Genomic DNA, 144,179 nt, shown 5'->3' with positions numbered 1-144,179 from the left:
TTAATATGCTGTCTAGGTTGGTCATAACTTTTCTTCCAAGGAGCAAGCATCTTTTAATTTCATGGCTGCAGTCACCATCTGCAGTGATTTTGGAGCCCCAAAAATAAAGTCTGTCACTGATACATGTATACATATGGTTGATTCACGGTGTTGTACAGCAGAAGCTAACATGTTGTAAAGCAATATAGTCCAGTAAATACATTGTTAAATGAAAAGACAAAAGACCTGGGCTAGGGCAGTAGCAGGGATGATCAGAAAGGATGGAAGGGAGACCATTTGTGAAGACAAGATAGAGGAACTAGAATTCCTGGTTGTGAAGAGAGAAGGAGGAGGCTGAGCAGGACTGAAGGTCAGTCAGAACAGACACTTGTTACCCCAAGAATGGGCTCTCCCACCACAATCCTTGCACTGGAGGGTTCATCCATACTCATCCTCCAGGGAAACGTGCCTTTGCTGCCACAGTGACAACAGCAGCGTTGATGGAGGACAGCGATGGATGACGAAAGTGATTATGCAGTGATGCATGACAATTGATTCACTCTAAGTTACACCTTCCGTGTCAATATGCAGAACTGGCTTGACGGAATTCAGTGAAAAGAACACCTGAATTCAGGAAGACAACACATTTTCTGGTGTGTCAGCATGACACCAAGGGCCCTGCTTAAATGCTTCCACTTAAAAAAAAAAAGTTACCCAGGCAAATCAGAATAGTCAGCTGGTAGAATGCCAAGCTAATGAGGCCAGTTGACTCTCGCTACCATGATATGGGTCAGTTAGCTCCCCAGACTCTTTCCCCAAGGCGGTTTAGATCAACAAGTGTGTGTCCTGGACCTATAAATGCTTGATAGTGTACCAATGCTGTGTGTGTTAGTACTCAGTCGTGTCCGACTCTTTGCAACCCCGTGAACTGTAGCCCGCCAGGCTTCTCTGTCCATGGAATTCTCCAGGCAAGAATATTGGAGTAGATTGTCATTCCCTTCCCCAGAAGCTCTTCCTGACCCAGGGACTGAACCCTGGTCTCCTGCATCGTAGGCAGATTCTTTACCTGGAGATACTGAAACGGATACAACGATTCCAGTCTTAGAGTGCAGAACCCGTGGGGATGAGCACAGGCTTGGGAGGTAGATGTTCTCCTTTCAAATTGCAGCTTTTCCATTTACTAGTTTTAAGACTTTAAACTTGCTGACCCTCAACTTTCTTACCTGTAAAATGGAGATAGTAGTACTTGGGATGATTGTACGGATGAAAAGAGATATTTATGTGTACTTATTATTATAAAAAAAAATCTTTTGGCCACCCTGCATGGCAAGTGGGATCTTAGTGCAATGATCAGGGGTTGAACCAGCACCCCCTGCATTGGCAGTGTGGAGTCTTAACCACTGGACCCCCAGGGAAGTCCCTAGGTGTAAGATATTTAACACAGTGATTGACACATAATAAGTGTTCTATAAACGATGCCTGTTTATCACGTAACAGGGAAAGTGTCGTCCCTGAGGGATGTACACGATGCTGTAGAAACATAAAGACGGCACATTTAGCCCAGCTTCAGTGAATTCATGGAAGGCTGACTGGAGACGATGACTTGAGCTGGTGATGGAAAAGCAGGAATGAGCAGGGAAAGAGGCGAGAGAAATTCCAGACAGAGGGGCCAGCAGTGCCTCCTACCAAGTACTCCGCCAGCTCAGGGCCACTTCATTGCACGTGGGAAAGACAACTCCAAAAAAGAATTTTGCTGGGAGTGAGTCTGACTTTCATCCTGAAATTTTAAAACCCATGGAGCACAGCCTGTGATCCCTGTTAGGTTTCACACAATTGTTTGTACACAGTAAATCCAGCAGCTCTGTGGATTGTCATCCCATTTTCTGAAAACCACAAACCAGCCCATGTCTGTCTTTTCTTACTCGTTCTCATCAAGCATGACTCCTGAGGGTCAGAGGAAGCCCATGACTGTTGTCCTAGGGAATGCCCTCCACTTCCCTGAAGTAGTTTTTGAAACCGGAAATAGGGCAATTAGTAAAACGTCCTGGTGCTTACAGGGCAAGGCTTTCTCTCTGCCCTGAAAGCATCCTTTCTTTCATGCACTGTTATTGATGCCCAAGATGGTTTCTTTGAGACTGCCTTGTTATGCCCGAGTTCCAGATGGGGCAATTAAAGACGGACAGGTCGTTATTATAGCTACCTTTGGAAATAGAATTTACAGCACTCACTTGTCCTTTTTGATTCTCCCCCAGTAGAGCTACCCCCCTTCACCTTGGAGGACAGTGAGCCTTGGCAGTGGAGGGAGCAGTGTGCCCGGCTGGCTTCTGCAGGGGCCACGGCGTCCCTCTGGATGAAAGGCTCAGCGGAACTCTAAGTCATTATCGTGATCAAGGACGAAGGAACAGTTTCAGCGTGTAAATGCAGATGCTCTCTTGGTTTCTGTGATAGATGTGTTCCCAGTGCCAATGCAGCAGTGTGTTGAATTCTTTTTAAAATCTGAAAGACCTGCAGGCTCTTCTCTCCTTTTCTTAAATCCATTTCCCCGTTGAGATGAAAAATGTAATACTTTTCAGCTTACTTTAGACTTTCTTCAAAAGTATTTCTGGAAAAGGATCCTTCATGTGGAGCATATGAAAACTGTCAGAGGATGGGAGAGAGCGAGGTTTTAAAAACACACTAATGGACAGCCATTATGCCGTAGGGAGTTCCCCCAGAGAGCAGAAAAATGCAGGCTGGGGAGGTCGGGGGGAGACAGAGCACAGAAGCCCAGGATTCAAGGAAGAACATAGTCTAGAGACACTAAAAAACCTGGATGCATAATGAGATGGGAAAATAATACTGGCCAAGATAAAGATTGCCAAGGTTCGCCTTGGGAGAGAGCAAAATAGGAGTTTGAAGCCTGACCAATTGAGTTCAAATGCTGCCGCTTCCTCTTGCTAGCTGTGGCATCGAACACATTGCTTTTCATGTGACTTGGTTTCCTTGCCTATAACATGGCCATAGAAATAACTTCTGTAGAGGGTTGTTGTGATAATTAAATGGGATGATGTATGTCTAGTGTTCACTTTATTCTCTGGTAAGAGTGAGTGCTCAATAAATGCTGTTTATTATTACTATTACCATCAGTGTTATTATCACTGACACAAGGGCATAGACAGCTTCATGGCCTGCTTTTGAGACAGTGGCCGGTCCTGCTGTCCCTCTGGGAGTTTATGTGTGTGTGTTTTCTCTCTCGATAGCAGTGGATTCACACATTGAACCCCATGACTGGGGTTTCCTTGTTTACATCCCTGCTCCTCCTCCTTGAATGTTTGCCATGGCATTGGACTAATGTAGCTCACTCACAGGCAGAGGGCTGTGTTCTGGTAGCAACTTGGGTCCCAGGAGGAGGTCTGGTGACTCATTTCCATCTCATCATGAGTTGCCTGTCTCCTACGCCAGGGCTGGAAAACAGTGGACTGGAGGTTTGTGCTATGAGCAAATCTGAATCATGGAGGGAATGTGAAGGAAAATGAGGAGCAGTTGAAAAATACTCCCTAGGAAAGAAATGGTAAGCTTCATGGTTTCTTTTGCACTTTTCCAATTCAAGCTCTAGAAACGGTGTCATAAACCTCTGCAGGAGTGACTAAGGGCTGGGACAAAGGCAAGCCTGTTACAGACATCCCTGTAACTCCAGAAGCAAATCTCTTTTTTCCCCTCCTAAATAACTCCAGAACATTACATGGCATTAACAAGTTTCCCAGGACAGGAACTTCTAGTTTATTACTTGCTCACATTGTCATCAGAAATTAATTTTGTCCCTGAAAGACAAATTGGCTGGTAGCTTATGAAGTTAAATGGAAAGAACAAGTGCGCATCTGTTTCTTCTGCATTTTGTCTCCTTGGTGTCTTACATATAAATGAATCAGAGTGTTCAAACTTAAATTAAGATCTTTGGCTAGATAAACAGTTAAAACTGGTTCCCATAGCTACCTCTCACACATAGCTGTGATTGCATTATAATCCCCTAGTAATCAGCTCTAAATGAAAGAAAGATGATAAGGGTGCTCTTTTCAGTTTTCAGGACTGATTTTTATTAGCTCTCAATCAGTCCGGGACTGCTCTGTCTTTCATCACATTGTGGTAGTGTTTGTAGAATCATTAGAGTAATAAAGTGTAAATCTTACTGAAGTGCATTATTCTTGAGGTGTTTTATATAAGGAAAACTGAAGATTACACTGGCTGGTACAAGAAAGATTTGTTTCTGAGACGAAAGTAAGACTGTAATGTATGCTAGATTCATTTATTCTTTACCCGAGTCAAAACCTGATGAATTATCCAGCCTAGGTAAAACAACCACCAGAAAAACCTCTTGGACTTAGGCAGCTGAGTATTACCATAATATAGATTTGCATGCATTTAGCCATTTCCTCATTTGCCTTGTTATCCTGCTCCCACACTCTTTCAGTGTAAAGCCCTCCCATTACAGACGCATTACCCACAAAACCGCAAGCTTAGCTATTCCCAATGTGATTTCTTTCGCAAACCAGTGTAATCCAATAAAACATCATGTCGCACCAACACTGAAGTATTTATTGCAGAATACATTGCAGCTTAAAAAAGTGCGCTTGCCCCCCTCCTTTCAACCTCATTTGGGTTGGAGATCACAAAGTGGAGAAAAGTGGCCATCGACGAGCCTCCCCTGCACCCACTTTGGATTTTTCTAGGCCTATCCAAGAGATGGTAGCAAGGAAAGGTAATGGCTCTGACTTTCCCCAAGTGTTGGAGGATTTTTCACAGATTTCGCAGGTGTGCTCCACATTTGCAATTAACAGAATACTTAATCCTGACGTGCTTTTCCTTTCCCAAAGGCTTTATTATGGCTGGAATATGTTACAATGCATCATACACGAAGGTACCCATAAAAATGCCTGCTTGTTTTAAACGTGGGATTTTATTCACTTTATGTTTATATTAGGCCGAAAGTGTCCCTATATTTTAGTGACAGACATTTACACTCATCCATGGGGTGAGAAACAATATCATGCAGCAGTATGTAGCCTCTGCAAGAGTTTATAGAAATGTGGTGGCTTTATACTTGATTTTAAGTTACTGTTTTTTAAAGAAAGGTTTTGCCTGAGATAATTATTACAGTTTTCATGTTCACAGGGCAATTGTGTGCATCTCCACAACCAGCAGAGTTGTCTGTAAGATTCAGGTAACTGGAGAGTCAGGTAGTGGCATGGTGAAGATTTTCCCCAGGTATCTTTTCGGTTGCTATCATTATATGTAAAAATATGTGTAGGATTAGACCTGCAGATAGAGTTTTTAGAGACCAACAAAAAGAAAGCATTTGATTAGGGTGGTTCTGGATGATAAAGGAAATTTCATTTTCAGACTGTTTTTTTTTAACCCTTAGTCCTGAATCCATTTTAAATGTAAAATGTACATTTTACATTTTAAAATATTTAAAAAGCCTGAGTTTAAGCACTGGTTCCCTCTTCTTCTTTTTTAAAAGAAAGCAAATAAAATATTTTGCTGATGATGGCGCTTCTCGTATGTGTTTGCATGTTGGTACTTAAATGCAATATGTCTGGAAGATGTTGCTATTTCACACTACGCGCACAAGAAAGAGTAAATTGTAGGTCCTGATTATCAACAGATAACAAGACATACTGTATATAAATAAATGCTCAGCATCAAAACCCATTATTGGATTAGCTATATAATCATGTCTCAGGCTGTAAGTCTGTGCTGACAAATGAACACTTTTCATTTGGCTCAAGGTCCTCATCAGCAACGGAACTAATTTTACATTCTCACCCATTAAGTGAATAAGATGTGGAAAAAGCTGTCTGCTTTTTGAAGTGTAAATTTGCTGCTACAGGCTGTGCAGACCAAAGCGCTTTTGAAGCAGGCAAATGAGATCATCTCTAGGGACATGTGAACCTCACAAAGTTTAGGTCATTTCTGTCGAAGGGACAAAGTGTGTGTGTGTGTGTGTTCTTGTGGTTTAGGTGGCCATGCACTTTGGGCTGTGTGGGTGTTCTGGAGGGTGTGGATGGTGAACACCTGGAATAAACCCGGGAGAGCACAGGGAGTGCTGTCTTTATCTTCTCCAGAAGCCAAGGACTCCTAGAATCTGTGAAGAGCCTAAGATGGAACAATCTGGGGTTGGCACTAGCCCGTCAGGATCCCCATCCCTCTATCACCCTTGAGAAAGGACATCAAAGCCTCTGAGCTTCCAGTTCTGAATGTCTTGTAGGACTGGACTGCTCCATGGAGGTGCCAAGATAAGATGCTGGTACTGCTGGGGCTGGCTGGGGAGCAAGATGAGCCAGGAGGAGGAAACTCCCTACTTCAACCATTCTGAGTGATTTTAAATATGCTATATGCTGATGACTTCACATTTATATCTGTAGCACAGACTTCTTTGTACTCCACATTCTTGTATGCAACTGCCTACTTGGTCTATCTACTTGGATGGTTCGTACATATCTCAAACTTAACATATCCAAAATAAAACTATGGGGCTCTATCCCAAAATGTGTCTCTATTCCCCAATTCCTCCTCATCTCATAAATTTCATCACCATCTTTCTTCTTGCTAAAGCCAGAAACTTAAGAGTTATCCTCGATTCACCCCTTTCCCTCACCAGTGAAATGCAATCTACCAGCAGTCATGCTGGTTTGATCAACAGAATATACCCTAAATCTCCTTGGACTCCTAGGCCAGGTAAAAGTCACCTCTCACCTTGGCAACAATGACACTGCCCCTCCAACTTGTCTCTAAGCACCGCTCCAACCTTTAACCACCGCTTCTCCTCATTAATGCTGAGCAGAGAGTAACTGTAAAATATGTGTGTTATGGGTTGACTTGTACTTCTGCCCCCAGTAATTGTATGTTGAAGTCTTAAACCTCAGTACCTCAGAATGTGATCTGATTTGGAAATAGAGTAATTGCATGTGTAATTAAATAAGATGAGGTCATACTGGAGTATGTGGTGGGTGCTTATCCAATATGACTAGCATCCTCAAAGAAAGAATGCCATGAGAGAAAGAGAAATAGACCGAGGGAAGATGATGTGAAGACACAAGGAGAAACCATCCATAAGGAATACCAGAGATTGCCAGTGAACCACCAGAAGCTTCAAGAGGCATGAAACAGGCTTTCCCTCCCAGCCTTAGAAGAAACCGAGCCCATGGACACCTTGATCTCAGACATCTAGACTCCAGAACCATGAGACAATGAATTTCTGTTATTTAATAAGCTACTCAGTCTGTGGTGCTTTGCTACGGCAGTCCTAGCACATGAACGCAGTGTGCAATCGTGTCCCTCTACTACTTAAAGCCCCTGCAAATGGTTTCCCATTTTATTTAGATTCAAATTCCAATTCCTCATCCTGACCTACAGAATTCTTTACAATCCTCTACTCCTCCTGTCTCATTTCCCCCAATTTTCCTTCTCCAGCTTCAGCCATACCAGCTGTTGTTCTATTCCTCAGTCATGCCCAGCTCCTCCTATTTTCATGGCCATTGCACATGCCAAAGTGCTTGTGCTTGACTTGAAGTGCTTGCCTACTTCTCAATTCTGATTGCATGGCTGACACCTGAACCTTCAGGTCTTAACTTATATGTCACCCCTCCTACTTCTGCTGTCATTCTCTGCTTTGGCTCCAATTTTCTTTTATAATTACTTATCATGATGTATAAGGCTTCTCTTGTGGCTTGGTGGTAAAGAATCCCCCTACCAATGCAGGAGACATGGGTTTGATGCCTGGGTCAGGAAGATCCACTGGAGAAGGAAATGGCAACCTACTCCAGTATTCTTGCCTGGAAAATCCCATGGACAGAGCAGCCTGGTGGGCTATAGTCCATGGGGTCGCAAACAATCAGACGTGATTTAGCGACTAAACAACAACACAGTTATGATACGTACACTTACTTTATATTTGTATAGATGCTCTATTATAAATCTAGACTATAAAGTTCAGGAGGTCACATCAGTCTGGTTCATCAGTGTAAGGCCAGTGCCTAACATAGTGCCTGACACACTCTGGGTGTTCAATGCATATTTGTTCAGTGAATGAATGTATACAGTCACTTAGAGAAGCATCTTTTCCCCAAGTCTTGTGGCTGATGAAGTGTGTTTCATGTAAGCCTTTATCCTTTGGTTACTGCTTGAAAAAGGGTAATTATTACATAAGAAACATCCACTGGTGTCTCTCCATGCTGGTAATATTTAGATTACTTCATGTCCTCAAGATTATCTGTCTAGAAGTAGAGGACCTGATCAAAAATTCAGGTGAAAGGATATGGTAGGAAAAATGGGCTGTGAGTCAGGTCTTTGCCCATTAATTGCATCATGAAGTTTGTGAATCCTCTCCCAGAAAGAGCATTGCCTTGGCAGGCCAAAGAGTACATTGCTTTATAGAAATACTCTGTGATCTCAGCTTTTGCCAAGTTGAAAAATAGGAAGTTGTGTGGGTGAGTGTGGGGGAGACTGTTAGCTATCCACCAAAATCTGTTCTCTGTTCTTGCTGGGCACAAAATTAAATGACATTTCCCAGCCTCCCTTGTAGTTAGGTGTGGTCATGTGACTGAGTTCTCTCCAATGATACATGAGCAGAAATGACAGATGTGATTTCCAGGCCCAAGGCTCTGGAAACCTCCTTTGTGCACTGTCCTTGATCATTTCTCTCTGGTTTGTGGAACTGTCAGTACCCAGGGCAACTCTAGAAAACATGGTTGAAAATGCAAAATGACCATTAGGCTGGGTCTCATTTGACCACGTGGAGAAGTCCTTCCCTGCAGACCTGAACTGAGCAGGTAATCCTAGCAAGTAGTTTGTATGACGTCGCTGAAGTTTTGGGGTCTTTCTGTAACTGCAGGCTAGTCAACCCTCACAGTATCATGTCACTTTCTTTAAGAAGCTGACACTTGTGAAAGGGGTGAAACTACCTCTAATGATGTTGGTTAAAGGAGGAGGGATGTGAATGAACTGTTAGACACAAGCAAGAGTCTCTTCTCTCTCATGAGGCAACCAAGCCATGGGAACTAAAGGTTTGATCCCTGATGGGGGAACTAAGATCCCACATGCTGCATGGCCTGGCCAAAACACCAAAACAAAAACCCAAAACTCTTTCTTCAAATATTCGGTGAACTGAAGGAGATTAAGGAAAAAGATGGAGTCTGTGAATTACCTACAGAGTTGTCCCAGCAGCTGTTGCTGTGACACTGTGTTACTCTAGGTTATTCCCGTTTCTGGCCATGACCCCTCTTGAGGGCATGGAAAAGACTCTGAAACTAATAACAGAAAGACAAAGTTGAAACCAAGAGCAGGAAGATGAAATTTATGGGGTAAGCACTCAGGACCTGAAAGGGGAAGAAAAACGCAAATTCTGAAGGGCACTCAGCCACTTGAATAACTTCTCAGCTGTCATATCTGCAAGGAAGATGGTGACTGTCCCAGTCCAGAGCTTGGTACATCTTATAATGAATGTTGGAGAAATAAATAAATAAGCTATTCCATTTGAACCCCAAAAGCCTTACGAGGAGATAAAATTTTACTGTAGACAGTGTTGTTTGCTTATTGGGGTCAAAATCATTCCTGTTCCATTTATTTTTTTCTCCTTCTTGGTCTGTGGAAGGCTATACTTTCCAATCTCCATGCAGTTAAGTGGGGTCATTGGCTGGTTCTGGACAAAGAAGCGTGCATGAGAGTAACACAGTAGGAAAGATCCCTGCAAATTTTCTCGCTGTTGCAGCCAGTCCTACGGCCCTATACTGTGGATCCTCTGGCCCTCACTGACTTGCACTGGGTATTTAATATGAGCAAGAAATAAGATTTTCTTGGATTAAGCATCACATGTCTTATATTCCAGCAGAAACTGCCCCACCTACCTGGACCAACCGTCAGCAGCCTCCTCCTTTTCTCTTTATGTGGCGAGAAGCTCAAAATTTGCCAGCTCTTCTCCAGAGGTCATCTGCTTCAAGAAAGCTGGGTCCTCTCCTAGCCTCAGGGGTGAAATGGGTGTGGTCCAAGCTGATCAGGGTCATCTTAACTCCTCATCAGTGATTACTTAAGTTATAGGTTTGTAAGCCACATCTGGCCAATGTGGTGTCTGGGGAACTCTGATAGGGGTTTTGGTGGGAAATTTTCCCTCAATTTTAAATCAGGAGACAAGAATGCTTCCTTTTCATGCCTGAAAGCATTATTTTGGGAGGATATGGAGCTAGTATAACCATCTTGTGGCCAAAGGGGAGATGTCAACACACTGAAGACAGATGCCTGGCGATGAAGAGGGATCCTCTTTAGACTATTTTTGGTTGAATAGTCTGTTCCTTGTATCTCAAAGCATCCAACAGATTATCTTCATTTTATTGAAGCTGAAAATGAAGTTTAAAGAGTATAAATGATTCACCTAAAGTCTCTTGGCTTGCGAGCAGAAATCAGGTCTCCTAACTTTGAGTCTTCTCTTTACGCTGTTCAGGAAACAATGGCAACTAAGTTTTCTCTCATCAGCCAACCCAATTAATTGGGGAGAGCTCCTTAGAGAGTTGTGCTGAGAAGTTTTTAAGATCATATCCAGTAAGAAAAAGGGTTTGGATTGATTAATAATTTTATGAGTAAAAGATAGGAAAGTAGCACACTTTTCTCCCCATCATTGTAATAAATCATGTTATTCTGGATTAACTTTATGAGGGGGGGGAGTTGTGTATGAGTTATCAGTTGCTGGCTGACAAATTACCCCCAAATTTAGTAACTTAGAAAAACCAAACCATGGGTGCGAATTAGCTGAGTGCTGCTGTCAGATTTCTCAGCGGTTGCACTCACTCAGGCTCTCTGGTTGCACTGGGGCTGCCGTCTAATCTGTAGTCTTGACTAGGAGAGGACCTGCTTGCAAGCTGACTCCTGTGGTTATTGGTAGGATTCTGCTCCTCCTGCGCCATAGGACTGAGGGCCTCAGTTTTTTAATGGCTATGCTCAGGTCTCTGTTGCCTGGGTCTAATCATAGAGCAGCTTATCCTAGGATGGCTGGCTTTCCTGAGTCAACAATCAAGTGAGAGGGCATCCAAGAAAGAAGATACGGACTTTTAGTAACCCAATTTTGGGTTTTACATCTCATTGTTTATGTAGATTTTATTCATTCTAAGTAGACCCATAAGTTCAGCCCACACTCAAGAAGAGGGAATTACACAAAGGAGTGAATATTGGGAAGCAGGGATTGAGAGGCAGTTATTTTCAAGGCTGCCTACCTACCACAAGGGATAAATTTTTAAAAAGCACATGAAATTACTTTTTCTGTTACCATTTCTGTGATTGTTATGGTTAACTACTTGGCCTCAAGCATTGTGGGTTTTTTCTTCTCAAAATTCTAGTGTTTCTCTGTGGGTTCAAGCAATACCATGAGGGGCTATCATATGTCCCCTTTCCATGTCAAGGGATAAGCACATAGTAATAATTTAAAATAATATTAATTATAATAATGAATAATATTGGAAAAGTCCCACAGCGCAGTGAATGCCATTGATGTTAGCCTCTCTGCTCTTACTTCTTCTCCCCAATCCTGGTCACCTGACACCCGTGCCTGTCTGGAAATTGAACAGCACTCTGTCTCTCTGACACTCTTGTCTCCTCCCCACGCATGACCCAGGGCTGCCTTTAAATCCAGTCTACTCCTGAAAATGTGCCTGCTGGTGGAGGGCACGTGGAAAAAGTACAGAAGGGAAGTCATTCTCTGGGCAACGTCTGACACAGACACACATGTTAGTGAGAGAAAGAATATTTCAAGGATTCTGGACAAAGACAAGATCGGAGGTAGAATGGGTTAATATTTCGAAGGAGCTAAACTGTCATGGGGCTGTGACTAGTCTAGCAGGCTGGGTGAGGCCAGAGGATAACTGGACTTTTAATAAAGGGAAGCAGATTCAATTAATCATGACAAGAAAATGAGTGAGGAGTGCTTTTGCATTGTTATTTAATAAGAAAACTGTGTAATTAAGTGATAAAAATAGTTTTTGCAAGAAGCCGGCAGTTAAATAGTTTATAAAGCCAGTCAGGCCAAGTCCTCAGCATCCCTGTTAGCAATCAGAATGCTTTTTATATGGTGTCTTTCTTTGGAAACGCACGGCCATCTCTCCACAGACATTACCTCATTTGCTTCCCAGCCTAATGAATGCTTTATGGCTGAGAAATGATGGAGGAGGCAAGTAAGATGGAAGAGAGGGAGAAACTGAGGCATGGGAGGGGAAGGTGCGGGGCGGGGGGTGCGGCGGGACCTGCGGTGTACCCAGGAAGCTTCTGTAAGCAGTACTTAGCTTTAATCATTTCTAACTTCCTGCCTCTTAATTGTGTTTTGGACATTAGCTAATGAATTCAAATGAAACAATTGCTTCTCTCTTGTAAGAGCTGCAGAGAGGAACCTGGGCTGTGTATTATGGCCGATATGATACTATTCTTCTGAATCGGAGGTGGGGGTGGAAAGAGATCCTGGCATTTGCCATCTGGTAAGCCTGTCTTTAATCCTCAGTAAAGTAATGGAATGGAGATGAAGAAAAAAATTGCGAAAGAATCAAGAGCATAATGCCACCATGAGCAAGCAGCTGTCTGGATTTTTAAAGAGCAAATTCCATGAGACAAATTTAATTGCATTTTTTAATAGAATTAAGGAAAAAAAAAAAAAAACCTCCACAACATTAGTGGGTTGAAGGAAATGAAATGGATGTATCCAGAAATCTCACTTCAAAGATGAATTCTACCAGGCTGGTACTGAGGTCTGTCTCATGGATTGAAAGCCGGTTGGAAGGCCATGTGAGCAGCCGGTGGGCGGCCGTGGTCCGGCTGGGAGATGGTGTCCAGTGGCATGCTTCTGGCAGGCTCTGAGATGGGCTGGTATCTACAGAGCATCATTATTAATGACTTGCAGGAGGTGACAAGCAGAACTTTAATTAAACATGCACATGTGGCCAAGTGAGAACTTGGCGGCGAAAACACCAGAGAGGCAGGCGCATAATACCCAGGTACTTGTTTTTCAGCTTCTGTGATCTGGCCTGCAAGAAGTGTCTTGACTTTGGTTCCCCTCCTCTCTCCCTGCTGTCTTGGACTTGAACCAGATTTGTGCATGGTGTCACAGGGGAAGTGGCAGGGAGGTGCCTTTGGAGCAGGCTCATGAATCCCCTTGCCAAACACCAGGGTGTGTACTAGCTGCACCTCTAGCTGGATGCTCTGAAAACAGAACCTTACAAAAATTAATACTGATATTAGCAGAGTAATGAAGAAGCTGCAAATCTGGTTCACAAATATCTAACCCCATTTCACGGCATGTTTACAGCTGTAAAGGGGAGAACACGCAGGAGATGCAGGGATAGGTAGAATCTCCTCTGAATCATCTTCAGTGCAGCCTGTTGGTCTGTGATTTTTTCCTAGGAGAGGCCTGGGTGGTTTGATGTCTGAAGACATTCAGGCTTTTGAAATGATGTGGCTTGCCCCTCATGCTAAAGAAGACCATGCTGATAAGTGAAGTTCAAGCATTGCAGAATTTCACATTCAATCAACATTTATTGTCTTCTTGAAATATCATCCCTAATAATTCCACTGGCTTGGCTGGTAGCTTCGTCACAACTGAATGTTGGGACTGCCTCTATTGAAACTTACATTTATCTGAAAATGCCTCTGTTGCCAAAATAGAAAGATGGTTCCAGGAGAATGCAAGCTCTCTGCTCAGAGATATCAAGTACTGTGTGTTCTGAGATGGTAGATTATCTTTGTGCTTTATTTAATTTGGGAACCATTATCCAAACTCTCTGTAGACAGGGAGAGTTTTGTAATGGCAAAGGTGATCTATCCTGTGTCCTTCTGAGACTGTTCTGTGGCCAGTGAATGCAGGTGTGCAAGTGCTTAGGAAGAGGGATAAAAATACCACTACCGCCCAACAGCAATAGCATGACCTCTAGTATTCACTGACTGCTGATGGGCACTATCTAATTGAGTTCATATAACAATGCTATGGAGATTAGGATTTTTATTGTCCTTATTTTAAAATAAGAAAAATGGATCAAGATTGAGATGAAAGCTTTGAGAGTACAGAGTAAACCCCAGAGAGCAAAGCCTGTAGAAGGCAGAACTAACCCAACTCTTAAGCCCATTGCTCCAGCTTTGGAACCATCACCTAACATTGACCTAGGGTTACTCTGGCAGGGGATTTGATGGCTGGATAATAATGGATCTGGAGTTCAAGGTCAAGACAGTGGCATATCACCCTTTAATTATCTATTTAATGTTTTCTTAGAGGAGTGGCTGAGATTTCCCTGAAGGGTGGGCAGAGATGAAGGATGCCTAGTGGCAGCATCTTGCCTCTTTCTCACTCTAAGGAGCCATTCGGTTCTAGCCCCAGACTTGCATCATCCACCCAGGAAAGCAAAAGTTCTGAGCTGACCAGCCCCATCTTGCTGAGAAGGCAATTCAGTGACCTTCTGGTTACTTGGGCACACCCCTTTTTGAGTACTATTTCCCACCTCTGGGAGCTTATTGAATCATTTGTTCCAGTGATATATAGCATGCTACCTTAGAGGATTTCTGAGAAGCTCAGTGATCATTACGTGTCCAGAGATTTTTTTTTTTTTAAGATCCAAGTGTTAATTTAGAAATTTTATAGATCAATGCCCCAAATTGCTATCCTTCTGGGACAGCCAGAGTCATCTATTTGACCTCTGACTAGGATGGCAGGAAGCAGGCTTTCCAGGGTTCAAGAGAGTGGACAAAAAGCTTAAGATACGGGCAAAGGATATCTCAATGGTGACAAAAGCATTTTTGATCTTAAAGCTGTAACTGGATATTTTAGGTAACATATTATGGGGAGGTCATCAGATTTTCCCCCCAAGTTCTCAGTTATAGATTTTATTTTGCAGTGATAAGACCCATCCCAGATGTCTTTTAAAAGTTACTTTGCCCTCCAACTTTAAGGATGAATCTAATTTTTCACCTTGGTATCTGGGTGGCCTCATGACTTGCTTGTAACCAAATGGATGCAATGGAAGTGATACCAAGTGATCTTCAAGATTCGGTTGGAGAAAGCCTGAAGTATCTCTAAGGCCTTCTTCTGAAGCTGCTGACATTGCATAAGGAGGGCTCTTAACGAGAGCTCTACTTGCTGTTTGCTGGCAGGCTCTCCCTTTCTTATTCTTTGGCTCCTGGCATCCAAGCCATTCTTTCACCATTCCCCAGCTCCTATGTTTTTGCATTCATCCCCTCCTCCTTTTCATCCCCCTGGATTTTCTTACTCTTGTGCACTCCCCTGCCATGTGGGGAATAGGGAAGATGAAACGAAAGGGGCTAATGTGAAGAGTGATTGCCCCGAGGAGCAGGGGAGGGTATGCTGAGAGCTTTACTACATGGTTACATTTCCTCTCCTGACAAGACTTGGAGCTAAGTGGGATTATTTTAATTTTTCAGATGAGGAGACTGAGGCTCAAAAGAGTGAATTAACTTGCTGAAGTTCACCTAGCAGGTAAGTGTTGGACCTGAGTATGTTCTTCAGTTCAGTTCAGTTCAGTTGCTCAGTTGTGTCTGACTCTTTGCGACCTCATGAATCACAGCATGCCAGGCCTCCCTGTCCATCACCAACTCCCGGAGTTCACTCAAACTCATATCCATCGAGTCGGTGATGCCACCCAGCCATCTCATCCTCTGTTGTCCCCTTCTCCTCCTGCCCCCAATCCCTCTCAGCATCAGGGTCTTTTCCAATGAGTCAACTCTTCGAATGAGGTAGCCAAAGTACTGGAGCTTCAGCTTCAGCATCAGTCCTTCCAATGAACACCCAGGACCGATCTCCTTTAGGATGGACTGGTTGGATCTCCTTGCTGTCCAAGGGACTCTCAAGAGTCTTCTCCAACACCACAGTTCAAAAGCATCAATTCTTCAGTGCTCAGCTTTCTTCACAGTCCAACTCTCACATCCATACATGACTACTCAAAAAACCATAGACTTGACTAGACAGACCTTTATTGGCAAAGTAATATCTCTGCTTTTGAATATGCTATCTAGGTTGGTCATAATTTTCCTTCCAAGGAGTAAGTGTCTTTTAATCTCATGGCTACAATCACCCTCTGCAGTGATTTTGGAGCCCAAAAAAGAAAGTCTGACACTGGTTTCCACTGTTTCCCCATCCATTTGCCATGAAGTGATGGGACCAGATGCCATGATCTTCATTTTCTGAATGTTGAGCTTTAAGCCAACTTTTTCACTCTCCTCTTTCACTTTCCTCAAGAGGCTTTTTAGTTCCTCTTCACTTTCTGCCATAAGGGTGGTGTCATCTGCATATCTGAGGTTATTGATATTTCTCCCAGCAATCTTGATTACAGCTTGTGGTTCTTCCAGCCCAGCGTTTCTCATGATGTACTCTGCATATAAGTTAAATAAGCAGGGTGACAATATACAGCCTTGACATACTCCTTTTCCTATTTGGAACCAGTCTGTTGTTCCATGTCCAGTTCTAACTGTTGTTTTCTGACCTGCATATAGATTTCTCAAGAGGCCAGTCAGGTGGTCTGGTATTCCCAACTCTTTCAGACTTTTCCACAGTTTATTGTGATCCACACAGTCAAAGGCTTTGGCATAGTCAATAAAGCAGAAATAGATGTATGTTCTTAGAACTGTCTAATTCAAGAAACTGTTCTATCTCCATTGGTGGTGTGACTTACGGGGGGAAACCTTAACAATTTATGGTCCACAATCATGGTTTAGTTAACTGCCTAGCAAACCATAGTGTGTTCTCTTCCACAGTAAGGCTTTGATGACTTCAACAAATCCTCTGGTGTCTTTGTAAAGTCCAGAGTTAAATGAACAAACAACAGAGAACAGAATTCCCAGGTTTTGTTATCAACATAAATCTGAACCTCATGGTATCTTATCTTGGCAGTCAAGTTTCTGGTGATCACAACAAGCAAGTCTACAAGTGCTTTCTTTCTTTCCATCAGCAGAAGAAAATAATATCTATCATAAGCTTAAAATATAAGGTATCAAAATGGCAATGCCCAGTAGATAGATTTAGATGTCCAGTAAATAATTGTTGAAGAAAGGAATGATTAGTATTAAAACTTTTACTTGTGTATTTTTTTCGGATATCCAATGTTTTAGTTTCAACAGTACATCCCACCATATGTGTGCATGTGCGTGTGTGTGTGTACATGCCAGGGGATGAGAATGTGAAGGTCAGGGGTAGCTGTGATGGTCCAGAATGGTGTAAAAGGTTGTACAACCCCATGTATGAAAATCATGGTATCATTCTAGACCTCAGTGTGCTCCTTTGCAAAGTGAAAATGAGGTCCCTTCAGTTCTGTAAATGACCATATTGGTTTTTAGCATTGAGACCCAGATGTGTTTTTATTAAATGCTCAGCCTGGGAAACTGACAGTAAGAATGCCGCGTTTAATCATACAGTAGGGATTTTTAATCCAAACATTATTTATCCAGTACTAATCAAAAATACAATGAAAGGATTTAAAAAATAAAAAGAAAACTGAGAAACTGCCAGACTATAAAACAAGCACTTTTCCTCTTTAGCTCTCACAGACTCATTCTAACATCTGTGGGATTAACAGGTGTTAAAAATGCCCCTGAAAGGAGTCTTTTTATTTCCTGGGGTGATGGAAATATATTGATAATTACAGGGGGAAATTAGTTTTTTAAAATAAAACAATTAAAAGAGCTTAGTGTTTAAGTGAAGAAGAATGTAATTTTCCTTTATTTTATCTACTATTAAATGGATGGCACAAGCTATTAGATGAGTTTAGTTTAATCAAGGTCGATTTTCAATTAGAATTCATATTTATGTGAAACGTCAGAGAAGAGGGTGGTAAACTTCTGAGCCAGTGCACACACACATATGTATACTCATACACACCCACACATACACAATTTAGGGGTTTGTTTCTTTAAAAATAAGGAAAACACAAATGGGGACAAGAAGTGACAGCGTGTGGGATCACAGGAATACAGGGAGTAAAGAGCAAGCCCTGCTTCCTGTTAAGAGGCTATCCTAGACTTAGCAGGAATATTAGATAATATTTCCTCTTTTTTAAGTTGTAAGTGCATCAATATGTGAGGTCTAGGGGCTTCCCTGGTGGCTCAGTGGTAAAGAATCCACTTGCCAGTGCAGGAGACACAGGTTCAATCCCTGATCTAGCAAGATCTCACATGCTGTGAAGCAGCTAAGCCCTTTCGCCACGACTACTGAGCTTGTGCTCTGGAGGCCGGGAGCCGCAATTACTGAAGCCTGTGTGACTGAAAGCCCATTCTCGACAACAAGAGAAGCCACTGAGTGAGAAGCCTGTGCACCGCAACTAGAGAGTACCCCTTGTTTCCCACAACTAGAGAATAGTCCTTGCCTCTGCAAAGACTTATCACAGACAAAAAAAAAAAAAAATGACATCTGGACACATCTGATGATTTGAGTGCTGTAGTCAAGAGATGTGCTGGAGGCCCTCACGTGGCTCCTGATGGACCCCATCTCTCTCCAACCCTGTGCTCAATGATGTCACTGTGGTGGTTTGAAAGAGGCCACAGTGGGAGTATTGGCACCATGGAAGTCAGCTGGTGCTACAAATCAGACTCCCGCTACCCACCCCCTCCATGAGTGGTGTATATTTATCAACACACCATTCAGTTCAGTTCAGTCGCTCAGTTGTGTCTGACTCTTTGCGACCCCATGAATCGCAGCACGCCAGGCCTCCCTGTCCATCACCAACTCCCAGAGTTCACTCAGATTCATGTCCATCGAGTCAGTGATGCCATCCAGCCATCTCATCCTCTGTCATCCTCTTCTCCTCCTGCCCTCAATCCCTCCCAGCATCAGAGTCTTTTCCAATGAGTCAACTCTTCACATGAGGTGGCCAAAGTACTGGAGCTTCAGCTTTAGCATCATTCCTTCCAAAGAAATCCCAGGGCTGATCTCCTTCAGAATGGACTGGTTGGATCTCCTTGCAGTCCAAGGGACTCTCAAGAGTCTTCTCCAACACCACAGTTCAAAAGCATCAATTCTTCGGCACTCAGCCTTCTTCACAGTCCAACTCTCACATCCATACATGACCACAGGAAAAACCATAGCCTTGACTAGATGGACCTTTGTTGGCAAAGTAATGTCTCTGCTTTTGAATATTCTATCTAGGTTGGTCATAACTTTCCTTCCAAGGAGTAAGTGTCTTTTAATTTCATGGCTGCAGCACCATCTGCAGTGATTTTGGAGCCTAAGAAAATAAAGTCTGACACTGTTTCCACTGTTTCCCCATCTATTTCCCATGAAGTGATGGGACTGGATGCCATGATCTTCGTTTTCTGAATGTTGAGCTTTAAGCCAACTTTTTCACTCTCCACTTTCACTTTCATCAAGAGGCTTTTTAGTTCCTCTTCACTTTCTGCCATAAGGGTGGTGTCATCTGTGTATCTGAGGTTATTGATATTTCTCCCGGCAATCTTGTTTCCAGCTTGTGTTTCTTCCAGTCCAGCATTTCTCATGATGTACTCAACACACCATTGGTCATAGTTAAATAAAACCTACAACAAAATTAGTGAGACATGAGACTTTTACTATTGTTTGCAATGATAATTAAACATAAATGATTCACATACATTCATATACGTAACTCAGCCATATATTGAGCTCCACTTTGTGTCAGGCCTGTGCCTTCCAGATTGTTTTTAGCCCCCGGATGATCCCTGTAAGGCAGGTGTTACTATCTTCGTTTGATAGGTGAAGAAACTGAGACTCCCACAGTCGCCTTTGGTCACACAGCTAGTTAGCTGCTCAATCAGGATCGATCTCACACTCCCTGCCCACAGTGAGTGAGCTCATGTGTTGCTGAGATCAGCTCGTGAAGCTTCAGGGAACATATGATGCTGAGGGAAACGAGCACTTTGAAGCCTCTTGTAAGACTCCAGGGTCCCAAAGTTCAGAGGCTGAGCAGTCAAATGCTTTATTTCTGCAGCAGGGCCTGCCTGTGGCTCAGGAGCAATGGATAAGAAGACTCTGGTGGTCCAAGAGGCCCAGATTCCCATGTACACTGGGGATGAGTCTTCATGGGTCTCCGTAGAGCTGAGAAGTAGTCCTGGGGAAGCCTAGTTTCAGTGAGGGCTTTTCTTGCTGCCCTGGCCTTAATGTCCTTATCACCAAGGTTTTCCCATAGACCTCCAACCACTGATTTTTCTTCCCCTTGAACATTCCTCCCTTCTCTTCTTTATTTTGCATCAGTGCAGCTCAAGTCTTCATCTGCCTTTTCAGTCCCTGCCTGTCTTCCCTCCCTATGATTTAAGTTCATCTTTGCTCCTAACAGCATCTCAGCAAAACACAACTTCTTTCCATTTTTGGAATAATCCCAGGGTTTCCAAGGGTAACAGGGCAGGTAAAATTTTATTATTTTAATAAACTGGCAATGCAATTTCTTTGACAGGAGAAGTATCTTTGGCTCAAGAAGTGCCTTAATGGCTGCTCAGGAGGTGGTCTCTTTCCCCTGCAGGTGCCAAGGGAGGGGAAGCTGCTTGTGTGATAAATGGAAAAGAGTTTGGAGCTGGGTGAATGGAATGTAGGAGCTGGGTGAGGATGAGCAGAAGTGGGAGGAGGGAGAGTGAGTGTTATAAACTTGTGAAAGGGTTGGGTGAAGAGTTTTTACATTTTGCTTATGGAAAATGAAGAAGGCACTGGATTCCATGCCAGGGTTGATGTGTGTGGCATAGAGGCAGCTAGCTAAGAAGGTGGAGCCACAGAATTGTTGAGTTGGTTTGTGGACAGTTTTCTTCATACCTATAAAGCTCTGAGTGGCATGTGGGTTACCCTCATTTCTAATAGCTCACGGCTTCTCCAGACCAACCCAGCCTGCACTGGTCTTGATGGACATCCAGCATTCTATTCTCCCATCTTATCATTTTTCTCCTTGGGTCATGTGCAGACTAGGGGATCTAGCTGGTAGTATGGGAGTGCTGAGTTACTTGGGGGCAAGGAGATTAGGAAGAGAACCAAGAGACAGAAGAGAGGCAAGGTCCAGAAAAGAGGGCAAGCATTAAAGAAAAAAGAAATTCTGTTTCATAAACCTCCCTCTACCAAATGGAGTAAAGCAAAACAAATGCATACCCCAAGCTAAAGCTTATACAAAAATAGAAATCTTATACCCCCTTCCCACCAAAAGCCACATCACCGCAGCAAGGAAATCCCACCTTCTAGATGGCGGTAAAGTGAGGTGGGAACAGGCAACAACAGTACATTCTTGGGGACCTGGTTGCCTGGGATACAAACGGTGATATAAGATGGCACACTGGGCCAACAGAAGGTGGCCGTGGGAAGAGGTCGTGCCTTTCTTGGTTATTCTCAGGTGCGTGCTAGTGAGAATCGCTGTCTTAAATTCTGTCCCTGAGTGTGAACCTGAAACCGGAAGGCCCTTTAAAATGGGCCTTTATGAGTGCTGTGGAGGGATGCTGAAGGCATGGGAATCCTGTCCATGGCTGCTGTCACAAAGAAAGAATGGGAGATCACCTTTCAAATCCTGGTTGATGGATTTTGAACTGGGTAGCTGATTTTAAAAATTGATGTTATAAGTGCTTGGGATATAAGCAGAACACCTCAAATTCTTGGTGAATAGAAGCACAATAGTCCTATTTTTTTTTGACTTGCCTTAGTCACTGAAGGTGATCTCCTAAATTCCAGAAAATTGTTACCAACTGTCAGAATGTGGGTACCATAGCCTTTAGTCAGAAAAATAACCTGAAACAGTAGGAAAACATTTCAACCTCCACCAAAGAGAAAAACAAAGACATTCAGCTAAATTACTCAGACTTTAAAAACATATCACCATTCCTCACTTGGTTTTAGGGTAATAATAGAAATTCTAGCAAAGGTCATTCTCAAGTACACAATTGTATAAACTTGTCTTGTCAATGGAAGGTTTGGAATTTAGGCAGCCAACCCTGGGGATTGTGTTTATGATCAAATTCAAGAGCGTGCTGTATGTCTGCTATGTTCCAAGGGCTTTGACCCTGCCTGGCATCTCTGTCTACTGGGTGTATATGTTTGTGTGTGCTGAGTTGTGTCTGGTTCTTTGTGACCCATGGACTGGTAGCCCACCAGCCTCCTCTGTCCATGGAATTTTCCAGGCAAGAATCCTGGAGAGGGTTGCCATTTCCAGGGGATCTTACTGATCCAGAGATCGAACCCACATCTCCTGCATTGGCAGACAGCTTCTTTCCACTGCGCCACCTGGGAAAATCTTAATCAGTGAAAACAGAGCCATGTCTTTACCATGTCTGTGCACCAGAAAGAAGAATATGTCCACTGACGAAGAATAAATTTTAGAGAAATTCAGAGATTTATTGGACTGCCATTAGATAGACATAAAATTGGGATTGTGATAGCCTTTACCTCATAGGGTCATTGGGAGAATCAAAATATGATTGTTTATAAAACTTTAGCCCAGAGTCTGTCACACCATATACACTCAGGAAATGGTACTAGAACTTTTGTTAATAAGTGATGGGAAATTTCCATGGTGTTGGAAATTTACAAATGAATAGAACTCGGTCCTTCCTTTAGGAATTGCACAGAGGAGGCAGTAGAGGAAGACAGGTCAGCAGATAATTATGACATATAGCACATAGTAAATACTATGTATAAGAAATAATAAGAGGATGTATTGGACACAACTTCAGGGGAAGCTTCAGTGCTTTGAAATGGAGAATCATTAAGGGCCAAAGACCATCTACTTGCCTTAAGCCTGTGAATGTGAAAGACCAGGTCCTAGGAAGGTCAGCTCCGTCACTCTGCTGTCCTAATGATGGATGGGGATTTGTGAGCAATTGAATTGAACCTCTGACATTACTATCGATTGTTGGGATAGATGTCTCAATCGGAGCTAGTGGGCCACAGTCTGGGTCGGTGGTCACCCTGACACAGGTTTATGACCTGTCCTAAACTTCTTGTGTGCCTTGCCCCATGTCCATCTGCCCAGAACCTAGGATCAAGCTGGCATTAAGAATTTGGGAAAATGAAGATTGAATTAAGTGACCTGAGATCTAAGCCAGCTGTCACTGGAAGCTCTTCTTTTTGAGGAGGGAATTTTTTTTTTTTCATTTCCAAAGCTTTGGAGGCAGTTGAGTTAAGACATAGAGGTGGAAATGAGATGCATGGTGATTTAAGTGGAAAACCCTACTGCCCTGCTCATTGACCCTGAGCAAGTTGCTTACCCACTCTGAATCTCAGTTCCCTTGTCCACAAAATGGGGAAAATGAGACTGACCTCATTAGGATTGGGGTGTTTTGTTCTTATTAACAGCTTTTATTTGGATATAATTTACGTACTATAAAATTTACCCTTTTACAGTGATTTCAGTGTTTTTTAGTATATGTATCAGTATGCAATTATCAGCACTGTCTAGTTCTAGAATATTTTCATCACCCCCAAAAGACACCCATACATATTAGCAATCACTTCCCACTTCTCCTTTTGTCTAGCTCCTGAAAACACCAATCTACTTTCTATCTCTATGGGTTGGTCTATAAGCAGATTCCTTACCGTCTGACCTACGGGGAAGACCCATTCTAGACATTTCATATAAATGAAATCATACAATGTATGGTCTTTTGTCCCTGGCTTCTTTTACTTAATATAACATGTTCAAGATTGATCTATTTTGTAGCATCTATTGGTACTTTATTCTTTTTTTTTAATTTCTGCATACTCTCCCATTGTATGAATATACTATATTTCATGTGCGTATTCATCTGATATGTTGGTAGACATTTGGATTGCTTCCATTTTTTGGCTATTATAAACAATACTATGGACTTTTGTGTATAGTCTTGTGTGGACATATGTCTTAATTTCTCTTGGCTATATGTCTAGGAGTAGAATTGCTGGATCATACAAAAAATCTATGCTTAACTTTTTGAAGAATTGCCTAATTGTTTTCCAAAGCAGTTGTACCATTTTATAATTGCACCAGCAATAAATGAGGGCTCTAATTTCTTCACATCCTTAACAACACTTGTTATTATGTGCCCTTTTGAGTTTAGTGTCTTGGGTGTGAAATGGTATCACATTATAATTTTGATTTGCGTTTCTCTAATGACTCATGATGTTGAACATCTTTTCATGTGTTTATTGGTCACCTATATATATATTCCTTGGAGAAAATGCTTTGCTGAGATTTTTCTTTGGGTTCTTCTTTTGTTGTTGCATTTTAAGAGTTCTTTATATGTTCTAAGTAAGAGTCCTTTCAGAGATATTATTTGCAAATATATTTTTCCTAGTCTGTGGGTTGTCTTTTCACTTCCTTGATGGTGTAATTTCAAGCACCAAGGCTTTTAGTTTTGGTGAAGTTTATTTTATCTATATTTTCTTTTGTAACTTGCATTTTTGATGTCATATTTAAGAAACCACTGCTTAACCCCAGGTCATGAAGATTTACTTCTATTTTTCTTCTAAGAGTGTTGTAGTTTAGCTTTATATTTAGGTATTTAATCTATTTTGATTTTTTTCTATAGGTATGAAATAGGGGTCTACATTTATTCTTTTGCATATATAAATGGATATCCAGTTGTCCTAACATCATTTGTTGGAAACACCATTCTTTCCCTGTTTAAATATTGACACCCTCTTCAATAGGTTTTGAAGAATAATGACATAATCTAAGTAAAGTTTCTGGTATATGGTAAGTTTCAATACATGGTAGCTATTATTATTTTTATTGCTTTTATCAGGCTATTGAGTAAGTTCCTAAGCAAAATAAGATAGTTGAAAGTTCCTCTTTACTAGAAATTCCAGCAAATAGGATAAAAGAGAGCAAGTAACTGCAATTAGCTTGAAATCTTCTCTGTAAGATTTGCAAATAACATTTCTACTAATAGTAATACTCGTTGCAGTGACTCACATTTACTAGTACTTCCCATGCACCTGACACTTCATTTCAATTAAGTCAGTAAGTTCTCACAATACTATGAGATAGGTACCGTTTTAATCTTTTATTCAGAAAAGGAAACATGGCCTTAGAATGGTTAAGGTGCTTATTCAAGGTCACACAAGTAGTGAGCCCCCAAGTGGATATTTGAATTCAGTCTGTGAAGGGAATTGGCCTTAGGACATATGAGTGAGAGGCTTGTCAGAATAAGAAAAACATATTGGGTTGGGTAAAAAGTTTATTTGGGTTTTTCTGTAGGATGTTATGGAAAAAGTCAAATGAACTTCTTGGTCAACCCAATGGAATGGCATGTACATTGACTAACATGATAAGAAGGTGGCTAAAAAAGAGTCTCTGAGTTCAAATCTCAACTCAGCCACTTAAAAAGCTGCATGATCTCAGGAAGCTCAAATTCTTCAACATAAAATAGGGCTAATTATGCTTATCTCATAGTCTTATTGTGGAGAATAAATGAGTTAATACACATAAAGTATTTAGAAGAGTGTCCAACATATAGGAAGTGCTCAAAAATTGTCAGCTGTGATGCTGATAAAGCTGTAAACTGGATCCCAAGCTTTCTTTCCAGAATGACTCCTACTGTCAGGCCAGCTTTGTGAGTGTGCAACCTGTGTAGCCATAAGAGACGTTGCTCTCAGAAGGACCCTGAAATTTGTTCAATGTGCTGTTGTCGCCATCTTGAAATTTTTGATTACTTTTGAATTTGGAAAGGGCATGGGGGGAGAGTTGTCTCCCCTCTCCCCCTGTGTTCAGTAATGCCTGACAGTTCATGCAGGAGCATCTCTTTTACACACACACACACACACACACACACAAACTTCAGAACCGCCTTGGCTGCTATGAACTCCAGTGGATCTCAAAGTGGAAGATAGTGCTATTCGGGTTAATTACTGTGTCAGTGAGGCCAACACACACCCTCTTGACATTCCTGATTTATTGCCTAAAAGTGTCTGCAATGCATAGTGGGCCCCAAATCCTGCCTCTATTATTGGACTGAAAACCTCCATTGACTTAAGCTGGCAGCCTGCACCACTAATTGAGGACAGAGTTTGGCCCCACGGGTTTTATATAGAACATTTTTCTTTATTTCTTGTTTTCATGGGTGTGTATTGTAGGCTGGGGATTATTTTTATGTTTTTCCACTTCCTGATTAGTTTTAGGACTTGTTTATTTGGAGACTGCTTTAATAAATGTGCACAGCAGGGTGAGTTAGTAACAAGGTTGGTGTATTTAACCAGGAACCACCTTTTTTTCAGTTTGGTGTTTGGTGTTTAACTTCAGGGCACAGTTGCTCCATTTCAGCACCAAACCTCTGCCAAAGCCCACCTATCCTTGCTCTGGATGCTATGATGCTTTAACTTCAGGGCAGGGCTCAGCTCCCATGTGGAACTCCACGGTCATGCATCACCAGGGCACTTTTAAAGTGTTATTGAATTTTAATAACATTTGCCTCTCTGTTTCCACTGTTGAACTGTGGGGCCCAGAGGGCAGGGACTTGCTCATCAGTGTCATTTCAGTGCCTAGCATGACTCCTGTCACCAACAACAATCAAGAAACATTTTCTGAGCATCTATCATGTACTTGATATAATAATAGGTGTGACAAGATTGTTGAGGTCCCTGCTTCAAGAGGGGCTTACATTCTATGAGTGAGACACAGGGATAGCTAAGCAAATAATTGCAGAGTAAGATTTTTTTAGATTTAGAGTTTTGGTTATTTTATTTTTTAAAATTCTTTTCCATTATGGCTAATCACAGGATATTGAATATAGTTCCCTGTGCTATAGAGTAGGACCTTGTAGTTTATCCATTCTATATATAATAGCTTGCATCTGCTAGTCCCAAACTCCCAATCCATCGCTTCCCCAAAGGTTGTTATTAAAAATAAACTTGGAGGGTGGGGTAGAATGATTGAGTATGTGTATGTGTGTGTGTGGTTGGTGGTCAGGGAAGGGCTGTCAGTGGAGGTGGCTTCTCAGCTGGGACCTGAAGGCAAGAAGGAACCAGCTAGGGGTTCCCTGGTGATTCAACAGTGAAGAGTCTGCCTGCCAATGCAGGAGACAGGGGTTCAATCACTATCGAAGATTCCTATGTGGGAAGATCCCTATGGTGCAAAGCAACTAAGCCCATGTGCCGCAACAATTAAACTTGTGCTCTAGAGCCTGTGAGCCACAACCACTGAGCCTACCTGCGGTAACTACTGAAACCCGTGTGCCCAGAGCCAATGCTCCACATCAAGGGAAGCCACCGCAATGAGAAGCTGGTGGACTGCAACTAGAAAGTAGCCCCTACTCGTTGCAAACAGAGAAAAACCCATGCAGCAGTGAAGACCCAGCACAGAAAAAAAAATGTATATATATATATATAAAGAATAGGCTTCTCTTGTGGCTCAGTTGGTAGAGAATCCTCCTGCAATGCAAGAGATTGTCGGCAATGCAGGAGATGCAGGTTCAACGCCTGGGTCAGGAAGATCCCTTGGAGAAGGAAATGGCAACCCACTCCTGGAATTCTTTCCTGGGAAATCCTATGGATGGAGGAAGCTGGTGGGCTACAGTCCATAGGGTCACAAGGAGTCGGACACAACTTAGTGGCTAAACCACATGTATAAAGAAGGAACCAGCCACAATATTGTGTGGCTGCCTGGGTGCGAGTGGAGTTTGGGGGAGAATGGATACTTGTATATATATGTTTGAGTCTCTTCCCTGTTCACCTGAAACTATCACAACATTGTTAATTAGCTATACTGCAATACAGGATAAAAAGTTAAAAAAAAAAAAAAAGAAAAAAAGGAAGGAAGGAACCAGCCATATGCAGATGATCATTGCAGGAGGAGGCAGCGTCTGAGACAAAGGCCCCAAAGTAGAAGGCAGCTGAGTTCAAGGGGCAGAGCGGGGGGCAGGAGCACAGTGACCATGTGAACCTTGGTAAGAAATGGCCTGACTAGGTAGGTTTGTCCCAGACAGTGTTACTCTGATAAGGATCTTATTCTAAGGTCGGTGGACATCTTAGGAAAGACACACCCAAGTTACATTTTCAGGGAGTGCTTCCTGGGTGTTTTGTGTAGAAGAAGGTGGCAGAAGGTGAGTGGAGGGAGCAGGTTTGGAAGCAGGAAGACGAATTAGGGGGCTTTTGTGTTCATTGTTGAACTGACTGAGCTTTTTCCCCAGAAAGACGTTGGTACTGTCCTTGCTGAGGCTGGTAGCGAAAAGTAGAAGTGAGGACAGATCAGGGTTCACCCACCCCTCAATCGGAGAGCCCACATTGAGGTGGTGCTCCTGTTGCTTGGGTCCTCATGTCTCTCTTTCCAGTGGACTTCAGAATCCCCACATTGCATCCCTGGGAGGATGCTGATGGGATGGGATTTTGTGGAACTGAGGAGCCCGGCTAGGAGCAGAGAGGGGGAGTCACACCCCCAGGGGATGACTTCACTTTGGAAGAAAATTGAAGAAAGGAAGGCATTTCCAAGCAGAATGACAGTGTGGCGAATGAAAGCTGGAGGCTGGTGGCGTGAAGGGACAGTGTGTTTAATAGAGGGTGCATTGCGGTGGGATCAGCAGTGTGGTGCTGGGACTGCGAGGGCCGCACAGTGGAACTTATTTAAAGAGGCTATTGTAAAAGTCTCCCAGCCAGTTAATTAGCAGTTTTTGTTATGTCAGGAACTCCTCAAGTGAAAGCAGAAAGAAGCCATTCATGAGTAGGTTCCAGTTCTGTAGTTTAATGGGACAAGTTAAAAAAAAAAAATTAAAAACTGATAAAATGATTTAGTCCGTGGCTGGATTGAACCTCTTCACAAGAAAAGCTGAAGTCACATGCCACACTCCACCTTCTCCTAAAGAAGCCATTGAAATGGCCGCAGACTCTACTGGACCAACGATCCATTCTGTCTGCATATAACTCAGGCACCCACAGAGAATTGACCCCGTGGAGGAAACAACCTATGAACATGACCCGGGTGAGCATGGCAACCCAGACAGGCTTTCTGAAGCCCATGGCCAAAGGTGAAAAACAAAGAACATAAACAACATGTTCATGGAACTGGAAGACTCCTGTGAGCAGGTTCCCTCTGCCTTGTGATCCAAGAGCAAGCTTGAGGAAAAAGAAATGAAAAAAAAAAAAAAAAAAACTTTTGTGTTCAACTAAAGACAACTGTGGAAGGGTTAGAAAGTGCAGACACAAGGGGGGAGAATTTCTTTTGTTTTTATGTGATCGAAACCTCAGTTAACAAGTGTCATTGTGTATACTGGATACACCTGAGAGAAGACAAGCCTGACTCTGAGCATTTAAGACATTCTGGATGAGAAGACATTCATTTGTGTCTGCTGCTGCTGCTAAGTCGATTCAGTCGTTTCTGACTCTACGCGACCCCATAGACGGCAGCCCACCAGGCTCCCCCGTCCCTGGGATTCTCCAGGCAAGAACACTAGAGTGGGTTGCCATTTCCATCTCCAATGCATTTGTGTCTAGAGTTTTGCAAAGCTCTTCTCCACCTGGGTTAGTTAATTCAAGTCTGTCTGGGGGAGTCTGGAAGCCCCAGCGTGGATGGCTGGAGTGGTGGTTGGAGAGAGCATCACACGTGGAGGTGGCCTGCAGATTTTATCAATACTTATGGCCAGCGTTGGAATCAAATAGATTTACGTTCTGATCCTGGTTCTGGCACCTATAGGAGTGTGCTGTTGGCCATTTACATTATCTTCTAATCTATCAAATACAGATAATACAAAGGCAATCTGGGCTGCCACAGGCAGTCTTCATCTATTGAAAATCTTAGGGTTTTTTGCCTACCCCAGACATTGGCCTAATATTAACAATTGTGTTTTAAAGTCCCCCTATGATTACATGCCTTGGTCAGTAACTTAGGTGAAGTAGGTTTTCCTTATTTATGGTTTAAACCCAGTTGATGCACAGGAAGGTTTCAAAACAGCTATAGTAACTAAAATATCATTTATAAGGCCTTATTTGTCCTTAGTATATTTTATAGTTACTAACAATATATTTTCCAACAATTTTATGAAGCCGGTTGTTTATACTTTCATTCTGATTTTCTCAAATAAGCAAGTAGTAGGTCCTTAGGAAAATACATTTGAGTATTTTGATGAATGGCTGAATCCTTCAGACCATCTTTGGCCCAACCAGGACTGTGATGGGCTACCCAGCTTATAGGGTCATGGTCACACCTGCATCTGGTACATACCCTCAGGCCCTCTTCACTACATCCTCCTCAAAGGGGCAATATTCCAGTCCAAAAATAATCACGGTTTCACTGTGTCCAAAGCAAACAGGCCCTCATTTAAATTAAGGTTATATAACCGCGACAGAGAGGATAAGGTGATGGATGAATGTAGTGAGGGGCGGGCTTCCAAGGCTTTGTCAGTTGTCTTGACAATTGTACACACTGATGTGTACATACTGGTTTGCATGATTTAAAACTAGGAAGTCATTTTTGTATGGATATTTTCTCTTTTCACTTTACATTTCCAGGGTAGGATGTATCAGTGGGCTCAGCTTATAGCCAGAGGAGACCAACTGTTAGATATAGTCTAGCAACTAGCTGAATTTGAGCATCTTCAAAGAGAATAGAGAAATTGATGCCTCAATTTCTTTCCTTCCTCCTCACTCCTCACTGCCAGCTGCTACTAAATTCACCAGCAACTCCTTACCGCCCAGTCTTATGGACCATGTTTGGTTCTTACCTTATCTGACCTTTCTGAGGAGTGTTAGTCTGCCAGCAAACTTTATCTTCAGTCTCTCTGTTGGTTTCTGATTGCCCTCCTTCTTGGCCTCCCCTCAGCCCCTCAGTGTTGAACTCCTCAAGTCTCAGTTCAGCCCTGTTCTCTTCTCCTTCTGCAATCTCTAGGATACTCAGTATTAACATGACTTCAAGCTCCCAAGAATCATGAATCTGTACTTATAGCATGGCTCGCCCAGATGTGGTTTATCCAACTATCAGATCCCCCCTTAGCCACTCACCCCTGTGTCTTCTCATTGCCAACAATGACAGTTCTTCTGTAATCTCAAATTAATGTACTTACCCTGGGCCCCCTTGGCTTCCCAGATGGTGCATGGTAAAGAATCTGTCAGTGCAGGAGACACAGGAGAGGCCAGTTCAGTCCCTGGGTCGGGAAGATCCCCTGGAGTAGTAAATGCCAACCCACTCCAGTATTTTTGCCTGAAGAATCCCATGGACAGAGGAGGTTGACGGGCTACAGTCCATGGGGGTCACAAAGACTCAGATGTGAGTGAACACAGCACAATTTACAGTTACCTGGGCCCCCACCTCCAATCTTTCCAGCTCATTATTTATGGCACCCCAGCCTGAGCAATCTCTTGACCACCAGGACCATAATCTATCAGTTCTTCCAGGTTTGCACTCGTCTCCTTACTGGCTTAGACTCCATACTCAATCATGATAATTATATTACCCTGTATACTGTTGATGCCCTTGCCCTTCTCTCATTTGCTCAGACTTCTTTGGTGAAACCACAATCTTGGTTAAATCCAGCTCTCTTCCTCCTCCACTTGTGCAGCTGAATCTGACTAGAGAAAAACACACAGCCACGCAAACTGGTCGCACTTTAAATTCATGACCGTGAACCTTTAGTGGGTTCTTAATGCTGCCAGGCAATCACTCTGTTAGTTCCTGGTCCTTTTATTTCCTCAGTTAACTGATTTCCTCCCCCCGTACTCACTCTCAGCTAATGACCTTGCCTCCCAGTCTACTGAGAAAATTGATGTCATCAGAGGAGAAAGTCCACAGACTCCCACCCCACATCCACATACCTATGACCGTCTGTACCCACAGACTTGGCCTTGAAGGTTGCTGTCTTTTGTGAAGCCTTCCTAGGAAGGCTTCCCTGGGCTCCCAGAACACCTTGTGTATAACTCTTTGCAGGGGAAGAGACTGTCTTCATCTTTGTTGTGGACCTAGTGCCTCCGCAGTGCTTGGCACTGTGTGGTGAGTACATGCTTAGTTCTGTAGTAGAGCTGACTAGTGAGATAGATGGTGGGTGCTCTCCAGCAAATATCCCACGCACAGCTCATGTTCATGCTTCTCAGACCTTGTCTGGCTCCTGACTTCTGTAACTTTTCTCTCCTTCTATCTGAGGCCCCTTCAAGTTCTGCAGACTTAAACTTGCACTCCCACCACCAAGCTCCTAAAATCACGTTGACCATGTGTAGAAGGGATGAAAGGAGCTCCTTTCTATCATTTTTGAGTCAAAATAACACCACCCGTATCCCTTGGGTCCAAGTTCTGAAGACTGCTCTTTTACCTTTTTTCAAAGATCCAGTCCCCACTGGATCTTTTAGCTGCTCAGAAATAACTATTGAATGAATAAAGGAAATACATTTCTGCTAACATTCTCATGGCTGGACACATATCACCACATCTGACTATAAGACAGATTGCAACATGTAGTTTAACTATGTGTCCAGGAATAAGAGGAGAGCAGGGGTAGTGAGGGGTACCAGAGTCCTTTCTATATCCTCTCTGGGTAACTATTAATGTTTTTCCAATGAGCAGTAATTTGTTAATAGCTAAGGTATGGCTTTAATTCCCCGTCTCACTTACTCTCCTGGTAAACTGGGATGGAGCTCATGGAATCACAAGGACTAGTTTGGACCTATGAAGTTAGATCAAGCCATTTCCCCCTATTCCCATAGATCCATAGAGTCCTTTAGATACCATGATGTTAATGACTAAAGAAGACATAAAGCATAAGACCTCTTTACTGTACCTGCTATTTCTTCCAAGGACAGGGCCTCCTTTTGAAAAGAAAAAGACCAAAGCCCATCTGATTGCATCAGTCAAAAAACTAAAAAGAACAAGAAGAAAAGAAACTGTATTAATCAGGAATATTTCAGTTGCAGATAATAGAAGCCTAATGTACACCTTTTTTAAGAAAAGGGATATTAATCTGCTTAAGTACCTAGGAAGTCCATGAACAACAGCTAGCTTCAGGAATAGTTGGATCCAGCACTTCAGACAATGTTTATCATATCTCTGTCTTCTTTACATGTCTCTGGTTGGCTTAATTCTCAGGTAGTCTCCATCCATGAATAGGCAAGATAGTCACTGGCAGCCCCAAATAATTGTATTTTTCAAGAACTGTGATAAAGTACCAGGAAAGACTTATTGGTCTGACTGAGTTCATATGCTCACCTCTGAAGCTATCACTGTGACAAGTGAACCAGTTGGAAGATTCTATCAGCTAGGCTAAGGTTTCCATGAAGCCCCTGCTCTATGTTGTGGGAAGGCAATTTGCAATTAGTGGGCATACTGGCCCTACCTGAGATTCAAGGATTGAGCCAATATTATTATAAAATAGGTGAGGAATAAAAGGAAGGGAAAAAAAATTGAACACCCATAACAGAGGTGATCTAAAAAAGCTATGAGACTATTGTGGAATAGAGAGCTTTGGCCATTTTCACTCCTCACATATGCTCAATAGATGGCCATTCTGTCCCTTACTTGAAGCTTCTCAACTGCCTAGCCTCCCCGTTTCCTAGACTTCCAATCATTGACCTAGGCGCCATGTGTTCAATAGCCTGATAATACTAATTGTTTGTTTGGTGGGTGACTTTTAAATCACACATCCTTGTTTTCCCCTATCCACATCCCACTGCTGATTCCTGGGTCAGGCTAAAATTGTCTTGAATGGGACAAGGTTCAGTTCATTTCAGTTGCTCAGTCATGTCCGACTCTTTGCAACCCCATGAATCGCAGCACGCCAGGCCTCCCTGTCCATCACCAACTCCTGGAATTCATTCAGACTCACATCCATCGAGTCAGTGATGCCATCCAGCCATCTCATCCTCTGTCATCCCCTTCTCCTGCCCCTAATCCCTCCCAGCATCAGAGTCTTTTCCAATGAGTCAACTCTTCGCATGAGGTGGCCAAAGTACTGGAGTTTCAGCCTTAACATCATTCCTTCCAAAGAAATCCCAGGGCTGATCTCCTTCAGAATGGACTGGTTGGATCTCCTTGCAGTCTAAGGGACTCTCAAGCGTCTTCTCCAACACCACAGTTCAAAAGCATCAATTCTTTGGCACTCAGCCTTCTTCACAGTCCAACTCTCACATCCATACCTGACCAAAGGAAAAACCATAGCCTTGACTAGACGGATCTTTGTTGGCAAAGTAATGTCTCTGCCTTTGAATATGCTATCTAGGTTGGTCATAACTTTCCTTCCAAGGAGTAAGCGTCTTTTAATTTCATGGTTGCAGTCATCATCTGCAGTGATTTTGGAGCCCCAAAAAATAAAGTCTGACACTGTTTCCACTGTTTCCCCATCTATTTCCCATGAAGTGATGGGACCAGATGCCATGATCTTCATTTTCTGAATGTTGAGCTTTAAACCAACTTTTTCACTCTCCCCTTTCACTTTCATCAAGAGGCTTTTTAGTTCCTCTTCACTTTCTGCCATAAGGGTGGTGTCATCTGCGTATCTGAGGTTATTGATATTTCTCCCAGCAATCTTGATTCCAGCTTGTGCTTCTTCCAGCCCAGCGTTTCTCATGATGGACTCTGCATATTTAGCACCTCTGTTTTTGGTGTAATGCTTGGACTAATTTTTGGATATGTTAGTACATTAAAATAGTATTTCAATTGGTAAGATGATGCATGAGGAATACTGTTTCTTTTTTGTTCTCTTAAACATTCTTTTTTCTTAAAGTAACCTTTCAGTTTAAAAATATTGATATTTTCAGATTCTTTTCTAATAATTAATATGTATTCATTAAGAAAAATCTAGAAAATATAAGAGTATGAAAAAGAAAAAAATCTACATTTCCTATTTCCTCATCCTAGTGATAATAAATGTTGAGTTGGATGTGACCAAGCATATGGTGAGAATAAATGTTAAAATGATTACATATTTCTTTCTGGATTTTTAAATAGGCGCAAGAATGTATATGCTGCTGCTGCTGCTGCTAAGTCGCTTCAGTTGTGTCCGACTCTGTGCAACCCCATAGATGGCAGCCCAACAGGCTCCCCTGTCCCTGGGATCCTCCAGCCAAGAACACTGGAGTGGGTTGCCATTTCCTTCTCCAATGCATGAAAGTGAAAGTGAAGTCGCTCAGTCGTGTCCGACTCTTAGCGACCCCATGGACTGCAGCCCACCAGGCTCCTCCATCCATGGGATTTTCCAGGCAAGAGTACTGGAGTGGGTTGCCATTGCCTTCTCCAATATTCTCTCTATATATATTGTTCAAATCTATTCATCTGCTTAATATAACAGGTAATATTTCTATATCATTAAATATTCTTCTAAAAGATGATTTTAGTGACTTTAGAGTTCATACAATATATGGGGCTTCCCTGATGGCTCAGCAGGTAAAGAATCTGCCTTCAATGCAGGAGACAGAGGAAATGTGGGTTTGATCCCTGGGTTGGGAAGATTCCCTGGAGGAATAAACAGCAACCCAGTCCAGTATTCTTGCCTAAAAAATATATGGATGCTACTAAATGTATTTAATTAATTCTCTATTTTGGATGTTTAGGTTGCTTACAATGTTGTCTAGTAAATAACACTATGCATCTTTGATTTTTCAAATCTTTGGGTGTGTTTTTAGATAAAGCCCTGGACATTGACTCCCTAATTGTTTTAGGATTTTTATACATATTTAAGCTAGTAGCAGAAAAGTTATATTGCTTTGCACTCCTACTGAGTATGTATCAGTTCAGTTCAGTTGCTCAGTCATGTCCGACTCTTTGCAACCCCATGAATCTCAGCACACCAGGCCTCCCTGTCCATCACCATCTCCCGGAGTTCACTCAGACTCACATCCATCGAGTCAGTGATGCCATCCAGCCATCTCATCCTCTGTCATCCCCTTCTCCTCCTGCCCCCAATCCCTCCCAGCATCAGAGTCTTTTCCAATGAGTCAACTCTTCGCATGAGGTGGCCAAAGTACTGGAGTTTCAGCCTTAACATCATTCCTTCCAAAGAAATCCCAGGGCTGTTCTCCTTCAGAATGGACTGGTTGGATCTCCTTGCAGTCCAAAGGACTCTCAAGCGTCTTCTCCAACACCACTGTTCAAAAGCATCAATTCTTTGGCACTCAGCTTTCTTCACAGTCTAACTCTCACATCCATACATGACCACTGGGAAAACCATAGCCTTGATTAGACGGATCTTTGTTGGCAAAGTAATGTCTCTGCTTTTGAATATGCTATCTAGGTTGGTCATAACTTTTCTTCCAAGGAGTAAGCATCTTTTAATTTCATGGCTGCAGTCGTCATCTGCAGTGATTTTGGAGCCCCAAAAAATAAAGTCTGACACTGTTTCCACTGTTTCCCCATCTATTTCCCATGAAGTGATGGGACCAGATGCCATGATCTTAGTTTTCTGAACGTTGAGCTTTAAGCCAACTTTTCCACTCTCCACTTTCACTTTCATCAAGAAACTTTTCAGTTCCTCTTCACTTTCTGCCATAAGGGTGGTGTCATCTGCATATCTGAGGTTATTGATATTTCTCACAGCAATCTTGATTCCAGCTTGTGCTTCTTCCAGCCCAGTGTTTCTCATGATGTACTCTGCATAGAAGTTAAATAATCAGGGTGACAATATACAGCCTTGACGTACTCCTTTTCCTATTTGAAACCAGTCTGTTGTTCCATGTCCAGTTCTAACTGTTGCTTCCTGACCTGCATATAGGTTTCTCAAGAGGCAGGTCCGGTGGTCTGGTATTCCCATCTCCTTCAGAATTTTCCACAGTTTATTGTGATCCACACAGTCAAAGGCTTTGGCATAGTCAATAAAGCAGAAATAGATGTTTTTCTGGAACTGTCTTGCTTTTTCGATGATCCAGCGAATGTTGGCAATTTAATCTCTGGTTCCTCTGTCTTTTCTAAAACCAGCTGGAACATCTGGAAGTTCACGGTCACGTATTGCTGAAGTCTGGCCGAGTATGTATAAGCACGTATATTTCCCTATAGCTTCTCCAAAGCTGAATGGCAACATTTAAAGCTTGCTAATTTGAAAGGGGGTAGGAGGAAAACATATCTCATTTTTAGTTTGTTTTAGTTTGTTTTTCCATTTTGTAAAATTGAGGTATAGTTGATTTATAATATTATATAAGTTTTAGGTATAAAACATAGTCATTCACAATTTTTAAAGGTAATACTACAGTTGTAGAATCTGCCTGCAATGAGGGAGACCCAGGTTCAATCCCTGGGTCGGGAAGATGCCCTGGAGAAGAGAATGGCTACCTACTTTTGTGTTCTTGCCTGGAGAATTCCATGGACAGAGGAGCCTGGCAGGCTATAGTCCATGGGGTTGCTAAGAGTTGGAAATGACTAAACGACTAACACACAGTACACCTGGTTATATTTATTATAAAATATTGGCTATATTACCTGTGTTGTACAATATATACTTGTGGCTTATTTATTTTATACATAGTAGTTTAGTTTTTTTTTAATCTTTTTTTTTAAATTTTATTTTATTTTTAAACTTTACAATATTGTGTTAGTTTTGCCAAATATCGAAATGAATCCGCCACAGGTATACATGTGTTCTCCATCCTGAACCCTCCTCCCTCCTCCCTCCCCATTCCCTCCCTCTGGGTCGTCCCAGTGCACCAGCCCCAAGCATCCAGAATTGTGCTTCGAACCTGGGCTGGCGACTCGTTTCATACATGGTATTACACATGCTTAATAGTTTAGTTTGTAGCTCTTAATCCCCCACCTCTATCTTGTCCCTCCCTTCACTGTAACTGCTAGTTTGTTCTCTGTGAGTCTATTTTTCCTTATATTCACTAGTTTGTTTTATTTTTTAGATTCTACAGATGAGTGATATTATACAGTATTGGAGAAGGAAATGGCAACCCACCCCAGTATTCTTGCCTGGAGGATCCCAGGGACAGAGGAGCCTGGTGGGCTGTCGTCTATGGGGTTGCACAGAGTCGGACACGACTGAAGCGACTTAGCAGCAGCAGCAGCATACAGTATTTGTCTTTGTCTTATTTATTTTACTAATCATAATACCCTCCAAGTCCATCCATTTTGTTGCAAATGGAAAGTTTCATTGTAATGGCTGAACAATATCCATTATGTATGTATATATATGTATAAACATATATATCACATTTTCTTTATCCATTCATCTAGCAATGAAGGATATAGATTGTTTCCATGTCTTGGCTACTGTGAAAAATGCTGCTATGAACATTGGGGTGCATATATCTTTTTTAATTAGTGTTTTCATTTTCTTCAGATATAAACTCAAGAGTGGAATTGTTGGATCAATGATAGTTGTTTTTAGCTTTTTGAGGCAATTCCATACTATTTCCACAGTGGCTGCACCAGTTTACATTCCCATCAACAGTGCACAGAATTCCCTTTTCTACACATCCTCACCAACATTTGTTATTTATGGTCTTTTTGATGATAAGCATTCTGGCAGATATGAGGAGATATCTCATTGTGGTTTTGATTTGCATTTCTCTGATGAGTAATGGTGTTGAGTATCTTTGCATGTTCCTATTGGCCATCTCTATATCTTCTTTGGAAAAATGTCTATTCAGGTATTTTGCCAATTTTTAAATCAGGATTTTTGATGTTGAGTTGTGTGAGCTGTTTATATGTTTTGGATATTGACCCTTATTGGTCATATCATTTGCAAATATTTTCTCCCATTAAGTAGGTTGTCTTCTCCTTTCGTGAATGGTTTCCTTTGCTGTGCAAAAGATTTTAAGTTTAATTAGGTCCCATTCGTTTGTTTTTGCTTTTGTTCTCTCTCTTTTGTTTTCATTTCTATACCTTGATTCCTGGTGAATTTGCCCACTCTTTTGGCATGTGTTTATTGGCCATTTGTGTTCTTTCTGTGGAATGTCTGCTTGTAGTCTTTGTCTATATTTGGTGTGTTTGTCTTTTCCATTTTGAACAACAACCTTTGGTGACAAATCACTTGGTAGAACTAGACATTTGTCTGGGAGACAGAACTACTGGGTTTTGCAATTTCCCTAACTATGGAATTAGGCTTCCCTGGTGCTTCAGCTGGTCAAGAATCCACCTGCAATGCAGGAGACCCTGGTTCAATTCCTGGGTCTGGAAGATCCCCTGGAGAAGGGATAGGCTACCCACTCCAGTATTCTTGGACTTCCCTTGTGGCTCAGCTGATAAAGAATCCACCTGCAATGTGGGAGACCTGAGTTTGATCCCTGGGTTGGGAAGATCCCCTGGAGAAGGGAAAGGCTACCCACTCCAGTATTATGGCCTGGAGAATTCCAGAAACTGTATAGTCCATGGGGTCATAAAGAGTGGGACACTTTTTGCGACTTTCACTTTCAAGATGGGATTAACATTGCTGCTAAGTCACTTCAGTCGTGTCTGACTCTGTGCAACCCGGTAGACGGCAGCCCACCAGGCTCCCCCTTCCCTGGGATTCTCCAGGCAAGAACACTGGAGTGGGTTGCCATTTCCTCCTCCAATGCATGAAAGTGAAAAGTGAAAGTGAAGCCGTTCAGTCGTGTCTGACTCTTAGCGACCCCATGGACTGCAGCCCACGAGGCTCCTCCATCCATGGCATTTTCCAGGCAAGAGTACTGGAGTGGGGGCCATTGTCTTCTCCGAGGGACTAATGTTAGGTGGATCCATAATCCCATTTTAGTGGGCCAAAATAGTCAATTATTAGCCATGTCAGACAATTCAACCTGTAGACCTTATCTTGCCTCTCTCACGAAGAGTTTAGGAGACTCAAATGAGTTGAGTGTGCAAATACTTTATGAGCAACAAGTGTCAGTCAAAGTAAGGAATTCACTCAGAATCCATAGCTATCTTCTAGGTATAGGCATTGCCTACAGTATCTGGTTTATTTCTCACCACACACCTGATAAATAAATATTCTTTCCTCATGTAGCAGATGAGAAAACTATCTCTGCCAGTTTGTTACATAGCTCACAAGGAGCAGGGCCAGATGTTAGCCTGGGCTGCCTGGCCCCCTGGCCCATGATCTTTCTATTGTGTGACCCTGCTTCCCTCCAAGTCCTTTATAAAGGCAGGTCAACTAACATCTGCCTTGGCATAATTTACTTGCATAGCACACAAAGCAAGAACATTAGCCAAAGCTGTGCAGACACAGCTTGGATCAGCATGGTAACTGACCAACTCTCATTAACAACATAAAGAACAGTATTGAGTTGTGATTATTATCTTTTGAAATGATTATATTTTATAGACATGCAATTCTGGGCACCTATAGGTGTGTTTGGTTTGTAGGGCTAAAGGTTATAGTGATTTGAAATGGCTATCTTGAGTAATTCCTTAGGTCAATCTTATTTACAGTTGCTTGGGTTATGACAAGACAGATTCACAGCCCTTATAATGATGCTTCTAGAATTGTCAACTTTCCAAAGATGTATCACATACTTGCTAGTCCCTTACCTCTCCATCTGGGCATGTGAGAATAAACAAAACCCCTGGAAGAATAATATTTCTAGAAATATGAGGAAAAAGTTAATTTCTTCATTTTATATCCAGATGTTTTCCAGCAGGAAGGAAAATCTCCATAGAATGCAAGTTTCCCAAACAAATAAAACTTCCAAAAGAATTTTCCTTTTAGCAGATCTCATTGTATTACTTGCAAACTAGCTGGTGAATAAAAGATGCTTTGAAGTTTGCATAGTCAATTAAATGTGTATCTGAGGGATAAGAAAACACATTCATAACCTGTTAATAGGTATTTTTTTCCTTGATCATCTCCTATGCTTAGTTAATCTTTATATGTAAGACTTAGGTAACCAAAGCAGAAATTAACATTTATAAGAAAAAAAAAAAATCCTGGGCCAGACACTGTGGAGATGCCAAAATGAAGGAGTCTCAGTCATTGACCTAAGTGGTCTTAAAAATCAGGAAAGGGATTAAGTCGATGGTAGAAATTTGTAAATTGATACAGGAGCAACAAACAAAATGCTGTGGGAACCGCAGTGGGAAGAGGTCACATCTGCCTGGGGAGACCAGAGCAGACTCTGAAGAAGAGGTGGCATATGGGATGGGAAGGCTGGGAAGAATGAGGTTGGAGGTAGAGGGTTCCAGGTAAAGGACACAGAAGAAGCAAAGTTAAGGGGTCCCAGTTGGCAAAGGAGGTGTCTGGCTAAGGTGGTAGGTGGAGGGGAAAGTGGGAGCTCAAGCTGGAGGAGGGACTGCTTGGAAAATGAGCCCCGTGGGGATGTCTCATTCCCTTTGCTTTTTGCCACATTCCCAGCACCTGCTATGGGGTCTTCACAGAGGTGCGTCAGGATATTGGTAAACTCAACAATGGGGCAAAGGGAGGAATGAAAAAAAGGAGACCCCTTTATTAAGGAGGTGAAAGTCTTTCCGGTTTGTGTTGGCACATTCTTTTGTCTGATTCGTCCTCTAAACCATTTGTAAGTTGGTATATTTATCTCCTAGTACAATAGAAGCTCTCTTTTCAGACCAGTAGTTGGCTACCTGAAAAAATCAGTTAGAATTATAGACAAACATACATTTATACCTTGAATGTTTTAATTTTATCTTAACATGATAAATGTACTTTTAAGTACCATTTTTTTTTTAACAATATCTAGGGCCAAGGCTCTTCCTTTGAATAGAAGTCCGCTGACTGGAGTTCTCCCACCATTTTCTATGGGTCACGCCCACAACCCAGTAGCTGTGAATTCCAGCTGAGGTTCCTTCAAAGTGTGACACTGATTGAAAGACCCCTGTGAAGCTGTCTGAATCAGAGCTGTTGTGGATTTTTACTCTTTTGCCCTAGTCCTTTACATTTGTCTTGCCTATACCTCATTAGGCAGTAATTCTTTTTAGTAACTGCCCTTACCACTTCCTTCCAGATAATTCTACTTCGTTTTCATAGAAACAACCTTTTTTTTTCCCCCCCTGGGTTCATATTTCATCAGGTTACATAATAATGACCACAATTACATAATTATATCAACAAGGAAATTTGAAGTGAGGAGTCTAAGAAATAGCACCACTGATTCTTGAGATGCACCTGGTTCACGCTGCAGGAGTAGAAATGCACAGGTGGACTGGCGTGGCCTCTGCCTTAATAGAGTTTGAGGGCCCAGGGCCTCCATCAGTGTCCTCCACTGGGACCAGAGAGTGCCTTTGAGTTGGGGAGCTGGTTTCTCTTGAACTGGGTAAACTTTGAGGGTTGCGTTCTCGCTTCTTACTACAGAGCACTGAAACCTCAGGCACGCCTGATGCGTGTCTTGCAAACTCGACAACGAGCTGATCTGCCTTGGAGGTCACCCAGGGTGCCTAATCTGACAAATGCCAAGGAGAGGCAGATCTCCCACTTTGACTTATCACAGGGTCCCATGGGGTGAACCTCACAGCTGGTGTTGGAGTGAAACTCCAGGGTATGTAATTGTTTTAGCATAAATCAGTCCAAAGTGGGGAGGAAGGCTCTTGGGGATCATGGAACAGTGCTTGGCATGTTGCTAATATGTATTAAATAGCTCCAAATAAAAACGGACATGGCTTTCTGCTACACTAGGCAGATTGCTTGACTCTCTGGGAGTTGAGTTGTTGGAGGAGAAAAGTGAAGGCTTCCAAGACTCTGGCTGGTGTTCTAGCAAAATTCTCTTTCACTTGTTGAGGGCATGGGTTCCCTGCAGGAAGGAAGGTAAGCAGGCCCACTTGCTCATGCCAGGCCAATGCCTCAAACCCTGATGATTCTTGACCCACTCGGAACAGACCCACAGTGACCTCCTAAGGAGAGGTGTGTGGTGGGGTTCAGGAGCTAGCCATCCTATCCTTTCTTAGGCTGAACTGACCATATAACCTAAAAAAAAAATCCTTTGATCCCTGAATGCCTGCTCATTTTTTCCCCCTGTAAAATGAAGGTAAACTGAAAGGATCTGTGAAAGTCATACAGTTTATGACACTACAGTCCATGGGTTTCTTAAGGCATCAGTCACTCAGTTCATTCTGGGGCAAGCTTGGTGCACGCCATCTGCCTTCCCATCCTCTCTTCACTCGAAGGAACTGAGTGTGAGATGCCTGATCCCTGTCTCCCCATTGATCCACCCACACGGGGTTAATTAGTGCCTCTGCCCTTGAAAATGATCCTGCCCCTTGAGATTACCCTTGGGGCCTGAAGATCACTGCCTAGAAGAATATGGTGAGTCAGGGAGCTGGAAGGCTGAGGGTTTTTTGTTTGTTTGTTTTTTCATCTTCTGACTACTCCTACTGCTCCCTCACCCTTCTTTAAACACCCAGCACCTCAGTCTGCTCGAGCCTCCTATTGTTAAGCAGAGGTGTAGAGCCTCTCACTACAGAGCACCACAGCCTTTCTCTGATCATGTTCATGTCTGAAGTCAGGCAGGCGGCAGGGCAGGCAAAACAGGAACCCAGCTCAGCCGGTGTCTCCAGGAGCCCAGGCTTTGTGATCCATCCCCTGGAGTGGGGAGAGACCTCAAACAAGCTGCCGAGTGAGTTAGCTGATGCAACGCACTGTTACAGTGTGTGAAATGCCACTGCCTTTGAGATGAGCAAAGCAAAACTTGGGCAAACAAAAAATGATTTCTTTCCAACAAATAGATGGTGTTTAAATCTGATAAGGAACAAGCGAACCTGTAGTTCTTCCTGGTTAGTACTGGCTCAGGTCCAGAAAAAGGTTTAGAGTGTGTTTCTGGAAGTTGTATAAAAGAAGGCTTTCTTTAGAGCCACCTTTGAGAGTTAGGGTTGGAGTAAGGAAGGGGTGGGAAGCAGATACACAAGCTTGGGGATGGGGTTCTGAGGACTGGCAGGGCTGGAAGGGCCCGGGGCAGCGAGGACCAGGCGGCATTGCCATCTGGCTGGGGTTTCATGTGCTTTGGAAAGTAAGCTGGTGTTCTGAAGGCAAGGCAAGAAGGTACCCAGTGCCAGGGAACAGAGTAAATGAGAACTTGTCTCTAGGCCACGAATTCTGGAATTTCCCATAATTAACATTCCAGCTGAACATTCAAAAGGCCCAGGCCTCTGGTAGGCCAATAAATTAAAATAGGATAAAGTATTTAGAGTCTAGTTATGAGGGTAATGGTCTGGGAAACCATTGCGTTTGTCATCCGTGAATTGTGACTCAGTGTTTGCATCTGTCAAGTGGCAATAGATTTAGAAATTTCAAAAACATTAATGCTGATGGGGATCTTAGGGTTAATCTACTCCAAGTCCTTTATTTTAGAGAAAAGGATCCTGAAGCCAGAGAGGTGAAGCTTATTACTGTAATAACATTAATATTAATAACATTAATAGTATTGACTGTGCTGAATGCCCTAGTGTAGAAATTCATTTATCAATACAAATTCTTCCTGAAAAGTTACTGGTACTATCCCTACATTACAGATAAGTAAACTGAGACTCTTTGCTACCCCATGGACTATAGCCCACCAGGCTCCTCCATCCATGGAATTTTCTAGGCAAGAGTACTGAAGTGGGTTGCCATTTCCTTCTCCAGGGGATCTTCCCAACCCAGGGATTGAACCCAGGTCTCCTGCATTTTGGGCAGATGCTTTACCGTCTGAGCCATCAGGGAATCCCTAAACTGAGACTTACAGAGGTTGAGCATCTTGTCAGGGTCATATGGCTAGCAGTGGGCTTAAGATCAAGTCTAGTGGATTCTAGATTCCAAGATCTTAGAAAAGTATTTCATAGCTGCTTATGTAGAAAACGTTTCTTTTTCATATCTCAAGAGTCTGGAGAGGGTCAGAAAGGTGAGATGGAAGAGAGATAATGGTGCTTTTTTAAACAACTTATGCTGCTTTGTCTGACAATAATGATAACTGAGGAAAAGTGCTGATTATGTGTTGGATACTATATTAAGTTGTTTACCGGAATTACACCAATCATTGAATCTCACCCCTCTGAGATAAGTGATGTTATTATTGCTATTTTGTGGATTAGTAACCTGAGGTGCAGAGTTGAGTCAAGGTCACCGAGGTAGTAAATGAGAGAGTCAGAATTTGAAGCACAGTCCTAACCTCTGTGAGTGCATATGTCTGCTGCTGCTGCTAAGTCGCTTCAGTCGTGTCTGACTCTGTGCGACCCCATAGATGGCAGCCTACCAGGCTCCCCGTCCCTGGGATTCTCCAGGCAAGAACACTGGAGTGGGTTACCATTTCCTTCTCCAATGCATGGAAGTGAAAAGTGAAAGTGAAGTTGCTCGGTCGTATCCAACTCCTAGCAACCTCGTGGACTGCAGCCTACCAGGCTCCTCCGCCCATGGGATTTTCCAGGTAAGAGTACTGGAGTGGGTTGCCAGTGCCTTCTCCGGCATATGTCTGACACGTCTGCTATTGATATTTGCTTCCACAAAAATACCATATCATGGCGATTTATGTTTATTATGATGATCATTAAAGACAGATTAAAATATAATCACATCTTTGTTGGAAGATGCAGTCTTTGTTCTCAAGTGTTTTGGAGATGGGTGGTTCATCTAGCCTCCAGATAACATTTCTGTATTAATATCTAAAATCCTGAGCATTCACCCACAAGGATCTATTTGCTTAGGTTAAAAGGATTGACCCAGCTACAGTTCACCCTTGTCCTGCCCCTTTCTTTTCAGAACTGGAAGGAAAACCTGTCCTGCTATTAGTCCCAGACTTCTCCTCAGTTTGAATGGTTGTATTAGACGACATCTTGCAGATGGGACAAGCATGAGGTTTTGTGACATTGGCATCCATTGGGGTTGAAAGGTATAGAATGAAATTACTTAAAATAGAAGTTCTTTTCCAAATGATTTCATGTCTAAGATCCAAATTATTCATTTGAGAAATTAACCAGTTTAGATTGCAGAAGTTATTGTAGGTTTTTTTTTTTTCTTTCTCTTTTGCCTCTAAAGGATAATTTGAAGGAATTGGCTTTTATATTAAGAAGATAAAACATGAGTTGACAAAATTGCCATATCATCTTACTGCCCAATGGAAGAGCTGTTAGAAAAAGGGTTGTCTGATAAGTCTTAGATCCCAAGGTGCTTGAGGGCAGGAGCTATATGCTAACATATATGCTATTCTCTTTTTCTGTTTAATGCAGAACCTTGCACAACTGGACACCATACAGTTTCCTGTTAGATGATATGTGGGAGTTGGTTTAAAAAGCAAAAGCCCCAGCTAGAGCATTGCCCTCCTCCTGGGCCTTTGTGTTGGCTGTCTGCCTACATCTGGTCCTGGGCTGGATGGTCATTCCCAAAGGACACAGATATGGGTGGACTGGGTTAGTAAAGCTGGTAACATGATGATGTGTTTTCTGGCTTCCGAGTGTCATGTGCATTTTATTGCTCCTGTCTGAAAGCAGTGCCCTGCTTCTAGAATGAGGCCCACTGAGTCATACCAGAGCTCTCAGCTTTTCCTCTTATATGGTAATACCTATATCTGAGCATGGAATTGGTCCCAGGTGTGTCTATCCATGGTCTCTGCTGCTGCTGCTGCTGCTGCATCGCTTCAGTCGTGTCCGACTCTGTGCGACCCCATAGATGGCAGCCCACCAGGCTTCCCATCCCTGGGATTGATTCTCCAGGCAAGAACACTGGAGTGGGTTGCCGTTTCCTTCTCCAACGCATGAAATTGAAAAGTCAAAGTGAAGTTGCTCAGTCGTGTCCGACTCTAGCGACCCCATGGACTGCAGCCTACCAGGCTCCTCCGTTCATGGGATTTTCTAGGCAAAAGTACTGGAGTGGGGTGCCACTGCCTTCTCCAATCCATGGTCTCTAGGCCCATGAATAACCCCATTCTTTTGTTTATTTACTCATTCAGTTTTTCTACCTATCCTCAGCTTTGTAAAAAAAAAAATCACTCCACTCTTTATTAGCAACCTATGTCCCTTATTTTTTTTTTTTCACTTTGTTTTTACATTTTCTAAGGGGAAGTATTGTGTTAAAAGTGTTGTAGCTATGATTTATTGTCTTCTGTGTATCTGGATCTATGCTTGGGACTTTACATGAAAAATTATTTGTAAGCAATTTAAACAAGATGAAGAGACAGAGGAATACTCAGCAGATAAAGGAACAGGATAAATGCCCACCAAACCAAACAAAAGAGGAAGAGATAGGGAATCTACCTGATAAAGAATTCCAAATAATGATAGTGAAATTGATCCAAAATCTTGAAACTAAAATGGAATCACAGATAAATAGCCTGGAGACAAGGATTGAGAAGATGCAAGAAAGGTTTAACAAGGACCTAGAAGAAATAAAAAAGAGTCAATATATAATGAATAATGCAATAAATGAAATTAAAAACACTCTGGAGGCAACAAATAGTAGAATAACAGAGGCAGAAGATAGGATTAGTGAATTAGAAGATAGAATGGTAGAAATAAATGAATCAGAGAGGATAAAAGAAAAACGAATTAAAAGAAATGAGGACAATCTCAGAGACCTCCAGGACAATATTAAACGCTACAACATTCGAATCATAGGGGTTCCAGAAGAAGAAGACAAAAAGAAAGACCATGAGAAAATACTTGAGGAGATAATAGTTGAAAACTTCCCTAAAATGGGGAAGGAAATAATCACCCAAGTCCAAGAAACCCAGAGAGTCCCAAACAGGATAAACCCAAGGCGAAACACCCCAAGACACATATTAATCAAATTAACAAAGATCAAACACAAAGAACAAATATTAAAAGCAGCAAGGGAAAAACAACAAATAACACACAAGGGAATTCCCATAAGGATAACAGCTGATCTTTCAATAGAAACTCTTCAAGCCAGGAGGGAATGGCAAGACATACTTAAAATGATGAAAGAAAATAACCTACAGCCCAGATTATTGTACCCAGCAAGGATCTCATTCAAGTATGAAGGAGAAATCAAAAGCTTTTCAGACAAGCAAAAGCTGAGAGAATTCTGCACCACCAAACCAGCTCTCCAACAAATACTAAAGGATATTCTCTAGACAGGAAACACAAAAACGGTGTATAAACTCGAACCCAAAACAATAAAGTAAATGGCAACGGGATCATACTTATCAGTAATTACCTTAAATGTAAATGGGTTGAATGCCCCAACCAAAAGACAAAGACTGGCTGAATGGATACAAAAACAAGACCCCTACATATGTTGTCTACAAGAGACCCACCTCAAAACAGGGGACACATACAGACTGAAAGTGAAGGGCTGGAAAAAGATTTTCCATGCAAATAGGGACCAAAAGAAAGCAGGAGTAGCAATACTCATATCAGATAAAATAGACTTTAAAACAAAGGCTGTGAAAAGAGACAAAGAAGGTCACTACATAATGATCAAAGGATCAATCCAAGAAGAAGATATAACAATTATAAATATATATGCACCCAACACGGGAGCACCACAGTATGTAAGACAAATGCTAACAAGTATGAAAGGAGAAATTAACAATAACACAATAATAGTGGGAGACTTTAATACCCCACTCACCTATGGATAGATCAACTAAACAGAAAATTAACAAGGAAACACAAACTTTAAACGATACAATAGACCAGTTAGACCTAATTGATATCTATAGGACATTTCATCCCAAAACAATGAATTTCACCTTTTTCTCAAGCGCACATGGAACCTTCTCCAGGATAGATCACATCCTGGGCCATAAAGCTAGCCTTGGTAAATTCAAAAAATAGAAATCATTCCAAGCATCTTTTCTGACCACAATGCAGTAAGATTAGATCTCAATTACAGGAGAAAAACTATTAAAAATTCCAACATATGGAGGCTGAACAACACGCTGCTGAATAACCAACAAATCACAGAAGAAATCAAAAAAGAAATCAAAATTTGCATAGAAACGAATGAAAATGAAAACACAACAACCCAAAACCTGTGGGACACGGTAAAAGCAGTCCTAAGGGGAAAGTTCATAGCAATACAGGCACACCTCAAGAAACAAGAAAAAAGTCAAATAAATAACCTAACTCTACACCTAAAGCAACTAGAAAAGGAAGAAATGAAGAACCCCAGGGTTAGTAGAAGGAAAGAAATCTTAAAAATTAGAGCAGAAATAAATGCAAAAGAAACAAAAGAGACCATAGCAAAAATCAACAAAACCAAAAGCTGGTTCTTTGAAAGGATAAATAAAATTGACAAACCATTAGCCAGACTCATCAAGAAACAAAGGGAGAAAAATCAAATCAACAAAATTAGAAATGAAAATGGAGAGATCACAACAGACAACACAGAAATACAAAGGATCATAAGAGACTACTATCAACAATTATATGCCAATAAAATGGACAACGTGGAAGAAATGGACAAATTCTTAGAAAAGTACAACTTTCCAAAACTGGACCAGGAAGAAATAGAAAATCTTAACAGACCCATCACAAGCATGGAAATTGAAACTGTAATCAAAAATCTTCCAGCAAACAAAAGCCCAGGTCCAGACGGCTTCACAGCTGAATTCTACCAAAAATTTAGAGAAGAGCTAACACCTATCCTGCTCAAACTCTTCCAGAAAATTGCAGAGGAAGGTAAACTTCCAAACTCATTCTATGAGGCCACCATCACCCTAATACCAAAACCTGACAAAGATCCCACAAAAAAAGAAAACTACAGGCCAATATCACTGATGAACATAGATGCAAAAATCCTTAACAAAATTCTAGCAATCAGAATCCAACAACACATTAAAAAGATCATACACCATGACCAAGTGGGCTTTATCCCAGGGATGCAAGGATTCTTCAATATCCGCAAATCAATCAATGTAATACACCACATTAACAAATTGAAAAATAAAAACCATATGATTATCTCAATAGATGCAGAGAAAGCCTTTGACAAAATTCAACATCCATTTATGATAAAAACTCTCCAGAAAGCAGGAATAGAAGGAACATACCTCAACATAATAAAAGCTATATATGACAAACCCACAGCAAACATTATCCTCAATGGTGAAAAATTGAAAGCATTTCCTCTAAAGTCAGGAACAAGACAAGGGTGCCCACTTTCACCATTACTATTCAACATAGTTTTGGAAGTTTTGGCCACAGCAATCAGAGCAGAAAAAGAAATAAAAGGAATCCAAATTGGAAAAGAAGAAGTAAAACTCTCACTATTTGCAGATGACATGATCCTCTACATAGAAAACCCTAAAGACTCCACCAGAAAATTACTAGAACTAATCAATGACTATAGTAAAGTTGCAGGATATAAAATCAACACACAGAAATCCCTTGCATTCCTATACACTAATAATGAGAAAACAGAAAGAGAAATTAAGGAAACAATTCCATTCACCATTGCAACGGAAAGAATAAAATACTTAGGAATATATCTACCTAAAGAAACTAAAGACCTATATATAGAAAACTATAAAACACTGGTGAAAGAAATCAAAGAGGACACTAATAGATGGAGAAATATACCATGTTCATGGATTGGAAGAATCAATATAGTGAAAATGAGTATACTACCCAAAGCAATTTATAGATTCAATGCAATCCCTATCAAGCTACCAACAGTATTCTTCACAGAGCTAGAACAAATAATTTCACAATTTGTATGGAAATACAAAAAACCTCGAATAGCCAAAGCGATCTTGAGAAAGAAGAATGGAACTGGAGGAATCAACCTACCTGACTTCAGGCTCTACTACAAAGCCACAGTTATCAAGACAGTATGGTACTGGCACAAAGACAGAAATATTGATCAATGGAACAAAATAGAAAGCCCAGAGATAAATCCACGCACATATGGACACCTTATCTTTGACAAAGGAGGCAAGAATATACAATGGATTAAAGACAATCTCTTTAACAAGTGGTGCTGGGAAATCTGGTCAACCACTTGTAAAAGAATGAAACTAGAACACTTTCTAACACCATACACAAAAATAAACTCAAAATGGATTAAAGATCTAAACGTAAGACCAGAAACTATAAAACTCCTAGAGGAGAACATAGGCAAAACACTCTCCGACATACATCACAGCAGGATCCTCTATGACCCACCTCCCAGAATATTGGAAATAAAAGCAAAAATAAACAAATGGGACCTAATTAACCTTAAAAGCTTCTGCACATCAAAGGAAACTATTAGCAAGGTGAAAAGACAGCCTTCAGAATGGGAGAAAATAATAGCAAATGAAGCAACTGACAAACAACTAATCTCAAAAATATACAAGCAACTCCTACAGCTCAACTCCAGAAAAATAAACGACCCAATCAAAAAATGGGCCAAAGAACTAAATAGACATTTCTCCAAAGAAGACATACAGATGGCTAACAAACACATGAAAAGATGCTCAACATCACTCATTATCAGAGAAATGCAAATCAAAACCACTATGAGGTACCATTTCACACCAGTCAGAATGGCTGCGATCCAAAAGTCTACAAATAATAAATGCTGGAGAGGGTGTGGAGAAAAGGGAACCCTCTTACACTGTTGGTGGGAATGCAAACTAGTACAGCCACTATGGAGAACAGTGTGGAGATTCCTTAAAAAACTGGAAATAGAACTGCCTTATGACCCAGCAATCCCACTGCTGGGCATACACTGAGGAAACCAGAAGGAAAGAGACACGTGTACTCCAATGTTCATCGCAGCACTGTTTATAATAGCCAAGACGTGGAAGCAACCTAGATGTCCATCAGCAGATGAATGGATAAGAAAGCTGTGGTACATATACACAATGGAGTATTACTCAGCCATTAAAAAGAATACATTTGAATCAGTTCTAATGAGGTGGATGAAACTGGAGCCTATTATACAGAGTGAAGTAAGCCAGAAGGAAAAACATAAATACAGTATACTAACGCATATATATGGAATTTAGAAAGATGGTAACAATAACCCGGTGTACGAGACAGCAAAAGAGACACTGATGTATAGAACAGTCTTATGGACTCTGTGGGAGAGGGAGAGGGTGGGAAGATGTGGGAGAATGGCAATGAAACATGTAAAATATCATGTAGGAAACGAGTTGCCAGTCCAGGTTCGATGCATGATGCTGGATGCTTGGGGCTGGTGCACTGGGACGGCCCAGAGGGATGGTATGGGGAGGGAGGAGGGAGGAGGGTTCGGGATGGGGAACACATGTATACCTGTGGCGGATTCATTTTGATATTTGGCAAAACTAATACAATTATGTAAAGTTTAAAAATAAAATAAAATTGGAAGAATAAAAAAAAAAAAAAAAAAAAAAAGAAAAATTATTTGTAAGAATTGTCATCACTGAACTTATTCTATGTCAGGTCCTGTGCTAAGTGCTTTACAGACTTCATTTAATCTTTATAACAAGCTTATAAGTACTATTATTAAATCTATTTTCTAAATAAGAAGATGGAGGATCTGAAGTTAACTAACTCGCTCAAAGTTATCCGGAGAAGGCAATGGCACCCCACTCCAGTCCTCTGCTCACTTTCTTCCTACAGACAACTCAGAGGACATGTCACTGATGGACCTCAGCTTCTGGATTCCTTTATATGAAACCAAAAGAGATCATAGATAACTCACTGCAAAATTCTCTTGCAAAATTTAGAGTATCATGAAGACACATGTGAAGTTTTCTGGCTGCATCTACTATCTTTAACATTTTATTATCAAATTAATTTTCTGAATTTGACCTTGAGAGATAATGATGGGAAAATCCGGCTCTTCTGAAGTGAAGGAGGTAGGAAAGATTTCATACACATCTTTTAGGTTATGAGTTTATGGGATTGTGGCAAAGTATCCTATGTGTTCACAAATCCCACATCTTCATCTTTCAGCCACACACCTATGCATTCCAAGCCTGCTGTGCAGTTGTGGTGTGCATGCATTCTCAGTCACTCAGTTATGTCCAGTTCTTTGCAAGCCCATGAACTGCAGCTTGTCAGGCTCCTCGCTCATGGGATTTCCCAGCCAAGAATACTGGAGTGGGTTGCCATTTCCTTCTCCAGGGGATCTTCCTGACCCAGGAATGGAAGCCGAGTCTCTGCACTGGCAGGTGGACTCTGCAGAGTCACCTGGGAAGACAGTCAGGTGGCGTCAGGTCACCGAGTTCTGGCCATCGATGTTGGCAGAAGTGACGTGTGCTGTTTCTAGGCTGACCCGTAAAATCACCCTACACACCCTCAGTGGTTTCTCATTTTCTGGCTGAGTGGAAAGGATGCTGAGAGTTTAGAAGAGGGTGGAACCAGAGGATGGAAAAAGTCTGAGTCTCCCAAAGATTATGCGGAGCAAACCCTCCCTCACCAACCTGCACTGGCCTGTGAAGTGAGTGAGAACCAAAATTGTATTGTGCAAAGCCTCTGAGATTTGGGGAATGCCTGTTACAGGACTTGGTTTACTCCAACTAACACGGAGGTACAGTGAATAGAGCATAAGAATTAGAGAATTCTGGGTTCCGCACAAACTTTTCCACTTACCAGCTGTGTGACCTTGCGTAAATTACTTAACCTCTCAGAGTTTCAACTTCATTTGTAAAATGGGAATATAATAACACTTACCTCATAGGATTGTGGGAGAATGCTATGAAAACATATGTGTATAGTGTCTGTTACATAGCAGGTGTAGCAGGATTACAAATTTACTCACACAATCCAATTGTACAAAGAAAGTGTAATTTCTTTATTTCTCTATAACTGACTGAATTTTTTTCAAGAACCTTCAGCCCTGGGGTAAGCAGAGAAACAAATGTGAACTTTAAATGAGCCAATTAACAATATGTCAATCTCCTTTGGTTTAAAATGATCTCTTTCAGGTAAATGCTCAGGTTTTCAAATCTTCCTCCTCAAGCTGGGAGATGGGGGAGTCTCCTCTGTTGCCATAGCAATGGGGTGTGGTCCCGGCGGTCTTCATGCAGGCCCTTGGCTGCTCTTTGAGTCTTCACCGACCTCATTGGATCTTGTCTTTAGCCTGTATTGTTAGTGCTTGCTAGGCTGGCATCAGCTGTTAGAAACCTGAGATTCTTTTTTTTTTTTTTTGACTTTACAATATTGTATTGGTTTTGCCATACATCAACATGCATCCACCACGGGTGTACATGTGTTCCCCATCCTGAAAAAAAAAAAAAAGAAAATATAATTCACATACCATAAAATTCATCATTTTAAAGCATACAATTCACTGGTAGTTAGTATACTGAAAATGTATGACCATCATCATTTGTCTAATTCTAGAACTTTTTTATTACTGAAAAAATAAACTGTATATCATTAAAAAAAAAAAGAAACCTGAGATTCTTCTCTTTTAGCTTGGTATTGGCCCTAGGGCCTCTCTTTTGACCCAGCTGGTGCTGTAGCCCGCCAAGGTCTGGCTGTGACTCCCCCCTTGCTCACTGGCCTGGCTACCCTTGCTTGCAGGGCCGTTTTGCTCTACCCTGAGGACTCCTCTGGTGAACTAACTGCCCCATAGGTCAGTCACTTTCAGTTCCTTCTCTAGAGCATCCAGGAACTTTTGAACACTTTCTATATAAGGAGGGAAACTCCAGGAAACATAACTCAGTCCCTCTCAAAGCTTAACCATGATTTTGCCCTGCTATGGCCATCATATGCTGGCATGGGGTGGGGGCCATACTCTGCAAGACAATCCCTCCCGGGAGATTCAGACAAGGGCCTCTTTGCTTTTGGTATTTGTGACTGACAGACTCTAGGGTGACCTCCTATGACTCCCTCTTCCTGGTTTTCATGCCCTTGTATAACCTCCTCTTCTTGCATGTGGGTGGGCAGCCCTGTGACTGTATTTCATTATATAAAACTTCATCTTGCTGGTAGATCATTCTACAGGCTTTTCTTGCTGACTTGATGAAATGGCCATGGCCATGTTGATAATGGCAGGGAATTATAGATGAACTCTAGGAATTGTGGGTGAATTCTAGAATCTGATGGGCTGGAGGGACTATAAGGGTCAATAAGAAGCAAGAATCCTGAGTGAATTCCTCCTTAGAAAGTCTTCAGATGAGAACACAGCTTTGTGACATCTTGATTACAGCCCTGTGAGATGCTTAAGGAAAGACCCTGTGGGATAATAAATGCACGTGATTTAAGCTGCTAAGTTTGTAGTAACTTGTGCAGCAGTGACTAACTGTGAAGAACTTTGGCTCAGAGAAACTGTTCACAGCATGCGTGACTCATCATTTATCCTCTCCCTTTGTCCCCTTCTGCTTCCCACAACCCACAGGGGGATAGAAGGACAGATTTTAATTTTCCTTTTCACTCTGGTGGGAGGACCCCTCCTTCTCCCCCTCTCCCCAACACACAGCATTGCTTCCTCCTGCCTGAAGTGACATTCATTTTTCTCTACATCCTTTGTGATCAAGATACAGAGTGGCTGCTATGAAACATAGTTTAGAAGAAGAGGTAAAAGGTATACAGGGGATTGATATCTTAAAAATATTATCCTCGTGACATAGATCATTATATATAGTTACCTCATCTTTAGACGCAGTTGATATGAACCTCGTTGTTTTCCAGGTCAGAAAGTTACTCAAACCATCTTTCACCCTAATTTTCTCTTGAGTTTTTCCCTATCTCAAACTTCTCTTGGCATGAAAGAGGCTGTCAAAGCTGGGTGACCACCCACTGATATAAATATGGCTTGCTATAAATGCTCAGAGAGTCTGGTTTCCCATGGGAATGCATCTGTTGGAAAGATCATCAGGATAAGCAACTTTCTAGTTTGGGTTCATGGGCCACAGTCACGGGGTATTAGAGCTGAAGAACTATAAAGTCCAAACATTCTCATTTTATAGAAAAAGGAAACTGAGGCCCAGGAAAGTGAAATGACTTGCAAAACCCCACCATGTTGGTTATTCCAAAGCTGGAATCAGAATATGAGCGTTCCTATAAGCAGTCTATGCACCAGTTAAGATATCATGCACAACTACAGATACATGTGCGGTGGGAAATTCTTTATGAAGCAACTTTTGTCAGAGTGGATTATTTTTTTAGGTCCACTTTCTCAAGACCTCTTCTTTTTGCAAGAATTAAGTTTTTATCCTTTTTTGTTAGTAAAAGAAATCTTCCCAGGAAAAGTCAAAGAAGAGCTGCTTTCCTCTGAGCCGCTAAATGGTGATAACAGCTGTAGGAATTCGTCCCCTCACACTCCAGGGAGTGAGCCATGGGGCATTTACAAATTTTGGGTTCCAGTGGGGTTGTCTAGACCTGGGCAGTCTGCTAACCTTGGCCGGAGATAGAATTTTTAAACTGTGCTTTTATGTAGAGTCTCTTCTTTCTCTCTCTTTTTTCCTCTTAAGAAGGGGAGCTAGACTTTATTTTTTCTTTTTAGCCTTGAGTTTCTGACAAAGCCCTGGAAATATGAATACAGCCTTTGTGAAAATGAGTGAGAATCTTCTTTTAAAACAATTCTTTTATCATTTTTATTCGTTTTGCAGAGATTCTTTTCACTCATAGAACTAGAAAACAGTTTGGGTCATAGAGAATAACCTTTTGAAAGCATGTTGTTATTTTATTCTTAATTCTCCTAAGAGACCACCCTGCAGACGAGTAGCTTGAGACATTGCAAAGGCTGCTTTGTTTTATCCTTTCCGGGTCCTAACAACAGTGGGTTTATGACATCAGCGTGGTGCCACTTTCTGGTTTTATGTGAGATGGTGTGGTGTGGGCATAAGACCTCTGGTTGTGGAGTCAGACAGACCAGGGTTCAGAGCTCTGGGAACTGAGGTGACTTATTTTGCTACTCCAGTGTAAAGTGAAGGAGGAATAATAATGCTTAGCTCATGTGTGTGTGCTCAGCTGCTTCAGTCGTGTCCCACTGTTTTGCGACCCCATGGACCGTAACCCACCAGGCTCCTCTGCCCATGGAATTTTCCAGACAAGAATACTGGGGTGCCATTTCCTCCTCCAGGGGATCTTCCCGACCCGGGGATGGAACCCGAGTCTCCTGTGTCTCCTGCATTGCAGACAGATTCAGTATTCTTGCCTGGAGAATTCCATGGGCAGAGGAGCCTGGCGGGCTACATTCCATGGGGTCTCAGAGTCAGACACCACGACTGGGTGACTAACACTTTCACTTTTCTTTATCACTGAGCTATAGCGGAATAGAAATGTTAGGAACATTAAGTGAAGATAAGAACTACAGCACACCTGACACAGGGCCCGGCACATGGTCCGCACTGTCATAGGTGCGGGACACCTTATCAGAATTCCAGTGCATATCTGATTGTTCATATTCCCAGCTGGACTAAAGAGTCCATCAAAGAAGGAACTGTGTCTGTCTTGTTCATCATTATAATCCCAACATCCATCTTAGTGCTTAATACATAGTAGGTACTCAGAATGTATTTACGTGAATAAATGAATGAGTGAGAACTGATAACTCTTGTTAGTGGTCTCTTGAGCTTGTGCCATACCCCAGCTGACCACATAGATCAGCTGAGTCCTCTCAGCCACACCCTGTCCCATACACACACGCAGATGTGGGCACCAGCTACTTCCAGGCTTCCTACCTGGGACAGATTTAGTTCACATTCAGAAATCTGAAGAGCCTTTCCTTCAGAATCTGGCGTTGACTGGAGCTTACAGAAAATTATAACAGCTTGAGGTTTAAGAACAAAATCCAAAGAAGAGCTAGAGAGAACAAATGTTAAAATAATTTTGTTAGAAAAACAAAATTTCCTATAACTTAGTTCTCAAAATTCAAAACCTAATGTGAACCCCTCATGAGTTCAATAATTTCCAAGGAAACTGAGGCTTTTAATGTTCCTGTTCCATTATAGATAATTTCCTTCTCATAGGAGGCCTCTAACAGCACTAGAGATAGAAATAAAAATAGTCCAAGGAGAGAGAGTGGGAGAAATAAAAAAGGAACATAAGATGGAGGCGAGATAGATCCCCAGGAGAAGGAGAGTTTTGTAAACAAGCTCTCTCTGAATGATGATTGGATTCATCCTTGTATCACTAAGGCCCGGCACAGAGAGTAGACATGTGAGCTGATCAGCACAGATTCTTGAGCCAAAGGGGGTCTGAGGGGTGAAGTGATGGAGGATTAGACTTAAAGCTAGAGCAGGAGAGACCACAATGGGCCAGTGTCTACTGCCTGGGCCAAGGAACAGAAGGAGGAAGACAGATGCTTGGAAGAAAAAAAGACAAGACGTTGGAGTGAGAGGCTATTCTCCTTTTACTTCTTACTCTTTTGGTTTCTTTATTTAAGAAAAGCAACAAGGGAGAACTATCAAGAGCAGAAGATCCTAGAAGGAGTTGAAGGCGGAAGTGGGAGATAAAAATAAATTCCCTGTTCTACTTTCACTCTGATGATATTAACACTTGAGTCTAATTCTCCACTGCCTCCTCCTCTTCCTATTTATCTATGTTCCCCTTTGTCTCTCTCACTAGACTACAAGCAACTTGAAGGCAGAAAATGTTTTTCTTCCTCTTTGTGCTCACCTGGGGAGTGCCTGGCTCATTTGTTGCTTGATGAATTGAGTTGGCAAGAATAGTTGATGATAGCTGTGAGTGGGTGCATCCATATAAGGAAACTCCATTATTCAGTATAATGGGTCAGTCAACCCTTTCCCCTCCCCTGGTTGCATTTGGGATATAAGGAAAGGAAAACTGTAAACTAAAGGGGGAAATTTTTGCACTTCCACAGTGATGAAAGACACCACTGGAGTAATTTAATCAAAACAAGATACTATAGCATGTCGCCTCTGCTCTTATGGTTGTTAAAGGGAAAACATACCTCTGAGTGAGACAAAGGGCACTCAGGAGTGTGCACTAGTTTTTGTCCATAATCTACTAGTTCTTATCTCAGACTGAGTTACCCTATGGATAGAAGGTAATCCAATGTCTTCTAGTTGTAAAGTCCTATCTATTATAGCCCATTTAATGTTAGAAACAGGTAATGTCACACCCAGGGATATGGTTAAAATATTTTAAAAACAGAATCACTAGGAGATGAGTGGAAGGATATGGAGAGGGAAAGAAAAGCAGGACAAGAGGACAGAAACAGAGGCATGAAAAAGACCAGGCAGTGGAGAATAATTGAGCTGCATTGCTCCTAACTGTGATGTATGTGACAGATTAAACCTACACTTCTGCATCTAAGGTGGGAAGATGTGGTTTCAGGTAAGTTGCAAGTTGGTCTTTTGAGTGATAGGGAAAGTGTAATCACATAATTCTATGCGAGATCAAGTTCTTAGCCTTTTTCAAAATATAGAGTCCCCTTTAATAATCTGGATCTTGAAAGTTCTCATTAAAAGAAAAAAGTTGTAAAAGAAAAAAAGTGTGTATGGTGATGGATGTTAACAGGACTTATTGTGGTGACCATTTTCAATATATACAAATATCAATCATTTTATTATACACTTGGAACTAATATAATGCTATGTCCATTATAGCTCAATTAAAAAACATCTGATGAAATATAGATCTTTTTCCAGAAAAAAACACAGACATCCACAATTTTACCTGCAATTTTGGAGGTTCACAGACTCCTGCAGTCCATTCACTAACTCTGTGGCAAGGTGCCTTCTGGCCAATATAGTCTCAGTGTCCCTTACATCTTATTCAAGGTTCCAGCTTTCAGTTGCCATTTACCCCAGAGCAAATGAGACCCAAGTGGTCCCGGTCTCTGAGTAGGGGGTTATCTGGTGTCTCTGCTCTGTATTTTTGGTGCAGAACACCTGGCCTTCCAGAAATAGGAACTGCTATTAATAACAAAGGTTTGGCTGAGGCAATCTGAAATGGTTTTCTCTCAAAGCTCTATGGGCGACGAGTGGAAGAAGCACTCCAAACACTGTTGGGTTACAGGAGTCTGTCAAGGGATATGTGGAGATTAGTGGTGAAGGGACGGGAAGGAGGACATGCACAGAGCACTGCTACTGTGTCCTGTCACACATCTGTTTTCGAGCTGTGATGTGCTTCAGACTAGAACAGGTAAGTATAGCAAAGGCTCAGGAATGGCAAACAGAATTCATCTTCCTTTGCAGTTCCTATAGACTATGTGTGAGCTGGTTACATGGAGTCCCTCAGTGAATCACTCCTCTGAATAGTCATACCATTGTGAAATCTTCCCTTGAATCAAGGCTGCTCCTCTGATATGCTTTAACCAGATACAGAGGAACCAGGAAGAGAAGAACTGAGGTTTTCCAGCTGATGGCCCAGCTGAACTGCCCCCAGAAAGCCAGCACCAGCTGTCAGCATGAGTCATCATAAACATTCTAGCTAGTTAAGCTTTCAGATAACGCAACCCAAGCATCGTTACATAGGGTAGAAGAAACATCTAGCTGGGCCTAGTCAGCCCCCAGAACAGTAAGAAACAAAAGAAATAGTTGTTATTTTAAGTCACTTAGCTTTTAGGTGATTTGTTATTCAGCTGGGCTTCCCGGGTGGCTGCCTGCCAATTCAGGAGATGTAAGAAATGCAGATTCGATGCCTGGGTTGGGAAGATCCCTTGGAAGAGGGCATGGCAACCCACTCCTGTATTCTTGCCTGGAGAATCCCACGGACAGAGGAGCCTGGTTCATGGGTCACAAAGAGCTGGACACAACTGAAGCGACTTAACACACACGCACACATGCATTATACAGCTAAGGTAAGTCAGACAGGTTGCTATTCTCAGAATACTGTGTTAAGATGTATTTTTAGGTCATATCCAGACTTGGTTGGAGAGATTCCATGACTGATTGCCAATTTCTCATTGCAGCAGGAAGAGAGAGTGGAATCCTGTGTAAAAAAAGAGACTGGAATTATAAAATTGCAACTTATATTATCTCCGTAGAGCTCAGAAGGAACACTTGGCAACTTTTTGTGAGAAAGTTGTGACTTAGAATAAAAACAAATAAAAACTTGGCTTTTCATTAGCTCTGAGATTTTCTGTATTCTGAAATTTGGCTTTGCTAATTTCTGAAGAACTTTAAAGCAGGACAACAGACAGAAACTCAGTGAAAGGGTCATGCCTTGTAAGGCCTGAAGGATTATCACCAGGATTCACTCTTCTCTCTTTGCTACCTATTATCTCTCCCTCTAAGGTCAGGGATGTAAATAGGATGGAGGGTCCTTGGAACGGTTAGCATTCTTGCAGATTGTACTGGCCAAAGTCCAGTGTAATACGGAGGTGCTGAAAATGTACAAACCTCACTTGCTCACTCACTAATTCATTTTAATTTGTCTACAGTTTTATGGTATGTATCTTTTTCTCTATGCCAAATATCTTTGCAGGGACTGCAAAGAAGTAAACAAGATATAAGTTTTAAGTCGTGGCCCCTATCTTCAAGGAGCTCATGTTAAAGCAATCTGGACATTACAACAGAATAAGAACAATATAACCACAATAGAGGCTCCTGTTAGAAGAGTAAGCACTGTGTACCACTGTATCTCATATAATCTTCTAAAATTTTTTAAATTAATTTTAATTTTTTATAACAGCTTTAAGATTAATTCACATATCACATATCAATTCCTTTAAAGTGCATAATTCAGTGCTTTTAATATACTTATATAATTATATACTCATCATCACTATCTAATTCCAGAATATTTTGATCACCCCAAATAGAAGCACCTACCTATCAGCAATGACTCCCTATTCCTCTTACCCCTCTCACCCTAGTAACCACTACTTTACTGAACTTTGTGGATTTGCCCATCTGGAACATGTCAAACAAATAATTCAGTATGTGGCCTTTTGTGTCTGTATTATTTCATTTAACATCTTTTCAAGATTCATCCATGTTGTAGCATCTTTCTTTCTATTGCCAAATGATACTCCATTGTATGGATATGCCATATTTGGCTTCTTCATCAGCTGATGGACATGTATGCTGCTCTCGCTTGTTGACTATTATGAATAATGCTGCTATGACCATTGGCACAGGTTATTGTATGGAAATATATTTTTTATTCTAATGGATATTTATATAAAAGTTAAATTGTTGAGTCATGTGGTAACTATGCTTAATTTTTTAAAGAACTGCCCAACTATAACTGCCTGTCTTTTATTTTAGCCATCCTGGTGGATGTGAAGGGGCATCTCATTGTGGTTTTTACTTGTATTTCCTTCATAATTAATGATGTTAAGCATCGTATGCTTAATGGCCATCTGTGTGTTTCTTTGCAGAAAGAAACATATTTAAATCCTCTATCTTTAAATTGGGTTATTTTTTATTGTCCTTTTACTGTTCAGTTTTATGAGTTCTTTATATATTCTTTACAAATTCCTTATGAGGTATATGATCTGCAAATATTTTCTCCTATTCTGTGGTTGTGTTCTCCCTTTGACAGTGTCCTTTGAAGCTAGCTGAAAATTCTTTAATTTTGATGTCATCCAATTCATATACTTCTTCTTTTATCTCATGCTTTTGATGTCATTGAGAAATCATTTCCTAATGCAAGTCCATGAAGATTTCGTCCTATGTTTTCTTCTAAGAGTTTTATAGTTTACCTCTTATACTGAGGTCTAAATTCCATTTTGAGTTAATTTTTATATACGATGTGAGGTAAGGGTTCAACTTCATTTTTTTGCAAGTGGATATTCAGTTGTTTCAGGACCATTTGTTGAAAGGCTATTTTTTGCTGTTGAATAGTCTTGGCATCCTTGTAGAAAATCAATTGACCATAAAAAATGTAAGGATTTATTTCTGGACTCGCAGTTCAATTCCATTGACCTATATGTCTTATGTCAGTCATTTAATCTTTATAACAGCTATATGAGAAAGGTAGTACTAAAGCCTCAGACTCTGAGCACTTTGCTTTCTTCAATATCTTGTAATTAATATGCCGCAAATCAAAGACTGGCTTTCCCTGGTGGCTCAGTGGTAAAGAAACCACCTGCCAATGCAGGGTTCGATCCCTGGGTTGGGAAGATCCCCTGGAGGAGAAAATGGCCACCCACTAGGGTATTCTTGCCTGGAAACTCCCATGGACAGAGGAGCCTGGCAGGCTATAGTACGTGTGTGCATACTAGTTGCTCAGTTGTGTCTGACTCTTTGAGACCCGTGGACTGCATGCCTCCAGGCTCCTCTGCCCATGGGATTCTCCAGTCAAGAATACTGGAGTGATTTGTCGTGCCCTCCTCCAGGGGACCTTCCCAAACTAGGGATCGAACCCATGTCTCCTGCATTGCAGGCAGTTTCTTTACTGAGACGATCCCTTGGAAAAGGGATAGGCTATAGCACATGGCATCACAAAAGAGTTGGACACGACTTAGCAACTAAATAACAACAACAACAACAAAATAGACTGGAAAAGTAAGTTGAGGGTAGATCATGAAGGGTCTTGGCTGCATTGCCAAGGAGTTTGGGTTTTCTCTTGGAAGCAACTGGGAAATAATGGTAGGTTTTATATAGGGAAGTTCGGTATTTATGTAACTGGCAGCTCAGAGCAGGATGGATTAGAGTAGGAGGAAACAGAGGCAGAAAAACCAGATTTAGAGTTCTTGTGAGTGAGACGATGATAAAAGCAGGGATGGAGAGAAGAGGGAAGTTATCTAGGATGCTTGATTGACAGGACCAGTGATTGATTTGGAGTGGGGGAGAGGAGTGTGGGAAGAAGGGAAAGGAAAAGAAGAGATAGAAATGAGAGGAGAGGGAAGAGAAGAGAAAAAGAAAGAAAAGAAGCAAAGATTTTTGAAGGTCTAAGCCTTGTTAATCTATTTCTATTTTCAGGTGAGAAAATATATTCAGAGAAATTTTAAAAATTGTTCAGTCCCAGATCTGCTGGTCAGTGGCTGAGATGGGTTTCAAATTCAGTCCTTTTTGACTCCCGAATCCTGTCTTTCCTCCTCACCACACTGTCAAGGATAAAAGTTCAGATTTTTGGAAGAGGTGGGAGGATGAGTACTGAGACCATCTATAAATAAAAAGAGAGAAAAGAGATGGCTTTAATAGCAAAGAGCAGAGATTCATTTGGGGACACATGATGTTTGAGGTTGCTGTGTGACACCAGGGTGGCACAGGCACAGATGACCTACATGTGATTAGACATATGAAACCAAAGCTCAGGAGAGGCACCGGGCTTAAGAGCCCATCCTAGGACTCACTTCCTACTTCTGAAATTTTGGGTGATGCTATGGGAAGCAGCTGAGATTGTCCAAGGAACCAGTAGGAGTGTGAAGAGAAGAAAGACAAGGGAGGAAATGGTCTAGCGTATCAAAGATGAGAGATGACGGAGCCTGGGCATGTTCCTTGGTGGCATGAGTCCTTGGGCACACCTGGCTTGTACCCACAGAAATGTGGCTTCCAGGCCTCAGAGAGGCTTGAAAGACAGCAGTGAGGGGCCCTTTCTTTCCTGCAATGAGCACTCAATAAATGAGCATTATTATTACTGTTGTTGTTATTACTTTGGTTATGATTATACACAGAGCAAAACTCAGCAACTATTTTTCAAGAGTGTACTTCATACAGTCCTCTTCAGAGGCAGGACTATGGGATAAAATAATTTCCTGTCCCTCCTGAGTCCAGGGCTCCATAATTCTCTCTACTATTGACTAGTGAATAAGAACTATCTTGAAATTTGATGCCTGGCACAGAAGCTATCATTATACTTCCAAATTTTATTGAGGAAATATTTGAATCCAAACAGAGACTTTCATTTTGTTGACTTTAAAGAAAGCTTCATTCATATTCACCCAACAAATATTCATTTAGCACTTGCTCATATAAACAATCCTATGATAAGTGCTATGGTAAAGCCCTGTAAATACAAAATCTCTGTCCTTGGGCAGTTTGTAATCTGGGTAAGGGAAAGGATGAACATACCTGCAAATGGAGTGGGTAACTAACCAAAGTCAGCAAAGCTATTTATGGTTAAATTGTAGACAATACAAATTACAGAAGGAGGGAGGGGAAAGAGAGAGAGAGAAAGAGAGACAGAGACAGAGGCAGAGAGACAGACACTGCAGAAACAAGCATGAAGCTGGCCTTGAGATTGGTTAGGATTTGGCTAGTCAGAGTCGAGGCAAGTCCAGGAGGGAGAAAAGGGAGATCTCGGTAGAAAAGAGGAAGGAAAGACAGTTGAAGTGTGTGCCTATGAAAGCAAGAGCGAGGTGGCCCTAGGGAAGCAGGGCACTGTAGAGGTGCAGCCTTGGGGGCAAACGTGTCCTCAGCTGCCCACTTGGACTAGGTTCATCCTTTCATACGGGTGCCATCTTCTCCTCTGTAGAAAGTATTATTTATGGCACCTTGTTCTCATTCCAACCTTTAGAGATGTCTATTTTGGAAGAAACATAGTTACCAGTTTCTCCCAACTATTGAAGAAACCCATTCACTGCCACATACACGGGTCTTTGCAGTTTTGTATATTATCCAGAAATGTACTTTTTACCATTATTGGAATGTCTCCCTTTCACTCCCTTTCCTAAAGACATGAAGCCTGCTCAGGGTGCTGCCTTGTTAGGAAGCAGAGGCAAGTGGTTCTGAGGACAATTGATGTTGAGAGGCTGACTTTTTCTCCCCACAGCTTCTGATTCCTCTCACTAGTGCTTTGTGTATGTTCTGTTTACTGGGGATGTAAAGTCCCATAGAGGGGCCTGGGGCCTACTCTGTGCCTTGTGTAGCTCCTGGATGGCCAAAGATGGGGCTGAGGGAAAGGTTTCTTAAATACCAAGCAACACTTGGAGGATTTATACACAAATGAGTCAGAAATATGGAGATTAAATTTTCGCTGAGATGCACATGAATTAAGGAGAAAACTGTTTGAGGCAATTGAAAAAGAAATGCCACAAAACTTAAAGCATATGGAAAATAATACAAGATGTTGGAGAAATCTCAAAACGGATGGGGTTTGGCCTAACTAGTCCTTGGAGCCCCTCCTCTTTTCACAAAAACCTCATCATTTCAAGAAATTAACATGACCTTAGAGACCAGCTGAAAAGGGTCCATCTCTCCAGGTTTGACTGGCTCATCCCCAGTCTAATTGTTCAGATTTTAATTTTTCTTTTTTTTTTTTTTACCTTGTTCTGCGGTTCATGTCTAAATACTCGAAGATGTTTATATTGCATACATTCAGCTTTAATTGGCCCTTAAAAGAAGGTGTTGATTAGAATCTGCTCAACATCAACAGCTAGCTCACACAACATTCTGTAATTACTGTTTATTAATTTAGTTCAAGTGGCATAGTTGAAAGCCCTGTTCAGATGGGAGAAGTAAATTGTCACTGGTATTGAATATGTAAATGATGTGCATTGTAAATTTCCATAAAGAAATGTTTAAAGTTAAATGCTGTGCATATAAACCCTTCTGGTTTTATCTAACCTGGCCCTTGGAGTTGAATCAGGTTTTTACACAGGAAGCAGAAGGCTCTAGAACCTGGTGGAGGTCCCCTGGGTGGGCCATTGCCTCAAGGTGGTACATCTCACCTTGAGTTTGTAAAATGAGATTTTGTAATCAAGTTTTGTTGTGTGTGTTCCCTTTTTCATGAAACAAGGCAACGCTAATGCACTCTCTTTATCCTTCTTCATAAAGCCCTTCCATGGAGTCCCCAGCAGATTTTCTAAGGCTGTTTAGCAATCCAGCAAATTCCCCTGCTTCCCCAAGGAAGCTTCTAGATGCTGTCAGGTGGCATGCTGAAAACAACAGCAACTGAAGACAGCTTTTCTTTAGCAAATAGCTGAAATAAATTCCTATGGATGTGTGTGTGTGTGTGTATGTGTGTCTGTGTGTGTGTATTTGTGTTTTCTTCCCCCAGAATACCAAAAAAGATGGTAGAAACTGGGGCAAATTCTAAAGTCAGGATTGTTTCCTTGGGCCCAAATTTATCTCTGGGAGCTGTATTAAAGGCTCTGTGCAATTCTTCCCAGAACAGAGAGCATTTAATCTGGTTGGAATAAGTTTACGATATCAAAGATAGTCTTAGAGTCTTTCTGTAATAAGGTTGAATTAAGTGAAAATTTCCTTCAAGCATAAAGATGTAACCAAAACACTTTGCTTTCTTTCTGTACTAATGGTGCTTTGGGCAAATTACTTAACCTATCTGTTCCTTGGATTCCTTAGCTGTAAAATGGAGAAGATAATAGTACCTACTTCACAGAGTGCATGCAAAGATTAAATGAGATAATGCCCCTTAAGTGCTTAAAACAGGGCCTGTCCATAATGTAGGGACAATAAATGTTAACTATTATTTGTCCCTGTAAAAGTATTTACATGGTTACAACTGGACCCCCAAATGCTTTTATACATTTGTTAAGAGATTCCTTTTCTAGAAATTTCTGATTGTTTTGGGAGAGTCTGAAATTTACAACTAATCAGAAAAGATGGTTTTAAAAAATTAGAGAAGAAAATCAAAGGGTTTTGTAATCATGAAAATTCAATTATAATTTTTTTTTTCCTAAAGGTTGAAAAGAGTAGTTGAGGCAAAAATTACATCTGGCTCTTCTGTCACCAAAGCCCACACATGCCCATTTGGGGGGCTTTCTGGCTTTGTACAAGGTTTTCAGCCCAGATGTTGGATGTTTTCAATTTTGTAGAATCTGACTATAAATGAACTAAAAAAAAAAAAAAAAAAATGGCCCAACTGTTACTGGGACTAATTATGATTAGTTCCAAAGAGACTGTGCACGCTTTCACTTTTCCTTTATGAAATGTTCCTGAACAAAGCTTTCTGATGGAATAATCCTTTCAGAGGATAGCTGACATTTTCAGTAATAATAATCCTACCTCAGGTCCATAGAGAGGAAGTAATAGGAAGGCAAAGTGCTTTGGGGATGCCAGCTTGTGTATTTCCATGACCTTTCTCTGTTGTGGGTGGTAGGAATGACTCTCCCTATTTTACAGATGCTGAAACTGAGGCACTGAGACCTGAAAGCAGGAGCATAAACATTCTAGAGCAAGTCACTGATAGAACCGGGAAGCCTACAGTCTTAAAATCTGACTGGACTGAATCCAATCGAGTTAGGAGCCATCTGCTTCCCTGATGACTCAGTGGTAAAGAATCTGCCTGCAATACAAAAGACTCAGGAGACGTGGGTTTGATCCCTGGGTCAGCAAGATCCCTTGGATGAGGGCACGGCCACCCACTCCAGTATTCTTGCCTGAAGAATCCCATGGATAGAGGAACCCAGTGGACTACAGTCCACGGGGTTGCAAAGAGTCAACTTATCACGAACACACGTACTGAGGACACAGATGTTAATGAGAGCTCTTGTCAGCCAGGTGAGCCTACCTTGATGGCTTGGATGTGTTTCAGCTAAGGTGTCTGTTTATGGCTATAAAGTAAATTTCATTTTCCTATCAATGTTTGTTGAAAAATTGGACCAATGGGCCCCCAAATTGCTCCCTTAAGTAGAGCTGAACATTTTTGACATGGGAGAGCTGAAAGTGGTTGCCCAGGCTCTGGCTGTTTTTAATCTTTACTATTTCCACCTTGTTCCCATCTTATTAGTGTTTTGAGAAGTTGAGAAGAAAAATAGTACAGAGCTGAGAGGACATCTGTAGTCCTTCCCACCTCTGGTGCTCACTCTGAGCAATCTTTCTTCAGGTCACTGGGAGCTCTGCCCAGCCAGGGGTCCCTAGTGTGGATTCTTAATACCCTTGGAATCTGGCTTTGCATCTCCCTGGGGTGACCCCAAGCTATATTCTCACAGACTGCAAATAAGTGACATATCTTCCATTTGGTTTAGTTTCTGAAAATATTTTGTTTATTAATCGAATTGCCTGTTAATGCCTTCATTGCCTGTCAGGCACAGACAGAAGAGGTGACAAAGGGTGAGCAGAGGAAAGACTGGTGGACTCTCCCCTCCGGAAGATGGGGGCTCGTGGTGGGTGGGGGATGGTAGACAGAAGCAAACCAACTGTCACACAGGGGGTATACTGTCATGAGGCAATGACAGATAGAATGGACATCTAATGTTGTCCTGTGGGGGATCTTAGGAGGAGTTTTGAAGAATGGATGTAAATTAGCCAGGAGAAAAGGCAGTGAGATGCTATTTCACACAGAAGGCAGCTAGGGTGTGCAAAGGTGTGGGGATTGAGAGAGCTTGGCCTGCAGGGCACAGTGTGGACGAGCAGTAAAATGTGGCTCTCATATAGGCTGCTCACCCTCACCCAAGTTGTCTACTGGCTATGCAGGTGGAGAAGGGTGGAAGCCAGACTCAGAAAGCTGCTTTATGCCAATTGGTTATACAATTGGTTTCCTACTTTACTGATGGAGTACATCTGTGTATATTTATGTGTTTATGGGTCAGAAGAACAGAACCAATAGTGTGTGCGTGTGTGTGTGGTGTGTGTGTGTGTGTGTGTATTTTAAGGAACTGGCTTATATGATTTGTTATTATGGAGGCTGGAAAGTTCAAAATCTGCAGGGTCAGCCAGCAGGCTGGAAACCAGGGAAGAGTCAATTCAGCAACTTAAGGGCCATCTGTTCATAGAATTCCCTCTTGGTCAGAAGTCAGTCTTTTGTTTTCTTCAGGCCTTCAACTGATTGGATAAGGCCTGCGCACATTATAGAGGGCAAGCTACTTTGCTCAAAGTCCACTGATTTTAATATTAATGTCATTCCAAAACATTCTTATGAAAACATGCAGAATAATGTTTGACCATATTTCTGACCACCATGGATCAACCAATTTGACACACATCACAAAGGGAGTGTGTGTATTCACATGGGTATAATATTCCTATACCCCTATCTATTTTTCATAGACCTCCATTCATGTATGCTTTCTCTGTGTGTGCTTAGTCACTCAGTTGTGTCCGACTCTTTGCAATCCCATGGACTGTAGCCCAACAGGCTCCTCTGTTCATGGGATTTCCCAGGCAAGAATACTGGAGTGGGTTGCCATTTCCTTCTCCAGGGGATCTTCCTGACCCAGGGATCAAACTCAGGTCTCCTGCCTTTCAGGCAGACTCTTTACCATCTGAGCCACCAGAGAAGCCCTATGCATTCTTTGAAAATTACTGAGTGCTCACAATGTGCCAGGCCCTGGAAATCCCAATGTGAGCAAGATAGACCAGTTGCTGACCTCATGGAGATTTTTAGTGAAGCAGGGATTAGCAAATTATGACCCACGGCCAAATCTGGCCCACAGCCTGTTTGTAAGTGAAGATTTACTGGAACACAACCATGTTCACTTATTTATGCTTGTTTATGGCTACATTATGCTACAGTGGCAGAGTTAAGAAGTTAAGACAGTTAAGACAGAGACCATATGGGCTACAGGTTCTAACATATTTACTGCCTAGCTTTCTATAGAAAGTTGGACAATCCCTGTACTGTAGGGTATAGATTACAAGGAAATAGACATCAAATGTGATGTCAGATAGTCAATGAATGATTTGAAGCAGAATCAAGCAGGACAAAGGGGTGGAGTGATATATGTGCTGTTTTTGACCTGATGATGAGGGATGGTCTCTCTGTAGGGATGACATCTGAGCAGGGATTTTAGGGAAGGTCTCTCTGTAGGGATGACATCTGAGCAGGGATCTTAGGGAAGGAAGGGACAGCCAAGGGGATACTCTGGGGAAGAGTGTCCCAGGCAGAAGGCACAGCGAGTGCCTGGCATTCTTGAGGATCTAGAGACTGAGGAATACCAGGGCTGATCACCTGCAAATTTTTCTCTCCTCTGGCACATCCAGGATGGTTTGTGTCTCACTGAAACTGGTTAAGAGATTAGCTTCTTGAAAAGCATTATGGTTCTGAAACACTGGACTCCAAGTCATCATAGCTTCCTTCTGAGTCTCCCAAAGCCAGATGGGATCAAATGATTCCATGTTACTCTCTTTTCCTTGAATTTCTACCATTGCAGAGTCCACATGCAAATGCCTCAGCCAGGCAATTCAGAAAGTGAAGTCGCTGTGAAGTCGCTCAGTCGTGTCTGATTCTTTGCTACCCCATGGACTGTAGCCTATCAGGCTCCTCCGTCCATGGGATTTTCCAGGCAAGAGTGCTGGAGTGGATTGCCATTTCCTTCTCCAGGGGATCTTCCAGACCCAGGAATCGAACCCGGGTCTCCCACATTGCAGGAAGACACTTAACCGTCTGAGCCACCAGGGAAGCCCCCAAACCCTCAGAGGTCAATCCTTACTCCAGTCTACCTTTCTGACATGCTTTCATAGTGTCTCCCCACTGCAGGTCCCCTCTCACACTATCCTCACGTGGCCGTCACACCAGGGTCCTACATTGCCCCTTCCCTCACCTCACTTACCATCCTCTGGCTCACGCTGTCCTCTGGCAATGCCTCACCTCCACTTTTCTTGCTCTCTCTCTCTCCACTTCTCTCCCCCTCTTCCTCCTTCTTTCCCCATACATCTAAGTATCTCCCTCCCACTCACTGTTTGCTGTTTGAATCTCATGACCGAGCTGAGGGTGCTCGTCTCATCTTGGTTTATGCATCTGTCTCTATTCCAACAGCCTTGGAGGCCCAGAAAGCAGAAGTGCAGTGGGAATAACATAGTTTTTCTTTGCATAAGTGACTTACCAGTAACTTGTTTGTACTTGGTACTCTGCAAGCACCTGAATAATATGGTTGTGAATCAGATATAAACTTGGCTTATAGGGTAATGGGGGAGAAAAATACAGATACAAATGTGTATGGTATAAGATAGATGTTTGAAGAAAGTGCTCCAGAAGCAGAGAGAGTGTGACTGGCTCTGCCTGGAGGAATCAGGGAAGCTTCCTTGAGGAGGTGACATTTTAGGAAGGTCTAGGCAGAAGAAGGGGCTTCCCAGGTGGTACTAGTGGTAAAGAAACTGCCTGCCAATGGAAGAGATATAAGAGACATTGGTTCAATCCCTGGGTTGGGAAGATCCCCTGGAGGAGGGCATGACAACCTACTCCAGTATTCTTGCCTGGAGAATCCCATGGACAGAGGAGGCTGGGGGGCTATGATCCATAGGGTTGCAAAGAGTTGGACATGACTGAAGTGACTCAGCAGCAGCAGCAACAAGCAGAAGAAAGGAAGGGGAATGCTGTTCAGGAGGAACTTGTGCTGAAACTGAAAAGGAGCTGTGCTTAGTGAAGGCTTGAGGAGAAGTTCTAAGTGGTGAAGCCAGGAGAGAGTGAGAGTCAATGGGAGTGGTAGGAAGGATGTAGGGCTCATAAAGTCCTAATGGAGGTGGGCAAGCATGAAAATAAACATTATTTTTATCTTTGTATCTCCCTCACTAAGTCTGGTGCCTTTGATAGAGCTGTGAATACTTGGTGCTAAGTCGCTTCAGTCGTGTCTGACTCTGCGCGACCCCATAGACGGCAGCCCACCAGGCTCTGCCGTCCCTGGGATTCTCCAGGCAAGAACACTGGAGTGGGTTGCCATTTCCTTCACCAATGCAGGAAACTGAAAAGTGAAAGTGAAGTCGCTCAGTCGTGTCTGACTCTTCGCAACCCCATGGACTGCAGCCTACCAGGCTCCTCCGTCCATGGGAGTTCCCAGGCAAGAGTACTGGAGGGGGTGCCATCGCCTTCTCTGTTTCCTTAATTTGAACTAAGCAAGTTAAATTTCACTATATATCCTGAGACTCATTTGAATGTGGTATGCCAATAATTTTTGTAGTGCAATACACATCACATGTCCTGATTGTGTCAAATATACATTACACTGCATCATACATCACCCCATTTTCTTTTTTATTTAAATTGAGTAATTTATTTTAATTGGAGTATAATTGCTTTACAATATTGTGGTGGTTTTTGCCATACATTGACATCAATCAGCCACATCACCCCATTTTCTTAAGCTTATGACCTCAGCAGGTATCTCTCAACCTCTTGATCCTGGCTGTGGCTTCCTCGATGGGACCAATGTATTCAATACACAACAAAAACTTATTCTCTGTTAAAGTTATGTTCTGTGCTTAAGTAATGAGAAATGTTAAAGACAGTTAAAGACCCACCCAACATTTTACTTTTATAGAACTCTTGCTGGATAGTAATAAAGACAGGACAAGTGCGTGCGACAAGATTTCCTTCAGGAGGGACTAAAGAAACAATAACCGATGATCAGTTAGTGTCAATATCTAATTCCTAAATGAGATGAACATGGTCTAATAGCAACTTGATATCCTGCCCAAATAGCCCCAGCCAGACTTTTTTTTTTTTTTTTAATGAAGCTGTCCATGAGTTCTTGGCAGGAAGCTCCTGCCATCTTAAAGATAAGTTTGCTCTCTATTAGGTCAATGAGGAGTGAACTAAGTGTTTTATTCTACTTGGGTCTTCACATGATAAAAGCTTAACAACTTTGAAGGAGCTATTACAAGCGAATGTCTAAAAGAAATACCCATTTGGAAAGTCTATAATTATACACTTCTATAATAGTGTGTAAAGGGATCATGGTTCCCATCAAGGGTTATTGTGTAAATAGTGAGTTCTTAAGTCAGTAACTACTTATTTACATGATGATCGGTAATGGCAATAAAAGAACCATCACAAGCTGCTGAGCAGAACTTATTCAGATCTGAGTTGGAACTCATAAAGTGCTGAGGTCTGTTTTCTACTCAGACATGAAAAGCATCGCAGCAACTTGGAGGGAAGGGAAGGTGATATCTTTCTATCAAGCCAGGGGACACTAATGAGTTCCAAAGGCCCCTGCAAGTGATTTAGGTTCAAAGTGCTTGGACTGGCACTGCCTGGAGGACATCTGCTTCCACTACCTAGTCTCCACCCTCCTTTCTTCTGATAAAAGGCTCATCCCCTCGGAATCTTCCCCTCCCACATTCCGTGTGACTCTGGTAGGGCTGTCAATCAAGTGGCCAGGATTTCCCCACCACCAAGCGACTGAAGCAGCACTCTAAAGAGTCCTTTGGGGATTTGACATGATTTCTGAGAAATAGACATGTTTTTTCAGGATGTCTTGGTAAAGACAAGTATAAACTTAGAGCAACTGGTGTCTTTCTTACAGATATTAAAATCTGGTCGAAAGGAAAGTAAAGCCAACACAGAATAAGGTTGAAGTAAGAGATGGTGAAAAACACATAGATTTCTGACCATCTTGTTTCAACACCTGGTCTCCGGTGAGCTGGGTCTGAAGCTAGACCATACCTTGAACTTACCAATTACATGAGGGGTGGATTTCTTGTTTCATGCTTATGTGGTTTGAGTTGGGTTTCATATCGCCATCACTGTTGCGCTACCTGGTATGAAGTACCCTATTTGTGATTTAAAATTCCCTTGTGTGTGTATCAGAAGATGTACATTTGCATACTGGGACACATGAGCCTAACTGGTAGACTTCTGCTATCAACAGTCCCAGTACCAATTATGGAAGAAGTTGAAACTGAAGATTTGACTTTATTTGGGCAATGACTCCTCCATTAGCAGAAATGAGCAAGAGTTGGAGTCTGCCCTTGGTTGACAATCCTAGGACATGATACCCCTTCCCATATTTTTCCTTTCATTCTTTCTGTCAATCTTTGTCAAGTGGTTGAAGTTTCTCCCTTTTTAACTTTAAACCAGATGATTAGCTCAAGGAGATGGTCTGTTACAAAACATTTTGCTTAAATATTTAGTATTTTCACACTTGTAAGAAAAATACAGCAGTTCTGGGGAGCTGTACTCCCACAGCCCTGGTTATGGCTGAGAGAGACCACTCACCGCATAGTCTGTCCTCTCCGTGAAGCCTCCAAGAGGATGACAAAATGTAGTTTTAATTGTCTAAATATTTATAGTTGAAAAGGAGGCTTTATAACAGAGTGACAAAGCCCCTGAAAGGTGTTCAGCAGGGTAAGTTAGGGATCACAAAGTCACTAGGAGTTGAGAGTGCCCCAGTGAGGCCACAACCTGATGATTCAGTAGCCAGATGCAGAGAGTTAAGAATTCAAGAACCAGGGTGGAGCTTTTTGGAAATGTGGTTGCACTGGGTGCCCAGGGGAACCTTGGGGTCAGGGTTCAAGAATCAGGAATTGAATGACACTTGTCCCAAGTATTGGTTCTAGGCTTCTCTTGGATTGTCATACTTTCATTTTGCATGATCTCTGTTTTGGAGTTTCTCAGCAACCACCAGCAACGGCTAGCAATGGGCACGTATCTCTTAATCTTGCTCCAGATTTGGAAAACCTTAATTGGTGGAGTGAGAAAGGCAGCTGAGAGTAGGGGAGAGTGCCTGTTTCTATAATGAGAATCGATATCTTTAGTTGTAGGACTTCTTGAATGTGTCTGTGGTCTAAAGGAATGAGATAGTTATCATCGGATAATAAAGGAGTTGTGACAGAAATATACAATAGAAAAAATAAAGTTGAATAATGGATGATAAATCTAGAGGAAAGAATAGATGACACAGGTTAAAAAAAGAAAAAGAAAAGATGCCCAGAGGAGGGGCAGAGCGGGAGGGGAACCAGCAAAGGGTACACAAGGGCAAGTTGAAGAAGCTTGAAGACGTTGTTCATGTCTAAATGACTCATCTACAAAGACAGAAATATTGATCAATGGAATAAAATAGAAAGCCCAGAGATAAATCCACGCACATATGGACACCTTATCTTTGACAAAGGAGGCAAGAATATACAATGGATTAAAGACAATCTCTTTAACAAGTGGTGCTGGGAAATCTGGTCAACCACTTGTAAAAGAATGAAACTAGACCACTTCCTAACACCATACACAAAAATAAACTCAAAATGGATTAAAGATCTAAACGTAAGACCAGAAACTATAAAAACTCCTAGAGGAGAACATAGGCAAAACACTCTCCGACATACATCACAGCAGGATCCTCTATGACCCACCTCCCAGAATATTGGAAATAAAAGCAAAAATAAACAAATGGGACCTAATTAACTTTAAAAGCTTCTGCACATCAAAGGAAACTATTAGCAAGGTGAAAAGACAGCCTTCAGAATGGGAGAAAATAATAGCAAATGAAGCAACTGACAAACAACTAATCTCAAAAATATACAAGCAACTCCTACAGCTCAACTCCAGAAAAATAAATGACCCAATCAAAAAATGGGCCAAAGAACTAAATAGACATTTCTCCAAAGAAGACATACAGATGGCTAACAAACACATGAAAAGATGCTCAACACCACTCATTATCAGAGAAATGCAAATCAAAACCACTATGAGGTACCATTTCACACCAGTCAGAATGGCTGCGATCCAAAAGTCTACAAATAATAAATGCTGGAGAGGGTGTGGAGAAAAGGGAACCCTCTTACACTGTTGGTGGGAATGCAAACTAGTACAGCCACTATGGAGAACAGTGTGGAGATTCCTTAAAAAACTGGACATAGAACTGCCTTATGACCCAGCAATCCCACTGCTGGGCATACACACTGAGGAAACCAGAAGGGAAAGAGACACATGTACCCCAATGTTCATCGCAGCACTGTTTATAATAGCCAGGACATGGAAGCAACCTAGATGTCCATCAGCAGATGAATGGATAAGAAAGCTGTGGTACATATACACAATGGAGTATTACTCAGCCATTAAAAAGAATACATTTGAATCAGTTCTAATGAGGTGGATGAAACTGGAGCCTACTATACAGAGTGAGGTAAGCCAGAAGGAAAAACATAAATACAGTATACTAACGCATATATATGGAATTTAGAAAGATGGTAACAATAACCCAGTGTACGAAACAGCAAAAGAGACACTGATGTATAGAACAGTCTTATGGACTCTGTGGGAGAGGGAGAGGGTGGGAAGATTTGGGAGAATGGCATTGAAACATGTAAAATATCATGTAAGAAACAAGTTGCCAGTCCAGGTTCGATGCACGATACTGGATGCTTGGGGCTAGTGCACTGGGACGACCCAGAGGGATGGTATGGGGAGGGAGGAGGAAGGAGGGTTCAGGATGGGGAACACATGTATACCTGTGGCGGATTCATTTTGATATTTGGCAAAACTAATACAATTATGTAAAGTTTAAAAATAAAATAAAATTAGAAAAAAAAAAATAAATGACTCATCTGATTCCCCTGGTATGTACATGTCAATCACTTCGAGCATTTTTGAGGACTATTCCATAATCCTTTCATGGGTAAGCATCCATATGCCTTTTTTTTCCAAAGAGGACTGTACAATTTTGTGCTTCACGTCTACTTTAAAATGTTCTCTGAATAGGGGACTTGAGCTGAGATTTAGGTGATTTTACAAGCAAATCTCAAACAAATTTTTTTCACTTGCATTTGGGAATCTTAAATCATTTGGGCAGGAAATCAGATACGTAGTACGTTGGAGAATAGAGGATAAAGGAACAGAGCTGTTCAACAGAGTTGATTCTGTTCTCATTGATTTACAAGTTTAATTTCCATCAAAATAGCAGAATGAGAAAACCTGAGACATTTCCAGTGGTTTCTGAGAGGCCCAGGATTTGACTTGGCTGGCAGAACAATTCAAATTACTCAGGACTCCTCATTTGTGTCTAAAATTTGGGAAATGGTGCTGTCTCCATGGCTTTCCACTCCCTTAGCCTGCTTGATAATGGTTTCATCAGCCCCCTTTGTCAACCAATGCCATCTCTCCCCATCCTCCACCTCCAGTGTTTCCCAGGTGACTACTTCCTTCATTTTTTCTTTCCTGCCCTTAGTTCATCTCTGTTTGGGTCACAGTAGCACTAGAAACTGGGGGAATTTCTCCCAAGGGGTATTGTGTACCAGTTTCAGCCTCTGTAAGTGTATGGCCATGCTGCTTAAAAAAATTTGTTTTCTTAGCATGGATTTATAAGGCTAAGATCCAAACCATTCAGAACTTTAAAGATACCATCATAAATATGAGGATTTGATACATACATCTTTTAGAAAAGCAAGGGGGGCAGTGATAAACTGATTCCTTAATCATTTACTCTTAGACATCCTAAATCCCTTTTACATTTTAGTGAAAAGTTTATTTTCCATTTGGTAGCTTAATAAATGGTATTGTTGTATCCTGAATAATGATCACCACAATTCAAAAGCTGGGGGAATGAAAGCAATTGTCAGTCTACTTGTTTTGAATATCAGTTTTACTCTGGGTAAAACATAGACATGCTATCTGTTCAAGTCCTGATGGAGCTGCTCCCCTTCCTCAAGGGGTTATCACAGAGTATCAGAGGTCTCAATCTTTAAGACTATGGGCTGTAGAGTAATTAGGCTTCAGTGTCTTCAGGAGTGTTTTTTGTTTTTTTTTTTTCTTTTAGAAAATGTCTCTTTCCAGAGGCAGGGCTGAAGTATCTGTTGCTTCTGATGTTGCTGTCTTAGGCCAATTGGGAAGCGAAGTTTCAAACACAATGGCTCCTTTGAATTCCTTTGCAAGAGGCAGAACATTCCCAGCCTCAAGATTCCGGAAAAAAGCAAATCCCCTCCAACTTGAAGAAAGAGTCTTCCTCCTCCCTACCCTATGCCTCGCTCGACCTCTGAACCCAACCAAGTCCTGCAATTTCTTAGGAAATCGTTTGGTTTTGAAGCGTGGCATTTGAGGGTGAAAGGGGAGAGAGCTTATAGGAATTTGAACCTGTTTTCACAATTCCAGTTGGGATATTGGAGAAAATTTCTGCGACAATGAAACTGCCAATTACTTTATTAGATTTTCATTTCTAAAGCAGAACAAAGTATGTGCAGTCAGTCAATGACTCTGGCCAAAAAAATGTGCATGATTAGGTCACTAAAGAGTGTCACTTCCCTTAACTGAGGGGTTCCAAACACTGGCCTTGAATGAAAGTTCTAGTTTCAGTCTCAAAAGTATTCAAACATTTTTGGTATAATGATCTGAAAAGTCTGAGACTGGGGGAAAAAAAAATGAAGTGCTGAGTCATTGTCCTTTCCTTGTTGGTTTTTCTAAGAAAAACAAATTAAAGTTGATCAATTTCTGAAGTTTTAGGCTAGTACAGTTTTGAAAGCAAGGCTGTTTTTATCAATACCTGACAGCAAAGCCAGATGGAACATAAATAAGAAATGTCTTCTGTGCGTTCTTCTCCTCTCTGCCCAGATCCTCTTTAGAATATAATTTAACTTAGAACATGTGTAGATTAGATCAGGGAAAATGTGGATGGGGACAGTAGATTGGAGTTTTTCTTGTGGTTTTTTGTTTACTTATTGGTTTTCCTACGAGCTGTTTTAGGGTTGGGGGAAGAGGCTGTGCATTTTGTAGATGGATTTGCATTCTGGGCCTTCTTTTATTATCTTTAAAATTAGATTCTTCTTAGTTATTCAAGATTACATTATCCCATTTGCAGACTATCTGGGAGTTTTGTTTCTTCCCTTTCCTCTCTCCTATTGCCTCTGTTTTGACAATTTCCTCACTCTGCTGACATCCACAAAATTGACCATAAAAGGAGAAGGGAAACATCCAGTCAGTTTTGTTTGTTAATTGCTCTGGTACAATTTGTTCGGAAAGAAACTAAAACACAGACTGAACTGGAGTTTGAAGATTATCTGTGCATTGAATCTTTCCATTCTTTCTTTAGGCCTCATTTGTACAGATAATCGAGGGCTGGCAGAACTTCAGAGAAGTATCTCTTGAAGGAGATCAAACACTTCTCAAAATCCAACTCCCTCTGAAATGGCAAGTTTTTTCATTCTCATGGGAAAGTCATTGCCTAGAGAAGCAAATGGACAGAGGTGCTGAGAGAGAGAGAATTCCTCTGGTCTCATCCACCCTCTGATGAGACAGATGCAATAAAGCCTGACTAGGCTGGTGATTGGTCCTGGCCTAAACCTGTGCATAATGTGTGCGCATATGCTTGCACTCTTGTGTAATATTTGAATCTACCTCGAGGCTGGATGCCAGGACAGAGACATGGAGGTCAATGTCTGTGAGCTGCAGCTTTCTCCTTCAGAGCGAGAGCTGTCTCCAAGTCAGGGTCCCTGACTCTCCCCTCTTGAGTTCAGGGGCTGCTCTTCCAACTGACCACCCAGTGGTGTGGAACTAATGATATTAACTCTTCGGCATCAGCGCTTGCGAGTTTTCTCCACTAATTGGTAATGCAAAACCCATTAGTGATTAGTGTAGGGACACCTCGGAGTCCAGATGTCAGAAGGTTAATGAAAAATTGAGTACAGTAATGGCCCAGTACCCTCCCGGGATTAATCCAGAGGATATGAAAACCCACGATGCTCAAGTTCCTTATATAAAATGTTATAATATTTGCTTATAACCTATACATACTCGAGTATACATTAAATCATCTCTAGATTATTTGTAACATCTAATGCAATGTAAATGCTATGTGAATTGTTGCCTGCAGGAGGCAAATTCAAGTTTTGCTTTTTGGAACTTTCTGAAATTCTTTTTTCAGAATTTTTTTGATCTGAGGTTGGTTGAGTTTGCTGATACGAAATATGTAGATGTAAAGGAATGACTGCACTGTATTTTGCTGGGGGGATTAAAGTTTTTCAGGTGGGTGGTATCTTTTTCTCCTTTTTGCCAGCAACTAAGATTGAACGTTAAGCTATTGGCCTCCAGGAGCTGGCCGTAAGTCTGATTGGGTTATCTGGAAGATCAGAAAATTTTTGTCACCAAATACAAACAAACACCATCTAGAACTATCCTTCACTGTTTAGAAATGGAGATGGCTCCCATGGGTCACATAAAAAGTAAATTTAATTGCCCAATAATTGCAAGAGTTTTGTCTGCAAATATATTTGTTAATTAAATTTTTTTTTTCCATATTTAGGATCCTGGAAATGAATGAGGGAAATTTATTGGAGAACTTTATTTGGACTGGAGGACCCATTTGTGCAAGTGCATTCCTTATTAATAGGTCTTTGTTCTTGCTGTAACCCTCAGCCAGGTATTTTGAGAGGCATTCTCATTTTCTTCTAAGTCATATCAGCATAGTAATCACTTGGCTGAAAACCAGCTGCCATTTGCATGTTTAATAAAAATATAACACCAATACCATATTCAAAACTATTTTTCCTTTTAGACTAAGACTTCAAGATAACCTAGTTCCCTATATCTACCATAAATGCTGTTTACCGTGGGTTTGTCTTTAAAATAGGGAGATAATCCTAAAACAGTTTGATTACTCTTTCCTTACCCTATCAGTCACAAACCATCTCTCTTAATTATAGTGTAAGGATATTTACATAACCAGGGGGAGGGTCCTATAACCACATTTCTATTATGCTTGGCACTTGTGTGAAAGGATATTATATTCATGTGCATTAGAGATTGCTTATAAAAGATCAAGACAATAATAGCCGATCAGACGATAAAGGTCTCTTTTCTCCTCCCAGACAGGCTGTCTCTGGCAGAAGAATACACTTCATCAAAAGTGTCTGCAGGTTGTCAAACTCAGGGAGGTTTGGGGACCCTCTGAGGCTGTCATGGTCAACAAGAAGATTTTCTGTCGGGCTTTGCCATCACTCACCCTGAGGAAATAATCACTCACTACATTCTGCATGTTCTCATGATAGAGCTCTCCATTTGAGAGAAAAGAGCCATTTTATCAAAGGACAATATAGCCCTTCTCTGGGTCCACGTAGCTTCCATTATCAGACCATAATAAATCATATTTATGTTCTCAGTTAATAAGACTGATTACAACGCAGGTTTCAGATGTGGGAAAAGCAAAGCAGGTTGAAAAGATGTTTTAATGAAAATATGATAAGAAAACAGCTTCTTGTGAACATTCAGTGCTATTATTTGTAATGATTACAGACAATTTTTGATGCATCTTTAGCAATGGTTTAAGCTGCATAAATTGGCTCACTGGTAGATAAGTAAAAATAATAAGGAAAAAAAATCATGAAATCATCTTATGTTGTCTAGAATCATTATGTACATAACAAGTATAAAATGAGTCTAATGTATATGCTGGGGATGGAGGGAAAACAGATTGCTCAGGAAAAGCATGGTTTGGGTATTATTCAAAATGATTTAGAAATTTTTTCCTCATCTTACTTATTAAAGGTGTGTGTGCTCTGAAATTTGGGGGTGCCAGATATTAATTTCATCTTGTTAATGAATCAACTCTACCTCTTTTATTCAGTCTCAACGTTGTTTTCCCCTTTCTTCCTTTTTTTCCCCTCCATGGAGCTCAGTACAGAGACATGTATTTCCTACCCAGTGTTTGGACACAATTGCCATTAGTGCTAAGTGCCTATTGGGAGGAAAACAGACCCCAAAGTTTAATATTGAAAGGTACCTTATTAAAAAGCTCTGGACATTTTTACCTTCAATGAGTTCAATTACACTGAAGTACCAACTTTCTAAATTAGTACAAAAAAGAAAAAAATCAGATAAAATATTGAAATAGATTTAGTCATTAACTGTGTAATACAGAAAAATATCTGATAGCTGAGGACTTATTTGTTCCTACTAATTTACCGGTTTGGTAGTATAACAAATAATTCCAGGTTAGCTCCCAGCACTTAGAGCACTTCTTTCCACTGTCTGTTCACAGCTTTGATGAGAATTTTGTTAGCCTTGGCTTTTGGGTTAATAAAAAGACAATGAGGCTTCTTACATCCACTGTTACTCTGAAAAGTGATATTCTGAAACCTCTGATGAGCCAACTAAGCACCATGGATTTATCAAGTGGTTGGGGCATCTTCTTTATTTGTGGGTAGAGGGGATTGGCAGGCCTCATGTGGTACACATTGGTGAGTCTTTTAAAATAGCCATTGTTATGAACCACGAAAGTGAACATCCTCCATAATGAAGCTGTCACAGCTAGAACTGCTGGGAAAGGCCTAATATTGATGGCACTACAGACTCTTTTTACTAAAAGCAAACTTAACAGAGTCTCTATTTTATTCAGAGATGCTTGGATTGTATTTTTTCTAAGCCAGTTCACACTAATGTTAGATATTGTGAGAGTTGATAATGTCAACGAAGTCTAAGAGATTAATTTCCCAAGGCATGAGAAAAACTCACAGGGAAAAATGTATGATTTTAATTGGTACAGGTGGGCGCAGACACTTGTAGATGTAAATGTGTGCTAGGCAGGGGTCCTGTGTTTTCCTAAAATACTGCTCTGTTTCTTGAAATTAAAAACCTATTGAAATTCTGTCCCCTCCCCCTAGATCATGACTTTCTTTGTTGGCAATTTCTCTTTGCTCTATTCTAACCTGAATGGAGGAGGGGAGAGTCATAGGCCCCATGTCAGTCACATTGTCTGACTTCCACAGAAATAACTGCCAAGACTTCTGCTGCATCTTCTTTGGTTTTCACCTTCACTTCTTTTTTCTTTTCATAGGTTGACCAAAAAATATTGCCTGCAAGAGAATTCTGTAATGCCACCATATATCTAGTATCTATGAAGCATTTTGTTTTAGCGTTACTGGACTTAACCACAAAAGACACTTGACATTGATAAAGAATCTGTCAAGTCTACCCTGATCAGTGCACTGAAATCGCTCATGACAGGGAAGACACCAAACCCCCAAAGCAGTGGTAGATTAGGAGAAAAATGGTTAGAAGCTTCGTGGTTGTGAATCCATTTCACGTTGGACCGTACCCTGAGCCAAATGTGTTTTACTTGTCACAGTCCATTAGCATGTGTGAAACAGTTGGGAAAATGGCCATATGATTAGACAGAAGGAAACCTGGATTCTTCATACTGGGAGTTGTTACCACTGAATAATGTCTATGCAAGAGAAATTGGTTTAGATTCTGTTAATTTCTTGTGTGATAGAAAATAAAGGGCATTTGTGAATAGAATCTCCATAAGTTGACCACAAACAGTCCCTCTCCTAATTTTTAACATTTTTTAAAAGAAGGCTTGCTGAAATCTACATTTTTATGGGCAAGAAGTTTCATTGATATTTCACCCTTAAAATTCCATCCTCAGTTTCCCTATTAGAACCTGTAGATTACATTTTTTTCCCAGGGCACAAACAACCTATATGTGGCCAAGTAAAGACAAAACAAAACAGCAAAACAGGACTGGCTGGAGAGGATGATTTACATCTGGTGTAGCTCTTACATTTTACAGTAAAAAACAAAACAAAACAAAAACAACTTTTTTTTTTCTTTAAAGAGGGAATGTCAGTGAAAAGATGACTTTAAGGATGAAAAGATACAAACGACTCAGATACAAAGGAAATTCCCAGAAACGCTTAAAACACCACAACCACAGCACTGTAAGGAAAAGACAGAGTGGGGCAGGATTTTCCCCTTGGGAGCAATCTGTTGAAAACCCACATAGAATGAAAGAAAATCTATTATGGGAAAGAAAGATAGCTTTCTTGAATGTTGCCTGTAAAATCCCATATCTAAGGGTGTTACAGTTCCTTAGGACAGAATCTTGTCCTGAACAAGACTGGGGAATTATCAAATGTTGACTGTTAAATATTTTCATTTCATACTGTATTTATTTCTCTGGAATGATGAATATGCAGATTTAAAATTGAATTTCTTTGTTCCCAAGAGAACGATGGAGCCAAGTTCTTGACAATGTCTAGCGTTTACAGATGGGCCCTCTGATGGGATGAGTCATTGCACAGTTAATGGCCAGTGTGTCAAGTACGACCTCATCACCTCCCACACCGTGGAGGAGGACCATTTGGATTGGGGACTGCTATGACTCTGCTGATGGTCCCCGGGCATTGTGCAAAACTTTGACCTGATTTCACTCTTGTGGATAACTTTCCCCAGTCCCTGGTCCAGCAAGTAGATGTTATTTCCAGTAAGAGGAAAGGATGAGGATCAAAGGGTAAGCCAAAGAGGTCTATGCCCCTGGACAGATCAGCATGGCAGGCAGTAATTAATATAAAACACCCACCTGTGTCTTTTTTTCTGGTGCTTGTTTAGCTTGTCTGGCCCCCAAAACTCCGTAGTTGCTCCAAGAATTCAAGGCAGTCCTCCCTTGTGACCACACAGAATGTGTTTGCCGTGCTGAAGGCCAGGCCAGGACTAATTTTGAAAAGCAAATCTGGGAAACAGCTTAATTTCAATTCCCTTGAGATTTTTCTGGGACAAAGTTAGAAAGGAAGAGAAGCTGAACAAAATAGCAGTTAGAGGCAGAGGTTACTTTGAGCAAAAGTCTCCTACATTTTCTTTAACCCCCAAATTTTACACCACAAAGGCAGTTTAATGGGTATTCAGTAAATGCTGGTTTTTGATGCCACACTACAGTCCCTGTGATGCTGGCATGAACTGTAGGATCTTTATTTAAAGTGTCCTCTTGAACACCCAGAAAGAAAGGCATAACCAGACGTACATACATGACCTATGGTTCTCAGCTCCACATGTGTTTACTGAGCACCTACTGTGTGTCAGGTGTGGTGACTCACAGACTACCTAGGGCTCTCCTAGGGCAGTGTTCTTCTTACTCCAGCACATACTGCTTCCTTGGTGTGACTGAAAGAGTTGGTGACCTGAAGTCAGGAACTCCTGATTTTGCAGGTCTCAAATCAAAAACAGTCATTTTAGCAGAAACTCTAAGATATAAATATAAATGAAAAACGTGCTTATTTTTTCTAGAGGCATTGCTATGGAGTCGTGTCTACTGTAGGAACAGGGGCTTTGGAGTTCTGGCATAACCATGGCCCCATTCTATTCCTTTCCAGTTAGTTTGCCCAAAGGCAAGCTACTTAATTTCTCAAAATCTCATTTTCTTTTTTTTTAAGTTTTCTTTCTTTCTGTCTTTTTTTTTTTTTTTGGATGTAGATCATTTTTTGAAGTCTTTATTGAATTTGTTATAATAGTTTGTATATAATTTGTTATAATAGCTTCTTTTTGTTTGTTTGTTTGTTTGGTCATTTGGCCTCAAAGCATGTGGGAATCTTAGCTTCCTGACCAGCGATCAAACGCACACCCCCTGCATTAGAAGATGAAGTCTTAACCACTGGACCACCATAGAAGCCTCTAGATCTCAATTTCTTCATCTGTAAAATGGGAATGATAATATTTCTTAGCATTGTTGTGAGGATTAAATGCACATGAACAGTTGGCACAGACAAAGCCAGATTAAGAGCTGGGGCTTGAAGGCAGCTTCCTAGGCTGGGTGGGGAATCAGTGTTTAAGGGAATGCCAAACACCTGCAGAATAAATGATGAACATGATGCCAGGAACTCCGCTTTCTACCTATGTTCCTGACATACCCACAAGATGGAACTGGTTCTGTCCTTCCAGAATAGACAGTCCCCTTCAAAGGAAAAAAAAAATATATTCCTTTTGGCCAGTTTCCTTTGGCTGGATGTGGGTTTCACGCTGCCACCAATCACCCTGGGACCAGCAATGGTAGCCGCCTGAAAATCTGAAATCAAATATTGCAGGCCTGTGGTTGTATACTGGAAAACTAGGCTATTATCTAAATTAGAATCCTGATACCAGGTTTCTCAAGCAGTTGTTTGACTTAGAGAATTACAAGAGAAAACAAGAACAAAAATATGGAACACATTCTATCAACACGCAAGTCAGAGAAATTAGATTTTAAAGCAAAATTTGAATAAGATTTTACAACTCTATCAATATAAGTTATCTCTATGCTTTGAAAGGAGCACTATTCAGTTATGAAAGTAAAATAACTGAAATGGAAGGCAATTCTAATTAAGTTAAAATGTTTCACTGCATGAGATAATTCTCTTGTTTTTAACAGCAAGAGAGACGTGTATGAATTATATTAGTGGAAAATCAGTTTTTCTCATCCTCAGCAAATGACTCCTGGTCAATAGGACACTGGCTTGTAGGGTCACCAAATTGAGTCTACGCAGGCTTCCCGTGTTCCGTCTGTCCTGAGCACAGTGCCCAGAACATAGAAACCCTCACATAACATTTGCCATGGCTTTTTAAAAAGTATCTGATTATGAATTCCTGAGAAAATGTTGAGTCAGTGCCTTCAGGACTTTAGACTGTGATGCAAGACAAGGGAAGAGGTTGAGCTGTTGGAAGTGACTCTTGGGACTCCTTGGCTGGTCTGACCTCAGCATCTCCCCTGTCTTCTTTCCTCCATTCCTCTTTGCATCTTTCTTTTGCTTCTCCTTTCACATCTCATGCTTGTGCCCATCTGCACACGTCAAACATCTGGCACCATTTTTGGTGTGTGGTCCTCCCCGAGCTAGATCTCTGCTCCCTTCCTTTTCTACCTTCTTCCATCCACAAGGGGTGCTCCTCCATCCTGTTACTGAACATTCCAGAGGTTGAGCTGCACTCTCTGAGTTTCCACAGGAGGCCTCTTGACTATGGTTTTGTTTGGCTATTTCATACAAGGGAAATGAGGGCTGGGGGCAACCTGGGGAGCAGGAGGAGGGGGTTCCAGATCCATGTTTGTCTTCACCGGCTGGATCTCCGCATGGCTGTGAGGATTACACACATATCATAAGCAGATTTTCTGGGCATTGGAACCTCCAGGGGCTGCTCAAGGGAGCTGGAGTATTCAAACATTCCTAAAGGAGTAAGAAACTTTTTACAAATATGATTTTATGTGGAATGGCAGTATGCAGAACAGATAAAGCAGGAGATGCTATAGAAGCTTTGTGGAGACCAGGAGGTCCATGCCTGCCTGCTCAGTCTCTCATGCCTCCTCCTGCCCCATTCTCCATCTCCCTCCCCCAGCCTGGTTGTGGTCTTCTAGGAACTTACTAGAAAGTCTGTGGGTAGATGGTCTCTCAGATCCACCTCCGATCCCAAGTCACTCCAATAGTAGTAAGCTCCTGAGGGCAGGCAGTGAGTCTTATTTCTTCAAATTTCTACTCTCACATCTTCCCCTCAATGCTCAGTAAGATGCTAGACATATGTAAGCAGTTTGTGTTTATTTACTCCAGTTTGTATTTATTCATTCCATACTAGAACATAGTTAGAAAGGTATTGCTGTGTGCTCATAGTATCTCAGAGCTGGTCTAGGGTCCTAACTAGGAAATGATAAAAACAGTGGTGCAATTTCTTAATCACACTCCACCTTTCAATCCTGGGTATTTGGAGCATTTAAATGGGTCAGAGATGTCTGTTGGGATGGTTCTTGGCTCCCAGCTTTCTCTTCTCCAGGACTGGCACCAACAAGGGTTCCTGTGGCTTTTCCTGGGCAGTATGATCTTATCTCCTTCCCCAGTTCTCACTATGGTTTATTGGCCTGGGGGTGGACACTGACCCAACCCAGGACAATCAGAATCTTCATCTGGAGTTTTCTAAGTTGGATTCAAGGGAAGATAGTGTACCTCCATCTGATGGAGGCAACCTTTGGGTGCTGGACTCAGGAGCTTTTTGAGCTGTGCTCTGCATCATGTGAAGGTGGTCAGTCTGTGAAAGAGAATGAGCCTCCCTTGTCAAGGAATCACAAAGCCACGTGGCATTCAATCCCAACTTCAAGTTGTTTCTGCATCTCTGCCCTTGTATTTGATTATGGTCCAATATCTTTGTTCAACTCTGTTACTTTCAACCAAGAAAATCCTAATACCAGCACCTTTCCTTTCATATTAAGTTTGTTTTTCAAGATGTTATATGTTAAGGAGATCCCACATCCTCTCCCTCTGTGCCTCTGCTTGAAACCCAGAGCTCAGCCTGATCATCCTCTGTGCCCAGGCTGCTATCTCTAGAGGAGGTCCTCGTGGACTGGGCTGGTTATGGGTAGCTGTTTCCTGCGCGACTGGTTGACGCCTTTCCTTTGGATCAGCATGCTGTGCTCTAGTAGCTGCTGGTGGTTCTTAGGAAACTGTATGGTCAGTCATCATCTGTCATTCTCTTAGGATCTAACCTCCTTGAGGGCAGGCACAGGGTCCAGTCATTTTCTCCATTCCCAATGCCGAGAACAACACCTGGGGGCACTCAATTTCACTTTTCATTTGTTTACAGCAATATATATGCCTTGTCAATAGTATAGTCAGATTTTACTTTTTCCTCTCGCTTTTCTTCTTTGAGGGGTTTGTACTTTTGATCACTGAGGCTAGAATATCTCCTTACAGTCACTGAGAGTAGAATTGCCTTTCCCAAGGGGTGAGGGGATCCCTTGGGAGTCTCCCTTAGACCCCTGAAAAGCCTTTGAAATATCTTTGAGAAAGTTGTTTCTCTCCAAAGGGTAAGTGGAAGGTACCCAACTCAGATTATAAGGAAGAGTGAATAGCTCCAACATCTAGGTGAGGGGGTAGAATATTTTGGCTGTTGAGGGTTTAAGAGAAAAGACAAAGCAACTGAACTCCAAAGGTAGAGCCCTAGAGGGAAGGAGGAAGGTGACTTGGTCTCTGAAGTTATAGACACTGGAAACAAGACCAGCTCCAGGCCTCTTAGGCTACTGAGTGCTAAGGGACACGTGGGAAGGGCTGGGTGGGGGTCGATGCAAGTGGGCACATGGACGTGGGAGATGCTGTGGTCAGCACTGAGGAATGCACCGTCCTCCCTCAGAGAAGCCTGCAGAAATCTGGATCTGCGAGGCAGTGTTCCCTGGAGACCAGAACCATCTGCCAGACTAAATAGGACTGACTCTGTATTGCTGGGAGAAGCCGAGGAGTGGTGGCTTGAGCAGGCTTTTGCATCCTTCAGGTTAGGCTACGTGGAAATCTAGGATTGCTGGAGAGCGTGTCAGGGAGCGGAGTGGAGAGAGAAAATCTGGAAAGGCCAGCTGATTGAGAACCTCCAACAATTAATCAGAAAACATAACAGTACCCTCACCAGATATTATGTCCCAGTTTTGAAAGGCAGACGATACTGCCTACATGCTGAATAAACACACATGATGTTTGGGTCAACTCTCTTGGGCTGTATTACAAAATTTCAATGTGTCAGAAGGTCCCCGCTGGGTTACTACATGTTTATGTGAGTTTTACTCCTCATGACAGTCCTGTGAGGATGAACAGGACTGTGAGCACTATCTCTGCTGTAAAGATGAGGAAACTACTGCTCAGAGAGATGGAGTGACTCACCATTGTTAAAAGGACGGTTCTTGGCTGCGTTCTTCCCTCTCCTCTCCATGCATCTCCTTCACCATGTGTAGGTGGAGGAGTGGAGCCAGAGCTGGTCCTTGTCAAGAGACCTGGCTTCAGGTTCCAGCTCCTCCACCAGGGAGCTGGGTACCACTGGGCAAACCTCCTTAAGGGTTTCTCTGGGCTTTTCTCCCCTCATTTGGGAGGATGAGACAGTTGCCTCAAAGACCCTTCTAGTGTGACCATCTCTTGGATTTGGGGTACAAAGAGAAGAGCCAGCCCCTGTGTGGGGTTGAGGGGAAGACCTCGGGTATTCTCCAATGTCTTGCTCTCCTTCATTTTTTTTTCAATAAACTTTTAATTTTGCAGTAGTTTTACAGAATTTTGCCAAGATAGTACAGATAGTTCCCATATGTCTCACGGCCAGTTTCTTCTATTATTAACACTCCACTTTAGTATACTGCATTTGTAGCAGTTAATAAACCAATACTGATACATTATTATTAACTGAAGTCCATAATTCATTCAGATCTTCTCAGTTTTTCCCAAATCCCAATCCCCCCACCCTTTCCTTTTGATTTTATTCAATAGAATCCCATCCAGGATACCACATTACATTTAGTCCTTATGTCTCCTTAAACTCTTCTTGTCTGTAATGGTTTCTCAGACTTTCCTTATTTTGATGACCTTGACAGTTTTTAGGCGTACTGGTCAGGTATTTTGTAGAATGTCTCTCAATTGGGATTTGCCTGATGTTTTCTCATGATTAGATTGAAGTAATATGTTTTGGGGAAGACCACAGAGGTAAAGTGCTGTTCTTATCACATCACATCAAGGGTACATACTATCAACATGATTTATCACTGTTGATGTTAACCTTGATTACCTGGCTTAAGGTAGGATTTGTCAGGTTTCTCCACTGCAGAGTTACTCTTTCTTTTCTCCTTTTTCATAGCATACTGTGCAAGAGTAACCCACACTCCAGGAGTAGAGAATTATATTCTACCTCTCAATAACAGAGTATCTAAGTGAATTGTTTGGAAATATTTGTATGTTTTGTCTACTCTCCCCTATTTATTTATTCAACTATCTACTTATATCATTATGGATTCATGGATATTTGTTTTATATTTTGTGTTACCATTTAACACTACTTCATTATTTTTTTTTTCTCCTTTGTTTTATTGTAATAACCCCTACCCCACCCCCAGTTTTTTGCTGGTAAAAGGCCATCATGAAGAAGACTACATTTCTTATTCATGGGAGGGATAGATTGGGAGTTAGGGATTGACAGGTACACGCTGCTAGATAGACACATGTATCTATCTTTAAAATAGATAACCAACAAGGAGCTACTGTAAATAAATAAATAAATAAGACTGTATTTCCCAAAGTCCCTTGCAGCTAGTTATGATTATATAATTAAATTCTAGGAGAAGGAAATGGCAACCCACACTAGTATTCTTGTTTGAGAAATCCCAAGGATAAAGGAACTTGGTGAGCTATAGTCCACTGGGGTCACGAGAAACATACATGACCTAGTGACTAAGACCAAACCAATTAAATTTTAACTAATGAGATGTAAGCAGGAGTGATAAGTACAACTTTTTCTTTTTTTTTTTTTCTGTGTTTGCTGGAATGTGACATTAAGGCTAAAGCTGGAGTAGCCATTCTGGCCAAGAAGGTGACTTTGGCAATGGAGACCATACATGGTGGTGCAATAAGATAGGGGCCTTGGTCCCTGACACTGTGGAGCTCCATAGAAAAATCCACAGTGAATTTCTCACAGTCTGATGTGACTTCTTGAATGTTACCTGGGGTAGAAAAGCATTTCTATCTTCTTTAAGCCTCACAGTTTTAGGTTTTCTGCTGCTCCCAGAAGAACATAACCCTGACTTACACAGAATACATGAACATGTGTACTTTATAAATGTGTGTGTGTGTGTGTGTGTATATATATATATATATATGTAAGGGGTGGCTCAAGGATATAAAATTGAATTTAAAAAATGCCAGAATCCTCTATTTAGTTTACTAAAGAGGAGGACTTTTATTATATTATTATCATTCTTAATTTTAGTAAGGATAGGTACCTACTACCATGGCTAGTAGGGTGTGTCTGCTAGCTGTTTGATTCTCTGACTTTCTTTGTTTTAGGAAATTCACTAAGATTGACTCTTGAGTCACAAATAAAGGCAAGTTCCACCCATTCTTTTTGGAGTTAACTATGAGGATGTGTGGAATGTCTGCAGAGGATGCAGAGGGTTCTGTTTAGTAATTTAAATTGGATGAGTCTTTTGCTAGCTTTAAAAAAAAGGAAAGATTTTCCAAAAAAGATTTATTTAGAGAAATGTCAGGTGTTTCCTGACATGGGGTTGAGATTGAAAAGTTAAGACTCTGAGAAATTGACTGTGGATTTTTCCTTTTGTCCTGCCTGGCCATGAGTTTTCTCCTTGCTGTATGTTGGCAGGTTGAGGGGACAGACAGTGTCCCTGCTTGGGTGGCACTGCTGGAGGAGGTTGAATGGGCTGTGCAGGAGGCTATGTGGAGTACATAGCTTGGAAGCTGGGGAAGAAGTTGTGTGAGAGTAACTTGAGACTGAGGGCCATTGGTTTTAGGGCAGGGAGAGTGAGGCTGCCATAGCTTAACATCAAGTTTAGAAAATCTATGTGGTCGTGCAACACATAGTCAAGAGATGATGATGACAAACATCAGCTGCAAATAAAATGTTCCCCTTATGAACTTGGGTCCATGGGGTTCAGTTAGAACAGTGTCAAAAAGAAATTCAACCCATCAAGAAAAGGAGGATTATCTGATTAGCCCAACTTCTTTACTCAAAGCTCAAAAATCAGAAGGTTTGATTTTAAATGTCAAATCTTTACTTTCGTGGGCTACAAAATCACCGAGGGCAGTGACTGCAGCCACTGAAATTATGCTTGCTCCTTGGAAGAAAAGCCATGACAACCATAGACAGCATATTAAAAAGCAGAGACATCACTTTGCCGACAAAGGTCCTTATAGTCAAAGCTATGGTTTTTCTAGTAGTCTTGTACGGATGTTAGAGGTGGATCATAAAAAAGGCTGAGTGCCCAAGAATTGATGCATTTGAAGTGTGGTGCTGGAGAAGAATCTTGAGAGTCCCTTGGACAGCAAGGAGGTCAAACCAGTCAATCCTAAAGGAAATCAACCCTGAATATTCATTGGAAGGACTGGTGCTGGAACTGAAGCTCCAATCCTTTGGCCACCTGATGGGAACAGCCAGCTCATTGGAAAAGACCCCAATACTGGGAAGGATTGAGGGCAAGAGGAGAAGGATGAGATGGTTGGATGGCGTCACCGACTCAACAGACATGAGTTTGCGCAAACTCCGGGAGATAGAGAAGGATAGGGAAGCAGGTCCATGGGGTCCCAAAGAGCTGGACATGACTGAGCAACTGAACAACAGCAACAACAACAACAAAATCCATGAATAAGACTCAGAGAAGAATGTAACATCCCTTCCTCTCTTGCTTATTTCCATTATAGCCCATGGCTGTTCCAGAAGCCCTTCTCCATAGGTCCTGGAAAGCTCTCTACATCTCAGACCCACATTCAATTTTCTCTTCCTTTCTCCCTCCCCTCATCTCTTCCTATACTATGTTAAGTTGACCTAACCTATGTAGAGCGAGACTCTTTTCAAGAAGGTGATGCAGATGAAAAATTAGGGTGGAAGTCACAGGGCTCTGTTGTTGAAGCTGTATGATGTGGCAGATTGCTGTCTATCCACCCGATTTTACTAGGGGAAGAGACAATGTGAACACTAGGGTGTAAACTCTTTTCAAATTAAAAGCTCCATGACGGCAAGGATTTTTGTCTTCTATTCACTGTTCTATCCCAAGTGCCTAGAATAATATCTGACATAAACAAGGCACACAGTCAATATTTTTTGAATAAATGTACCCAGACTATGCTTTTCCAGATTTCCTTGTAGCTAGGAGTGGCCATGCGCCAGTTCTGGCCAATGACATAAGAGGAAGTCTGATATGAGTTGCTAAGGATATTTTTATTTCCCTGGTTAATCTTCTAATATAGCTGGCATGGCTCCTTCATTTTTCTTCCTGTCTTGAATGAGAGTGTGATGTCTGGATCTACAGCAGCCACCTCTGACCAGGAAATCACAGGCACAAGAGAAAATCCATTAGAAGCACAAAGCCACTGATGTTAATATCTACAAATTACAGAGCCAACACCAGAAGCAGCCTATCTCTAGACCTCTTGTTACATGAGAAAATGAGCCTTTTTTTTAATTGAAGCTACTGTTAGTCAGGTTTTCTGTAACTTGCAGTCTGACTTGATCATAACTAAAGGAAGAAGCAGAAAAACTATAAATATTCTCATAATGACAATTTCTGTTTCAAATCATATATAGGCTATTATGGGCTTCCCAGGTGGTGATGCTAGTGGTAAAGAACCCACTTGCTAATGCAGAAGACGTAAGAGACATGGGTTCGATCCCTGGGTCAGAAAGATCCCCTGGAGGAGGGCATGGCAACCTACTCCAGTATTCTTGCCTGGAAAATCCCATGGACAGAGGGCCCTGGCGGGCTACAGTCCATAGGGTAGCAAAGAGTCAGACACAACTGAAATGATGTCGCTCAGTTGTGTTCAGCTCTTTGTGACCCCATGAATATATAGTCCATGGAATTCTCCAGGCCAGAATATTGGGGTCAGTAGCCTTTTCCTTCCCCAGGGGATCTTCCCAAGCCAGGGATCGAACCTAGGTCTCCCACATTGCAGGTGGATTCTTTACCAGCTGGGCCACAAGGGAAGCCCTAGAATACTGGAGCAGGCAGCCTATCCATTCTCCAGTGGATCTTCCCAACCCAAGAATCGAACCGGGATCTCTTGCATTGCAGGCGGATTCTTTACCAACTGAACTATCAGAGAAGCCAGAAGCAATTTAACAGACACACATATGCTATCATGGGTCATTTTCTTCTGCCTAATGTGGGACGCTCACAACAAATGTTGACAAGATAAAGAGTCAGATTTTTCCAACTCAGGAAAAGCTTTTGCTTGTAGGATTTCTATGGACTGAATTTCTAGGATTGCTATGGGCTGCATTGTGTCCTTTCCAAAATTCATATGTTGAAGTCCTAACCCCCAATATGCAGAATGTGTTTTTGCAGATTGGATCTTTAAAGAGGTAGTTAAATTAGTGGTTACCAATGGGAAGAGGAAAGTGGAGAGGGGCAAGATAGGGGTATGGGATTAAGAGATACAAACTACTATGTATAAAATAAATAAGCAGCAAGGATATATTGCATAGCACAGAGAATAGAGCCATTATTTTATAATAACTTAAATTGAATATAATCTATAAAAATATTGAATCACTATGTGGTACACCTGAAACTAATATAATATTGTAAATCAACTATACTTTAATTAAATAAAAAGAGGTAGTTAAATTAAAATGAGATCATCAGGGTAGGCCCTAATTCAATATATCTGGTATGCTTATATGAAGAGGAAATTAGGTCACAGATATGTACAGAGAGAAGACCATGGAAGACATAGGAGAAGATGGCCATTTATAAGCCAAGAAGAAATACCTTAGAAGAAACCAACCTTGCTGACAACTTGATCTCTGACTTCAGGCTTCCAGAACTGCCAACAAAGTGGATTTTTGATGTTTAAGTTACCCAGCCTGTGGTATCTTGTTAGGGTAGCCCTAGCAGACTAATACAGGTGGTTATCCAGACTTAACCTGCTGATAACCATTGGTTTCAGAGTTTTCTACAAGGGATGCTGCTGCCAGGCACTCGTGGTGATACCTTCCCAGCACCCTCATGCTTTCTTTGTTCCCTGGCCCAGGTTTGTATTTCCTTACACTCTAGGCTGAGGTTTCTCAGGCTTTTGTCATGACACAATCACCTGTGGAGAGTCCTCAAATACAAATACCTAGATCTCACTCCCAAAGATGGCAGTTTAGTAGGTCTCAGCAGGGCCCAACAATCCTTATTTTTAGAAAATTGTCCTAGGTGATTCTGAGGCCCCCAGAATTGAGAGCCAGTGCTCTCATCTTCTGTCCTAAAAGGCCTGACTGGCTCTGCCCTGAGATGGGATGGCCAACGTTCCTCTGCTCTTTATTCTCAAAGAGACTGAAACCCCTCATCATTTAGGGGAGACTTTTGGGGATGTGTATGACCAATTTTTAATAGAGAGGTAGCCTAAAGGTGTTGAGGGCAGATATAGGACATCCCTGGTTCAGGGGCCTCTCCTCTATATGCAGTCCCCTTCTCTGTAGTGACTGACTTTTACAGCCTCTTAGATTTGTCCATGTGCCAGATGTAGGAGATAAAGTTGATTCTTTTTTTTCTCTGTAGATCAAGAATTGAAGAAAGAAGAGCTGGTGGGAGGAAGAGTGAAGTCAGGCACTTAGGGATTGCAAGGCTGAGATCAGTGGAGGTGATCGAATGACGTGGTTAATGGGCAGAATAGGGTAGGAAGGGTTGTTGGAAGAGATACTGATTGTGAGCTTTATATCAAGAACTGGATTTTTCTTTGCATCTCTAGTGCCAAACAAGGAGTTGTGAAAAAGACTGGATGAATGCATAAAAGAATCCTTGCGTGAGAAGCGGTATCATGATACCAAGTGCCTGGGAGTTCTTCCAACCCCACCTTCCTGGAGGCATTTATGTTTAGCTCAGGGTTTGAGAATGAAAGGGAAGAAAGGCCATTGAGATGAAGGAAGAGAATGAGCAAAGGCACAAAGCTATGAAACAACCTGATGGAACTCTGTGTTTTTGAACTGTGCCATCCAATAGAGTAGCCACTAATACATGGCTATTTAAAACTAAATTAAATGTAAAATACAGCCCATTAGATATGCTAACCGCATTTCAAGTGCCTAGTAGCCACAGATAGTAGCTGATGGCTACCATATGGACAGGTATAGAACATTTCCTTCACTATAGGAATTTCTGTGGGACAGTGTCCTTCCAGGGTGACATAGAGAGGGCAGCACAAGTTGAAGAAATAGGTTGGGGTTGAAAGGTCCAAAGAATCTTTTATAGCACACTTAAAAACTCAGACTTGATCCAGAAAGCAATGGGCAGCTACTGAAAGAGTATTTGTTTCTTAACTGAGATAAAATTTATATAAAATTCACCATTTTAATCCTTTATAAGCATGCAATTCAGTGGCATTAAGGACAGCACATTGTTGTATAACCATCACCATAGCCATCTTCAGAACTTTTTCATGACCCCAAGCTAAAATTCTGTACCAGCAAGGGATACAGGGATCTTGTTTATTGAAGAGAAAAGACACTAGTTCTTTGGAGTCCCCAGGGCTGTGAAAGATCTGTGACTCCAAAGGGTGAGCTGAGAAAAGAAGAGAGGGCCAGGGCCACAAAACAGAGGCTATTGATACAGACTCCTATCTAAGGTATAGGGCCACTAAGGAAGACAGAACCCTGGCAAGGAACTCATGGAATTAAAATAAACTGTTTACTCACAGTAAGGAACATTTCCAGGGTAGCTGATTCTCCCAAGCAGGAAGTTTTTCCATGCTGCTTCCTATTTTCCCAGGCGTTTAAGCCCCAAAGAAGATGGACTTGGAGAAATTCATTCACACCAACACCCACACAATCAGCCCTACACTGTGAGTAACCTGCCTTATAAACTGGCAGCCTGAACCAGGGGTCAGATCAGATCAGATCAGATCAGTCGCTCAGTCGTGTCCGACTCTTTGCGATCCCATGAATCGCAGCACGCCAGGCCTCCCTGTCCATCACCAACTCCCAGAGTTCACTCAGACTCATGTCCATCGAGTCAGTGATGCCATCCAGCCATCTCATCCTCTGTCATCCCCTTCTCCTCCTGCCCCCAATCCCTCCCAGCATCAGAGTCTTTTCCAATGAGTCAGCTCTTTGCATGAGGTGGCCAAAGTACTGGAGTTTCAGCTTTAGCATCATTCCTTCCAAAGAAATCCCATGGCTGATCTCCTTCAGAATGGACTGGTTGGATCTCCTTGCAGTCCAAGGGACTCTCAAGAGTCAGAACCAGGGGTAATCTCTTCTTAAGCAGTCCCATTGGAAGAAACTTTCTGAGTTCTACCTCACAGAAAGGACAGCAGCAATACAAAGTTACTCAAATTTTGTTAATAACACTTTTATTCACAATAACCTTTTAAATGATTTCCTATAAAAATGTAAATTATTTTCTCTGCTGTTATTATGAGCAATATTATAACAACAATAAAAGAGCCTTAAAAATGATCTGATTTCACATTTTACTCCAAAATGTAGCCAGGGAGAAAGGTCCTCGTGACTGTGGTGTCTGGAAATGTAGATTTTCAATTTGCAAATATTGATGGCCTCCGAAGGACTGATTTAGTTGGTCAAGCTTAAAGAGAGGGAGACTTGTTGCAGAAATTGGGATTATGGGTAGGTCTTCTCTTTTGGAGAGTTTGAATTTTAAAAGAAGTTATTCAAAGGTTGTCCCACATATATTTTTGTTCAATGGTTTGTATAAACTAGTTTAGTTAATCGATCCAGCTTATTTATATTAAAATGATGTTATTCTATTGGTTTCACACCAGCCCCTGGGAGGTCGGAAGAGTGAGGAAATTTCATATTCATGCACAGAGCCAGAAACAACTAAGAGCGAGGTGGAAATGGAAACAAAGAAACAAATATTCCAGAGCAGGACTTGAGGATGGATGGAGATGGAGTCAGAGTCAGCCAGAGAGCTCAGTTGTCCCTTTCCAGAATTCTGTGCTTCTCCCCCGTATCGTGATCCAGGAACACAGGGTTCCCAGGCAGTAGGCGTAATTAGTCCCTAACTGAGAGTGCACTTTGCCGTTTTTCTTCGCGCTCTGTGCCTTTTGAGGATCTCGCTGTGATTCTTTTGTGTTCACCTCAGTTAGAGCTCAACTCACGTTGATTCTTAAGAGACCAGAAAGGTTAGCAGTCTCTCCTGTTGTCTTGCCTGTAGCCTCTGTATGAAACTTTCAGAATTAAGCTCAAACTTTGCCTCTCTCGTAGGGTTATACCTTGTCTACCCGTATGGGAAGTATCTGTAGGCAGGGAGTTTTAGCCTTCCTTTATTTTTGATAACCTCGGAACTGATAAGGGAGACCCGGGTTCGATCCCTGGGTTGGGAAGATCCCTCGGAGAAGGGAACGGCTACCCCACTCCAGTATTCTGGCCTGGAGAATTCCATGGGCTGTATAGTCCATGGAGTCGCAAAGAGTCGGGCAGGACTTAGAGACTTTTCACTTTCAGAACTGATGGCTCTGACAACCGGGCTCTGAATATAAAGTGTTTAACTGGAAGACCAGCAGATGGCGCCATTTGTCATTTATTGACACCGCGTATAAAAGCGTGTGGCATGGCTTCTTGCCTCTTTAATTTGAGTGGTATTATAAGTAAAATGTTTTCAACTGTTTATTATGCATGAGCCAAAATTCTATGAATGTGTAACATTTTCTCCTGTATTTCCCTTTTTTATAACATCATTTAAATTCCTTATTAATAATTTAAAAATGTTCTGGATTTTAATCACTTTTCTCATCACTAAAATATCTGATGAAGAGATTTTTTTCCCCCTGCTGAAGGTGAGCTAGAGGAAACCATCAGCGGGGAAGGAAGAAGAGAATTTCACTCTTGACTCGAGCTCAAGGCCTCTCTTGCACCGCTTCATCTTTTCAGTTTGAGTAGTATTTATTTAATTAATAAAAATATCTGTTTTGTACAGGTTTCAGAAATCCAAGGCTCGAATAGGCTGCCATTAATAAACCAAGTTTTTTTATATCCAAGTTTAATTATGGTGGTGTTTGTTTGATAGCTTGTTACTGTAAATAAAAGAGATAAAGGCAGCCCTTCACTGGAGTAGCTCGAGAGCTGTGAAATATGTACCTAATTAAAACTATTGGTGTAAGAGGCTAATAAAGTACATGTGCCTACTAGATGTCTTATTCTAATGAATCTCGGCTAATTTGCTTTGACTGATGAATTTCGGTGTTAGTGGTAGGGGCTGAATAATTATGAAATTTATCACAAGATACAAGGACTCATTAAGGATTACTCAGGTTGAGTTAGAGGAATGTTTTCTTTGTCAAGAACACAGGCCTTGACCAATGTAATTAGGCAATGCCAAAGAGTAGCCAGATTCCAATCCAAGCCCCAGAGAATGTTCAAGGCCGGGAGGGGAGCATGTTTCGGGCAGGGGTGGGGATGGGGGTGGGGGTTGGGGAAGTGGAGCCACGAGAGACTCAGTTCTGAGAGAAACACCTGTATGGGGCTCGGGCCTGAATTTTAAATAGAAGCTTTCACTGCGCACAGAATTCCTCATGGAAGGATCTAAGGACAATGACTCTCCTCTCACTCTTTTCTTGTAAACGTTTTCCCACCCTTCATGAGGAAAAAGGAGTGCTCGCATTTATTTAGCAAGGACACTGCTTGCTGCAGGAAGCCCATTCAGCTTCAAATTCTTTTTTTTCTTCTTCTAAGTTTTAGCCTTCTGAGTCTCCTGACTTATTAGTGAATCTGATTTTCTTAAGTCCTGAGTGGGAGACCCCAAAACCCGGGCCATGATTAGAGCCCATTTGGCCAGTCTCACATAACTACTTACAGATTGGCCAGGAGGTTAAAACACACACACACACACACACACACACACACCATCTGTTTGAATTTGAAGTGGAAGATACTAACTGTTACAACGTGTGCTGCTGGCAACACAGAGAAGAGCTATCTTCCCAACCAAGACCTGGACATTCTGCTCCTCACCAACCAGGAAGCGGAAGAGAAAGGAGGACACCCCTAGATACCTTCCCACAGGAAACAGAGGCAGCAGAACAGCTACCCTCCTGAGGGCAGGCAGGAGCCGAGCTCAGGAGATGAGAGCCGTGGATGAAAGGTCACTGTGAGGGGCCTGGCTTCAGCCTCTTCTTCTGGGGGCCAGAAGGAAGTGGGGAGCAGGGGTAGGGTTTGGGAAGGAGGGATAGCAATGCTCCAGTAAGCGACACCCAAGCTGGAAGCCTTGTCAAACAAATGTAGACCTATTTACCCTCAGCGTCCCGCCACGCCCCCGCCACAGTAGAGAAGGCTTTCCCAGGGCTGCACGGGGGCTTCACGTCCTAGCACATGCCAAGTAGCTTCAGTTGTGTCCAGCTCTTTGCAACCCCATGGACTATAGCCTGCCAGGCTCTGTCTATCCATGGGCTTCTCCAGGCAGGAATACTGGAGTGGCTTGCCATGCCCTCCTCCAGGAGATCTTCCCAACCCAGGGATCGAACCTGTGTTTCTTATGTCTCCATTGGCAGGCTGGTTCTTTACCACTTGTGCCACCTGGGGGGCCCTTTCATGTCCTAGACCCCAAGGCAGTTATATTGTGAGGGGTGTTCTCTTGTTCACATAAGAATAAAGAACTGTAAACTCTATGACATCAAACCAGATATGTATACATACGTAAAATGTAAATACACATACACATATAAATATCTGCTTCTAAATGTGACTTAAAATTAAAACAAACAGAACTTCAACTTGTAGGTGTTTTACAACCAAAGCTTTCAAATAAATTAACTCTTTGTTTGATTTTTCTTTCCAAAAATAACTTCGGCACCAACTTTTTCCAATTTTCCTTCCCTTTGAAGGGAAATGTCAGGCATGATATTAAGTGAAATTTAAACCTTCCTGCCAAAGAGCAAAACCTATTAGAAAACGTGTTGAATTTTGTAATTATTGCTTTCTAACTCAGGAAGGCATCTCTTTTCAGAAAAGGAAACACCTCTTGATTCAGGATAAGGCAAAATGATACAGGTTTTAATGTTTCCCCTTCTCCATCCCTCCTTCTTCCTAACCCTTTGGCTTAAGTAAAGTGATAATAATAATAAATACTAAGTGCCTACTGTGTGCCAGGCATGGTACTGCTGCTGCTGCTAAGTCACATCAGTCGTGTCTGACTTTGTGCGACCCCATAGATGGCAGCCCACCAGGCTCCGCCATCCCTGGGATTCTCCAGGCAAGAATACTGGAGTGGGTTGCCATTTCCTTCTCCAATGCATGAAAGTGAAAAGTGAAAGTGCAGTCGCTCAGTTGTGTCCGACTCTTAGCGACCCCATGGACTGCAGCCTACCAGGCTCCTCCGCCCATGGGATTATCCAAGCAAGAGTACTGGAGTGGGGTGCCATTGCCTTCTCCGAAGGCACGGTACTATACAGTGTTAAAAAGGGAAAGTGTTAGTCACTCAGTTATATCTGACTCTTCGTGACCCGATAGACATTGCCTCAGAGAAGGCAATGGCAAGCCACTCCAGTACTCCTGCCTGGAGGATCCCAGGAATGGGGGAGCCTGGTGGGCTGCCGTCTATGGGTTGCACAAAGTCGGACATGACTGAAGTGACTTAGCAGCAGCAGCAGACATTGCCTGCCAGGCTCCTCTGTCCCTGGAATTCTCCAGGCAAGAATACTGGAGTAGGTAGCCATTCCTTTCTCCAGGGGATCTTCCCAACCTGGGGATCGAACCCAGGTCCCCTGCATTGCAGACAGATTCCTTGCTATCTGAGTCACCAGGAAAGCCCCTTACAGTGTTACGTAGTCCTCAAAACAACTCTAAGAGGTCGAGACTATCATTGCTTTCATTTTATAAAAGAGGAAACTTGTGCATGCTAGCTGATAGCATCTGCTCCAGGTCCCACTGAGTGGTGGGTCAGCCTCCAGTGGAGTCTATCTGTCCACCTAACCACTAAACAATGCTGTCCTCTGATAGAACTATGCTGTTAACCTTGAGAAACTTCCAGAACTTCACCACGGTTTTTCCTTCCCACTTAACTGGAAAGGATCCATCACATTCATGGCAGGTCTGCAGGTTCAAATGAAAGCATAGAGGGTTGGCTTCCGTTCTGAAAACTTTGCTTGAGTGACTCTCAGCGGGACAGCGGGAGACGATACGAAAGCTGAGGCTGGGCGTCAACGGCACCAGGGCCTCTGGTCTGTGTGCTGATTTTCTGTTTGGAGTTGGTTAACAGTTCAAGTGTCAAGGATTTGAGAACCTATACTGAGGGGCCTGAAAAAAGTCCCCAAGTAGATCTACCTGCCTCCTGAAACCTCACCCCCTTCCGTGATTTATATACACTGATTTGTCTTTTATGGTTTCCTGAGTTAGTCGTCTCAGGCTAAAATTTGTGTGTTATAAGCCTCAGCATGCATGATTTCTTAGGTTTTTAATTACAAACTGTAGTTTTGACCTATTAAATCATGTGTGAGGTAAATTTACCATAATAAAGCCCTATTAACCCCCTACAATTAAGAATTTACAGTTCTTTTGCTGAACTTTTTTTATTGAATTTCCCAGGAGGACGCTTGTACAACTGATTGTAAAGAAACTTTTTAGCCCATAACCAGCAACAGTAGAGTGAGAATATGACTTAGGAAATAGCTTTGTATGTGGAGCCAGACTTCCTGTTTTGGGAAACAGAGTCTCCTTGAGCACTGGTGACACCCTGTAAGACAGGCCCTGTTTGCCCTGTTTTATAGATGAGTAAACTGAGGCAGGAATGTGATGTAAATTGACCAAGGTCACACAGCGACTGAGTGGCAGAGCCATGGCTTGAACTAGGCCACCTGGCTCCAAAATGCATGCTCTAAACTAAGTCTATGCACTGCCTCTTTCAATAAGAAGGAGGACCTGGGGAAGAGGAGGAGAAGGGCATAGAGCATCCATAAGCCCCCAGCACTGTTCTGTGATAATACGTGTGTTAGCTCATTTATTCTCACAGCAAGTCTATGAGGGGGTGCCTTTATCCCCCTTTAATAAACGATGAAACTGAGGCACAGAAAAGCTAAGCAACTTACTTGCAGTTCCATAGCTTGTAGGTGGCAGAAACAGAGCATAAGCCCAGGCAGGGGACTGTGGAGAACCTGCTGTGGCCCCCAGGTGACACCGTCTTGCCCTCTCCATGTCTCCCACCTCCCAATCCCACCCCAAGCCCCTCCCACGGGACCTCAACCTTAGCCAACCTGCTCCCCTTCCCCTCTCCAAATCCACTCCACGCTTTCCAGCCCCGGCCCTTGGCCACCCCTTTCTCTTGACCTGTGAGGCTCTCTCTGCTCCGAGACTCACAGGCTTGGGTTTGCCTCCTGCCTGTGCTGCTCCTCAGCTGAGCTGCTCTCATCCCGTGAGGCCCAGCTTCCTCCTGGGTGATGGAGGTCAGTCCCCCTCCACAGCCGTGTGGTGAATTTCTGGGTGATGCCTGTCAAAATTGATATGCATTAAGTGTTCAAAGAGAGACAAGGCTTTTGCATTTCTTATTCCCTGAGCTCAGCTCAGGTCCTCTCCTCTGCAAACTCTGCGCGCGCAGTGTAATCAGCTGGCCTCCGAACCCCACAGCCCTCTGTCTCTATTTAGCAGTAATCACCGCTTGCTTAGTATTGTGGCAACTTCTGTGTGTGTCTGGCTTTCCCACTAGACTTCGAAGTTCTCAGGGTCAGCGGCTGTGTCTTATTCATCTCCATGTCTCCAGATGCAACACTGGGACCTTGTGCATACAAATACTTTCAAAATTTTTGGTGAATTCATTGAAAAACAATGTGGCAGAAACCTGGGCTACAATCACTACATGCTACATGTGCCAAGTGTCTCTTTCAGCAAGGCTGGGGTCACTCCCACCATGGGCACTAGAAAGAAATCAGGCCACCTCCCGCTTCATCTGTTCCTATGCTCTACCCTCCACTTCTCAAACCACCAGCAGCTTTCCTGAAGAAAGCCCTCCTTCCTCCATATTCTTGCATTGATCAGGAGGCCCTGGCGTCTCCAGGCTGGGCCCTGTGAGTCCCATGGGTGATGGAGTAGCCCTCCGTTATTGACTGCAATGGTGGCAGGTGTACCACACCTGCTTCTCTCCCAAGTCTCCCTCAAATGTCCTTCCCAGGCCCGGAAATTCTGACCTATAATTGTAGATCAAAACCACTGTCTTGCAGAATGTTCTAAGCTGACAATGGCATAAGACACACCGTCCATGGTGCTATGCATTATTCCCCGCACCCCTTGGCATGCCTTGTTTGGCAGCTTTATAGCAGAGAACAGACCAAGAAGGACTGGAACCTGGAAGTAGCATCTTTGACTGGGGTGCAGATGTGAGTGGGGTGTAGGGAGAGGATTGTGTTAGCTAGGAAGGCTGGGATGCGAATGATTTGGGTGAAGCTGAGAGTCCTAGATGAAGCATAAGAAGAAGATGGGTAGTGATGAGGGGGACCCCAAAAACCCTCTGCTTCCTGATTGAGCTTGGAGAAAATGTGGGGAAGGCCCTGCTGGATTTCCAGCTAGTTGTTGATGGTTACCCTGCAAAAGAAGAAATTCAATCCTCGTGTAACTTAAAGGACAGAGGGGGGAGAGAGGCAGTGTACTCCGGCTGCTAAAAGCTCTGACTCTAGGGCCATGGAGACACAGATTTCGATCTGGCTTTGCTGGGGACTAGCTTGGTGACCTGGACAGGTCTTTAACTCCTCTGTACTGCCCTTTCCTTGTCTATAAAATAGGGACATAAACAGTAACACTCCCTGAGGCTCCCAGAAGGATTAAAGGAGATGCAGCAGGGTACGCACTCAGTAAAGACAGCCAGTCCTGTGGAAGGAGGCAGCCTTTGCTACTCTCAACATCCGTGCCTGAGTTTCACCATCAAAGTGCCAGACCAGTCAGAAGAGCAGAGGTCAAGACCAGGCAGGCTCTGACTGTGGCCCAAAGAACCCTCCAATGTCAGTTCTGGGAGGATCCCATCCAAAGTGGTTATCTTATTCAGCCCTGCCTCTAAAAGGGGAAGAAAAATACCTAAAGAGATCGTATAACTTAGCCCCCATATAGCTGTGTCCACACAGGAGAGGATGTACCTGAATTGGGCTTCCAACAAGTGCATTGTGCCTGTAAGTCAGAGGCTTGGGAGCACAGGCTCCCAAGAGTCACAGGTTCTGTGAGGAAGTGTGGGGCATCTTCCAACCCATACCCATCACCATCCTCAGACCAAAGGCTGACAATTCCACACCCTGCAGAAGGAGAAGATCCTAGGATGGTAGATTGTTTGCAGTTTGCAGTTGACTCTCTCGAGTGAGGACAGTCTCTAGGTATTTAGATGCCTCTTTCTGACCTGCGTCTGCCTTGTTTTCTTCCCATGTTGGGTGGAGCTCCTTCCCCGCTGCGCTGGACTTGCAGATTTTTCTGCCCACCCTGCTCCTCTGCCCTCCCTGGTTCCTGTCAGGGACAAGCAGTGACTGAAATTATCGATTGCATTCGTTCATCTTCCTACTGCGCTGCATCCTGACTGGATCCCAACCTCAGGGCCGAGGTTCATCACAGCATGCTGGTTTTCTCTGCTTAGGAACCACAGGGTCTCCTGGGAATGTCATCAGGGAAGACAGAGCACTTGGTTGGGAGTGAACTCGGCTTCCCAATCCTGCTGCTGTTCCTGAATCCAGAGAAACAGTGAAACACGGCCAGTTTCTCTAAAGGCAGGCCCATCCACTTAGTCCACAATAAAAGAGATAGTCTTGGGACTTCCCTGGTGGCCCAGGAAGAGAATCTGCCTGCCAATGCAGAGTTCGATCCCTAGTCTGGGAGGATTCCACATTCCTTGGAGTGGCTAGGCCTGAGCTACTGAACCTGTGCTCTCATTTCAGTTCAGTTCAGTTGCTCAGTCGTGTCTGGCTCTTTGCTATCCCATGGACTGCAGCATGCCAGGCCTCCCTGTCCATCACCAACTCCTGGAGTTCACCCAAACCCATGTCCATCGAGTCGGTGATACCATCCAACCATCTCATCCTCGGTCATCCCCTTCTCCTCCTGCCTTCAATCTTTCCCAGCATCAGGGTTTTCTCAAATGAGTCAGCTGTTCACATCAGGAGGCCAAAGTATTGGAGTTTCAGCTCCAGCATCAGTCCTTCCAATGAACACCCAGGACTAATCTCCTTTAGGATGGACCGGATGGATCTCCTTGCAGTCCAAGGGACTCTCAAGAGTCTTCTCCAACACCACAGTTCAAAAGCATCAATTCTTCGGCACTCAGCTTTCTTTATAGTTCAGCTCTCACATCCATACATGACTACTGGAAAAACCATAGCTTTGACAAGATGGACTTTTGTTGGCAAAGTAATGTCTCTGCTTTTTAATATGCTGTCTAGGTTGACATCTATTTGCCATGAAGTGATGGGACCAGATGCCATGATCTTAGTTTTCTGAATGTTGAGCTTTAAGCCAACTTTCTCACTCTTCTCTTTCACTTTCATCAAGAGGCTCTTTAGTTCTTCTTCACTTTCTGCTATAAGGGTGGTGTCATCTGCATATCTGAGGTTATTGATATTTCTCCCAGCAATCTTGATTCCAGCTTGTGCTTCTTCCAGCCCAGCGTTTCTCATGATGTACTCTGCATATAAGTTAAATAAGCAGGGTGACAATATACAGCCTTGATGTACTCCTTTTCCTATTTGGAACCAGTCTGTTGTTCCATGTCCAGTTCTAACTGTTGCTTCCTGACCTGCATACAGATTTCTCAAAAGGCAGGTCAGGTGGTCTGGTATTCCAATCTCTTTCAGAATTTTCCACAGTTTATTGTGATCCACACAGTCAAAGGCTTTGGCATAGTCAATAAAGCAGAAATAGATGTTTTTCTGGAATTCTCTTGCTTTTTCGATGGTCCAGCGGATGTTGGCAATTTGATCTCTGGTTCCTCTGCCTTTTATAAAACCAGCTTGAACATCTGGAAGTTCACAGTTCACATATTGCTGAAGCCTGGCTTGGAGAATTTTGAGCATTACTTTACTAGCGTGTGAGATGAGTGCACTTGTGCGGTAGCTTGAGCATTCTTTGGCATTGCCTTTCTTTGGGATTGGAATGAAAACTGACCTTTTCCAGTGCTGTGGCCACTGCTGAGTTTTCCACATTTTCTTGTGTTCTAGAGCTTGTGACTTGCAAATACTGAGCCCACATGCTGCAACACCTGAAGCCTGTGCACATAGAGGCCATGCTCCACAAGAGAAGCCACTACAATGAGATGCCCACACCTCTGGTCGCTGCAGCTAGAGAAAGGCTGTGTGCAGCAATGAAGACCCAGTGCAACTAAAAGGAAGTAAGTAAAATAAATAAATAAAGAGACAGTCTTGATCCTCAAGCTCTAGCTCCAAAGTTCCTCCAAATCTTCATTGTCTACTTTCACAAGAAACCTCTCTGGGAATGTTCCCTCCTAGAGTAGGGAATAATTCGGAAACACAAGGATGAAGATGTTGCTGTTTCTTAAGAGATAATAAAAGCATCACGTTGGGTGTAATTATGACTGGACTTATTGTAAATGCCTTCCCAATTTACTAGATCTCTTAAGCTCTCCTGCCCACCCTCATTTATTTCCCAGGATTCTTCGTACTGAAGTAATGTGCCCGATTATTGCATAACATTCTGTGGACAGACATAATATTGTAGAAATAATTTAATTGGCGACTTGTAATGAAAAGAGAGCTGGGTAAGTCGCTTGGGTTGCAATTTCTCTATATAGTTTTACATGGAGGGGGATAGTGCTGTTGACGTGAATAGGCTGATATTGATTTCATTTAAAATTTTCAACATCTGAATGATGTGAGCAGTGATCTGTGGGAAGACACTGTAGAGTGGTCGGCATATCCCCTGCTAACAAAATACCATTTTCAAAGGATTTTTCTATTAGCATTCACAAAGAGATTGAAAAGGGTTAGGAGAATGTTAAAATTTTTACTGACCAAAGAAATATGAATTACCATCTTCATTTTACTCTTAATTAATTGAGTTATTGGAGCTTATATAATCCTCTGTTAAACACCTGAAAGAAAGCAGGCAGGAACCTGGAGGTATTGTATAGAAGACTTTGTTTTCTAAAGGTAGTGACTTCAATGACCCCATGAGAGAGTCCTTAGACTCCCCCTAGAAATGGATTTCGAATGCGGCAGTGACTCCTTAATGCTGCCCCATTAATGAGTTCCAATTCAGTGGTTCTAAGTTACCATCATTTAACAAGAGGAACACAAATTAGATTTTCAGACTTTCAGAGATGAGTTTCTCATGGTACCCAAGTCCAGTTTGGATAAAGAAAAGGTTGTGGGGGTGGGGGTGGGGGACAGACTTTGGGCCAGGACCTGCCTGTTTTTTTTAATAGAACCTAGATGGCAACCTGGGGTCGCTGACTGGGCTGTACTTCCTGGGAGGGAGGGTTTGGGGTGTCTTATCTTGGAGAGAGGTTTCTGGGATTGTTAACTTGGGCAGTCTGTCAGGTGACAGCTCTTGCCTTCCTGCCGGCCTGGGAGTGAAAGAGGACAGCCCAGGGCACAGCGCCAGGTGTGAGTGGCCAGCCGATCCCCCGGGTGCAAAGGCTTCTCTCAAGCAGCTCAGCCATCCTGTCTTTCCAGAGCCTGGGGCTCACTGCTGCCTTGAGGGATCAAAGAGACTTGAGGGAACACACAGAGCGGGGCCCTTTGCTGAATCACCACTGACAGGGGTGGTAGAAAGGCCCTCAGAAGGTATGTCCCCCTGGCTGCACATTCTTCTAGAAAACCAGCCACAGCTGGGCCTCTTTCGGCTGTAGGACTCCCTCGCCTGCCCAATCAAGCAAAGGGGGAGTGTCCATCTTGGGACAGGAGGCCTAAGTTGGAGAACCTGGCCCTGTGCACACCAGGAAATGGAGAGGGGGCCCCTGGCTGCTGCTCCAAAGGGAATGAACTGATCTCGGATTCAGTCCTGATGCTGATCTAGGGGAGAGGAGCAGAGTGGAGAAGAGGCTGGAGAGGAAGACAGGACACGGGCTCAGGGCTCAGCCCAAGGACAATGGGAAGGTATGAACATGTTTTATATCAACAGAGACACATTGTCCTCAAACACATGCAGATGTGTGCACTAAACGCACTGCCAATACTTTTATTGACATTCTTAGCACATAATCTGGATTGTAAAGCTGTCGTTTCCGTGGAACTCAATAAAGCTGTATTCATTTTGAATAGAAAAGATAATTCTGTAAACTTAAAAAAAAAAAAAAGGAACTGGGTTTCCCATCGCTGACACAGACATTCAAAGAGGCAACTCTAATGCTGACAGATACCAGCGGGGCCCATGCCTGGGCCCAGGATTCATCTTCCAGACTGTGCCCTGTCCCAGCTTTCATTAACCTCCCAGTTGTGTCACAGGGTGGGTGACAGACACAGAAAATCTACCAGAAGTGCTTCCTCAGGAAGCCTTCCACCAACCTCATACTCTGTAACACAGCCACCCCCAGATCATGGCCGCCACCAGGGTCTCCTCCAGCATCCTGTGGCCAGCCTGGTGTGCCCATGGTCAGAAACAAGTCTTTGGGCTAGCCACGGCCTCCAGAAAGTGCCAGTAGGTCATAGTCTAAAGTTGGGATGAAAGTGGGATGGTATAATATGATGTTAAATTCAAGGACCCAGGAATTCTTCCTGGTCTGCCATTCAGTCTCACTCCAAGGAGAGAGGGAGACTGAGGGAAAAGAGCAAATGGAATGGGAACTTATACTTTATTAGGAGCCAGCATTACGGCCTCTAAAGCAGTCTGAGGAATCTGGAATGCTGGCCTGGACCACATGGAAGACTGGGCCCTCCTACCTGCCCCCAGACTATAGAGGGCTAGGAGTCTGCCCTCCGACTATAGAGGGCCAGGGGTCTTCCCCTTCCCCCCTCAGCACCCGGGGTCCTGCTTGGGAAACTACTATTTGAATGCTACCAGGTCGATCCATTGCACAGGGGGCAAAACCAGGGGGACCAGAGACACAAAGTGAGCTTGTTCCCAGCGTGGGGCAGGGAGCCAGCTCACCTTGTCTTGGGCATTAGCCCTGGGCCTGGAAGCCCTGTGGGAAGCAGAGAGAGCATTTAAGGAGAAGGAGAAAGTGAGGGAGAGAGAGAGGGTTGCCACACTGCTGGGGAGCATATGATTTTAGCCAAACTCCTGAATTTTTTAACCTTTTGAAACCAGAAGGATGAGACCCAGTATCCTATATTTGGCTAGCGGACTTTGTATCCCCATTCTTGGACAGGCCACACATTGTTCTGTTAGTCCAGCTTTCATATTACCCAGGACAGTTTATCAGTGTGTCTTAAGGTTGGGAGGGTATATTTAGGGAGAGTTGGGGCAGTTCTTGGAGACAGGAATCAAGGTAGATTGCTTTATTTAGTGAGAAAATTATTCCCTTTAAAATTCTCTTTGAATCCTTCTAATTAACTCAGCAGACTGTCTCCAATGACTCTGTTTTTAACACCTGTTTAATAACGTAGTCTCTCTAACAGAAAGTGAACCTCAACTTCAGAACCTTTGATTGACCACAGTAAAAAGCAATAATTTAATAACGTTTGCATTTTTATTTATTAACAAACTCTTTTTATGTAAGGTGAGTGACACAGGTTGCCTTCTTATAATAGTCACATCATGCAATATTTACCAGGGGTCAGGAACTATTTTAAGTGTTTAATGTATATTAACCCACTCATCTAGAGCTAGACATCCTCAAATGTGAAGTCAAGTGGGCCTTAGAAAGCATCACTACAAACAAAGCTAGTGGAGGTGATGGAATTCCAGTTGAGCTCTTTCAAATCCTGAAAGATAATGCTGTGAAAATGCTGCACTCAATATGCCAGCAAATTTGGAAAACTCAGCAGTGGCCACAGCACTGGAAAAGGTCAGTTTTCATTCCAATCCCAAAGAAAGGCAATGCCAAAGAATGCTCAAACTGCCACACAATTGTACTCATCTCACATGCTAGTAAAGTAATGCTCAAAATTCTCCAAGCCAGGCTTCAGCAGTACATGAACTGTGAACTTCCAGATGTTCAAGCTGGTTTTAGAAAAGGCAGAGGAACCAGAGATCAAATTGCCAACATCCGCTGGATCATTGAAAAAGCAAGACAGTTCCAGAAAAACATCTATTTCTGCTTTATTGACTATGCCAAAGCCTTTGACTGTGTGGATCACAATAAACTGTGGAAAATTCTGAAAGAGATGGGAATACCAGAACACCTGATCTGCCTCTTGAGAAATCTGTATGCAGGTCAGGAAGCAACAGTTAGAACTGGACATGGAACAACAGACTGGTTCCAAATAGGAAAAGGAGTACATCAAGGCTGTATATTATCACCCTGCTTGTTTAACTTATATGCAGAGTACATCATGAGAAACGCTGGGCTGGAAGAAGCACAAGCTGGAATCAAGATTCCCGGGAGAAATATCAATAACCTCAGATATGCAGATGACACCACCCTTATAGCAGAAAGTGAAGAGGAACTCAAAAGCCTCTTGATGAAAGTGAAAGTGGAGAGTGAAAAAGTTGGCTTAAAGCTCAACATTCAGAAAACGAAGATCATGGCATTTGGTCCCATCACTTCATGGGAAATAGATGGGGAAACAGTGGAAACAGTGTCAGACTTTATTTTCTTGGGCTCCAAAATGACTGCAGATGGTGACTGCAGCCATGAAATTAAAAGACGCTTACTCCTTGGAAGGAAAGTTATGTCCAACTACATAGCATATTTAAAAGCAGAGACATTACTTTGCCAACAAAGGTCCGTCTAGTCAAGGCTATGGTTTTTCCTGTGGTCATGTATGGATGTGAGAGTTGGACTATGAAGAAGGCTGAGTGCTGAAGAATTGATGCTTTTGAACTGTGGTGTTGGAGAAGACTCTTGAGAGTCCCTTGGACTGCAAGGAGATCCAACCAGTCCATTCTGAAGGAGATCAGTCCTGGGATTTCTTTGGAGGGAATGATGCTAAAGCTGAAACTCCAGTACTTTGGCCACCTCATGTGAAGAGTTGACTCATTGGAAAAGACTCTCACGCTGGGAGGGGTTGGGGGCAGGAGGAGAAGGGGTAAACAGAGGATGAGATGGCTGGATGGCATCACTGACTCGATGGATGTGAGTCTGAGTGAACTCCGGGAGATGGTGATGGACAGGGAGGCCTGGCGTGCTGTGATTCATGGGGTCACAAAGAGTTGGACACGACTGAGTCACTGAACTGAACTGAACTGAACCCATTTAATCCTCAAAAGAATCCTGGATCACAGACCTATTATTATTCCCATTTTATAAATGCAGAAACTGAGGCAAAGAATGTATAAATTGCTTGCCCAAGTTCACCCTGTTCATAACTGGTGAAAGCAGAATTCTCATCTAGGCATTCCCATTCAAGAGTATAGGTGTAGGGTAGAGGCTAGTCCCATATTGTCTTGATCCTCCAGTCAGTGGCCAAATGGGACACATTCTGGGTAAGTTGCATGTGTCACCTCATTTGGGCATAAGGATGAACTCTATCCCCCAAATCAGAGCTCTGGACAAGTCCAGTTGGCCAAATTCCAGCCACAAGACCTTGGTCAATCCCTCTCTCTGAGCTTCTGTTTCCTTGTGCTTAACATGAAGGCTAGTAGTAACATCTTCCTTGCTGGGCTGTTGGAAAGACGAATGCAGCTTAAACAAATGATAGAATGTCAGGTCTGTCCTGCTCTAAATAGAGGAGAGGACGTGATGTCTGCAGACAGAGGACCTGGCTCAAACACAGCCTCCTTCATTTACTATCATGAGACCCTGAGGGGGTCCCCACTGAGAGTCTCATTTGTCCTGTCTGTGAAATAGGAATTAAAACGGTATGGATCTCAAAGAGATTTATTCTATATGCTGTTAAAGAACCTTTAGGATCAGTGAACTGTATCCTTGGTTGAATTATTTTCAGTAGAACTGAATAGTATTGTGTCCTGACTTTGAAAATCTCCACAATTTAAAAGTATTTTTAAAATATTCTTCATGTTATAAAGTACTAAATATAGCTAATGAAAAGAAGAATCCCCCATTAACACTTTGGTGTATGTCCTTTCTGATAACCACACACAGTGATGCTAAATTTTTCAAAATGAAAATGAGATCATATCAAATATACAGTTTTTAAACTTCCCTTTTCACGTAAGCAGGTTCTGTTTTCTCTTGTCTTGGTCCATGTCTCTTCCTGAGAAGCAAACTTTTAGGTGTTTCTGATTGGGAGATACTGAGGTTTAAAATGGCAGAGTCTAGCTCTTTAGTTCTGAAGATTGTAAATGAAGGGTCTTATGATAGCTGTCAAGAGCCATTAGTGTAACAAGATATCATTCCAAAGTCAGGAAAAAAATCCTTTTGTCTATATGGGGTTTGAGCCCTTTGCATATTTGGGGCCTCATCAAAGGGGAGGTTTGAGATAGTCTTTCTTGTTTTCCACATAAAACTCAGAAAATTGCTTGATTTAAAACAACTCCTCTCCTCTCTTCCATCTGTCATTTCTGAAACATTTCTCAGAAAGTGTTAAAAGTAATGGTGTAACAAACTGTGAGGTAGTAATAATATTTTAGGTAGACAAAAATGCATCCTGCTAGAAAAATAAAGACACAGCTATAGTCAGTGACCATGGAAAAGAGAAAGAGATGTTGCTTCTGGTCTCAATCAATCTGATCTTATCTAATTTAAAGAGTTAATCCGTTTGGAATTTTGTAATTGTTCTAAGGAGAATCAGCAGAGACATTATGTTAGTCTAAGCATGTTCTGTTGTGACAACAACATGGGCCTTTAAGGATTTTTTAAAAATGTCTTTTATTTTGAAAGTTTTTCCCATATTTGAAGTCTTGCCTGGTGGCCAAACCCTGGTGTTCTGTGGCTCTATGGAAACACGAGCTCACCTCCTCCTCTGGGTACCCCACTCTCTCCGGCTTTAATTAATACCGTACAATAAAATTCCTACTCCCCAGCCAAACCACCATCGGCTGTAATCTTGTCAGCTCTCATAAGCCAAACAGAAACACACACTTTTTCTTGTTGTTGTTCAATCGCCTGCATCTGCTATTTAATTTCCAGAGGAACCTCATCTTGCTGCTTTGCGCGCTCCTTTCCTCCCTTCTGTTTATTTATTTGCTTTTCATATTTTTTTTTTTTTTCCAAAGAAGACCACAGGTAACGAGCCATGTGAAGTTAAAACTGAAGATTCTGACGGCAGATGCCTCGGTTTATGACAAGCTGAATACTCTAAATTGTGGCATATGGAGGATGAAGGATTTAAAAAGCTAGCGTGCCATGACAGAGGGGGCTTTACCTGTAACTAGAGTTAACAGTTGAGTGTAGGGCACAGGTTACAGGCTGCATTGCTTCAAAGTATCAGGGCTGAATTTTACTGCTGTTCTTCCTCTGGAAGTGTGCCAACACTGTGTCGTGAATGGTGGTGTTTGACAATCTCCTCTGTTTAAGGTCTGAAGCAAGTGTGCCTCTGTTCATGGACCACATCTGTAGCTATCTGCCTTTTTTTTTTTTTTTTTTGTAAGGGCAGTAGAACATCCTTGTGTCTACAAGGAGAGACTGAAGTGTGCATTCAAAGCATCACCATCACTATCACCCAAATCCTCAACCTCAAGTCCTGCTGAGAGAGGACCCTAAGTTCACTCACCCAGCCAGTCCCCAAATACAAAGCAACAAGGCTTCTGTGTTCTATGTAATGATGTTATAATAGCGTATTGGTACTTAGTGATCTGCAACATTTCTGATTCTTCAGTGCTAGGGTTTGGTCTCTTTTCTTTCTTCCTCCCTTCCTCCCTTCTTCCCTTCCTTACTTCCTTTTTTGGTATTACTAAATACAAATTATATGTACTGTGATAAAGTAATGAAAATACTTTTTATCTTCCTCGCCAGCAAGTAGAACTCAGTTTGCTGTTGAAAACCTTTAACTGCAAATTCTCCTGCTTTCATGTGAATGGAATTTCAATTCTAATGCGGCATTAATGGGGTTTTGCACTGAATTGCCTTTTGGGGTTTGATTTGCCTTTTAGAGAAGCTGGTGTTTGACTGCATGTTCAAACACGGCATGTATTCTTATGAGCGATGTGAGATTCAAATAAACACAATGAGTGCGTTCATTTTGATGACCTCCCCATCACACATTCAAATAAACACAAATGTTCTCAAATGTATAAAAGCAGCTGTGTTTATGTCAGCGTGCAAAGCACCAGATATATACATTCAGATTCACTCGTCTATCTGGAACCATGTACCTCCACTCATCGTTAAAAATTTAGTGGAAAATCATGCATGGGGCATGTGTAATGTGCAATTTTCAACCGTATACACATCTCTAAACAAATTTTCTTCAAGCATGTTACTGACATTTGTTTTAATTGAGGATGAAGCCTGGAGAAACTTTGAAGTTTCTGAAAACAAAACAAAGCAAAATAGAAGTTGCTACCAGAGGACACTGGCACATTTACAGTGTTCTGGCAGCATGCGAAGTCACCTTCCCTGATATTCAGGGCAACCTTCTCTGCCTGTCCCTTGCCTTTTCTCTTCTCTTCTCCTCCCCCTCCCCCCCCATCCCCTCCCCTTCTCTCCTCTCTCTTCTTTCCTTCCTCCCTTCCTTCTTTCTTTAGGTTAAACAAAATCGTGCAAAGTTCTTCAACCTTCCCTTCATTTCTTTCTTTGTTCCTTGCTTCTAGTAAAGCTACATAAAATGCCAGCTCAAGAGTTAGCTTTTCCCCTTGTTTGCTTTAAATATCATAAATGTGAGACATGACGAATCTTTTCTTCAGAACCTCAGCTGGAATGGCTCAGGCATTAATGCCGGGTTAAGCTGTACTTTCTGCGTAAGAACCAACTTTGGCTTTGTATGTCAGACTAAAACAACACTTCCATCTTGTACTTCTTCAAATAGAAGAGCAGTTTGCAGGTTTCCAAGAAAATCCCCAGCCTCCATTTTGCTGACAGACAGTAGGAAATAGAAGAAAAATCAACTCTAAAGTTGATTGGGATCTACCTGCCTGCCAGGGACTGTTCTAAACATTTTAAATGTTCTATTTAATTCTCTACCACCCTCTGAGGTAGGTATTGTCACTATACTCATTTTACACACCGGTGGGCAAAGAAGTCTCTTTCTCAAGGTCACCCGGAATCAGTAGGTGGGGCGCCTTACTGGTCTGTAGGCTATAGTCCTTGCGGTTTGTAAGAGAAAATGTAAAGCCAGATATTTACAAGTAATAACTTGGTTTTTAAATGTTAGCAAAAAATTCAAATTTTTAAGAAACTGTCAGCTAAACAAAAGACATCTGGTAGTGGGATTCAGTTCCTGCCAGTGTGCCTCCTCTGATTTAAGTGATCCTGTCTCTAGTTTTTCACAGTCAGAAAACCGACTCTTAATAACTAAGCAGATAAATAGAGAGAACATAGGATTTGGAGACAGAACTCTCATTCACACTGGAATTCTATCTATTTCCAGCTAAATGACCTTGTGCAAGTCACTGGTATTCTATGAGTTTCAGTTTCCTCACCTGCAAAACAGATAATTGCTGTCTTAGGAGAGGTTTTATGAGAATTATGCAAGCTTTATAGGCCTCTTGCAATATTTTAAATAAAACACTTGTAAACTCTAAGCGTTATATAATCAGAAACTATTGTTACTATGGTACTACCTCCTTACATCTGAATATAAGCAGAAGGATGGGCACATTTACTGAAGGTTAAGTATGGTAGTCTCTGAGGAGGAGCAGTGTTTGTTCCCACCACTGCTAAAGTGTATAGTACTGGAGTACTGCTGCTGCTGCTGCTAAGTCACTTCAGTCGTGCCCAACTCTGTGCGACCCCATAGACGGCAGCCCACCAGGCTCCCGTCTCTGGGATTCTCCAGGCAAGAACGCTGGAGTGGGTTGCCATTTCCTTCTCCAGTGCATGAAAGTGAAAAGTGAAAGTGAAGTCGCTTAGTCGTGTCCAACTCTTTGCAACCCCATGGACTGCAGCCCACCAGGCTCCTCCGTCCATGGGGTTTCCCAGGCAAGAGTACTGGAGCGGGGTGCCACTGCCTTCTCCTACAACACTTTAAATGTGCCAGTACCAAAGTGGACAAACTTGTGTCCACACTGTGACCTGCAGAGTCTTTTGGCATGCCCCCATTTTATAGAGGAGGACCTTGAGGGGCTAAGAGGTTAAGGGAATTGCTCAAGGATGCAAAATTAGCAAAAAGTACAACTGAAATTCACACAGGTTTCTTTGGCTCCAAAACCCATGGTCATTTTTCTCTCCCTCGTTGACAGCATGTAATATATTAAGCTTCTATCAGGCATTTCAGCTTTAGTGGGAACCATCTTGTCAACATGAGAGTTAGGGTCCTGCTAGAAAAAGCTTAGGCTCTGGAACTATTGATGAAGAATGGAAAACAAACATGATCCAGGGAGCTCAGGGAAGGACAGGGCTGGAAGGAGCCCCACCTCTACCTTTCAGTGCTGGACAAGGGGAATGTGAGATGTTAAGAGGAAGAAAGAGGAAGGAGAGCTCTGACATGCCTGCCACGTGCTCTTGGGAGCAAGCCCCCCACGTCAGTCTTTGTCCCGCTCCCTGCCCTGCATTCAGTGGGATTGCAGAGCCTGGCATTGCTGGACACACACTGGAAAGTGAGGTTAGTCGTGCTATTTACCCGCTTACTTGCCCACAGATAAAAGCCACATGTGCACATACTGGCTTCATCAATCTGAGAGTGATATTCGGACCTTTTTCTGCCTTGTCCCTGTGTGTTATTTCTCAGTTGGTTCAGAACTCAGGCAAAGAAAGCGGAGGATGCTACCTCATGGTCCCTAGAAGCCCTAGTGCAAGACTGAGGGGATGGAAGAAAGAACTTAACTCTCTTTGGCTTTGGGTAATCCACTTTCTAGGCCTCCTCTAAATGCGCAATATCTCCCGCTGATGTGAGAAACTTTAGGACTGAAAAGATCCATTTTTCAAAGACAAGGCCAAGCAGCTCCATGCACAAGCCCAGGACTCTCTGGCAACACGGGGAAAACGATTCGGCTCTTTGCAAAAGTCATTCGGCTGGGGGAGTCTCCTTCAGGGTAGGAACATTACAATCTGAGGGCTCTTTTCAAGGGGTTGAGTGATCTATGCGGGAGGGGCAGGTCCTTTACCACTAATTTCTGTTAAGGCTCCAGTTCTAATTCTCTTCCAGTCATTAAAGGGAAAAGAAATTTAACATGGTAGGTGTAACAAATATCCAACCCCATGGAATTACAGGATGATGGTTTCCTCAGCAGATTCAACAGTGGTAGTGATAAAAATAATCAATACAAATTAGGGACATGCTTCTGTTTTAATGCACTTAGTAACCAGATCTCTTGTCCTCAAATAAGTCTAAAGGAGAACTGTGTCCTCCACACCAACTTGAATACTATTGTGAAGGAGGTGTGTGTGTGTGTGTGTGTGTGTGTGTGTGTTCCCTTTTCTCTTAGGGATTCTATAGCTTCCTTCATTCTTTGCCTCTCTCATATTACAGAAAGAAGGTAATTTTTCCTGGCCATTTACTAAAGCTCATTAAAGACTGGAGAGAACAAACAATGCTACTCCTCAGAGACTACCATTCAAAGTCACTCTACAATTCTCTGTTCTAATACTTGAGACAAATTAATTATTCCTTAGTGAAAAGTGTATAATTCCTATTCTTCATTTTTGGGGGGTGGGGAATAATAATGGGAAGTTTATATCTGAGTGAAAAGCTGTCTATGCTGAAGGGAAATGAGAAAAAATGTGTGTTCTGAGAGGAGTAAAAGCAATTATTCTAATAATAATTTGAAGAATATTAATGTCTTTTTAAAGTAGATTGCCTTCAAATAAACACAGAGGTTGAAGCAATGGGAGGCTGGTTTATTTATTAATCATTCCAAATGTGCATTCTTCTAAATGAACAACTGCACCATCAACTTTGCCGGCACATATTAAATTTAGTTAAACAGCAACTTGCAAATGTCTCAAAACTTTTGTAACCAGAGACTAATTTGTTTAACACATTTAAAATGTTATATTGATGTAAAACTCTACATATTAAACTTCAAAGGGAAAAGCTCTTGAGAGTTTCTCAGTTTAAAGACTACATGCTGGAAATGAGATGGAGACAAATCTCATTCTCCATTCTCCTATTTTATTTTGCTTTGGAACAGAGGCAGTCTCCAGCCCCTGTCCTCATCCTCAGTGCAGTGTTTGGTCATCTGTGGAGCAGCAAGTATCTAACTGCAAGGACTGCAAGGCAATGGTTAAGAAAGGCCTAGTGTTTCCCTTTCATCTCTATTAATTAATCCTGGCTCCGTTTGCCCAGAGTACGTTGCTGTTGACATCACCTTTTCCTTACACTTTAAAGAGTCCCGAGAGAGATCGACTGCAGAACAAAACTGGACAAAGAGTACATTTGGTAACCATTTTATTTCTCAATTACCAACCTACACGTATGGAAAAGATTTGCTCGCTATCTGATTTACACAACAATTATGCTTCAAAAGTTTAGAAATAAATAACTTTTTTCTTGGACTCATTACCAATTGTAATTGGTGTCAACTAACGAGTTTGCTCCATGGCTTGCCGTTAATTACTGATAAAAGCTAAACTGCAACTCTAGCCAATCAGAAACTAGTTTATTCATGAGAGTATAGTATTCTTTTAAAAGCTCTATTTGTCCTAATAAGTGGTTTTGTGTTTGGCTGAAACCTTCCATAAGCCCCCTTAACATAAGCAAAGGACTCTTAATAACTATATACAGTGAAGGAATATCATTACTGCCCTCATTCAAACAGATGAAACAAAGGGAACATTTTATAAATTTCAAATGTATACATCACAAAGTTACCAGACCCTGAAATTCCATCCATCTGGTGGGAAATAGATATTAGTACCCTTAAGAGTGATATTGAGAATTTGTTTCCTCTTTCAATGTCTAAATTCTTTTCACAGTATCCCCAGCCTTCTGAAACAGGCAGTAAGAAATAGGAGAAACCCAATAGTCCTGAGGCATGTTAAATCCTAATGGTATAAGCAAGGTTTGGCTCAGTCCAAAATCCCACATGAAAAATAATAGTGTGGAAACAAGAGTGTTAAGAGATAGTATGTGGTGGAATGCCAGAAAGGCTTTGTGACAGCAAAAGCCTAATTGCAGAACCACCATCCTAAAGACAGCCCTCTTTGTTGTTGTTTTCGGAAAACAAAATAAACTTCTTCAGGATTAATGGAAATTCTGAAGATTGGTTCCCACTCTTATAATAATTAGGGTGCTTTTGGCTGCAGTGATCAGAAAACCAAAGTGGCTAGAACAACAGGGGTACTTTTTTCCTCACACAACAAAAAAAATTGAGATAGACGTTTCTGGTTTAACTCAGGCAACCACCACTATCATTCAGCACAGGTTCTTACTATCTTTCCATTCACTCTGCCTCACTGTGTTGGTGTCTCCTTTCATGGTCACAAGTGACTGAAGTCCATGAATCTTATTCTTACCTAACAAAATCTAAAGGCCTTTATTTCTTCCACCACTTGTTAAATAGAGAGCTAGAAAAGTTTTCCTAGAAATACCCATAGCTAACCTCCTCTCCCATCTGATTGGCCAGAACAGGAACCCATGCCCACTCCTAACCAATCACTAGTAAGGACTGCCTTAGGCTTAGACCAGCCATGATTTGTCTCCGAGGTTGTGGAGGATCCCAGGCTCCTGTAAAGCACCTGGTTCTTGGATGTTTGAACAAAACTGAAAATTTCACTAAAGAGGAGAAAGGGGATGATGGTGAATGATTTGTTGGTAAGGTAAATAGCAGCATCTGTCTCCCAGTTAAAGAGATAATTATTCCAAGGTCACCACTCTCAGTGACTTCCAAAAGTCAATAAAGAACAGCATGTTCTGGCCTCCGAAAGGGATGTAGATGGACGGGGGCATGCTACCTGGGGACCAGAGTAGTCTCTGCCAGTAATTTGGGGTCTATTGCATCCTGTATTTCTGTGCATCTCACTGACTTCACTCTGAAATGTGGGGATGGTACCAGCAGTTCCCTAAAATCTCTTCTCACGTTGGAATTTGATGGATTTTCACTTTATTCACTGCCATCTGGTGGGTCTCCTTGTTTCTTTATTTTTCAGCTTATACAAATGGCGTACTGAAATTCTCTGTCTACTTTCAGATATTTCTTATCCCTTAATTCATTCTCCTCAGAGTAGATTATAAAGACCCCAAGGGCAAGACACCTCTATGTTTTGTAGTCTTTTGTATTCATTGAGTTATTGCTTATGAAGAACCTATTCAGTGCTGTGCACAGTAGGACATGCTTGGATCTCACATAGTGGGCGCTCCGTCATTATTTCCGTATTGATTTTGCTCCAGCAGCTTTTAGTGTCTTCAGACTTTCTTAAGAGATGCTAAGTAGCATCTCTAAAATAGATATATTATGTGTATAATTTGTTATTATGAGGATATGGCCCAGTCTACTCCCACAAGGTCACAATTTTTGTGAATAAGGCAGAACTCCTGCTTCCCACTGGGTGTCCCTGGTGGCTCAGTGGTAAAGAATCAGTCTGCCAACACAGGAGACACAGGTTTGATCCCTGAATCGGGAAGATCCCCTGGGAAGGAAATAACAACTCACTCCAGTGTTCTTGCCTGGGAAATCCCATGGACAGAGGAGCCTGACGGGCTATAGTTCATGGGATCTCAAAGAATTGGACACGATTTAGCAAGTAAACAACAACCTGCTTGCCAACAACCACCCACTCATTTAATAAGCAGTGACTGGAAGAAGCACAAGCTGAAATCAAGATTGCCGGGAGAAATATCAATAACTTCAGATATGCAGATGACACAACCCTTATGGCAGAAAGTGAATAGGAACTCAAAAGCCTCTTGAGGGAAGTGAAAGAGGAGAGTCAAAAAGTTGGCTTAAAGCTCAACATTCAGAAAACTAAGATCATGGCATCTGGTCCCATCACTTCATGGGAAATAGATGGGGAAACAGTGGAAACAGTGTCAGACTTTATGTTTTGGGGCTCCAAAATCACTGCAGATGGTGATTGCAGCCATGAAATTAAAAGATGCTTACTCCTTGGAAGGAATGTTATGACCAACCTAGATAGCATATTCAAAAGCATAGACATTACTTTGCCAACAAAGGTCTGTCTAGTCAAGGCTATGGTTTTTCCAGTGGTCATGTATGGATGTAAGTTGGACTGTGAAGAAAACTGAGCACGGAAGAATTGATGCTTTTGAACTGTGGTGTTGGAGAAGACTCTTGAGAGTCCCTTGGACTGCAAGGAGATCCAACCAGTCCATCCTAAAGGAGATCAGTCCTGGGTGTTCATTGGCAGGACTGATGCTGAGGCTGAAACTCCAATACTTTGGCCACCTCATGTGAAGAGTTGACTCATTGGAAAAGACCCTAATGCTGGGAGGGGTTAGGGGCAGGAGGAAAAGGGGACGGCAGAGGATGAGATGGCTGGATGGCATCACCGACTTGATGCACATGAGTTTGGGTAAACTCTGGGAGTTGGTGGTGGACAAGGAGGCCTGGTGTGCTGTGATTCACGGGGTCGAAAAGAGTCGGACACGACTGAGCGACTGAACTGAACTGATTGCCATATATGGCAGCAAAATGAGAAGAAGTAAGAGAAGCTTATTTCTATAATTCACTTTCTTCTTTTAGAAGGAAATGGAAACCCACTACAGTATTCCTGCCTGGAAAATCCCATGGGCAGAGGAACCTGGCAGGCTATAGTCCATGGGATTGCAAAGGGTCGGACACGACTGAGAGACTAACACTACTACACTTTCTTCTTGGAGCCAAATGACAATAGAATGTTTAAGGAACTTTATAAATGCAAGTGAGAGACCTTAAACATGAGGATGGAGAAGCAGAAGCTGAGGGTCCCAGAATTTTAAGGTTCCCATAAAGAATTCCCTTGTGTATGTTTTTAAATCCCCAGCATCACATTTCCTCAAAAGTTGGTCAGTAATAACTTTTTAGCTTTTACACATGTGTAAACTGTGTTTACTCTTCTGAGGTTGCCAAGCGGGTGGCTTTAGTATTATAGAGGGAAATAAACCCATGCAGTTGATTGTTTTTTCACTTGGCAGCATCTTTAGTTTTAGAAGTCTTTGTCATGTTGAACTTCTTGAAAAAGGGAGTGATTATTTTGCAATTAAAAATACATAAATGCTTAACAATCAGTTCCTTGCAGATCAATGGCAGCAGCAAGAAGAGCACCAGTTCATGTTACTGCATGTACCAAATGTAGTATCAGCTGTAACTGTGATCAGCTTTGGAATTTTTATGTAAAAATAAGAAATATTATGGCAGACACTGTTTATTACTCAACTAACAGCTATTTCCCTTCACCCACTCCTCTGCTAATCAATTCCTGATTTTTTTCAGAACTGAGATATGCTGACTCCAGGGAAAGTGTTTCTTTCTTCCAGCTCAGAGATTTAATCATGATTGGTCTAGGCTGAGCATATGATGTATGTTCTCAACACTACCTCCAAAGTATATCTGAAATCTTATATTTTTCATCACTCCCCCCATTCACCACATCAACTTCTTCTTTCTCTGCAGTCATCTCTTCACTATTCTTTGACTTCCACTTTTGCCTCCTATGTCAGTTAGAATTGGTTCCAAATCTATTTCTCTCTAATGTAAGTTTGGAAGTAACTATTCCAATGTTGTTTTGGCAACTTCACAGTGTCACCAGAGACCCATCTTTTACCAGGGCTTTTATGTCTCTTCTCCATCATCTCAGTATGAGGCTTCATCCTGGTATACCATTTCATCCTCAAGGTCATCTCATGGTGAAGCTTAAGCCATTAGGTCCACACTTTAGGTCTAAGGAAGGAGAAATATGGAGGGTAAAAAATGGGTCCTTCTCAGATGAATCAGCTCTTTAAGCACTTTGCTAGAAGTCCTATCTCTGTTTCCCCTTGTGCTCAGACACTTAGTCGTGTCCAACTCACTGTGACCCATGAATTGTAGCCCTCCAGGCTCCCCCGTCCATGGGGTTTTTCAGGCAAGAATGCTGGAGTGGGTTACCATTTCCTAACTTTCCCTTACATATTCTTTATTGGCTAGACACAGGAGCTTAGACACAGGAGCTACAAGGGAAGTTTGGAAAATACAGTCTTTTATTCCAGGCAACAACACAGGCAGCTTGAATTGGGATTCTAGTTCTAAGAAGGAGAGAATTGAAGGGGTAAGCTTGAAGCTAATTCTGCCACACATCTCTTTCATCAATTCTTCCCCAGTTAAAAAAAAAAAAAAAAACAAAAACATCTGGGACTTCCCTGGCAGTCCAGTGGTTAAGACTCTGTATTTCCACTGCAGGGGGCAGACTGGTTTGATCCCTCATCAGGGAATAAGGATCCCAGATGCCTTTTGGTGCAGCCAAAAAGTAAAATAAATAAATAAATAAAATTTTAAAAATTAAAGGTAAAAAAATCTGATTATGACATTACCTTGCTTGACACTCTCCAATGGCTGCCCATTGTGCTCAGATTAAAATTTAATGGCTCTGCACTATTTTGTAATGTCTGTATATGCAATGTAACTTTTCAAAACTGTTTAAAACAATAGTAAGCTTTTTAAAAAAAATGAAAAAAAAATGAATGGCTCTGTCTTTCCCTCCAACATTAACTGTTAAACAGTCTGTCCCGATTACTCCATTTTAGCAACATCTGTTTACATGGAGCATTCAGCCATGAAATTAGAAGATGCTTGCTCCTTGGAAGAACAGCTATGACAAACCTTGATGGCACATTAAAAAGCAGAGACGTCACTTTGCCGACAAAGGTCCGTATAGTCAAAGCTATGGTTTTTCTAGTAGTCATGTATGGATGTGAGAACTGGGCCATAAACAAGGCTGAGCACTGAAGAATTGATGCCTTTAAACTGTGGTGCTAGAGAAGACTCTTGAGAATCTCTTGAACAGCAAGGAGATCAAACTAGTCAATCCTAAAGTAAATCAATCCTGAATTTTCACTGGAAGGACTGATGCTGTAGCTGAAGCTCCAATATTTTGGCTACCTGATGTGAAGAACTGATTCACTAGAAAAGACCCTGATGCTGGGAAAGATTGAAGGCAGGAGGAGAAGGGGATGACAGAGGATGAGATGGTTGGATGGCATCACCAACTCAAAGGACACGAGTTTGAGCAAACTCCGGGAGATAGTGAAGGACAGGGCAGCCTGGCGTGCTGCATTCCGTGGGGTCACAAAGAGTCGGATGTGACTGAGCAACTGCACAACAAAAAAGCTCATTCCCATTCCCATGGTGTTTCTGCTGCCTGAAATGTGTTTCTTTGAATCTTGGCATGACTCAGCACTTCACTTCATTCAGGTGCAGTCTTGCCTCTTTTCCTGATAGTAATCCCTAGAAGGGTGGCTTCAGAGGTATTATTGTACTACTGCAGAGCCTACAAAACCTTACTTTTAGAATATCTACCTGAAAAACATAAAATACATCTCACGATAAATACAGTTTGATTGTGCCTAGTGAAGGACAGGGAAGCCTGGTGTGCTGTAGTCCGACTTGCAAAGAGTCAGACACAACTTAGCAACTGAACAACATATAAGAAGTGAATTAAATTACAAGTTTCAAGTTAATCAGTTTCCTTTGTAGACATTTACTTGGACATTTTTTAATTTTATTTTTGCAGTTTTGCTTTTGCACTTTGGAGCCCCTAAACTTTTTACTTCAGGTATCTAACATTTTTTTCTTATAAGCGCAAAAACTTACATGCACTGAACATTGTGCCAGTAGAACATACTGGGTAAAACTTCTCTGGATAACTGTAAAGTTTACCCCAATGAACACTGAAATTGTTCTGACTACAGAAACCTCATTTTTAAGTATCTTAATGAAAAAATTATTAATAACAGTTTTACAACTGATGTTACTTGTACTCTGACAATCTAATTATTTAGCAGTGGTTTAGCACTGGGTTTCTCAACCTCATTGGCACAATTGACATTTTGGGCAGAATGAGCCTTTGTTATAGGGGTCTTTTCTTGTGGTTTGTAGGATGTTTAGCAGTATCCCTGGCCGCCACCAACTCATGCCAATAGCAATGCCACTTCCCAGTTGTGACAACTCAAAGTGTCTCCAGATATTGCCAAATGTCTACAAGGGGGCAAAATCATTTCTGGCTGAGAACCACCAGTTTAAAAACTAAATATTAATTTATTAGCAGATGCAAGTGGACTGCAGAAGTCCAACCTTCAACTTGTTAAGCTCTGCGGAATTCCAGGTTTTGAACCTCAACTTTGACAATGATCTGGAGCAATCGCTTAACTGATTTGCATTTCTTAAATGATTTGCATTTCTTCAGTTTTAAAATGGAGGCAATGATACCTTGTATCCGGTTGTTAACAGGATTAAATGGTCTGTTACCTGGAAAGAACCTAGCTCAGGGTCTGGCACAGGTTGAGAGGTTCAGTGTTTATTATTTCTCCCTCTGATTTAAAATAGAAATTTGAGTGAAAACAAGATTATGGCTATTTCTGACATAAACTCAGCAGGAGGGAAGGGCAATCATTTTGGGTGGGAGATGGTGGGGGAGGGTTGTCCTGCCCAACTTTTCAGAAGCAGAAGGGAATTTATACCTATCATGAATCAAAAAAGCACAAAAGAGCTGTCAAAGGCACATGAACTCATCGATGTAAATTTTGAAATAGAAACTGTGGTCTTATCTGCCTCAGATACTCAAAATATATCTTAAATCTGTTCCTTCTAAGCTCACCTCTCCTATCACTGTGGTTCAAGCCACCATCAGCCCTTGCGTGATTACTGCAAGAACCTTTTATCTGGTGACCTCTTTGTTATTACCTAAAACCTTTGTAGTTTATACTTTCTAAAATGTAAATGAGCTCATATCTCTTTTCTGCTCAAAACTCTCTAATCCCTTCCCAGTCCAGGTAAGAGCCCAAGTCTGAGAGCTGTCCCAATCAGCTCCAGTCTGCCCCAATCTAAACTCTGATCTCATCTCCTACTACAGCCAGGCCACCTGGCCTCATCCTGCCTCTTCCAAACCAGACCCAGCACACATCTCCTCGGGGCATTTACACTGCAGTTGCTTCTCCCTGGGACTCCCTTTCCCTCAGGGTCCTGACTCCTTTGCTTCCTATAGGTTTCTGTGCAAATATTATCATTGAGACCTCCTGTGACTCACCTGCTTGAAACTGTGATTCATCACCAGACCCATTCCACCCGGGCCTGACGGCTGCCTGTCATTCTTCAGTTCAGTTCAGTTGCTCAGTTGTGTCCGACTCTTTGCGACCCAATGAACTGCAGCACGCCAGGCTTCCCTGTCCATCACCAACTCCCGGAGCCTACTCAAAATCATGTCCATCGAGTTGGTGATGCTATCCAACCATCTTATCCTCTGTTGTCCCCTTCTCCTCCCGCCTTCAATCTTTTCCAGCTTCAGGGTCTTTTCCAATGAGTTAATTCTTCACATCTGGTGGCCAAAGTATTGGAACTTCAGTTTCAGCATCAGTCCTTCCAGTGAACACTCAGGACTGATCTCCTTTAGGATGGACTTGTTGGATCTCCTTGCAGTCCAAGGGACTCTCAAGAGTCTTCTCCAACACCACAGTTCAAAAGCATCAATCCTTCAGCGCTCAGCTTTCTTTATAGTCCAACTCTCACATCCATACATGACTACTGGAAAAACCACAGCCTTGACTAGATGGACCTTTGTTGGCAAAGTAATGTCTCTGCTTTTTAATATGCTGTCTAGGTTGGTCATAGCTTTTCTTCCAAGGAGCAAGTATCTTTTAATTTCTTGGCTGCAGTCACCATCTTAAGTGATTCTTCCTCAGAGCAGGTATTAATACTACCATCTAATGTACAATTATCTGTAGATACCACGACAGCATTTACTTTGCTTTCTTTGATGCTCTCTGTGTCTACAACACTGAATACTTCTTGGCACATAGTAGGTGCTTGGTCAGTGTATTTTGAATGAACAAATGAATAGAAGACAGAACAATTTTCATACAGACAAAATTAAAAACAAAGTCAACAGTGTCCTGTCTCTACCAGGCTGACTCTCCTAGTGTCCTCCTGAACATTTGTTCACCATGACTGTGACACTTGCAGCTAATACCGCCTTATCCCTCCTTCCAAAATTATCATGGACACCTGTCTTCCTAAGAGGTGAGAAGCATGGTGCTTCTGATACAATGACAGGTAAGAAATTGATATGAGGGTATGTTTGCGACCTCATGGACTATAGCCCACCAGGGTCCTCTGTCCATTGGATTTCCTAGGCAAGAATACTGGAGTGGGTTGCCATTTTCTCCTCCAGGAGATCTTCCTGACCCAGGGGTTGAAACTGCGTCTCCTGCATTGGTCCGTAGATTCTTTCCCACTGAGTCACCCGGGAAGCCTGTGAATTTTAGGGACAAAGAGGTAAATATCCATCTCATTCTGGTTGCTCTACATAGAGTGACTCCCCAAGTGTGGGGCATGTAGAAAGTCAGTTGGATTATTGTGTCTAGAATTTGCTCAGATGACCTTCCAAGTGCTGCTGAATTCCCTTCCTCAGGCTCAGTATGACATACCTGGTGGCCTGACACACTTTTCTTTTTAATGCCATGTTTGGATGTACTTGTCTGATAGGTTCTCTCTTTTCCCTTGTACATGATTCTAGTATTCACCCTATGATCACCAAAATTTGACTGACATTTGTCACTTTTTTTTTTTTTTTTACTGTATAGTGTCTCTTCTCCTGGAGTATTACTTCTCTGCCACTCTAAAGATTCTTGGTGGGAAGGAACCTCCTGGGCTTACCCTTACTATGGAAGTTTGAGACCATTCCTTCCTCCCCTCAAGGAAGCAGGCATATGACCTTCGAGAGCTCAGTAAATAGGAAGCTTCCCTTAGGGATTCTAACATAGCCTTGACTAAACAGAGTTCATTATGTGAAATGCTGGCCTGGATGAAGCACAAGCTGAAATCAAGATTGTAGGGAGAAATATCAACAACCTCACATATGCAGATGACACCATCCTAAAGGCAGAAAGAGAAGAGGAACTAAAGAGCCTCGTGATGAAGGAAAAAGAGGAGAGTGAAAAATCTGGCTTAAAACTCAACATTCAAAAAACTAAGATCATGGTGTCCAGTCCCATCACTTCACAACAAATAGACGGGGAAAAAGTGGAAACAGTGACATTTTATTTTCTTGGGCTCCAAAATCACTGCAGAAGGTAACTGTAGCCATGAAATTAAAGGATTCTTGTTTCTTGGAAGAAAAGCTATGACAAACCAAGACATCACTCTAAAAGCAGTTTAAAAGCACTTTTAAAATAGATTTAAAATCAGAGACATCACTTTGCCTACAAAGGTTTGTACAGTCAAAGCTATGGTTTTTCCAGTAGTCAGGTATGGATGTGAGAGCTGGACCATAAAGAAGGCTAAGTGCCCAAGAATTGATGCTTTTGAACTGTGGTGTTGGAGAAGACTCTTGAGAGTCCTTTGGACTGCAAGAATATCAAACCAGTCAATCCTAAAGGAAATCAACCCTGAATATTCATTGGAAGGACTGATGCTGAAGCTGAAGCTCCAATAGTTTGGCCACCTGATGCAAAGAGCTGACTCACTGGAAAAGACCGTGGTGCTGGGAAAGATGGAGGGCAGGAGGAGAAGGGGACAACAGAGGATGAGATGGTTGGATGGCGTCACCAACTCATTGGACATGAATTTGAGCAAATTCCAGGAGGTAGTGGAGGACAGAGAAGCCTGGTGTGCTGCAGTCCATGGGGTTGTAAAGAGTTGGACGTGACTTAGTGGCTGAACAACATCAACACATCTTTTGAACTTGTTTTCCATTGCTGCATAGCAAATTACTATAAATCTAATTGTTTAAAACAGAATCCATTTATTACCTTGGGGTTTCTGTAGGTATGAAGTATGGGCATGCCATATCCAGGCTCTCTGCTCAGTCTTACCAGGCTGAAATCAAGGTGTCAGCCAGGATTGCTATCTCCTCTGAGGCTCAAGGAACTCTTTCAAGTTCACTGGTGTTGCAGCATTCAGGTGCTTACAGCTCAAGGACTGAGGTCCCTGACTCTCTGCTAGTTGACTAGGGACCCTTCTCAGGTCCTAGAGGTGACCCTTAGGTCCCTACCATGTGCCCCCTCTATCATGTCTCTCATATGGCAATTTGTCCTTCCAGACTAGTGGGAGAACATCTTTTTCAGCTTTGAATCTTTTTGACTTCTTCCATCTCTGACCTTTAGACCTTCTTTTGAAAGGGCTCACCTTATTAAGTCAGGCCACCCTCACTCAAGCAGATGGGATTATACAGGCTGTGTATACCAGGGGCTGGGAATCTTGGGGACCATCTTTCAATTCTGACTAGCACAGCATACCTGTGAGGATGCCACCTGGAGAAGTCTGTTACTCAGTCCAACGTTATCATATGTATTCAAAGAAGATAAATCCATGGACAGAGTTTTTGTCGTATAGGCCATCCCTATGGCGTATGGGAGAGCAAGGTATTTGGGGTACCAATGTGGGAAGGCCTATTAATACTTCCAGAATGTTTGATAACAGTGTTAAGTAGATGCCTACTTTTTTCGTTGTTGTTGTTAATGACACTTAATTTGTGCATTTTTGGTGTTTGTTTCTTTAAATGGCACAGCCTTTAGAAGGGACCATCTGATTAGAAGAATCACAACAAATCTGCTGCTCTAGTTAGAAAGAATGCACTCTCCAGTCATGGGGGTACCAGCCAGTATTATTCTGTCACCCCCATATCCTTCAGGAAAAGGGATCCTTTTCCCTCAACAATTTGGCAACATTGAAACAAAGTAATTATAATGCAACAGTGTCATAGGATCCATGACACCTGCTTTAAAAATAAATCTCCTGGCTTTGTCTTTCCCTTTATTTTCAATAAATGCTCTAGTATTATTGCCACTGCATTAATCTAGCAGCAGGAAACCATTATCCTATGACAACAGTCTCTCCCATTAACATTATCTTTTAATTTTAAGATTGTTTAGATGACTGCTAGAAGCTACTAAATTAAGATAAAATGAAGAAAGAATTATTTTCTTTAAGCCAAGTATTCAGTCAAGTTACCCACCCCCAATCGTGTCTGTGTTGGCAAAAGAGACACCATTATTTTTGTATCAGATTCCTAAATACAATTTGGGTGTAAGTTGAAATTTCTAGAAATCTAGATATGCTTTCAATGTCACTTAGGAAATAACCATTAATTATTATTTATATTGTTTGCTCTATTATATGGTATATTGTAGAAGTTGAAAATACTGGTCATTTTTATAGGAAGCAATTGTAGTAAATAAAGCAATAATGAAATTGCAATGATGGAAACTCAGGAAAGAAATAAAGCAAACATTTGTCTAGTAGAGTTTACTCTGAGACTCTGAGAAATAACTGAATTTGGAGAACGTAGCAAAAATAAAACAGGATGAAAATAAACCTATATTAAAAGAAAGTTGTGGGACTTCCCTGGTGGTCACCTTGCAATGCAGGGGACACAGATTTGATCTCTGGTTCTGGAACTAAGATCCCACATGCCCCAGTGCAGCCAAGTAAATAAATATTTAAAAAAAAAAAGTTGTGATTGTTAGTGATTATTAGTGTTCTGACAAATAGACTTTATGGGGACAGTCATATCATATTAATTGGTATCTGTAATTTTATATAAAACATATTACAAATATCTTTTCAAATAATAAGTTGCCTACTGTTAATTAAAAAATTATCCTTTATTCTATGAGCTGTATTGTAACACTTGAAGATATTCTTTAAAATCCTTCAGTATATATTCTGTTTCATTCTCATCTGTTCCAACAGTCTCAAGGTTTTCTTTCCAAAAGGCAGAGGCTGATACAACTGCTAATGAGGGATATTTCTAAATAATTATTACAAAAGTGATATTATGTATTCAACAGTCTAGATCCGTGCTTCCCTACTCCATGGGTAAACCACACAAAAGAAAATTCATAGAAACTGAGTTACTGTTTTAGTAGAAATTGTAGTAAAAAAAAATGCTTAAGTTGTGAATTCCTCATATTGTTAATGTAGTTCAAGTAGACCATCAATATATGTCCTATTTACTGATAGGTGCGAAATAGGTAGTGGGAGATCAATCAAAACCCCCTTCCATAAATTACCATGACTTCTAGAAATTATCAAAACTTCACTGGAGTGTCATACGTAGTCTTCCTAGCAATGAGTTATAGTCAATAATTCATTCCCTGACTGAGCTGATAACAGGCAGATATTCTAATAATGTGCCAGGATTTACTACTGGACACAAACAGTAAGTAGAAATTTCAATGCAGTGCTAAATGTTATCTCAGTGGAGAAAAGCAATAAAAACAGGACAGAGAGCGACATCTGGGTACAATGCTTGGATGTTTTAACCCACTAATTAGAACAAACATGTACAAAGGTAGTGTTGTTTAAGTTTTCATTCTTTCTTTGAAGCCAACTGTTTCCAGAGTATTGTTCTGTAATGACTTCTCCTGGCCTTACTGTCAGAGAGCACAACAGATGGCTCTGAAAAAATGCTGGAAAGAAAGACTATTTTATTCTTGAGTTGTTTTCCCAAATTTTAAAAGGCTTGAATATTTTCCTTTTAAAAGAAACTCTCCCCGCCCCCGCAAAAGATCATCTTAGACTAAAAGTCTTAAATATATTTTCAGTGATTTCTTATCATACAGAGAAATCGACAAATTTGCTTTCTCTGTCAGAATGTTTTGAAGCTAGAAGTGGTGATTCATCAAAAACAATTTTATTATGAAATTTGATTTATGTTGAGAAATATAAATGATGACGTTATAATGTGTACCTCTGCGTGGAGGGAACACATTTTAGTCAATTGAGTTATCCAATTTTATTATTTAAAAAAAATCCATACCTGGTTGTTCTTTTTATTCTAAAAAATTTATGGCACTGTATAGAGTAGAAATATGTGTTTTTCAAGTCTATGGACAGGTATGGATTGAACTCCCCTAATTCCACCAGGGTCATTCATTATAATTAGATGAATAAATATCATATTTTCATCAATTTTTTTAGTGAGCAAATAGAGACCAGTATAACACTTTAAAATATTACATTTTATTACAAATCCACAGAGAGAAAGCTTAATTATTTCAATACTATGATTAAAAGTGACAGTAACTAAGGAAGTTGTGGATTGGTATATATGAAATTTCTGAACTACTAGCCTTTCTTGTACCAAGAACAGTTAATGGGAACATAGGGGGAATGAATTATGTTTTAACGCTTTAGTTTCTCTATCAATAAATGCTTATTTCCATCGTCTTAGAGAGGAACAGTAATGTTAAATAGAATTGCTATTTTCTACTGGATTTATAATTTTAATATATATTGTTAGTAATAATTACCTCACATATATATACACAAATCGCCCAGCCATCTACATATCCTCTTTTGTAACTATTACAAAATTAAATTTATCTGCAGTAAGATCTAACTCAACTTTAATAAGCACTGCCTGTGGGTGCAGTAGACCATTTTGAAGACCCTAATGAACATATAACATACTCACATACACAGTCTGATAATTAATTTGCAGTGATATATGCAGAATATCACTGGTAGTTGAATATTATTGACAGAATTCAGTCCTGAAAACTAGTAGGAGTAGGCCAAATAATCTTTCTTATAATATCACCACTATGAAATATAATATACTTCAAGATTTGCTGATGGTGGTTCTAGGGCAGAATTGGGAGATTTGTAAGTCCTGTTCCTACCCTGATAAGCATGTATGAAGAAAATGAGTCATTTCTTGCCACTGTAATAAAAGTGGCCTTGTTATGTCAGGCAAAAGAATGTGTCACAGTCGTATCTTCTTTTTTCCCATCACCTTCCCCATCTTTCCCATGGTTTCAAGGAGTTTTAAATGTTCTAATCAAGTAGAATAATTAAAAGCAAAATCTATATCATAAATTATATTTCTAGTCACAACAGTATTAATGTTGTTTCCTTTTCCTAAGTGATCTTCCAATTGTTTTATTTCAATAAAATTAACTTTTTCACTATGCTTTTAAGTTACCCTATAAAAGAGAGGTTATGACAACTTCCTAAATACTGATTAACATAAATTTGGTGGCACATTTACCAAATAGAGACATATGGATTGCTTAAAAAAGAAAAGACTTTAAAACAGCAACAACTTTACCACATGAAACACTTAGTGAGATATTTTTAAGTGATTTTGAGAAATACAAAAAACGGTAAATTTAAAGTATTTAAAACCAAGATATAATTCTTTGAAGTATAGTCTTTTAGATGAATTCATTATGAATCCCTATTCTCTTTAAAAAGGTTATTTTATTGACATTTAGTTGATTCACAATGTTGTGTTAACTTCTGTAGTATAGCAAAGTGATTCAATTATACATATACATACACATTCTCATAGTCATTTCCATAATGGTTTGTGCAGCTTCTTGTTTGTCCATTCCATACATAATATAGTTTCAGTTCAGTTCAGTCGCTCAGTCGTTTCCGACTCTTTGTGACCCCATGGACTGCTGTACGCCAGGCTTCCCTGTCCATCACCAACTCCCGGAGTTCACTCAAACTCAGGCCCATCAAGTCGGTGATGCCATCCAGCCATCTCATCCTCTGTCGTCCCCTTCTCCTCCTGCCTTCAATCTTTCCGAGCATCAGGGTCTTTTCCAATGAGTCAGTTCTTTGCATCAAGTGGCCTACGTATTGGAACTTCAGCTTCAGCATCAGTCCTTCCAATTAATACAGGACTGATTCCCTTTAGGATTGACAGGCTGGATCTCCTTGCAGTCCAAGGGACTCTCAAGTCTTCTCCAGCACCACAGTTCAAAAGCATCAATTCTTTGGTGCTCAGCTTTCTTTGTAGTCCAAATCTCACATCCATATGTGGCTACTGGAAAAATCATAGCTTTGACTAGGTGGACCTTTGTTAGCAAAGTAATGTCTCTGCTTTTTAATATGCTGTCTAGGTTGGCTGAAGGCAGGAGAAGAAGGGGACAACAGAGGATGAGATGTTTAGATGGCATCACTGACTTGATGGACCTGAGTTTGAGTAAGCTCCGGGAGTTGGTGATGGGACAGGGAAGCCTGGCGTGCTGCAGTCCATGGGGTCGCAAAGAGTCGGACACAACTGAGCAACTGAACTGAACTGAGGTTGGTCATAGTGTTTCTTCCAAGGAGCAAGTGTCTTTTAATTTCTTGGCTGTAATCACCATCTCCAGTGATTTTGGAGCCCCTAAAATAAAGTCTCTCACTATTTCCATTGTTTCCCCATCTATTTGCCACGAAGTGATGGGACCAGATGCTATGATCTTCGTTTTCTGAATGTTGAGTTTTAACCCAACTTTTTCAATCTCCTCTTTCACTTGCATTAAGAGGCTCTTTAGTTCTTCTTTGCTTTCTGCCATAAAGGTGGTGTCATCTGCGTATCTGAGGTTATTGATATTTCTCCCAGCAATCTTGGTTCCAGCTTGTGCTTCATCCAGCCCGGCATTTTGCATGATGTACTCTGCATATAAGTTAAATAAGCAGGGTGACAATATACAGCCTTGATGTACTCCTTTCCTGATTTGGAACCAGTCTGTTGTTCCATGTCCAGTTCTAACTGTTTCTTCTTGACCTGCATACAGATTTTTCATGAAGTAGGTCAGGTGGTCTGGTATTCCCATCTCTACAAGAATTTTCCACAGTTTATTGTGATCCACACAGTCAAAGGCTTTGGCACAGTCAATAAAGCAGAAATAGATGTTTTTCTGGAACTCTCTTGCTTTTTTGATGATCCAACAGATGTTGGCAATCTGATCTCTGGTTCTTCTGCCTTTCCTAAAATCCAGCTTGAACATCTGGAAGTTCACGGTTCATGTACTGTTGAAGCCTGGCTTGGTGAATTTTGAGCATTACTTTGCTAGCATGTGAGATGAGTGCAATTGTGTGGTACTTTGAGTATTCTTTGGCATTGCCTTTCTTTGGGATTGGAATGAAAACTGACCTTTTCCAATCCTGTGGCCACTGTTGAGTTTCCCAAATTTGCTGGCATATTGAGTGCAGCACTTTCACAGCATCCTCTTTCAGGATTTGAAGTAGCTCAACTGGAATAGTTTGCATCTGCTAATTTCAAACCCCCCACCCTCTCTCTCTTGGCAACCACAGCACTGTTCTCTATGTCTGTGAGCCTGTTTCTGTTTCATAGATAAATTCATTTGTGTCACAATGTAGAGGAATCCCTATACTGAAATGCTGCAGTCTCTCTGTCTCTACTACTGTGCAATACCTTCCCACTCCCTAGCCAACACCACCACCATGAAAACTGGCAGCCACCTACATGCCATTTGTCTTCTTTCTTCCTCATGACATCTGTCAGTAACTATCATTGCCTCTTCTTCTCGCCACACCTTTTATACTTTGAAATCGTCCCAGACTCAAGCTTTTCAAATTCACTTTGACTGAATCTTTTGATTTCAAGGGATCTTTATGATGAGAGCAATAAAGGTAGGCAGATTAAAAAAAAGGCGGGGCTTTCTAAAAAGACTGCCTTCAAAAACAATTTTACATTGCCTTTAAAAGGTTTAAATGTTTGTTTATTCTTGAGCAAGAGCTGGGGCACTTTGATGTGGAAGTTGCCATATCAGCATCAAATAATCTGGCCTTTCTTGGGGCACAGAAGGTGACGTGGGTCTGTGTAGAACCTCTGGGTGTCTACAGGATATTCTCAGAGAACCGTCACCTGGAGAACAAAAGAATGATTATGATTGGAAGACTTAGAGGACAAGAAGGGAAGGTATGGACAAAGCATTTTGGGGTGAGTGGGGAAAATGTGGGCTTGATCTAAGATCAATACATTTAATTAGAATGTAAGAAAAGAAATAATTTGAGTTTCTCTTTCTTTTCCAAAGCACTGTATTCTTATTTGTCATTTAAGGTGAGTAGCTAAATGAGTCTATGACATCAAAAGAGGTTTATTGAACTGCTGGGTATATTATAACATTATTATTTTGAATTCAGGCAATTTTACTATATACTACAGTACTCTTGCTTGGAAAATTCCATGGACGGAGGGGCCTGGTGGGCTGCCGTTTATGGGGTCGCACACAGTCGGACACGACAGAAGCAACTTAGCAGCAGCAGTAGCAGGATTATTTTGAGCACTGTTCTATATCAGTTTGAAGAATACTTGAATAAAGAACTGCCTTACCTGTAATGAACATGTATTTACACAGTTTTTGTAAATTTAGCATCAGTGAAAATAAAAGATTAACATTGCTACCCCATTCTATTAATAGCAGGCTCTTGCAGACCAAAATCCTACTACTGATACTACTCGGATGAGAAAGGACTGCTAAGTGCAAGGAATGCAGAAATAAAGACTACCCAGAGGTGGCGCTCTGGTTAAAGTACACCTGGTTTTTGATTACAGGGAATGTATTTACTTCCTACCCCTCTAAATAGAGACTGTTAGCCATCATCGCTTTTGTATTTCTATAACCACAATATCAGGAAATAAAGGTCTTTGGTAACATCCTCTAACTCCAATCTGCAGGGACATGTGTAAAGTCTTCACTCCACTCACAGTCAGAGTGAAAACACCATCTCCTAGGCCCCTCCAAGCCTAGAGATCTGTATTCAAAGTTTTATCCATCCTTTTCTCTTCCTTTCCTTCCATAGAAACTATGATCCTTTGGATAATAACTTCGTGATATCTAATGTTTGATTAGTTTTCTAACATTTCATTTTAAAATAAAGATTTCATTTTAGTGTACGTACTTTGGGAAATAAAGCACCACAATTCCTTCCAGACCTATGTATTAAATGTTCTGTAGAAAATAATGTTTTTTTAAAAAGAGGAAAGATAAAGATGATTTGGCTTGATTCCTTCATTTGTGGATGAGAAAATGAAGGGCCAGAGCAGGAAATTTACTTCCACAGGTCAAATCAGAACTTAATTGCAGCCCACTAAGATCTTGTGTCATCTCATTTTATTATAAATTATTAACAAATTGAAGCTGAACCAGGGGATTAAAATGTATTATTGTTTACTGGGTTCCTTTCATCGTTTGGTTTAATTGAGTTTTCTTTACCAACCTTCAAGGAACATTACATTTTTTTAAGTTGGCCTTCTTTAATCACACCCATCTGCAGCTGTTTTCTATCCAGAACATTTTAATTATTATTATAGTTTTAAAGATTAAAAAATATTTTTCATACATGCACATAGTGATTTGACCATAAAAATGAAATTTTAAGTTCCAATCAATACAAGTAAGCCATTTCATTTCAAGGTGCTAGACATATAAAGAGAGGCGCGTTCTAACTGGTATTTAAAAATGTCCTCTGCTCGATGTTGTAGGCAACGACTATAGTTTCTTTTGCAGACTTAGTTTTGATGGTTTGAAAGACAGAAATCCCCCCAAACAGACGCTAAAACCATAGATGTTGAACATCTGCATTGTCTGTAGCTAGATTCTTCCGCAGGTCCCTTTTCTCAATCTAGCAGTGCTGTGTGTAATACAATATGAAAACTTGTCCCACAAGACTGGTTTTACTTAATGATACTTAGCAGAAGGGCTTTGCACTTTCATGATAATTTCCACCAGAAAAATCTCTCTGGAACTTACTACTAATAATCAGACCTAATATTAGCCTCAGATCGGAGATTTATTAAACCTATTTGGCAGAGCAGATAAAAGTTGAAGGACTAGGTATTTAAGCATCTAGGCTGAACTGAATGAGACACTCAGACTACCACCCTCAAAGCGTTCCTCAAAACTTGATTTACACTAGAAATAACTTTTCTTCTCTCCAGAGGCTGTGGGATTTCTAATACTGCGATAACTTCCATCACTCTGACGGCTAAGAGAAATTTGGCGTCTCATCCTCTACAGTGGGGTGGATACAAGGGGTAAGGGTTTTTTCCCTGAAGTTTTCCTGAACTTTGAAAGTAGACTGGGATCTTTTTACCAACGTTGATAAATACCCATGAAATGCCTAATGGGCCCTTAGTTTATACATGGATTGATGGGAAACAGGCAGTGTTTTAGAACTACTGAGTTCCTGACTGTTTCTACCTTGTGAATTAAACTTCCACTAAGGTTCATAAATCTCTAACATGGTGAATTTAAAAAACAAAAACACCTCAAAAAACACAGCACAGATCTCCACAGCTCGGAGATCTCGGGAAAGCCTTCCTACCCCAACAGAGACCCATTTCCAAGGCAGATGTGAAGTAAGTTTCCTAAAGGGCTCGTCTCCGCGAGGGACTGGCTGTCCCCGAGGGACTACTGGGGCGGGTCCCGGGGATACCTCGCGCGCACGGAGGGCAAGTGGGTCCCCGGTGCCTCGACTCGTCCTCCCGGGCCGCGTGGGACCGCCCCGGCAGGGTTTGCCGCGCCCGGGTGACTTCTCCCCACCTGATTCCGGCCCTTCCCCGCTCCAGCCTCGGCCCGCTCCTCCGCCTGGCTCTCTCCCCCGCCCCCGGAGTCTCGTTTCAGTCATCCCTTTGTCCTTGCCCGGATTGGCAGGTTTTATTATTCCGCCTGAACAATCCGGCCGCCCAGTGGCTGAGGGTCGCTGACGTCGGCGGCAGAGCCGGGGAGTAGTTGGGATTTTGCTCTGTCAGTAACACATGTGTAAGAGCCGCGGAGGGAGCGAGCGAGCCGGCTAGAGGCCAGCGCCGCCGCCACCGCCGCCGCCTCCGAGCCGGGCAGCAGCAGCCCCGGCAGCGGCGCAGGCTCCGGCGCGCCGGGCCCCTCCGGCCACAGCTCCCCGCCTCCCGGGAGCACTCGCCCCGCGGCCGCCGCCGCTACCGCTCCCGGGGCTGTTGTGTCTGCGGCCGCTCCCCGGCTGGAGGTGCAGGAAGCTCGGCCGAGCCGCTGCCGCCGCCAGCAGCCCCGAGCGAGCGGGCGGGCGCGCGGGAGGGAGGCAGGCGGAGGTGGAGGAGGAGGAGCGCGGGCGGGGCGGGGGCCGCCGGGCGGGGGAATATACAAAGTGAAGCCACATTGCCAAACTTGCAGCAGCGATTGCAGCAGTTGCTGCCGCTGCGCCGCGCTGCGCGGGCCGAGGGCTCCTGCAGCTGCTCGCGCGGAGCCGGAGGCGGAGGAGAACGGCGAGGACCGAGACTGACACTTCTGCTCCCCGCCGCCCGCCACTTACGCGGGGCCCCCCAACCTAGCCTCAGAGCTGCGCGTTAAAAAAAAAAGAAAAAAAAGCGGCCCTTAGCCCCCTCCTCCCCTTTCCTGCTTCTGCGAGAACATCCCCCCTCCCTCCAGCTCCGCCAGCCGAGGCGCCCCTTCCTTGGAAGCCGAGCGGCTTCGCTCGCATTTCGCCGCCGTCGCCTCTCGCAATATTGCAATATAGGGGAAAAGCAGGTAAGGGGACGGCTGGGGAGCCGCGGGCAGGGAGGGGGGAGAAAGAGGAGAGGGCCGATTTGGGCCGGGGCTGTTTTCTTTGGCTTCCTTCCCTTGACCGTCCCAAATTGCAAGTAAACAATACGTCGGCTTAGATAATGCGCGAGTCTGAAACTACCGAGGCCGGCCTGCGAGCTAGCACGGAGGACAGCCCCGGGCCGCCAGCTTTGTAGCGGTTCCTGCTTACAAAAGGGTTCTTCTTGGAGATGGGGCTGTTGGAGACCTTGGAGGGGGGGTGGGTATATTTTCAGTTCCGAAGGGAAAGGCTGGAGGTGCTATAAGGGTTTAAGTCTGAGAAGTAGTGTGGGGGAAATAGTCACGACCCTCCACTCCACCCCCCCCCCCCACACACACACTATTTTTGAAACAGTGGCAGAAAGGATCTAAGTGAGCAAGATTGGGTATTGCTGGTTCTTTTAAAAAATTCCTCTTGGCTTATAAGTCTTTTGTTCCAATCCAGAAGAAATCCGGTGAATCACCTAATTAAAATCAAGACATGAATTAAGCATCCATTTTTGTACTACAAATTGCCAGCGCTACGTTTGTCCCTCCCTTGGTCTCCATTAAAAAACACCAGAGACGTTGTTAAAGGGGGGCAGATTTTGCCTCTAGCTGCCAGTTCTGCTTTCTATTTCACTGACTATCCCAGGACCTAAATTGCTTGGCTATGTAATTACTAGAGTATAAGCCTATTTAACTTAAAAGCTTTCTTTCTTTTTTTTTCCCCAACTCTAAATGAAACTTGATGAGGGCCCGTCCTTAGTTATCAGGGGAGTCAGTTTCTGGTCAGTCCTCTTGATTCATCTCTTTTAGATTTAATCAGCATTAAGGTATTGCTTGTCCTTAAGAGCTTTAGCTAATGGGGTTACTGGATGCTTTTCTCAGTGTAGTGTTTCCTTTAAAAAAAAAATACATATATATTTACCTCTCACCAAAGATGGGGGCGGGGAAGAGCTTGGAATCTCCTCCCTCCCTCTCCTCTTTTAAAAAGGAATTTGGAGCGATTAAAACGGGGGGGGGGGGTTGTTTAAAGACCTAGGGCAGGAAATGCAGATTCATTTGGGTTAGGGCAAATTGTAACAAAAAGCAATTCCTCGAGTAAATGCATCAGATAAATCAATTTACATAAAGGTATGATGCATTCGGATAAATGCAATGCTAATGGGTTTTAGAGTGGTCCTGTTTCCAAAGTCTCAGGGTTTTGTTACAGCTTAATTGGTGCAGTTCTTATTCTGGTTTATTGTGCGGTCACTGGACACACGTTCCGGGACTCTTTCGGAGGAAATGTGTTTAAAATCGGCCTATTTAAGGAACCCGAGTCCTTGTTTCGTTCCCTTCCCCTCATATTTTTTTTTTTTTCTCCTGCAGTAGCCGAGTTGGGCTGGGGACAGGCAAAGTTCGCCCTCTCCCTTCTGAGGTATCAGCTGAATGTCTTGAGCAGATAGCCGGGAGCCTCGAGGGGAGCCCACACTCTCGGCTTACAGAGGACAAAGACAAAACAGGCTGCTTAATTGGCAGTAAATAACTTGATCTTTTTATAGAATAAGTGACTGGAGGAACACGAGGACTTTATTGGACCCAGGATTGGAGGCAACAAATTAATCGGTTTAGGCTAAGCTTTATAAATTGATTCCTATATTATACCCCAGTTGCTTCTCTCGTGACATTCATTAGAAAGAGTGGGGGATTTTTAAAAGCAGTTTTTGGTGACGGCAGGACTGGCTCGGAGATAACTTGTGCATCCTTAAACAGTTCCTTCTCGCATATTATCTGTAACGTACCCCTGGCTCCCCCCGCCCCTTTGGAGGAACAAAGCTTTAGCATTTAAATTGCTGATCAAGGGCAGATTAGTGAGACCAAAGTGGAGAGTGTTTGTATAGGAAGTTAACAGGCATCCTAAAGTTCAATGATCTATTATTCTTGCCTGTGTCCTGAAAACCCAGAGAAAACACTGATTGATCTTCAAAATGAAATGAGATTTGGAACAATAATGGGAGATGGCGGTCACCACAATGGCATGTGAAAGGTGCTGTTTAAAATACGAAAAACCAGTTTCGCAACTTTACACCCCCCCCCCCCCCCCAAACACACACACCGTCTCCTCGCCTTCCCTCCCACCATCATGGTCTCCATCTCCCCTCTGCTGGTTCCTCCCCTCCTTCCCTTTCAGAAAGCCGAACTATTTCCAACTTGTGAACTGCAGCTGCACTTCCCGGGGCAGAGCTCGGGAGGGAACGTGGCTCCGGCGGGGGCCGCCGCCTCCCCACTCCCCTCGGCGAGCGCTCTAGGCTCGGCGGGGCCCGGGGAGGGGCCGGGCGCGGCGGTGGGTGGGTTTGACCCTCATTTGCTGGAGGCGGGCTGCGAAGGAGGGGAGGAGGGGGCGGTGGGCGGAGGGGGCGGTGGGCGGAGGCGGGGGCCGGGAGGAGGCGCCGCGAGGGGTGGAGCGCGCGGCGGAGCCTGGCTCTCGGAGTTTTGACAGTACCCGAGCTGAAATTGTCAGCGGCGGCGAGCGCTGGAAAGTTGAGAGGAGCTCGTGGCCCCAGAACAAAGCTTGAGAAAAGTAAACAGGCGGCTGCTGCCGGCAAGACTCCCTCCTTCCCTCTCCCCGTCTTCCTCCTTCCCGCCCTTGCTCTGCTGCTTCCTTCCAGCAGCTCTGGGGGGGAACGGGTTCGCTCTCTAGCGCGGAGATTACTAACTTTTGCATCGCCCCTGTTTTGTCTCTCTCTCCCTGTCTGCTTCCCGCCCTCTGCAGACCATGGTGAATCCGGGCAGCAGCTCCCAGCCGCCCCCAGTGACGGCCGGCTCCCTCTCCTGGAAGCGTTGCGCAGGCTGCGGGGGCAAGATTGCGGACCGCTTTCTGCTGTATGCCATGGACAGCTACTGGCATAGCCGGTGCCTCAAGTGCTCCTGCTGCCAGGCGCAGCTGGGCGACATCGGCACGTCCTGTTACACCAAGAGCGGCATGATCCTTTGCAGAAACGACTACATTAGGTAAGACTTGGCTGCCTTTTCCCCAACATTGGCGGGCAGAGCAGTAGCAAAGCCAAAGATTACCAAGGATTTTAAGGAAAGGAACAGGGCACCTCTGAGAATACACCTCAAAAACCTGGCTGGCTGAAATTTAAGGGTTAAAGAAGCATGTGTTGTTAGTCCTCCAATTTTTAATGGCAGATTAATCGCGAAGGCCATACTAACTGAAAACTGCACATCTGGTGGGACTGGGCCGCTAGGTGTGCCAAGGTTGCGCACTCTCAGGACCAGAGTTTCAAGTGGTCAGCCCCAGTTGGACCCTCCACTAAGAATAAACATTTCTAGTGGGAGTTAAGCTGCTTTCTTAAAGCAAGGTAGGGGCCCACACAGGAACTCGGAGACAAAAGATTGACTTAAAATTTTGTGTGGTTAGTGAGAAATGATTTGCGAATGGTGATGGCTGATTATGATATTTACATAAGCACCTTAAACTTTCTTGAGTAGAAAATTGACTCATTCTTTGTGCCCCTTGTGAAAACTGCTAGTTACCTATCAATTTAAAGACTTGTCATTTTTCTTG

The 144,179-nt window shown here is 42.2% G+C and overlaps 1 protein-coding gene and 3 long non-coding RNA genes across 6 annotated transcripts in view; 2 read left to right on the top strand and 2 right to left on the bottom strand.

Annotated features, from left to right (window-relative positions):
• Positions 1 to 53,382: 53,382 nt before the first annotated feature.
• LOC133244350 (uncharacterized) lies at positions 53,383 to 84,599 on the bottom strand. 2 transcript variants are annotated; one of them, XR_009735370.1, is made up of 4 exons: positions 84,316 to 84,593; positions 59,205 to 60,461; positions 57,245 to 57,365; positions 53,383 to 53,835 (listed from the first exon to the last, which is right to left on the bottom strand). It is a non-coding gene; the product is annotated as an uncharacterized LOC133244350 (long non-coding RNA). The 2 variants fall into 2 exon arrangements; XR_009735369.1 differs by having other exon boundaries at positions 57,245 to 60,461; positions 84,316 to 84,599.
• On the top strand, positions 60,255 to 115,498 carry LOC133244351 (uncharacterized). The gene is made up of 3 exons (XR_009735371.1): positions 60,255 to 60,330; positions 107,321 to 107,490; positions 114,714 to 115,498. It is a non-coding gene; the product is annotated as an uncharacterized LOC133244351 (long non-coding RNA).
• Positions 115,499 to 133,285: 17,787 nt separating this feature from the next.
• LOC133244331 (uncharacterized) lies at positions 133,286 to 139,776 on the bottom strand. Its single transcript, XR_009735366.1, has 2 exons — positions 139,634 to 139,776; positions 133,286 to 136,953 (listed from the first exon to the last, which is right to left on the bottom strand). It is a non-coding gene; the product is annotated as an uncharacterized LOC133244331 (long non-coding RNA).
• Positions 139,777 to 139,851: 75 nt separating this feature from the next.
• Positions 139,852 to 144,179, top strand: part of LMO4 (LIM domain only 4) — a 17,089-nt gene continuing 12,761 nt past the window's right edge. Inside the window, exons 1-2 of one of the 2 annotated variants that reach the window (XM_061411360.1) lie at positions 139,852 to 140,590; positions 143,382 to 143,620. In XM_061411360.1, the coding sequence (XP_061267344.1) occupies positions 143,385 to 143,620 (236 nt within the window). In that variant the 5' untranslated portion in view covers positions 139,852 to 140,590; positions 143,382 to 143,384. Of the gene's footprint in view, positions 140,591 to 143,035; positions 143,190 to 143,381; positions 143,621 to 144,179 lie in introns of those variants that run through there. The other variant, XM_061411361.1, reaches the window with a different exon arrangement.

The sequence above is a fragment of the Bos javanicus genome, chromosome 3 (assembly GCF_032452875.1).
Source record: "Bos javanicus breed banteng chromosome 3, ARS-OSU_banteng_1.0, whole genome shotgun sequence".
NCBI classification, from domain to species: domain Eukaryota; kingdom Metazoa; phylum Chordata; class Mammalia; order Artiodactyla; family Bovidae; genus Bos; species Bos javanicus.
This window is presented reverse-complemented; position numbering and strand designations above follow the sequence as displayed.